This window comes from Oreochromis aureus, linkage group 5 (assembly GCF_013358895.1).
Source record: "Oreochromis aureus strain Israel breed Guangdong linkage group 5, ZZ_aureus, whole genome shotgun sequence".
In the NCBI taxonomy this organism is placed as follows: domain Eukaryota; kingdom Metazoa; phylum Chordata; class Actinopteri; order Cichliformes; family Cichlidae; genus Oreochromis; species Oreochromis aureus.
The window spans coordinates 13,189,674-13,333,852 of NC_052946.1; the positions used below are offsets into that span (position 1 = coordinate 13,189,674).

Genomic DNA, 144,179 nt, shown 5'->3' on the forward strand with positions numbered 1-144,179 from the left:
ACCAGGGCCTTCCTGGGCTTAATGTTGTCAAAATTTGTCTTCACATGCATGCTCCTAGATACGTGTTTATCGCAGGTCTATTTTACTCCAAAATGTGGATGAAACATTTATATAGTGACGATTGAGTGTCACAGAATTTAAACGAAGTGTCGAAGCAAAAAATTTGCCTCAAGGACTTTTTTTAATCATCGAGTTATTTGAATTATGCGATGAATCATAGTAGCCCTAAGCTATAAACATCATTAGTCAGGCTGCACATTTAAGCATACTAAGATTGAATAAACGTAGCATTGTTTTCAAAGATCAAAGACATTACAATTAACTTTTCAGGGAACATGAACATAAAATTTCATGGCAATCAACACTGTCACGTCATTTACTACAGACTCAGGTTTGGTTAGGTTGTGTATGACTGTGTGAGCAAGCTGTGCGCTGAATTGCCCTTTTTGTGCGATCAATAAAATAAACAAATCTGAAACAGCTGAGATCAATAAAAACGACATTTATACTGAAGTAACCATTATTGGTGAAAATCAGATTTTGCAGTTGGAAATTGTTTGTGTGCATTGATCAACTTTTATCACCTACAAGCTTCCGAAGTTGTAGCCATCGTAATCTACTTTTGAGTTTTTGTTGTTGTGTTTCTTTTGCTTATTCAGGGGAGAAAAAGCATGTATGGACTTTGTAATGCTACTGTGAAGTCCAGATAGTGTGTTACTGTAGCAGCCTTGCTTCAATCAATAGTTTATGCTGTTTCGAACCCATTTCAGTAATGTAAGGTGCAAAGTGTAAGTGTAGATGTAAAGTGCATTTCATATAATCAGATGTTTACAGAACATACACAAAACAACACGGAACAATTAAACGAAGTCTAGATAATAATTTCAAGGTAGACTGTTTGTCTGTAAAAGCCATAAATAATAATATAAAAAATAAAGAAATTAAAAACATCTTATTGAGCCTTTTAGTAGGTTAACTTGTAATGAGTTTCACTTCTGAATAAAGTACTCCACAGATGTATTTAAAGTGTTTTTATTATGACAAATCTGACAGATAATCAAGCACTGCAGGGTGTGTGTCACTGTATCTTTGGCCATTTCCAGGAGGAGGGGAGAGAAGAAGGGGGTGGAGGCGGGTGAGAGTGTGTTGAAGCCTTTAAATTGTGGACAACTTCCAATAGATGTGAGTGACAAAGAGAGACTGAGAAACACAATTAGGTAAGTGAGTGGAAAAAGGGGAACTTTTGAGGTCAGGAAACAAAAAGTTGGACTTGTTTGCAAAGTACTGTGTGCCAGACACTTCATAAATTTTCCAACCAAGGCTGAATGTGTAGGTCTTTTTTCTCATTCAAAAAGGGAAAAAAGTCCTGAGGTTGAAAGGAGAGAAGAAGAGGAAGAAAAAGAAGAAGAAATGAAGGACTTGGCGCAGTCAGTAGAAGTTGGGGTGTTTCAGCAGAGGGGAGGTAAAGTAACTCGACCAAAAGTTTGGCTAAAGAATGAACTCATTCGTGTGGGACTTGCTGAATCACTTAGCACATATGTCATGATGGTAAGAATACAGTATTATCACAAAATTTCTGAAGTGTCATATGCTTTCAAATAATAATATGTAATATCTAATTAAAAACTGTAAAAGCACCTCTCAAATCCATGATTCCGCTGACATTTCCACTTTTCATTTATCGGGGCTTCTTTCTGTTTAGAATGTAATTGCTTATCTGTAGCACCCATATGCTATTAATCATTAATGTCGTGCTCTTTATCCTGATAAGTTGCAACATTCTCCCAAATACACACACATAAGCACTATTAACAGTCACATTGTCAGGTTCAGTGAATGAACCTGAGAAACTAGTATTGTTATAGAGTAATAGTCAGGCAGCGAGCCAGCTGAAGAGGTTTCCAGAAGTCACACGTCAGCTGTCAGCTGTTACAATAAACCTTATACTTAGAAGCCTGGAAAAAAAACACACGTAGTGATAACATGATGAACATGGGAAGTGTAAATGCCTGAATGTGAGCACAAAAGAATTGCACTTACTGTGTTTGTAATTAGGAATCCTGACATAAACAAAATACTCGTGACTTTGTTGGAGGAACCACACTTTTCCTGTTTCCTGAGTGAATGGCTACAGTTTTTCAGTGTCAGCATTTTTTTTTACACTGATAACACACCCTCTTGTACTGATTTAAAAGCAAGATAATTCAAATAGTGTGGTGTTTTTTACATTTGTGCAGTACCATAATTAAAATGAAAATTAATTGCGCAACTCAGCCTTTTAACTTTTAAGTAAGAAAGAAAATGTTACTTATGCAGTATGTTTAAAACTAAAGCACTTCTAGAAATAATTAAAACAAACAAACAAAAAAAACCCCTCCAAAAAACCTTAACTGGCTTTTTGCTACTTACCTCCGTCAGAGAGGTTATTCTTTTGGGAGCATTTACGTGCGTGTCAATCTGTCTGTAAGCAAGACAGCTCAATTCTGATAACACTTTCTAGGCGTGTAGATAAGGTCATGTTAACATGCCATTAAAATTTGGCTTACATTCACTAAAGCCTTCTAGGAGAATTTAATTATTCATCCGTTGAAAATTTACAAAAAGCCTTATAACTTAGAAACTATGACTCTTACAAGTGTGCTGTGTATTGTGAACATATAGAAAGTACCGTATAAAGTTTTAAAACGTGAGAACAAAAAAGCGTGTGAACAAAGAAAACAAAATGAATATATAAATATTATACTATTCTCTTAAAAGTAAATTCTGCCCAGAGAGTGAGCTGCGTTGTGGAGTTTTACACTCTCGGAGCGCTTCTTGTTTACATCCAGTGCATCCGGAAAGTATTCACAGCGCTTCCACATTTTTGTCATTTTACAGTCATATTCCAAAATGGATTCAATTGATTTTTCACCTAAAAAATTCAAAACACAATACTCCATAATAACAAAGGTAAAAAAAAATTGAAATTTTTATAAATATATTAAAAATTAAAAAAGCAAAACTATAACATGTACATAAGTATTCACCACATTTGTCGTGACGCTCAAAATTGAGTGTCCACTGAGCCTCTGATGTTCCACTGGTGTTTTGACAACTTCCACCTGTGGTAAAGTCAGCTGATTGGACATGATTTGGAGAGGCACACACCTGTTTGTATGAGGTCCCATAGTTGACAGTGCATGTCAGAGCAAAAACCAAGCCATGAAGTCCAAGGAATTTTCTGGAGACCTCCGAGACAGGACAGTTTCAAGGCACAGAGCCTCCATTATCTGGCTCCAGGTTATTCCATTTTGGAATAGCTGTACTTAGGAAGCTAATGAAAAACCCAATGGTCACTCTGACAGAGCTCCAGTGTTGCTCTGTAGAGAGAGGAAAACCTTCCAGAAGTACAACCATTTCTGTAGCACTTAACCAATCAGGCCAGTACGGTAGTAACCAGACAGAAGCTACTCCTCAGTAAAAGTGAAATGACAGCCCACCTGGGATATGCCAAAAAGCACCTGAAGGACTCTCATACCACGAGAAACCAAATCCTCTGGTCTGATTAAATAAAATTTGAACTCTGTAGTAAAATGGTGGCAGCATCATGCTGTGGGATGTTTTTTCAGCAGCAGGAACTTGAATGAATGAATGCAGCAATATACAGAGACATCCTGGATGATGTGCTTCCAAGAGCTCTGGACTTCAGATTGGGCGAAGCAGCTCTCTTCCAACAGGACAATGACCCTAAGCACAAAGCCAAGATGACAATGGAGTGGCTTTGGGACAGCTCTGCGAATGTCCTTAAGCAGCCCAGCCAGAGGGAAGGAACCCGTCTGAAAATGACTGTAGAGCCTCTCAAGCTCCACCAAGTTGAATGAGGAGTGCTGGTTCACCAAAAACAAAAGGCTTGAGGCTGTAATTGCAGCCAAATGTGCTTGAACAAAACATTTTGCAAAGGCTGTGAATACTTTCTGGATGCACACTATATATTTGTTGAGTGGTTTTCACTACATCATATCAAACTGGTGAACAGGATTTTTTATTTTTTGTTAGATAATTCCATTGCTGGAGAGGGAAAAGCTCTACAGGAAATTATGTTTATGTTGCTTCAAGAACTGTTGTCCAACTCCTCGCATCCTGGCAGCATTCAGTGTAGTGGTGGTTGATACATTGATGAGCTGATATCTTGTCATATGTCAAAAAGACAAGGAGCTCAGGATGAGTTTGTTTTTATAGCCAAATATTTACAGTAAATTGAGATATTTTACAGGTGTTTTACAATCATTACTATTAGATTTAAAGTGGCAGAATAATAGCAACATAACAGCTGACAGTGTTATACTATAAGATTTAGTTTTTACAGTGAGGAACTGCTGCTGTAGATTACAAAAGAATCTGGCTGCCAGCACTTAATCAGTTTGCCTCAAACATTTCTTACATTGTGAAATAAGCTTCCTGGAAAGTATTTCTTGTAATCTATTTCTATGTTTGACTGTATAAATGATATATGGGTTCTCTTTGTCTCCAGTCATTGGGCTTGGGGTCTGTGGCCCAGGTAGTGACCGGTCAGGGAGCTTTTGGACAGTACCTCAGCATCAACCTGGGTTTTGGACTGGCTGTTGCCATGGGGTCTCATGTTGGAGGGAAGATCTCGGGTATGAAAGATGATGGCATCAAAACCTATGAAATGCTTTCCAGTTGTTGTTCAGCAGTCATATTTTGCTCTTTTGATCTGTTTCAGGGGCTCATATGAACGGAGCCGTATCATTCACAATGTGTGTGTTTCGCCGCCTCCCGTGGAAGATGCTACCTCTTTATATTTCGGCACAGCTATTGGGGTCATTTCTGGCAGCAGGAACAATTTATGCTGTCTACTATGGTGAGGAAACGCAACAGTATGTGTTAAAAAAAACTAGGTATCTAGGTCACTTTAAGGTTCAAGAAGAAAGAAGAAAAGTCTCAGGAAATAAGCCCATGCATGATTTCAATTTAAAGCTTATCTGATGTTTTTCTGCATCTACACATCTGGAACACATTATGAAGAGGCCCACCATGCTGTACTACACCATCATGTGTCCTAAGCTGCAAACCTCCTAGAAAAAATATTTAAAACACCACATGGAAAACAACTCATACAGATCTGAAGGCACAGTTACTGAAGTTATTGTGGTTTTTGTACCAAAAAACACCCACCAGTATTGCTGCGATTTCTTGGAGTCACACAACTGTCACGATTTATCTGTTTCATACGTTTGCAGAAGCCATTCATGACTACTGTGGAGGGAACCTGACTGTGACTGGTGAGAAGGCCACAGCTGGTATCTTTGCCACCTATCCTGCTCCATACCTCTCTCTGATAGCTGGATTTTTTGACCAGGTAGCATTGAAAGTCTACTAAAGCTTTATAGTTACAACTCTCCATCATCAAACAAAATCAGCATGAATGCTTTCTTTTACTGGATGGGTTTCTACGCGGTTATCTTTCTGGACTGATGTTTTTGTTCTATGTGTGTGTCTGGGGAAGGTATTTGGCACAGCGATGCTACTACTGTGCCTTATGGCTCTATCTGACCAGAAGAACAAACCAGCGCCAGCAGGAAGTGAGCCTGCATTTGTGGGTTTCCTGGTGCTTCTCATTGGCATTTCTTTGGGTAGCAACAGTGGCTATGCCATCAACCCCACCAGAGACATCGCACCCAGGGTTTTCACTGCCATGGCAGGCTGGGGAACTGATGTGTTCAGGTATACAAAAAGGCCATATCATTTTCTTTTGCTTTTTCCACCTTAATCAAGGATTAGTCAAGAATAAAAAAAACCCCCAACTACTTTTCATTATTAATTAACTATTCACTTTTTTGTGGTTTGCTGCCTTTATCTGTGTAGGGTTGGAAATGGATGGTGGTGGGTGCCTCTAGTTGCCCCCCCTATTGGAGGAGTCCTTGGAGCAGGGCTATACAAGGCTGTTGTGGAACTGCAACACCCACACCTCTCTGAAGCAGGTGGAGAGATGGTTGAAGAAGCTGTCCCTCTGGATAAAGAGATAAATACCAGTGAAAATGTGTGTGTGTGACACCCTAGCTAAGTTGACAGCTAAGTGAATAGCTCTATGAAGATGCAACATTCAATGAAGGTAAAGGGTTAAAAAGCCCAAAACTAACTTGTTAGATGGGAGACAGAAGACGATTAGCAAACAGGGAGTGAAATAAAGATTTGTTTAAATCAAAAATGCTCACCGTGTTTTACACAATTTCAACATCAACTTAAGCTGGGTGTGGTGAATTAATTTTCCCAAGTGGCAACATGGGAAACTGAGACTGTTGTGGAGGGCCGCACCAATAAGATGAACTCATTTCTGCTCAATATTAATTATTCCTTTATAAGCTGCTGCTGGTAAGAGTAGATGTTACAATTAGGCCCTAATTGTGGTCTCTTGGGAAAATTAATTGCCCATCCCTGACTTATTCTTCTAGAGTTAGTGTAAATGATAGACTACAATACATATAAAATATACACTATTAGACATTTTGACTCACTGTGCTCGTTACTATACGCTACAATAAAAAGGTTTAAGACAAACATAGGGTCACTTTAGAGATGAAAAATTGACAAAACCACACTCGCTCACTCATGCTGTTTTTATTACTGCAATAGCAGCTGATGTAACCTTAGAAGACATCATAAATATCATTCACTTTAACACTCAACATGGGACTACTTCCACAACTGTGGAAAAACTTAAGGGTATGCAAAGAGAAGCAAACAGCCCCCACACACTACAGCAAAGATCATATATCTTTTTGAAAATCAAACACACAGTAGGAGATGACTCCTCACTGCTTGAAAGGACAGCGGCAAAACCAAATACAGACATTTTTCTTTCTAGCATTCTTGTGCACAGCAGCCTACAGACAAAAAGTACATATCTTCTGCTTCTCCAAAGTACTTGAACCAAAACTGTAGATGTGAGATCGGGTCTACTGAGCTTTATACTTGTGTTACAAGAGCCATTTTGTTAAGCGGTTACCCAATTTAGAATCAGTAGGTGGGGTCTGTGGCAGGGGTATTGGCTGAATTAAACTTCTCTGGTGATTCTTTGTAGGGTCTACAGGGATTACCCATGTACGAGGTTGATGTTGTTGCGGGTATTCAAGCTTGTGCGTGGTATGTGTGATCATGTCCCGATCTATTAGATTCAGTGCCAGGAACAAAAAAGTAGCCAGACATGCATAAGAGGAATCAGTGGTACTAAATGGACCAATCATAATTCTGGTGCGATGTATAGTTGCTTATTAAGGTTAGGGCAAGCACTACGTTGTTGGCTTTCATAGAGGTTTGTTGTTTTGACATACCTGTAGCGAAGACTTAACAAAGTATGAATCATGTGAAGCAGACACAAGATAACCATTCACAACCTATAGCCAGTTTAGAGTCACCAGATAATTTGATGTGAATGTCTGTGGAAGAAGCCAGAGTTACTGGTGAGAACTCGCACAGGCACAGGAGAACATGCAAACTCTGTGGATTTGAACGCAGAGACCTTCCTCGCTGTGAGGTGACAGTGCTAACCGCTGTACAACTGTGGCCCTAAACTGCTAAAATATACCTTCGATATTCATTCACTCATGATGAATAATCTGTGTTAGAAACAGTGTTCATTTATGACGTTTACATTACAGAGCAGCATTCATGAGGCACTGCAGTAGTACAATGGCCAGTGAGTAGTCCTTTTATAATGTGACAGGTCACCCTTTAGGTTTGTCTTCACACTTATGTGGTTTAATGTTTGATAATGAAGCTCTAAAAGCATCTGTTGAGTCCTATGCATTAGTTTTCAACCTGTCAAATACCTGTTCGTATTATCAATACATATAGGGTGTGAGCTACACAGCATTACGTTAAGTCTTCTTGTTTCCTCAAGTTTAAAGTTATTAATATAAAAGAGATGTGTTATCTAGCCATTTCTGCACTTTACAATATTACATGCTGCATATAGAATTTACATAATACATTCAGAAATGAGCAAATCAAGCCCACTGAAAACAGCAGCATTTATAAACTCTGGTTCTGGTTACAGCAGTCGTACAGTTATATTGTACATCTGGCTGCTTTGATTTTATATGATTTTTTTAACCATAAGCTGTCAGTAGTGGACATTACATTAAATGAGTTTATAAGTACTGAATATACACTGATACAACTCTTTGTTAATTCAAAGACTAATTTCTCTGGATTGTGTCTTTCTACATGTGAGGGGGATTCATTTTAACCATCTAAGCCAGGTGTGATGGAAATTGCCATCGTGTCCTCAAACATATAAAGTTTAGAAATATTTTTTGCCTTCAACATTTTTAGTACTATATCTGTATCACCTTTCCAATGTGTCTAGCCAGCAACAACCCTGGCTACATATCAACTCAGTTTGCAAACATGTCAAACAGCACCAAGTCCAACAAACTGAGTCCAGCTCCTGAGGGAACTGGAGACATTTGGTCATGCTGACAGTTAAGGTGTCTTTAGTAGAAATGTCTTCATCGTACGGGTACCTTCTCACCGCTTTGCTCCACTTTGTCTTCCTGCATTGCTTTGGCCCTTGGCTGCACCCCCTGAGTTGCACTGTGTCGACTGCTTCTTCTTGGGGGCTGGGACCTTGGCTTTGCCTTTGAAAGCCTTGGAAGGATCCAGCTTGTTCAGATATAAATCCCCAGCAGGATCCGCCAAACTGAGCTCACAGTTGAAAGTCAGAGGCTGGTAGAGGGATGCCCACTGCTGCAGCAGCAACCAAGATATACATAATTTAAGATAATCTATGTAACACATGGGAAAAAATGCATAAAAACAAAAAAATAAACCCACACAAAATGTGTTTTGAAAATACTACTTCATTTACTAATTGAGCCAGCAATGCTATATCTGATTCTGTGGAATGTATGGCACCTTATGCATACATGTAAATGATCACTCTGTTATTCTTCTGTTTGAGATTTGTCATAAAACATGTTATGCTCTCTGGAAGCTACTTAAAACTCAGTGTTGTGCTAACTTACTAAAATGTTACATTTGCCAGTATTGTAGTAGACTGTGAAAGAATCATACAGAATAAAATGTATTCATATAACTGCAATGACCTCACATGTTGTTAATAATATTACTAAATATTAAAAATACCATTTATGTCACAGAACATATTCTGAAAAAGACGGATTAGACACTTTGACTACCTTAGCCTGAGGGCTGGGGCCATATGGGGTGAAGTGATACTGCCACTCAGGCAGACCCAAGTGGGTTATCATCAGTCGGTAGTAAGAGGTAAAGGTTGTGGTCAGAAAATGCCAGCACAGAGAGCGGTCTAGAAACCATATTTCACTCCTCTGAGCAACCACACCTGAAAAAATAGCAAGGATAATAACTTAAGGAACTCGGATTTTTTAAACATATATATATATATATATATATATATATATATATATATATATATATATATATATTTTATAACCTATATTACTTAAAAGATACAATACACAAGCAGAGCACCTGGAGTGCAATTTTTGTAGACTAGGCACACTTTGCCATTCCCACCACAGGAATCCAGCTCGAAGATGCGGCTCCGGGAGTCGAAATGAGGTGCGACGGGCACACGCGCCGACCCTGACAGATAGCATTAATGAATCTTGAATAAATATTTACGGTCCAATCAAGAGCTCATTCATTAGCCTGCTTTCTGCACAACTGAGCACACGTACTGTAAACAAACATAATTGAAAGTGACGTGTTGTAATTGAGGATCCCACATGAGGATCCGGCAGGTGAATTTTTACCACTTTCCGTGCCGCTCTCCTCCCAGTCTAGGTCAGCGAGTGAGGGCGCGTTGGGCAGAGAGAAGAGTGACACGGGCTGGAGCAGCGGGCACAGTCTGGCCACACTATTAATCATCATGCATCCTAAGGGAACACACTCACCTGCAAGACAGCACATCCACACAGTGAGGGCTGTGTGCCAAGAACATAAAAGAAGCTGCAGTGCTATTTTCATTAACAACATTACTTTAAAATATTTTTAATAAAAACAGACATTTTTTTTCTTTTGAAAACTGTGACTGCAGATAGACCACATGAGGACACCTACTGTCTAGTTTAACGCTCCATGTTAGTGTAAAGCCATCAGTTGTCAGATAGAAGTCTCTCAGGTCCTCTGGTAATATACACGTGTTTTTCTGGCAAATAAACACAAAAGATCAATAACACATGACAAAAGTATACTGTACTACCATATCAATTTCTGACATCTACCATGCATCTTCCGTCCCACCTGCTCCCATGACAGCAAACTCCTCTTCTCTGCAGGCTCTCTTTCTGCGAAACGCACATCCACCACCCCAGGCATGTTCTCTGGCCCAGCAAGGACAAGTTCATGACATTTATTACAATCTATGTTTTCACAGAATTCAATGCTTTGCTAGCTAACGCTCTCAATGCATATCACAATCATACACACCAAGTATCCGAGTGATACCGAGCGTCAGCCTCTCGGCAATCTTGAAGCTCTCCTTTGTTTCTTCCATTTGGGTGATTGCGATCACAAATTTGTACAAAACCCGGAATGCATCCTTTGCAGATGTCTGTAGCGCATTCTTCCCCTTGCTCCAAATAGCTCATCTGCGGACGCAAGCGGAGGGAGAAGGGACGCAAAACGGACATGAATTTCCACCAATAGAAAGCCACCGTTCTACAACGCACCCAATGAGATTTTCGCTTGTAAGGAAAAGGCGGGACATCTATTCCTTAGCAACGCTTGGCTCTCTGGGAGTGGTGGCGGTTGATTCAACATGGCGGCAGCAGCGAAAAGAATTGGAAATTCGGGGATATTTTGGATGAATGGCGGTACGCTAACTTTTATCGAGTTACATTAGCCTTATCCACCACTTCAGAGTTGTATATATCTTACAGGAAGACATAAAACTTTTCGGAGTTACAGTGTTACTTTTACGTCCGTACGAGAAAGTTGTTTTCTCTGAGGAAGTGAGACAGCTTGTAGCTAATTATAGTTAAAATAAAGATTGCTCACCTAACCACTTATTTCAAGTTGATTTTGGATAGTTTGTTATTGATGATAACGGTATTCATGCTACCTCTTACACTGAGTTAGTCCTGTTAGGTCTCCCAATACAGAACAGAGCAAAAATAACACAGTAAAAAACATCTGCAGCTGTTTGATTTGAATGTTAATTTGAGTGTCTCCATCCTGTTTTTGTTATGCCCGCACAGTGTCAGATGATGAACAGCCTTTGGTGTTTATTCCTGGTGAGTCCAGTGATAAACAGTTTCTGAAAACTGTAAAACTTTATATAGAGTGGCTCTTATTGTTGTCATGTTAACTTCCTCAGGGATGGACGGAGAGGTGAAGACTCAGGCCCCTTTTAACCTGAAACCAGTCAGTACCAGTACATCCAAGAAAAGAGGCCACAAGATGGGAGTGAAGAGCACTTCTGACTGCAAAAAACAGGCCAAACAAAGAACAGAAGTCAAAAACCAAAGTGATCACTCAGGGGTTTATACTAAGGAGGACGTGTCTGCTCACCACAATGCTGCTGTGATGACACCTCAGACTTTTCTTCCGGTTTCACAGGTATCATAGGATTTTTTCCTCTCTTTCCCCCATGCGGCTGAACATTTTGATTAAATGGCAATATGTAATGCACTGGATTTAAATTCATATAGTGCTTTTTTTTGTCTCAAATAAACCCACTGGCCACTTCATTAGTGACGCTTTGCTAACATCAGGTTGAACACCCTTTTGACTTCTGAACTGCCTTAATTCTTTGTGGCATAAATTCAACAAGATTTTTGTCCATATTGATGTGTTAGCATCACACAGTTGCTTCAAATTTGCCACTTGCGCATCAATATTGTCAGTCTCCAGGTTCGCCAAATCCCAAAGGTGCTCTTTTGCATTGTGAGCTGGTGACTTTTGGGGCCATTTGAGTAAAATGAACTCATCATCATATTCATGAAATCAGTTTGAGATTATTTGAGCTTTGTGACATGTCATGTGACAGAAGATAGTACACTGATCAAAAAAAGATGGACATGGGTAATACTCAGGTAGGCTTTAGGGTTACACCACTGCCATCATGCTAATACAATGCAGGATGGATTCATTCATTAATGTTATTTACTCCAAATTCTCAGACTACCATCTGGATACCACAGAAGAAATCGAGACTCATTAGACCAAGCAATGTTTTTAAATCTTCTATTGTCCAATCTGATGGTTTGAAATGAAGCAGATCAACTAGACTGCATTAATTGCTGTCACATGATTGGCTGATTTGAAACTAACAAACAGATGAATTTGTTTAATATAGTGGCCAGTGAGTGTATATAGAAACAGTACTGCTACTCTTTATTATTAAATCTGTATCTTTAACTGTTACTCTCATATTCTTAAAGGTCATTTCTGAAGTCAGCAAAGCGAAGAGTGAGGTCTGTCTGAAAGACCTTTGTCCTGAAGATAAGCGACGAATTGCAAATCTCATTGAAGAACTAGCTAGGTATCCAACTTTATTATCTTTTATGAATTTAACAATTTATAGTGATGGAAATTAAAATGTATTTTATTAACTCCTCATATGTTTTCCTTCTTTTTAAAACAAAAAAAAAAATTGTCTTTTGTTTCCCTGTTCTCTAGAGTGAGCGAGGAGAAAGAAGAGTCGGTGCAGCGTCTGAAAGATGAACAGGGAAATTTTGAATGCAAGATTCAGCAGCTAGAGCAACAGAACCAAATCATAGCACAGGAAAGGGAAAGTATCCTTTCAAAGCAAGCAGACAGCTGCAATGAATAATGCCCCGCTTTTCCTAATGGGCCATATGAAGTGAATTTTTTTTTTTTTTGTTAAAGTGAAATGATAAGGCTGTTGATGCTCTTTTGAGAGCTGCATTGGGTTATGTTTATAATCAGTGAAAGCAGATCTGCTCATCTCGTTCTGTCTGAATGTTTCTCAGACTACTTGACCGTCTTTAATAATGATTTTTGTTTAAACTATTTTGGAACATGCATCTTCACGTGATAAGTTTGCCTCAAAGGCACCAAAAAGGAGTTATTGTGCTAAAGCTGATGTTTAAAAAAACAAAAGTAAAATATATTTAAGAAAAGACATTTCATAAAGCCAACACCTTGTGGCTCATTATGGTACTTACTGTATATGATTGTATTGTGTGTGCTGTTCAAAAAGAAAGTCTGCAGGGGGCAGTGTTGTCTCAGGCGAGGCTATTTACAGTCTTTGGGCAAGAACCTTCAATCTGATACAAAAGGCAGAGAAGTAGAGCAGATGAATTTATATTACTTGATGTCTGCTGCAGTTGTCTTTTGCGAGTGCTTGTAGCTTATCCGCTGTTGTGTACAGAATCAATTTCATGGTTGGAGCCGTGCCCTAAACCATCTAAATCATCTTATCATCCAAAGATGAATTTTCATATTCACAGAGAAGACCACAGTATTTGCTTTTTACCATGTTTTTTTGTCACCCTCCCATACTATTCAGTGTTAGAGAATATCTCTCAGTTTCTCCTGTAGAAAATGAGATCAGACAGGTCAGCACCTGATTTTTGTTGGTCTAACATGTCTAATGGTGCTAGAGTTGTAATGCTACACCCCAATCTTCATAACAATTCTGCTCAGGTCAAACTAGAGTATGGCCAGCAGTCAATTTAGGTTAAAAACACTGCGAAATATGAAGAGTAATTGACCCGGCTGGTAAATTGCACGATTGGCAACGGCGGCGGGGAAAATTAGGAAAGCACAACTCAATTAAAGGCACTTTGGCTTGGAGACTTGGCATTTACACCAAACTTCTAAACTCCATTAAAAAGGTATTTGAGAGGAAAAAGTGTTCGGATCCAAGCACCTCAGGGGGGGAGAACGTAGTCTTTTAAAGTGTGTGCAAGAGTCACGAAGGCTCTTCTCAGGCAGAAGGTTTCGGCACTTCTCCGAAAGGTTAAGGAGACACCAAAGGCAAACACACTGAATGAGAGTCTTGTCAAGTCTAATTCCATTACGCCTCAGCTTATCTTATCTCACCAAGATTCAGGGATGTCAGGGGTATAAAGAATGTAGGACTATACCTTAGCCCCAAGCCAACTAGGATGAGAAGGAAAAGTACCCTTGATATTTGGGATGTTCAGCTGACATTTGGAGCTGACTGGCACACAGGACTGAATTTGTGTTTCAGATAGAAAGGATGCCTTTTTACTTCAGGGCATGTTGGCACGAGCACAAGTCAAGGTGGCCTTAGTAACATGGTATACTGTTTCACTTTCTATATCCAGAACAAGGCACAGCAGGTGATGCATCTAATGCCACTTATTGAGCTGAAACAATTGGAGGGAATCCTGAGGCCATGGAGAGAGGGACATAACGGTTCTGCTACGTGTTACCAAAATGGCATTTGATAGAGGAATGTATTGGCATTCCTCTATCACAGGAGTACTAAATCCATTTCTGGCCTTAAAGGTTTCGATGTGTGACATTTACAATGCGGAAATCTAATTTTATCAAGTGTGCTTTTTGTGATAAGCATACATCAGATGCTTGCTTTTGGATAAATTAAAAATTGTTATACCCAGTGTTGTAGGGGTTGTGATGATTTGGATTTGTTGTTGTGTAACTCACCTTTTATTCTTGGAATTAGTGTAGTGGTCCTTTACAATAAATTGCTACCTATCAGTGGGTAAATACGACAGCTTTATATTTGAATATATAGCCATTCTTTCTGCAGGAGTATAATAAAAGTAAATAGAACCAGTTGTGAGCCTAATGTAAAATAAATAACGCTTAATAAATGTAATTTTTTTTATGGACCTTGTGTGTTTTAAGCTTTGGTAGGTGTGCCATTTGACATATTCCATAGACACCAGCCAGTTTGTACTGATGCCAGGTCATGCATCTGTGCCTCAGAACTGCTATTACTTTAGAGTTCTGATCATTGAGTCTCGAAGATGGCTGAGAATGGTTTTCTTCATCTTCACTCTTGGAAATTTCCAGACATTTTCTAAAATAACTGTAAGATGATGTGTGGAGTTATGTATTGGTTTATTGTGAGATTTGGCATTCATGTCTCTTTTTCAGATTCAGCAGTATTGTAAACCGTCTCCTTCTATTAATTCCCCGCCATTTTTTCCTTACACACATTCATACTCTCACACATATTCACACATCGGTCTCCGCCCCCGTACCTCTCACATTCCAGCTCAGGCTCAATCTGTTTGGCACAGTGTGCTAAAGCAGGTTTTAAAATATTCCCCCCTCCTGTGCAAATTTGTTCCACCTTGAAGTGGATTTCATTATTTCATTTGAGCCTCGGCCTGACAGGGAAGTGAATCATTTTGACAGACCCCGTCTGAAGCCTCTTCAACCCAAGCCCTTGATTCTGAGTATTTTTGGAGCAGGGGGGGAGGAGTAAGTCATTGTTGGCACTTTGCAGCTCTGATGTAAACTAGGGGCTTGCTGAGAGCTTGGCCCCCATTGGCTGATGTCCAAGGCTGTAGAGGAAGCACGTTTAGTGTAGCGATGGACTAAGAAGTGGAATCTTATCAGTGTTGCGCCACTCGGTTCAGATTACCTAGCACTTGCTATCCAGGGACTGCATTACCCTGTCAGCACATTAACACATTAACACATGTTATGTTCATCTATGCACTGGGATGATATGATGCTGCAGCCTGCTTGGGTGTTCAGCACAGATGGACTTTGCTTGTGTGTTTTAGATTGCGTGTGGTCTCTGCTTTGTATGCCGACATAAAGTGGGAATTGCCTTTTATGGTGGTAAAATATGCATTTAAAAAAAACCAAACCCTGAACATATTACTCATTACCTTGGATTGCAGTGAGGTGTAGTCGTATAAGCATGCTCACTATCTCCCCTTTAGGACTTTTATTCATGCTGCATAAATAGACCTCCCAGCACAGGTTTACATGATGTGATGTCCTTGTGATGTCCTTAAGTTCTGTGTATGGAACTGCTTCCATGGAGATCAGTGAGGCAGTAGAGGAGCCCAAGTTAGACGGAGGGTTCAATCAAAACATTTCCTCGCATTTTTCTAGTGTTTATGGAAGCTGTTGCATTGCTTTTGTCTGGTGTCTGGTCCTCAATTCAAAGTCGTCACCGCTCTCTTCTCTTTCCCTGTGTCTCATTTCCACAGCCTGATTGAAGTCTTCTAACAACCAAAGTGTTTTCTTATGGAGTGTTCTGCCAACTATTCCTTCAATAAGACTCTTCTTTGAACTTTGATTTTCTCTTAAAATGAGGGTTTCTTTTCCAAATGGATGCTGAGAAACTCATCAGCTGGGGGAGCAGGGGCACTATCATAAAAAGATATGGCCTAGAGGAACACACTTTATGGTCAGCTTGGGTGGGAGTGTGTGTACTACTTGCTTTATTGTAGTGTTTGTGTGCGGGCTGTTTACAGTGCAGGTGGGGAATTTGTGCTCTCGTGTCTTGCTGTTTTTATGTTTGTACTAGAGAGTCAGATTGACAATGATTATTGAATGTGTGCGAGTATGTCTGTGTGCAGTCTCTCCATTCTCATGCTCATTATCTTTGTATGTGCGGGTGTGGTGTGGTGCTGCCACTGTCATTAGTGGGGCTCCTGAGGCGCAGCAGTGGTCCCGCTCCAGATTAGTTTTCTTGTGTCTGCCAGCTCTCTGTCTGGCAGATAGCCTGGCGTGGCACTGCTCAGCTCAGCTCAAAACAGCTTGGCCCTGCCCAGATGGTGAAAGCTCTGTGCCACAACAACAACTTTGATTTTGCTGGACTCTTCCCTGTCTCTGTTTTCAGCTTTACCTTTTCTCTACTTTTCTGGTCCAATGTGTAATTGATTACAGAAACAAGGTTTTAATTCAGATTGTCGATCTAAATCCAGCATCTTCGAAGTAGCACAGGAGAAACTTTTCTTTTACCAAAACTACTTCTCAGCAAAAATTTAACTCATCAAAGAGCTACACGTTAGGGGTTTGTAAGATTTATTTATTTATTTATTTATTTTGAATAAAAATGAAAACTCCTTCATATTTGAATAAAACAGTGAAGCCAGAATTTCTTTCAGTCACACAATTTGATGGAACTCACTGCATGATTTCTCAGCTAAATCTGGGGTGGTGGTTATGTTTTACTCTAAGGGTTTCTTTTGTTTCAGTTTAGCTGTTGTTCTACTTTGTTAGTTACTTAACCCTTGGTCCTCCAGGTCTGCAGCAGCAGTACAAAGAGTGCCAGGAGCTGCTTGGGCTCTACCAACAATACATTTCTCAGCAACAGGCAAAGCTCAATCAGTCCACTGCCCAGCTTAGCCAGCCATCAAGTCACAGCAAGGTAAGATATGGGATAAAATGATTGTGTGTGTGTGTGGTGTGTGTTATAGGTTGTATGTACACACATTTCCTATTATGTTTCTATTGCAATGGAAAATGCACAATAAAATGACAGCCATTCTCCTATGGGAGCCACATTCAGGCAATAGCCCTGTTTGCCATCAGTCACATACAAAAAAATCCAGTGGAAACACATGCAAGAGGCATTGTTCCATGGCCAAGTGCCATAATAATTTATAACAAATCACTACAGTCCACTTCAGTCACTACCTCAATATGACTACAACCTAGTAAAAACTCTCTCAAGGTGACACTTTGAAGGCGAAGATGCCTCTCTGGCTGCAGCCTCTGTATGAATGGATGACTTGGCCAACCTCATTGTCCGCAGTGGCTCTGAATAATGTGTGTTTGCCTGCTCTCTGACCCTCAGCAAATTAGTCACAGTCTCTTTCTCAGTCTACTATAAAATGGGCTTTTCTCCTTATGTTTATCTCATAATGTTTGTGATCTTGGCTCACCTGTCACTTGTGTTTAGCTGAAAAACACAGGTTTATCCCTTTTATGTTATAGCTATACAAAGTCCATGGTGAAATCACCACTTTACCACAGGAGGATCATCAGTGTCATCATCATATCATTTTCATTACCAGTGTCTACAGAGCACGTGCTCACCTACTACCTTTTATATGAACTGTTCTTTGGTATCTCTTAACTCAGTACACAGCCACAGTAATTATGTGCACAAATGGAAGGAAGTAGACCAAAAAAGATGCCTTGGGTCGCAGCAGCTCACATAGAGTGCAAGTGAAATGTGAGTTCTTGTGAAACTGCTCTTGCAAGCAAATGGGGAGCTTTTACGGCACATAGTAACGCAAGCAAATTAGGTTGCTAAGCGAGTCCTAATTCCGTATTGGTAAATTTCAGCTTTGCAGCCAGCTCTAAATTAAAGTTTTATGGGGCAGTCGAATGTTTTGGCTGAAAAACTCCCATCAGTTTTTCAGAGGCTTCCTTAATGGGCCAAAATACATTAATTGTCCTCTTTGTTCTCTGTCCAGGTGCACAGTAGTGAGGAACTCCCCAATAGGACATCTACAAGCAGAGCTAATAGCTCACTCTTTGATGGCTCATACCTCAGTCACACTGCTACTGGAGGACCACAAGCTCGAGCATACAGGAATGGTTATGGAAGAAGAGGAGCAGTACGGACATTTAGGAGCACTGCTTGTCTTTCTTGTGATGGACAGTTAAGTCCAACTCATGGGCCAGTCATACAGCATAATTGTCAAAAAATGGAGTGCAGGGGCCCACACTCATCCCACAGATGTGAGTGTTGTGAATGCAGGGATCAAGGCACTGTCTGTGGAACACAGCAGCAAAGAATTCATAGTTCCTCTCGTCTGGGCCACCATGATACCTTTAACCAAGATGAGTGTAAAAGGTACAGTATTCAGCCATAGTGTATTATTCCACATACCAGCATTACTTTCCTTTTTTCATGTTGAAAATTTTAGCAAGGCACAAAGGAGATGGCATGTAACATGTATTTGAACATAGGCTCCATAGTGGGAATATCATGGACTCTGGGGCCAAGGAAGCTCTGACCAGGCCTCTGCTGGGTCAGGAGGACTGGGAGGAGAAGAGGCACCAGCTGCTGCTGCAGAAGATGCAGTTAGAGATGGAGAGAGAGAGGCTGCATGCACGCCTGGCAGAGCAGGAGGAAAGGCTCCAGAGACAGAATCAGCAACTACAGCAGTCACATCTTGATTACAAAAGGTAGAATGGTATCTGCTGTTGACGGTAGTTACTTTGGTACATACGTTACGTGTCTGCAATCCTTGGTCTTTTCATATTTTGTGTCATCCTCTGTACTCCAGTTTCTACCATTGCAGACTATTTTAACTTGCTATATCTTTGTTAGGTTTCAACAAGCTACTCAAGCTGAGCTCAGCACCTCTAATACTAGGAGTGATGTTACAGAAGTGCAGAATCCTTCGCACCAAGATATACCCTCCAGGTAAAGCACATTTTGTCATATACAGATATTGCACACCAACCAGACACATGTGAAAGGAACGTTAATGCATTTTGTCTGTTTTCTACAGTGTGTGTGATGATGCAGGAGTACATCCTGGAGGACAGAGCTTGCATGAAAAACGTCCAGAAACTGTACCTAATCCTCTGAACAATGGCAGTGGTAAGCTTGTATTTTCAATTAATCAGTAAAGTGTTTGCACAGTTTAGCTTGAAACAGGGGAACAGTTTAGCTTGAAATACATATTTTAGCACTCTCATGTATCACTAAAATACCTTGTTAAATTTTTAATAAAAAAAGAAAATATATCCTTTTCTTGACGTCAGAATATTTAAAACGGCCCACAAAGGACATGGCCACATCTCCTGCAAGCCTGAGGAAGCCCACATCAGTATCTGCAATCCAAAAGACTCCAGACACCAGGTAACAAACATCAATAAACAATTTAATAAACATTTATTGTAATAGTTTGTAACTTCATTAAAGTGCTGTACAATGTTTATAAGGCTGGTCCATTTTTAGCAATTATATTGGATAATGTAGTTCTCAAAAGAACAGTCTGTGTGGTTGAATTATTTATGTTAATGTGTTAAAGTGTTACAGTGTCCAGCAGAATATTTTTCCCCTATACTACACCAGAAATACTAAATTTTATGTTATAAAGCTAAATCAGACAAATATTAAGTAACTAAAGCTTTAAAGTAAATGTAGTGGAGTAAATGCTATACCCCTTTTTAGACTCGCCCATGATTTGTGTATTGCTGGGCTGGGGTAGCTGCTGTCTGCCTCCAGCAAACATTACAAAAAGTCAGCCAAATTTAAAGATTGTGGCAAACTAAACAAGCAGTTCATCTGCATACAGACAGCTTTCATTTGAACAACTTCTTAGTTCGTTTGTGCTGCTGCTGTGTAAAAGTGCACCAGTGGTGGGTTGGAGCAGCTGAAAAGTAGCTTTTCTTCACATTTAATCTAACTGAACAGGTGGTGTGTTGTAAGACTTATTTGTATACTGACTGTAAGAAAAAAGTTCTCATATGTGAGAGTACATGATCACTGAAAAAGCCTTCACTGATCCCAACAGGCCAACAGTTGGCCAGTCAGGGTCCCCAAAATACTTTATGATTATGTATGTATTTATTTAATAACTGACCCATCGCCATCAGGCCACCAGTTATGTTGAATCCTGTGCCAGCAGGTTTGTGATTAAAAACATCTATTAAAAATCAACACAGTTCAAGCTTCTGAAGGATGTAAGAAGTCATGAATCTGTGTTTATCTAAAATTCTGAACTGAGCGTCCTCGGGTTAAGGAATGTTTTCCACAAGGGATTATGGGTGAAATAAAGGTAGCAGCTTAGAAACTGAGGAGATAAATTGGAGTGTTTTATTAGTGGTCTGTGGCAGCGAGTGTCTTTTCCTCCTGTTTCCAACAAAAAGATTACAGCAGATTTAGAATACAAGTATTAATTTTTTTTTTTCCTGGGCTTGCTGTTGCTGCAGTGTTTGTGGTTAAATGATGACTTTTCTTAGTCTAGCTAACTTTTCGAGCTGCGAGAAGCTAATTGAAGCTTTTTACTGGGCTAGCTAGTGCTGCGGCCAGCCTGTCAGGAGACATGCTGCGTTCCATTAGTCGGCCTAGCAGGGATCCTGCAGCAGGTGTAATTGAACAGACTTCTGGATGCACACACTGCCCCCCCCCCTCTCTCAGCCGCAGAAATGAGATGGAGAAAGCAGAAGTGAGGGAGAGATGTTAAAAGTGTGTTTGAGGGTGAGAGCATTGGATAAAGTGAAAAATGGGAAGCGAGGAAAGGTAGAGCAGGTTCAGATGGATAGTAGTGGAAACGGTGAGAAAGATGTAAGAAGGGGGGAGAAGGGGTTTGAGGACAGGGATGAGTCACTGAGTGCAAGCATTTCCTAAAAATGCAAAGGACTCTGTACATGGAATAGTAATTAACCTGACTGTGTTGTCTTAATGCATGTGCAATGTGCATGTTCATTTGGACTCCAGGGCTGCAGTGGGATTAAATGCAAAAAAATATCAGATGCTAAAAAATAATTTGTGATTCTGCACAGCTTTCCTTTAAAGCCATTATTATTTCCACCCTAGAGCAATTCTTTTCTGTAATGTCAGATTTCCTCTACCTTCTTGTAAATGCAGTGGTAGATAGCAGATACACTAGCTGTGAAACAGCCTCCCCCTCCTTATTTTGAAGGATAGTTCTTCAAAACACCTCGAAGTTTCCAACTTCTGACGATTAACTCTTAAATAAAGCAGCGCCTGGTCCAAGTTGAACTGTGAGCTCTAGCAGATGCCCATTAATTCCAGCAGGGGATCCGGAGTATCAGATCTTATTACCATTCATTTTCACCTCCAAAGCCTATTAAAATTGTTCTACTCTTAGATACACAATGTCTTCTTTTTTTTTGGTGCCAGTAATGAGGAAGTCTGTGTCTCAGATGCCTTATGTGGTTTTCCTGCAACATGTTTTTTTCATGTGCATCTTTTCAGATATTTATAATCCTTTGGTAATCCACTGAATCGTATTAGACATATGTCTTTCCCTTAGCTGGTGTTCAAAATACTGAGCATAAAAATTGTTGTAAAAGAATTCCGTGAATGAAGTGAAGGCAATATGTTGTTGCTGTGAGCTCATCAGAAACCTGTCAGAGCAGCCTGACTTTAGCAGATCAGTAATGTGTGGTTTGGTGCTAGTTTTCAAAAATACTTATTTTCTTCTGTGGCGGTGGAGGGGGGGATGGGAAATCTTCAATCTTTTATGGCTTTGGTTAGTGAATCATTAGAACAACCACATCAAGTTTTGATATTTTAGGTTGTTTAAAGAAAGAATGGCTTTGTTTCACTATTAAACTTTTGCTTTATTTAAGTAACATTAAAGATAAAAAAACAAAACAAAACCAAACAAAAAAATCTTACTGAAAAATGTCCCATGTTACCTGAAGTGTTCTCCTTCACTTGGCAACAAAATGGCTCTTGTAACCATCTAATCTTAACCAATTCGATGTTGATGTGCAAATTGCACAACCAAACTGAGGTTAACATTAAGTGACCTTTTTAATCCTTTCATGAATCTTGTGCTAGTTAGTAATGAGACAGTTCCAGCGCACACCGCCCATCTCATCTTGATCCTTCCTGCCATTGCCCGCCTGCTATTGATTGGCTGGGAAATTGACATGCGGGATATACGCAGTGGCCATTATAGGTTTTTTATCTTACTGTTTGGACTGCAAATGAAAAGGGGCGCCGGGGCGAGACGGCTATCTTTAATGAAAGAGAGAAGCCAAACAAGCAGTGAAAGTTATGAGTGGGAAGGAGGTGGTGAGTAGCATATGCTAAAGAAGTTTTCTGAAAATTTTTATCTTGCCTCATGGAGCTAGAAAAGAGAAACAGAGGCTCTGTAACTGTTAAATTGGGGGGAATGAAGTCCGGTCCAGTAGTTATTTTATTTTTTTATCGTACTCTGAAGACTTCTTGGTATACGAGTTTGAAGCATTTAAAAAGTATTTGAAAGCAGAGCAGCGCACATCTACTGTTTCATAGTATTCATTATAACACGTTTTAAAATTTCAAAATCAAGGTGAAACGTTGTCCGAGTCTCCTTTCTGTTACATTTCCTGTCCTAAGGATAAAAGTACTAAATGCTTTATGCTGGCAATGTGATGTCTCCAGATGCTCTCAAAATGACCCGATATTCCAGGTCCAAAGACTTTAAAAAAAAAAAAAAAAAAACAAAACAGTGAGAGAAACTTGTGTTGCTGCTACTGCTGCTGTCCATGCATTTTATCTGTAAGCATGCAGCAAAAATGATCCTGCCAGGACTCCCTTGGGAGATATAAATATCCAGCTGCAATTCACAACTTTACTTCACGCAAACTGGAGCCAAGAAATGAAGTTCTTTGTCGCACCGTATAACCGCTCTGAAAATCTATTGGCATTCTTCTCTTTGGCCTTCATGCAATCTCTGTGCCAGCAGCCCTCCCTCACCCTACCCATTGCCACCCCCCCAATACTGCTGCCCAAACTATACCCCCTACCCCCCGCACTACCCTTGTTATAGATTGTGACCGCCGGTAAGTGATGCATTATTCATTACCAACATGTCGTTTGTTGATGGATGGCTGTTTGAGAGCCCTGTCCGTTAAATAAATCAACAAATAAAAATGCAAATTCTCACATTTCGAGCGAAGCAACCCAGCCAAAGTCCCTCCCCCACATTCCCTCTCTGCCTCCATCTCTATCCACAAAGCAGCAGTCATTTCCAGACTCTCTCTTACACGCGGGCACACACACACACACTCCTTCTCACTCATGCTCTCAGACTTTCTCCTCTTTTCTCCTTTGCTGTTGACAGGCAGGAGACCAAATGAGGAAGACAGATTTACGTAGTTTTCTTGTTTCTTTTCTTCCCCCCAATCAAATCCCTTTGCTCAAACATGTACATACATGAATTCATGTTGCTAAAGCAAAATATAGCCCTTTAAAAGCCTTTTCGGCTATTGATATGTGAAGCCTGAAGTTTGAAAACATGACATATCAAGGTCCATAGTTACGTGTTGAGGAACATAAATGCGCCCTGATTGGAAGTTCCACCACTGCGTCTGTGTCCTGACCACCCGCACGCATATCAACAAGTACATCCCAAGGATCGGCCTTACCTGGGAGAGCTGTGTGCAGAGCCGCGCGATGCAAATCGATGCGGCTTTAAACGAGCAGAGAATTATGTTAGCAACATCAGTCGAGCGTGCTTTAAAGAATTCATGTTTTGTATCTGGAATGGCCGTCGTTCGACTGTGTATACACTGAATAATTTATCAAACCAGCCAGACTGAGGGATTGAATCTCTATTAGCTTAATCTCCCCTGTTTTGGTTTATTTATTTCACCGCACATTCCCCTCATTTCTATTCCAGGGGAGAAGGCACTGGGTTCTCTCCCCCTTGTTCTCTCACACCTGCAAGAAACTGTGTTTTTCTGCTGGGACGCCCCAGTGGTTTCGACTTGTTAACGCTGCTTGTTAGGGTTCAGTAGGCACTTCACCAAGAAAGATTTGTTAACACTTGTATGAAAATATTTGTCGTTCACCTTTCAGTTGTTAACACAGACCATAAGAAAGCAAAACTCTCATCCACATGTTTTTTTTTTTGTTTGTTTGTTTTGTTTTTAGCTCTAACTGGATGTTGCTTTGTACATTTGTGATGTCAGTCTCTTAGCTTGTACTGTTTATGTGCCCTCATAGTTAAGCAGAATGTAACTGGCAGGCTTTCTGTGTGCATTCCTCTGCTACAATGAAACCACAGTGAGAAAGCTCATTTAAAGTGTTGCCTCTCTACAGGGCTCATAAATGTAGCCTGTGTCAATTCAACCTTTGAAACAAGCTGTGGAGGCTAAAAGAGCAAACGCAAAAACAAAAAACCCCTAAAACTAAATGAAATCAAAGCAACAGCAACAACAACAACAAAAAAAACACTAAACAAGTTTTTGTTTTTTTCAGGTTGGACTTTTCTCTGGTTGAGTTATTGGATATCTTTAGTCCTGTTTCTGCACCTGAGCAATGCAAGACAACCATTCGCAGAGCATCGCAACACAGACCGGCTCATACTGCCCCCAAATCAGTGAGCCGAACCAAGCTTACCCCTGGCGGACCTCGTCCTCAGAGCACTCAGCAAGACCTGGAAGAAAGCAAAATACTAGAAGATATTTTCTTCATTTGCTGACACAAAAATGAGGAGCATGAAAAGAATTCAGTCACTGGATATTTACCAGCTGTGTCCATTTTTTTTTTTTAAATAAATGTTTTTCATTTAACTTTTTATTGGCTTTCTAAAATCAGAATCAATGTGACACGGTGTGCATAGATTGTGATATTGGTAGAATTTTTTTTAATACTAATAAATGTTTATTTTTCAAGCCTCGTTTGTATTAGTTTGTAAAAAATTGCCAATATGACATATAATTTTCCACTGTGCATCTGGCTAAAGGACGCAAATTTTATAAACCTCTCTGATTTACTGGAAATATTATACATAGTCGGTTCCATACACATGTGGCAACTATCCTGTAGCAGACAACTGGTGCCATTGTGTAAACCCCAAAGTAACCGGGGTAATCTTATATTAAGAAGTTACCAATCAGCAGTAATTATGACACAACACAGAGTATTTTATTCTAGACTGTGCTTTATTATTGGGCTAAGCTGAGACGCATCATTCATTTAGAATTACAAAAGAAGAGTCCAGGGGACCAGAGAATGGTGCAGTCTGGAGAGACGGGGGCGGGAGCCTAAAGCGCGCTGCCCATCAGAAGCTTGGCTCATCAGGAACCTGGCAAAGCTTAATATGCAACATTCATCACCCCCCTCCATATGTGCTGAAATTGGGAAATAGATTTCCAGAACACTTTGAAAACCACATGAAGTAAAATGTGATTCTAGCAACACTACTGAGCTTTAGAAATAAAAATCACTGATAACAGCACCGAAAAAAAAAAAACATGATAGGAACTCAAATTTCTTTTGGATAAAATAGTGCAGTTTTCATTGAATTTTGTTCTCGGTAGAACACGTGAGTTGAACAAGATCAGAGCTCTGTTGAACAAAATGAAGCACAATGAGGAGAATAGGAGGAAGGGAATACAGTTTTCAAAAGTTGTTTACAATAAACCAGACATTAGTTCATTAAATCGTAGCAGCAACTTATACTGACCTCATGGCGTCTCTTCTGATTGAACAGTTGATTTAAGATGTGTTTAACTAGGGATTACTATTTCCCCCACTTTGCTTAACGGTGGCATCTTATTTTGAAACGATCTTCTAGCAAAGCTTTTTCCTTTCTTTTTTTTTAAATGAACAGAACAGTATGCATTTATAATTACAAATATACATAAGGCTTTAGTGTTGTACTGCATTGTTGTGAGTAGTTTGCAAGCCACAGGAAAAATGTAGAAGCAGTCTTAGTAGTGGTTAAACTTCCAATACTTGAGTGGGAAGATGTGTCGCGATTCAAGGTAACGCTTTCAAGCAAACAGATCAGTGTCAGTAATGAGAGCTCAGATCTTGGCTCAAACAGCACAAATAAATAAACAAATAAATAAACAAACAACGAAATAAATAATTCAAATCTGTCTTTGACATCACTTGGTCAAAAGGAGCGTTTTTCTCCGTCATCAAAGAAGTGCTGAAGGCATGGTCCTGCAGACAGGAACAATGATCATCTGTGGACCACAACAGTGGCCCATGCATGTCATATAAAAACTATTTGGTCACGTACCAACTCATAAAAAAATAATGCCATGAAAGCATGCTTATCATCTCAGACATGACTTATAAATAAATATCTAAACAAACAGATAAATGAATAGAACCCATTAAAGTATTTCTTTTTTGTTTTTTTTTTATAAAATAGGTCAATGTGTGTCTAAGCTCTAACTGAGGTCAATGCTCTCCCTGACTGTATTCTGGATAAATGCCTTGGTCAGGTCCTACAGTTTGTACCGTATCCTAGCGACTATTTTTTTTTTGTACCTGGTTTTAATGAGCATTATCATGTTTTCATTCATATATTTTTTTTAAGTATTTAAATTACTTTATCCAGTCCTTGTAGATAGAAGTAAAAGTCCTATAAAATATGCAAACCTATGTACAGAGGAAAACAGAGCAAAAAAAGAAACAATTTACAGTATATTCATCAGTTTATGTATATATTTATATATATATATTTATATTCAAACTTCTGCTCTGTTTCTTGTTTTTGAACCACTAAACTTTGTTTTTCACTTTTCTCATGTAAACTTGCAGCTTAAAGTTGGAGCAAATGAAGATGAGGCGCTTGGCATTTGAGTTCTCGCACATCTTTCTGCGTCTGCTTACTTCGTTCGCCATGGAAAAAATGACTGATTGCTCAAACAAATCATACGAGAAGCACAGACTGTGATGGCAGGTTTTTTTTTCTTTCTAATTTTCTCAGAGCAGCGGGGCAGTCAAAAAAGGGCACACAGTGCAGCGATCAGGGACACCAGACATATGATATTTAGCCTCGGATGTTATTGTTAGACAGAGACAGGTCCGGTTGACGAGCTAGAAGTTTCGTACTAATCCACCAAAGTTAGTGGAAGAAAAAAAAAAGATCTCGATGGTCATCTGGTTTAACTGTATGCCACGCTCAGGAGATTGTTAAGTGGCACACGCACAAACAGAGGCATTCTGGGATGTGCACTGGTGTCTTTTAGACTCACTGGATTTGGAAGGTAAATGTTAAATTATTCAAACTGCTAAAAAGGTTAAACTGAGACACTGGGGAAATGGCATAATGAGCAGTTTATAGGAAAACTAGTAACAGCACCCAACAGGAAGCATTGTCTTCCAAAGTGTCATATAGCCTTATAAATATTCATATATATAAATATTCATTGAGTAATCTCCACCAGCTCAATATGTGTTGAATGCAGGGTCTAATAAATCCAAGTCTGTTGACCTTTTTCAGGTTTATAGTAGGTGTTTATACCATTTTTGTAGACTATTATGAGAAACTGTACGCTAAAGCAATATGAAACCAGCCTCGGTGATACAGCAGGTGTAATGGCTAAATGGCTTTTCACACTTATTGCTTCATTTTACAGTTTCATTAGAGTTTTTATCTTTATATATATATAATTGCATGAGGACTTAACGTAAGGCAATATAACAGTTTTCCAAAGGATATGCTTCATGTCAAGTATAAATCCTTTTTTTTTTTTCTGTTCAAGGGGAAGCCAGCTCTATAACATATTCATCAATATTACATCTCCTTCACAGCCATTAAAATCCTCCTGCTCGGTCCAGTAAGCTCAGTCGCATCCCTTATCAAGCCACATCGTGCCAATTCCAGCCCTGATTTTTACCCTTTATTACCTTCCAACTAGTGGAACTTAGTCTCAGGTGCCTTGCACACAACTTGGAAAGTTAGTGCCTGTGCTAACAGGTTACCTAATGCCCGCTTTTGTTTGAAGTTTGAAGTGGTATCGCATGAATCTACATTAGACCTAAATGCTTTCTTCCCCCCCCCAAAGACAATGATGGACCAACAGTGCTTGGACAATTTTTGTTATATTTGACATGCACTGAAGCTCTCTACGCAGCTGAAAAAATGATATGGATCAGGCTGTAGTTTTGACATCATAATAGCGCGCTGGCTACTTGCAGTAGTGTGTGTGTGTTCAGTGTTTTTTTTCTTTGTTTTCTGAGAGCACAGTGCTTGATGGCAGATTCTGCAGGTGACAAGGCACACCTTGACATGGTGACAGCCCATACGCTACATGCACTTTACTGAATGCAAAAGAGAGCAAGGGTTGTGAGACATTTTCATTTTGGTTCAAGTTTCAAAGAGAAGTTTGTGTGTGTATGCATGTGTGCACGCATGTGTGTGTGTATGTGTGTGTAAGCTCAAAAGATATGTTTGGAATAGAGTCGAAGATAATTGTCCTTTTCCTCTAAAATCATCTAGCCTGATTCTCTTAAAGCCTGCTACTGAGATTGGCTTTTTGCATTTTCAGATAATATGTACACCATATGTGTTTCATCACACATGAATCTTTTTAGCAATATATTGTGTGTCAGCATATAGGTAATCAGAGAAAGGAATGCCTGCAGTTTTGGGAGCTGCCAGATTTGCGATTCTTCCCAAGCAGAGCAATGCTTCAAACTCCAGCTAAAATCTACAAAAAAATTACAGCTCAACATAGTCAGTAGCCGTTCTATATACAGACACACATATATAAAATATGTGCATATAAATACATATATTTGTGATTAATATCTATTTATCCATATATACTGTATATATGAATACATTTGCTTGAATGCCTGTTATACATATATATGTACTGCAAATATAAACAAGTTCATATATTTCAAACATTTCTGATGTTATTCTATCTATGAGGTTAGGATGTCAAGTTAAAAAAGATAAGGCTGTGATACGGAGCAGCCCCTCCCATGCACTCGCCATCCCTCCCGAGACAAAATGAGAAGAGAAAAAAATAAACATTTTGAGTAATTGTAAACTAGCGAAGTGAGAGACCCCATTTGGTCATCTGAAATAGTTTTGCCTGTATTCAAAAAGCATATCAGCAATATATATGTATATATACATGTGTTGTATATATTCGTAATGTACACTTCTTTTAAGTGCAACTCCCCAGCCAGTTAACGCTGGCTGACAGAGATGCAGTGGTCCGAGTATATTAGAGCTACAAGTCCTCAGCAATAAAAATGTTTGGTCTTTTGGTCCCTAAAACAACTAAGGAATGATGGATAAGACTCCCTGGAGACTGTTGCTATGGCGCTCCTCGGCAACGGTATCCCCTGGAAACGGACAGGCACTCCGAGCTAAAGATGGCCATCCCAAATCGAAGCCAATCTGTGTCCTGAAAATATCACATTCCTACTTAAGTTCTCTCTCAGAGAATTTGTCCCTTCTTGTTTCAAATCTTAAAAATTGGTCTTCAAAAATCAATTGCTCCACACCATCTTAATGAAAGATCTCCTACGGCAATCCGCTATTATGTTTTTTGTGTGTTTTTTTTGTGGTTGGTTTTTTTTTTTGTTATTTTTATATTTTTTTTCAAAGTTTTGTTCTTGTTGGACTTTTGACATCCATATTCCTTTCAAGAGTTCAGCGGGGTTGGTCATTGTAAGGAGGTTTGATGTAGTTTCTTTTACTTTTTTCTTCTCCTTTCTTTGTTCAAGTAAAAGTTTTTGTGGTCCAGAAAAGGTAGCTGTCATTCAAGCAGGGTTTTGTGGGGAAAGAAGTGTGTATATGTGTGCAGAAGAGGGGAAAAAAAGTCCTGGGGCTAACCAGGCTGGTACAAATTCACTCTGAGTTCCAAAGTTTTAGTACATCCAAAAAGGAGGTGTCCTTGACTCGGTCATCACTCTCTCTCTCTCTCCTCTGTTTTCTGAAGCAGCCTCAGTGGTCCAGATGTTGAGTTTGCACTCAGTGGCGGGTAGCAAATAATCAACAGCTCAACAAAACCTGAAAAGCACAGAAGAAAAAGGGACCGTTTGAGTATAGGAACGTGTGGAGAAACAACACAAGGTTTCACGTTTTGCACCTCCATGCATTGATGCTTGCACTTTTCCACAGGAAAGCCACTGGCTCGAGCTTTTCTGCAGATCGCTTAGGTTCCTAGAAGTATCCCACGAAAACTGCACTTTGATACTGGCAGCTGTGTGGTTTGAATGTGTGGTAGCTTTGCGGTTCATTTGTGCACTTGCTTGAATCTGATTTAGATAATTGAACGAGACAGCTAGGTTGCTTGCGGCTGAACTTTCATTGCGTTAAACATTTCTACATTACACTGGAAAACACAAGAAAAATGACGGGGAGATATTTGCTTTGATTTTTTTATTTATTTTTCTTTGGAAGCAGTGACGTCACCAGTTTTGTGTGTTCCTTCACTGTTGATTCTTGCTGTATTTACATGCAGATGGAGCGGTGCAGAATACTTAACAGGACACCTGCCTCTCTAAAGCGTCTTAGCCAGCACTAAGACTCTAAGTCCTGGTGTGGATAAACAAAGATCATTTTGAAAACAAATCAGTGCTCATCCTGCAGTGAATTAATCTGGCTTCCTGGCAGCAGCGATGAAACAAATTTTTCGTTTCTATTAAAAAACAAACTGTTCAATTCTGTTTTTGAAATGGTGAAGGGATTCTAATCGAGACACACCTTACCGTGTCATTAGATGTTAAGTAAGAGTACTCTGGCTTGCTGTTGTGCCAACAGTGTGTTGTTATTCTATTTTCTTCTATTTTTATTTTTTATATGATAATAACAATAGTAAAGCTGGTGATGCAAGTCCAAAAGCAGCTCGCTAATCAGTTGAGATCGTAATGACGCTCTGGGAAAAAAGAAACCGAAATCAGAAGATGTTTTCTCCAACATTCAGTAAAAAAAAAAAATCCTTTTACATATCAAAAGGAGTGGCGGCACACATTTGATGACAAATTCATATGAGATTGCTCTTCCACCTGCAGTGATTTGCCTCAGGACACTGTCTGGTATGGTTCAGTTAGTTTGTGAGTGGGTGATAAGTTGCCCTTGAATGAAGTCATCAGTAGTGAATGAACGACACAGCCTAAACTCTCCATCACACAGATGAAGGGAGGAGACAAAGAGGAACAGCACAATTACCTGCCTGAGGGGTAATAAATGCCTCTCCCTTGGAAGCACTTTCTTCCCTGTGCAACATGCTGAACCATTTACCAATTATCTTTTACCTACGGGGTAACATACAGGGTCACTTACTGTAAAGTCGTTCTGCAAATAGAGGAGGCTACTCAAGTAAGTGCTTCTGCTATTTTTTCTGTTTTTGGCCAGTCTGGAAACTGACATCAAAACAAGGTTTTACTTTAAGTATAGATAGACGCGTGTTATGGTGCATAATTACATTTAACATCTTATATTCTCAATATGTTTTAACTAGTCTGCTTTGTCCCCTGTGTGTGTGGGATATTTCCATTAGTGCTGTGCATCACAGCGATCTTGTTTTCAGCGAACGATGCACGGAGAGAACAGTGTTTTCCGCCGAAGAAGGCGATGTGAGCGACACTTGTTTGCCCGAGAACACACGGCGCTCTGGCGAGAGCGAACAGGTGTTGTGAAGTGTGTGTGCTGCACGTGAGGCACTGTAACACCGCTGTCAGCAGGTTAAACCTGCAGGAGTTTTAGACAATGCAGTCGCTGCAATGTCACGTTTCACTCTCAGCTTGTCTTGGGAAATATCTGCATGTGACTAATGATAACAACAACAAAAAAAAAATCATTATTGTCATCTTCAATAAAGGGTAAGACAACAGCTGCAAAATTTCCTCTTGTTCTTTAGCAGGAAAAACGATTTACTCATTTCACTGTTCAATGAAAACATGAGCATGCTCAGTGAGTACCATTTTTTAAAGGGCTTTCATGCACAACAGTGAACACTATTGGGGATTTTAAAAAAGAGTTTCTCAACAAGGCTGAATCAGAGAATCACAAGACACTGAAAAAAGCTGAAAACCAGTTGATGTCACTGCATTAAAAGCATTTTGTGTAGTGGAAATCATTACTAGTGTCAATGCATACCAGTGCATCATCCCCAAAAATGTTTTGAGTATCATGTAAAGATAAAAACAAACCAACCATTTTTAACATGAAGAGGAATAGCTCTGAATCAAACTCTCTAATCTCCCTGCATGGATGCTGCATTCTCTGAGGTAAATAGTAGAAGTGTAAAAGCATCTCAGATGGTATAGGTTTGTAAACGCTGTTGTACATGACATGGATAACTTGAACATCTGAGACTCGGTGATAGTGAACGTTACAAACAGGTTTTGACGCAACATATGCTGCCATTCAATTGTCTTTTTGAGATAAGGCCTTGTTTACATCCTCACTAAACCCCATTCTGCGGGTATTACAACAGCGTTGCTTCATATTAAGAGCAGCTATAACTACCTGTATACAGTCTAGACCTGTCAGTTCTTGGAATATTTTTTTTTCAAAAATTTATGAAACAAAAGACAGCGAATTGTTGAGCAGAAAATCCTTTAACAAGGAAGACTGGGGAAGATTTTGCTCTCTATAGGAGAACATTTGGTCTCATTGGTTCCCAAACACTTACAGAGTGCTGTTAAAAGAAGAGGTGATGCAATGCAGTGGTAAACATACCCTGCTTCTAACTGTTTTTTTGTGTGTTGCTGGCATCAAATTCAACACGAGCTCATTTTTTTTTTTAAACAAAATGTTTCAACTTTAATATCTCATAGGCTCTCTTTATACAATTTTTAATTAAATGTATTGGTTACATTATTTTTATTTATTTATTTATTTTTGGAAAAAGGTTTGTATTCATGATCCTGCGAAGATTGTGGGAAACAAAAAAACATCAGGCAATGACGACACCTGGTTTGGTTTGGTGAGTGTTTGCCAGTATAAAATGCAATAGCTGTGAATGCGCTCAAGAAACCACCTGTGAAACTAAACTGACAACAGGTGTTCATCAAGGAGTCAACACTGATGCCTAACCTGTCTTTCCCTGTGTTCGACAGCTGCCCCGGCCGCCAGGGTGGCGGTGGCTGGCTGGGGCGCGGGCTAGTAGGGACGGTTGGCATCCTTTGGCCTCTTCAGTTGCACCTTGAGTCTTTTCATGCCGATCTGGAAGCCATTCATTGACTGGATGGCAGCTTGGGCACTACCTGGGTTGTCGAAACTTACAAACCCTGGGGGAAAGGCCAAAAGAGAGGGAGAGGCAAAGAGAGAAAGGAGGAGATATTGTTAGATGAAGAAGCAAGGGCAGTTTGGGGCACTAAAAACATGGAAAGTGAAGATGAGTTCATTAAGATCCAATAGTCATTTACAGGTGTGTATGATATGAAAACTGGAACGATAATGAAATCCTTTAATCTGCACATAAAACTAAAAAACAGTTACCATTCACGAAACAACTAGTTGTAAGCGTAAATCTAACGTAGCGTGATTATAAAAAAAAAAGCACATTAAACTAACATCACACAGATGTGTAATAGTATGACAACAACAGGATTACAGGATAATGGGGTTTTATAACTAAAACATCAATATGGTTGTGCAACATTTCAGTTTTGCTTTTTAACTTCCACTGTGATGGGGGGGAGCGTCAAATAACAAATTAAAACCCGCATCACAAAAACGCCAACATGAATTGAGGAAATACATTAATGCAGCGTATTAGTGAGCAAAAGCTAATTTGCAAATGGGTTGCACCTGATGGACTCTCCATAAAACATTCTCCACAATCCATTTATAATTTGCCACATAATTATGCGTTCGACTACGCTGCGCTGTCAGCAGCATGACGTGAGATGGCAGTTCTCTGTCTTTGCACGGCGGACTAAATGTGGGATTCTGAAGTTATATTCTTGGCATGCATTGCTTTTTTTGTTTTTAGCTGAAAGCAAGCTATAGTCAGGGGCATGCAACTGAAAAACCTGCATTTGTATTATACGAAATGTCACGAAGAGCACAGTCGTAATCGAAAGATAAAACGGGCCACTGAGTTCTCAGATCTCAGCTGTCTGTAATGCTTGGAAAAGGGAAAAAAAATTCCACTCTTTCTTATTAGTAACAGCACACCTGCAGAGAAACGATCTGCTCTTTTGTTCATCTTTTTAAAGGGAGAGGTGTCGAGAGGTTTGGGGGTGGGGAAGTCGTGGGGGTGGGAAGGGAGTATTGACTGCAGTGCAAAAAAAGGGTGATTAGGAAAAAAAAAAGAAGAATAATCAGGAATAAATAACCAATAATCGTTTGGTTTTGTTCATTTTTACCCACCAAAGCATTTACTTTGGTTTGTCGCCCGATCCACAAACACTTTGGAGGAGATGACATTACCGAATGGCAGGAACATCTGCATCAGCTCTCCATCTCCAAACTCCTGAGGGAGGTGGTAGATGAACAGGTTGCAGCCTTCCGGTCCTGAGTGGAAAGAAACAGAGAAAGGCGAGAAAAGAGAGGGGGAGGGAGAGAGAGATAAAAAGGCAAAGGTCAGAGAAAAGGGTCAAGGAAAGAGACGGGGAGTAAGAATGGGAAAGGCAGACCACGAGAGGAGAAAACTCTGTGATGACAGTAAGAAATTATTTAAAGTGTAAAGTAAAAGATAAAGAGGGTAGAAGAGCACATTGTTAGTCAAAGTTGGCTAAAAGGCAGTGAAAGTCAGTTGCCTCTGACAGCTTCTTATAAATGATGTATAAGTTCAATTTTCTTCCAAAAATAGAATAATGTTGGTTATTTTAGAAAAGACCTAAATTTTTTCTAACATAAGCTCTCACAGAAACCAATCAGGATGAACATTTCAACATTTGATTGCGTAATTTAATCAGTTTTCTTTGTTTTCTAGCTGTGTCGGTCCGATGTGGTTGTTTTGACTAAACTATAATTTAAAATGCGTCAGAGTGAAAAACACAAAATAAATGTTCCAGTTTTCTGCATCAGACCATCTTTATGTCCAGTTTCACACAAGTACGACACCAGTCTCATACTGATATTTGTCCGATATGTCCTTGCGAGTCTAACTGCAAGGTAGACCCTGCAAGAACACCCAGACTAACAGTGAGGGATCGTCATCTGAGTACAAGGCTTATAAACACTAAAATATTTTTTAAATTCCTTAAATGTGTTTCTTAATATTTGCCTATTAAGTTTAAGGTTCCAGAGTTGCAAAAATGAAACACGAATAAAACCCATAAAAAGTGTAGAGCAGTTTTCTCCAAGGCTTCAGTCACAGTTGAATGGTAACCTTAAGTTGTCAGGAGATTGCTGAATGTTAAGTATAATGAAAACTAACAACCTTCATACTGATAATTTTATGGTACCCCTTACTATATGACTCCCAAATGCTTAAAATATAGCCTCTGGGTTGCCACAGCTGTGAAATCATCTGCAATTTTTATCTTAACTTCCACAAGAGGGCAGTAAGGTCCCAGGCATGGGTGTTGAGCTTGGCGGTCATTCGGTTCATGAGAAGGCTTATAGCTGAGTTTGAGATGCTCAGTAATATTCTTCTTTTTCTTTTTCTTTGACTCATTCTCCACTCTGCCCTCTGTTTTTTTTATATTACTGAACCAAAAAGCACCAATAATAAAAAAGCTGTTTTGTATCATGTAAAAAACCCCTGAAACACTGCAGAATATTTTTACTTTACATAAAAACTGACTGGCAACATTTCAAATCACCCCAAAACACGGTACACATTTCAAACGCCTGTACATTTTTCGAATGTGTGTATGTAAAATTAGATGAAGAACAAAAGTAAGCGTGAGTTATTGTTCGCCAGCGTGTATGAGTATTTCAGGAACGTGCCGTGCGTGAGCGTTACCTTCTCGCTGCTGCTGTGGAATGATAGGTGGAGGGTGGGGGAAGGCTTGGCTGATCTGGCCGTATGCAGCGGGGTAGGCTGCTGACACACACAAACACACACCGCGGATCAGATAACAGTCATGACGAGAGCGCACACTCGGATACATACAAACAATGTGATATATGCAGGGGCACAGCGGACAGTCGATCAGATAACACACAATAGAGTCTAACGTGTTGCACAGCCGACGCGGTGCAGAGAACAAACTGATGGAGTGAGACTGAAACACTTAATGTTACAATATCAAAATTCAAATTTTGAACAAAGGTATGCTTATCCTGTTTTCCGTAATCTCGCCCTCCTTCCTACTGCACACACACACACACACATACATATGCAGACACACATATCATCGGTGCAGTGAGAGTGACAGACAGACCTGCATACTGCTGGACTCCTGTGTAAGCCTGCTGGAGAGGATCAGCTGCAGTGGGACTTTGAGCTGCTTCAACAGAGACACAGAGAAGAGAAGAAAAAAGAGGAGGAGAAGGAGGAGGTGGTGGTGGGGGAGCGAGACAGAGGGAGAATGTAGATGGAGGAGAGGGCACGGAGGAAGGAGAGAGTAATATATAGCAGGGATGAGAGGGAGGAGGGCGATGGAGAGAAGAAAAAGCAGAAAGGTTAGAGAGCCGAACAGCGTGGAGTCAACTCACTTCGCTCCGGTGTGTGAGGAACTGAATTCTGAACCTCTCCCTTCTCTTTTTCCAGACCCTTATACTTAAAAGTTTCCCCCAAAGCATTTCAAAAGTTTCCTTCTTCTTCTTTTTTTAAGAAAAGCAGAAAAGCAAAACTTTGACAAACCACAGTTAAGACCAAAACACACACACACACACACACAAAACAAAAAAAGAAAACAACCAACAACACATGGCTCCACTGTCACCACAACAAAAGAAAAAAACATGTACCTAAACTTGTGCCTATCACAGAAAACCTAAAAAAAACAAGAAACACATTTATTTTTCACATGTACAACAACAGGACGAGCACAACGCACGTAACAGTGGATACGCCTGCTGCTTTCACTTCACATGTTCACAGATCTACAGCAAGCTCTCCCTACATCTGAACTACCGCCGGCACTGTGCCGCACCTTAATGCTACACACCCGTGCGTACAACGCATGCACAATAAACACACCACTGAGAAAACACACACACACACATATACACACACACTGATAAACATATACACACTGATAACTCCAGTATCCTTTAAAACCAAAGTAACACCGAGCACGCTGTGGACTAACAGTAACACTGGAAAAACAGCCACAGATAGCCAGAAGAAAAGAAGAAGAGTTATGGGCTCAAAGAACCTTAAAAAAACATAAAACAGGTGAAATCCTGTTCAAAAATAATTCAGCTGTCTGTGGTATTATCATCCTTTGTAACGCTGTGATACATTTTGCCAGGGGAATTGCAAGTTTGTGAATGAAGCAGCCACAGGGATAGGTTTATTCTAACAAGGTGATTTGTATTTGTATACACTGCAAAGAACTTTTCTTTATGACAGTGTCTGGAAACCTAAGAAGTCAGAGTCTTTTTCAGAGCAGAAAATATTTCAGATATTTGAAGCAATATAAAGCTTTACTGTTCACTCAGAAACTTGAATTGTCCCTCTTTCTTTCCTTCTTTCTTTCTTTCTTTCTTTCCTTCTTTTTAAAATGTTTTAAATTAAAAAAGAAAAGAAGTTTGGTCCCAAATGGCTTTGAAATAATATCATCCTGACCCTGAGCTCAGAAAGAAAAGGGATGAGGGATGAGGGTGGGAGGGAAAGAGCGCTACCTTCGGAGAGAGATGAGAGGAAGCAGCCACCCTGAACCCCAAAACAACTCCGCGGAGCCACGCCCAAGCCGTTTTTCTCTGAGTCCTCTCTAAAAACCACCTCCTGCAACACTGGGGAGACAAGACAACCAAACACATCCAATAAGGTACTAACCACAGCTCATGACACAAGCGCATAGTTAGACTCCGGCAGCCCGAACGCCTTTGCCAAACGATAATCGCCTCGACTTGCTCGCTTTCTGTGGACTGCATTCGTCTGGCCTCACCCCCCATGAACATGCTTAAAGGCTATTCTAGTGTGTAAGCCAACATCATGCACGCTTTTCCTGTTGATGGTTGCTTTATAGTGGACGTGTGTCTAGATTGAAAAAAATCATACTTTAACATTTGAATTTGTGTGTGTGTGTGTGTGTGTGTGCGTTTGCCTCTGAGATGATCATATTTACCAGGATAATGGTGTATCCCGTTGGTAAAAACTGCTTCTGCGGGGGGCTGTCCATTTGCCTGCGGGGGCGGCATGCCAGTAAAACCATTTACACTAATTGGAGATGGGATGCTGGTCACTGTGGGGGCGCTGATGCCTGGTGGAGTACTGCCACCTGCAGCCATGGGGCAGACAGACAGAGACAGAGAGAAACAATGCATTTTTTCCCCCCGAGGACATTATGGAGAAGTTTTACTTTGACTGGCCACCTAGTAACTCTTGCAAATGTCAGGAGGGCCGGTCCAGTGAGCCGGTGAAGACACTAAATGTCAGGGCTGATTTCTTGTCCAAGTATGGCCCTTACAGTGACACAACAGCCATTAGATGTGACTCTCAGATGTGTTTTTTGAGACTAGTGAATACTGTGTTGATATCAAATGATTGCTAATTATGTGTTCCCAGAATGATCTTCTTTTACATTCCTTGGGTGTATCCAGAAACATGCATTTTCTTCCTTTCTGCTGTATCTTATTTCCACTGCAGTCTTAGAGTCGGGTCTTAAAAGAATAAACTATTTTTAGTCATTAATATTACACTTTATTAAACAGCTGCTGCTGCTGTTTTCAAAAGGATCTCATACTTATATTCGATTTCGAGCCTTCGATTTAGACGGCATGATGGAAGCGAATAAACAAAAAAAAATCCTTTTCTCCAGACTGTTGTCTCATGCAGTGCATATATATTATGTTGTAGGGCCATGTTAACACTTGTAACACTTCAGTCAGGAAATCTTTACAAACTGAAAAACCTCAGTGCCAATTTATGAAGTAACACGAGGAAGCAGTCCTCAGTGGTCACCGTCCTAACTAGAGGATGGCAAAAGTGCAACCTCTGTTTTTTCTTCTTTCCCCAGAGAGGGTTTTGTATTTTTTGTAAACAGCCAAACACTAAACTGACAACTATACATTTTTTCCTCACCCTTTTTCATTTCTCCTATATACATTGATAATAATTTCCAAATATTTGTTTAGTAATACACTGTAATATATTCTAAATACACTCTTTTTTTTTCAGGTCTTTTATTTCCAACCAACATTTGAGAAGAATGTTTTTTGTCTTACAAACATCAAAGCAGATGTTTAAACTAAAGAATCAACCTGATGTATTTCTTTGATGGATATGGTTATTCAATTTTATTGATTTATTTTATGCTGTACATACTTAACCTTAAGATGACCTTTATGACCTGTAAAGTCAAAGTCTCATGTGCACAGATGGAAGGTTTAGGATTTCAGATTCAGGTTCTTGGCTTCCAGTGACACCAGATTGTCTGCTGTCAGCTCCCCTCGGGAACATTAATGCTACCTTGTGCTCATGTATAGTTATGTATAGAGATATAATCCACAATGCATGCACTGTGGTAGATGCACTTTCTGAAAAAACTCTGATAGGTACTTTAACAATTGACCTTAAACCAGTTACCTGACGTGGGAGTCAGCGGTGCTCCGGGGAGGCCATTGATGGTGGCCATGTGCTGCATCTGGGCAGCAGCAAAGGCTGCCATTGGACTGAGGTAGCCTCCTTGGCCTACAGATGCCATCAGTGCTGCTTGCTGCTGCACCTTCAGGTGGTGAAGAAGAAGGGATTATAAGCAGAGCAGAAAGTAATAAAAGTAAAGACCTGTGAGTCTGAGTTAAGCAAAGCAAACAAGACAGAAAAAAGCATACGAAGTAGAGCTATAGCAGAAATGCTGCTATAGAGATGGGAAACAGCATATTAAGAGGTGAAAACCATGTATTAAACTTTATAGAACGTCTATCCTTTAATTATGTTTTTTTAAAAAAATTAACATTTGACTTGATGACTACTGCTTCTTCTTTTGCCTTTTCAAATTTAAATTTGAGCTAAGCTTGAGCGCTCTGTTTAATCGCTGCGGCTCACTGAATAAATAACTGTGGATAAAAAAAGGAGTTCTGTGGGGCGTCTTGCCTGAGCGTAGGCTCCATAGGCTCCAAACTGCAGGGCCATAGGGTTGAAGATGCCCATCTGACCAGCCATCTGCTGCATGCGGCGTATGGTGCGCTCCTTATCCGTGTCGGCGAACTTTACCACCAGACTGGATGAGGCACCCTGCGCACCCACCCATCCACCCACACACACACACACACACACACACCAGGAAGTACATGTTAATGTGGTTCGATAGACGTCTGACATAAGCTTGCATAAGCACACATACACACATACACACATACTGTTTTAAATCTCCGGCCAAGGCAATGGCCCCCAGAGCTTTAACTGGTGCCCATTTTCCCCAAAAAGTCCTGATGGGTTATATCTAAAAGGGACATTCCATGTTAAGTCAACCTTACATTCTCATGTAATTTTTTTTTAAAATTTTCATAATTTCCTGTTGCGAGGCTTCCATTATGAATATATTTCAATTATTAGAGCAATTTAAATATTTATGAAAAAAGTGCCACTTTTAAGGAAAGGCAAAATTTTACTTTTTTGCCTAAATCATAAATCACAAGTTGAGTGGTTTCACAAAGCTGCTTAGTAATACTCTATCTCCACCATTGTGCTTGTGGGAACAGCTGGATACTTTGTGTGGAATCTGCCAGATTTGGGAGTATTCTATGGGATTTTTGTCAGATACAGCAACAAACACAAAACAACAAAAAAGCAAAACATCAACACAGATCTTGACTATTTTCCCCTGAAACCTGTAAAGAAATATTACCAGTACTGAATACATACATCTACATGTACTAGTGAACACATTGCTATGCACTTTGAATTTGGCTCATGTAAACAAATTCTTTTTCATAGCTCTTAGTTTTGACTGTCCTATCCAACAAACATTTTCATCAGTGGTAGGCAATGTGAGCTCACTCTCATTGCACTGTAAGCTATAGAGATATAACAGGTACAATGAATAAAATATGAACAATGTGAAAATGTAATTGGTGCTTCAGATAAATTCAGAAATGCCTGTTGGACTCCTTTAATGAGCCACTCTTCAAACTTTTACTGCCAGCCCATTGCAGGTTGTAGGTACTATTGTAGCTGATGTAATGCACAGTAAGCTGCAATGTAAAATATCTTCCTAGTGTACGAAACACCACATATGCAAATTACCCATATAAATACACCGTATCCATGAAGAATGTTTAAGATTTCAGATGCTAATAAGATCCAAATGGTTTATTTGAGGGCTACATGCCTTAGTTTGTTTATTTTGCTTGCACTGGAGGTTCTAGGTAGCGTACTGACCAGAGGATGTGTACACTGTCGACATCAGGGGATGGATACGGTCAGTAACACTCAAGAGGGCTCTGGCATTTAAACAATGCTCAGTTTGTACTAAGGGACCCAAAGCGTGCCGAGAAATTGAGCCTGTGTGATTTATAGCCTCAGTTTTCTATTCCTAGCTGACAGGAGTGGCACCTGGTGTGGTCTTCTGCTGCTGCTGTAGATCCATCTGCTTTGCAGTTCAACATGTTCTGCATTCAGAGATGCTCTCTTATTTGAGTTACTGTTGCCTTTTCAGCTCGTAGCACTCTGGCCATTTTCCCCTGACCTCTGACATCAGTACTGGATATTTTCCCTTTTTTCCAGACCATTCTCTTTAAACTCTAGAGATGATTGTGCTGGAAAATCCCAGCAGATCAGCAGTTTCTTCAAAGTTCAAAGTAATTGAGAATTATTTAAACGTGCTGCCTTTGCTGATTTAGTGAAAAATTTAGCTACATCTGTCCCAGGCTGGACTTTTTTTTAAAATATGTGAATGTTGGAGCAGTTTTTACCACCTATTTCTTTTTAAACAGCAGTGCAGGATGACAGATAAAAACTGCTGCAAAAAACAAAAATAACAACTGTGCCTACCAAAATAATAGGTATACAACATTACCCAGTAGTCCTAATCCATTGACTATAATTTAAGCAAATATTGTGCATATGATCACCTCTTCTTTAGAGGAGGCTGTAACTTGAAAAATATTTCCTCCATAAGTCTAATATTTGAGAAATCTCATGACATAGATTCATAGATTCATCTTTCACCTGGAAAAAAAAGTGTAAAAAATGGCTCAACTGAGATGGAAAGATGGAATAGCCCTAAGGACAAATTTCCTCACTGGGACTGATAAACTCCAGCCTGAGTTAAATTTATAAGGAATATAAGCACTATTTGAGTCATCCCTCTGTGTGACTCACCTCTCTCACACACCTACATGCACGCACGCAGTTACTCACAGGCATTGTCTGGCTCCCGTGTAGTGCACTGATGGCTGCCTGAGCTTCAGCATGAGAGGAGTATTTTACAAACGCACAGCCTTAAAGAGAATGAGAGAGAGAGGAGAACCTGAGTAAGGGGATAATGAGATCGTGAGAACAAAGGAAAAAAAAAAAGTTTCCTGAGAAGTATATCATACAGTATCACAACAAAGCATTTATAGTAACAATACAACAAGCAGACAGTCCCCCCCTCCATTTTTTTCCACCTGGGATAAATTTTCTACAGTAACAAATATTTAGTGAAGAAAGCCTCCTTTGCTGCGGATTGCTACATCAATGTTGATCGAAGCTCAGCAGACTAAATGTGCCAATCTGGCGTCATTAACGACTTCGAGGATCCTCAGATAGCGCTCAAAATGCTACAGCGTTTTGGTGTCGCTTACTATTGACAAGCGCCGTTGATAAATTTGAGTGATCAAGTTCTCAGTAATTATTGAGCTAAAGCCCACTTAGCTGAGTAAGCTGGCTGATGAAGCCTTGTTAATGGAGCTTCACGGAGGAATCAGAATGATCAAGCCCACTGTAATCATCAGGCTTAGTTATCATCGAGTCTCATTGATTAGCTGCTAAGCCCACTGATGAACTTCATGCGGTGAACTTGTGTAGCACTCTGACAACATTTAAAAAGGGCATTTTTCTGGCATGACATGAAGCCCGATGTTTAATAAGGAGGGTGACTTATTTTTTTTTCTTTATCAGAGCCTTGTAGGTTGACTCATGAGGTTAATGGGGTTCATCTGTAAAGAGCTGGTGGTTTGTATCTCTCGTCCCTCTGGGCGAAAGCTTTCAAATGGCATTTACTGTTGAAATTTACTGAATCTCCGGTATTCTTATGTAACGACTCCTCTGATGATTGTGAAATAGCCCGCTTTGACATCACTCAGCGCGGAGTGTTTTAAGAAGAACTTTGCAAAGTCACCAACTTTGAAAGGCCAAATCATTTCTGTGCAGTAGCCTGTGAAAAAAGTCTGCCGGCTCAAAGTCATAAACAGCTATAAACTCACCTTTGCTGTTTCCGTCGGGACCTCTGAGGATGGTGCATTCCTCGATGCTGCCGAAGGACTCGAAAAGGCGCCGCACATCATCTTCTGACTGTTGCTTGTTGAGCATGCCCACAAAAAGCTTTCTGTCTTCTAAAAGGAAAAAGGAATAGGTCACAATCAGGAGATCAGGAGATCAGGAGATGCTTTTTGGTATTCTACAAGGAGACATGCTGTGTCCCTTAGACAGAGGCATTTTTGCTCAGCCTTAGATACACAAGCACCATGTCAAATATCAGAAGTTTTGTGATACAGTCGATTGCAACAATTTTCAAACTTGAAAATCTGTTTGATTAATTTTCATTAGAAATACACCTTTATTTGGGTTAAAAACAACTGAGTTGAAGCTATATGCCAAAAAGAGAAAGTTATAGTAGAATAACAGTTCACAAAAAGTTCATAATGCTAGAAAAAATAATTATATAATGTAATCTAATACTGCAGTCCTAGTGTATTTCTAATTCAATGCTGTTCCTGAGCTGAAAGTCTGTAATGTGCATTTTAAATGGACTAGCTGGTTGGTGTATTATGTTATTATTTAGTATGCAATCTATTTGAGGTGCACAGCTGTTTCTGCATATTCACTTTAAAATGTATTAACACTGTTTAACCAGCTGCCCATTGCATATTTGCAGGGCACCATAATCAAGGCAAGGAAGCCCTTTTCTGTTGAGTCTCTGTCCTTTGGGAATATGACTACCATCACCCATGGCACAGTATGTCTGATGCTAACAACAGTGCTCTCTCTCATCGCATTCAGTGCAGGTTGCTTGACACATGCTGTGTCTGTGGTAAATGTTTGCCACTGTATAAAATGGCTATGCTGCTGGTTTCACGTGTCACGCCCCTCTGCAACCTCAACTCCTTTTGCAGCGGTAGTGCGAGAGTTTGTGGCTGTTGCCCTGGGTTTAATTGCTAATTGTCTGTACCTGACACGGTGTAGCTGGGACACCAGATGTTGTCATGCTCTCTCCTGGGTGTTGGTGTCGTTTTTAGGTGAAAATATTTAGTATATTAAAATAAAGCCCATGTTTCGAAAAAAAAAAAAAAAAAAGCAGTGTGGAGTCAATCTCCGTTTTATGTTGTAGCTTATGAGCCAGATCATAAAAGATGCCAAGGAAAGATGTTCTCCAAGTTTTATGAATGCTGTTGCTAGGTAATATTTTCCCTACATTTATACTGAGAAACTAAGCTATTTTCTGCTTGGTATCATTTTTTAAATTTCTGGACTTCATCTGTTTCGTCTTGCTTTGTACTTTGTACTACCTTGACAAAAACAGGTAGTGCAAATATAAGTATTATATTAATAGCTATGATATTATGTAAAAGGTCTTTGTAGAGAGATCTTCTTCTTCTTCTTTTGGCTGTTCCCTTTAGGGGCCACCACAGCAGTTCCTCTGCCTCCATCTCACCCTATCCCTAGCATCCTCCTGTGCCACACCAACCCTCTTCATGTCCTCCTTCACCATATCTATGAACGTGATCTGAGGTCTTCCTCTTTACCTCCTGCCTGGCAGCTTCATCTTCAACATCCCTTATGGTGCAATGATGAGCTATTTGACAAAAGTTACCTTCATATAATACCACTTTGTACCTCAAGAAGGGATAGTGAGTCAGTGTAGCAGCAATTCCCTCACTCAAGCATGAGAAGAAGTAGAGCTGCCCAGAGATTTGGTGTTTTTTTTTTTATTTCATTCAGCAGGAAAAACAGTCAGGGAATGAAACTGTAAACATAACTCTGGCAGAGTGACTGTTGAGAGAAGATTAACAGGAGTTACCAAGCGAGCTGGCCAGCTAGTCCAGCTTATGCTTCCTCTCACACTGCCCAGGCCACCGGTATTAAGAGATGATGGGGACTTGTAACGAGCAACGGGCGTACAGCAGATCATCACGGATGCTGGTTGCAGAGCTTTTATGGTTTTGTGTTTTCTCATTACTTGTTTTTGTTTTCAATTCGGTTTAGTTTCACTTGGTTTCCAGAGTGGCTTTGCTTTAGTTTAGTGTTCATTAGTTGCAGTCTTTGTTAATTATTTTCATACGGACGGTATTTGTCAGAGGCAAGAATTGGAAAATAAAAGCATAGATGTTTTCATGCATAAATGCTTAGTTTCGGTAGTAAAGATGGTCCGACGCAAGCTCAGAAAATAATTTCAACTAGTCTCGTTTTAGTTCAGTTTTAGTTAAACGCTAAATAAAACTAAATTCATAAAAACCTTGGTTGGTTTTTGAATGATTTCTATGCTGTAGCAATGTCTCACAAAGGCAAACCAGTGCTGCTGAGACATCCATATGACATGGAGATAAAAGAAAGCAATACGAAGCACCACTCAGGATTCTGAGCAGTCACTGCTTTCTACTGTGAAGCAACAGTGGCCTCTTCTAGAGCGAGGTATTTGTGGCAAATTAAATGGTTTTCATTTTTTGTTCATTTATTTGTGAAAGCCTCCTGCACCCCATCCACCAGGAGTCATACTCTTCAGTTCCATTGTGGAAGGAAATTTCACCAAGTCCCTCGGTCCTCCCGAGGATTCCACAACATGTCGTAGTTTTAAAACCAGAATATGAATTATCTGAAAAATCTAATGTTATCCATGTTGAATGTTAGTTGTGTAGATACTACAGAAAATAAGCCACCAAGTGATAATCATCTTGTACTAAATGTTTTGTGTAAATAAATGTGAATGCGTAATGTGTAGTGAGACAACATCCTGTACGCAGCATCCTAGTAGCTGTTTCATCAGATGTTTTTGTCAGATATGAAATAGCACGACAAGATAGAAACTCACAATGACAGTGTGACAATGCATGGGTCTTGCTTGTCACATCAGTCTGACATTTTTTTTCCCATTGAATCAGTCATTTAAAATTACAACCTATAGGCAAGGAACTGCGCCTGTCACAGGTGTCAGATATGAGAGAAGGCAGCTGTGTGGGTGTGCCTTTCCTCAGGTCAGAACATGATTAAAATTTAACTAAGGTCAGTTCCCTAGTCTTGCCAGTGAACTTTTTCTTCCTCCCCTCCCCCCCAAAGAACAACATATGTATTGCCATTATTATTATACAGAAGTAGGAAGTAATATGCATAAGTCAAAGATTATGCTGAATCCAGGAGACAGCTATATGAATGTGGGAGGCTATGCGCATATTTTTTCCCATGGCTAAAGAAAAGCTTTGCTAAGACCTTCGAAACAGCATACCTACTTTCTGTATAAGGTTACAGCAGGTAAAGCATCAGGAAAAATACTTTATCATTTCTCACGGCCAACACCTAATGCATTTATGGGTCTAATTCTCATTTATGAGCACGTAGCAATAACCCATTTGCATATATTAACTGCTGGCCTCTTCTTTGGCAAAAAGCCTCCACCATATTTATGCCCAAAATGCTGATGTGAAGTAACTTGATTACATGTAAATCTTCCACGTAATTTTGGTACAAAACATTAAATTTAATGCAACTGGTCAAATTAAATTTACTTGATTGGTATACATTGAGTTTATACTAAACTATGTTTTTTAATGATTAGTTATTTGAGTTAAAAAACATTTGATTTTATATATTTCAGTTGCATTTTACTCAAAATTATTGTGTCATGTTAATGAGGGCCAGCACTCTTTTTTTTTTTAGTGAAGTAACTCATAATTAAAACCTAATTTCTTTCTTTTTCACAGCAAATTTTTTCAGATATAAACTTACAGGCTGTCAAATACATTGTAGAACGTTATAATTGGATACAAATCGGTCATTCAGGGTCTCTAATAAAATATGGACAGACCAAGGTCCGGCATCAGTTCATTAGTGTCAGCACATGACTGCGTTAGTCGAGTCACTCAATGAGTGGTCGAGGAGAATTTTGAAGCTGACAGCGAAAGTGTGCTGGGAGCGAAAGCAGCAGATGTGTCGATGTGCACGGCTGTCATCTGTTCCCGCATCGCATTGTGGAAAAAAGGGATGTATACGTTCGGAAACTAATGAGCCTCAGTGCAATTGAGGCTCTGAATGTGCTCTGCAAATTAATGTGTGTCTAGGTGTGGGTATCCGCGAGCGCTCGTGTGTGCGTGCATGCGTGTTGAGGGTCCGTTCCCCGCTGCTTGTGCCTGACAGGGTGTCCTTGCCAAGTCAACAAGACTAATCTGCGCTCTGGCCTTGCACCGGGGGAGGGGGCAGGGTGGGATGGTGAGTGTTTACAAGAGTGTAGCGCATATCAGAGGTGGACACACATATGCACAGGCACGCACTCGCAAATCTTGAAATGTTTGCACCCCCACACCCTCCTCCTCCTCACATCTTCTCAGACACATACACATTCATAGTACACACCTCAATGGTGGCCAACAATTCTCCAGGGAAGCCACCAATAAACATTACATCTTTCTTTGTGAAAGGACTTACACACACATGCACACACACTCATATTCAGCAAGAGAGCAAATCAATATACACCAGAGTCTCAATAACGATGTAAAGCCCTCTCTCTCTCTCACGCACACAGACAGTGCATGACAGTGGCTCTCCCCGATCTCCCACTACAGTAATATTTAGTTGGCTCGAGTTGTACCAGGATACATAAAAAGTATTAGTTTCCAATTTCATTATTGATTTTTGCCACACTTAACGGTATTCCTTTTTTTTTATCACTTGCGCAGACCCATCTTCACTAAATCAGTTTTCACACATGAACTCTGGAAAATGTCAGGGTAATCAGGTCGGGACACTGTCCCCAGTTATCCTTTCTCACACACGTAGAGCGCTGTAGCAGATGGCTTGCGTTATCTGCAGACTCAGTCCTGGAAATACTGTTTGGTTTGGTGAGGGAGATGTCTGACTAGAGCAAGCACAGAGCAGGATATAGGACACTCACTTGCTAGCTGTGAATTTGTTGGACAAATAGCTGCTTTATTTCAAGATCAAGGCACATTAGTGGAACTGGTCATCAGGCGGTCTTTGTACTTGGAAGCTGGCAGGTTAAAGGTCTCTTAATGTCAGATCTGACTGTGTGGCACATTTGCGTTCTCACGAAGCTCGATCAGAGAACTTATGACTGAAAGTAGCTTCTCCTTATTTGTTAACAGTGGTGGAAAGCAACATGCTTATTGAATCAAGTGCTGTACTTGAATCTCATTTACTTGAATATTTTTCATTTTTTGCTATCTTATTGTTAAATTTAAAGATGAAATATTGTACTTCTTACTCCAGTGCATCTATTTTTATTTTATTAGAAAGCCATAGTCTTCAAGTTTCAATCCTGCATTTAAACTTATGACAAGCTTTTAAAATCCAGAGCATTAAATCAGTGGCTCGAAACCTGTTGGCTTCTGGCACTGTTACAATAAGAAGCACCTAGTTGGTGATCCATGCCAGTTTTTTAGCTGTGAAGTATTTGCTACTATTTTACCCTGAAAAGGTAAAAATAATAGTAAGTACGGTGGTGCACTGCTGCCTCACACCAAGTAGGTAGAAATCTGACCGAGATTTTTGTGTGAAGCTTGCATGTTCTCTCCGTGTGGGTTCTTTCTGGGTGCACTGGCTGGTACTTGGGTTAATTGGTGATTCCTAAATTGCCTGTAGGTGTCTCACTGTGTTAGCCCTGCGACAGCAATCTGTCCAGGTTATACCCTGCCTCTCATCCTGTGGCAGCACCTCCCATCCCCACCTTCTCTACCTCATCCAGAAACAAAAGCAAAACACTTACAGTGCATTAAATCACTATTTTTTATGTCTGATACTTAGATTACACTTTACTTAATATTTATGTTCACTTACTTAAGTATGTGTGATTTTAAGGAAATATGGGTAGAACCTTCTATTGCAGCTCAATAAAAATGTGATAACACTGGGGTTATGAGGTGACAATAAGAAGGTAATAATAAGGAAGTAGGAAGTTATTATCAAGTAAATGCCAAAGTAAGAAAAGAAAAGTGCTGTAACATTTTGTATCAACACTGGTTTTAGCTGAGTAATATTACACTGAAATGTATGTAACTGGGTCATAAGGGGCTAGAAGGTACGACCAGTACACTTTAAAACCAGTATATAAAAATTCAAATGCACAAATGTTAAGATTTTACTGATAACAGGTTACAATTATGTTATCAATATAATTGTTTTTTGACATACATTTATTTCTTTATTATTATCACCAGTTTCTGACCCCTTATTACCCCATTACACAAACATACTCAGCTAAAACCACTGTTGATAAAAGATGATACTTACTGTATACTGGATATAGATTTGGTATTTAAGTGGTAATAACTTGCTATCTCCATATTATTACCTTCTTATTCCTTCCCTTTCACCCCATTATTACCACATCGTTGCTGAGCTGTGACAGAAAGTGTAACTGAAAGATGAATTATTCCTCCACCAGTACAATTTAACACCCTGGCACTATATTATATTGCTTTGCTTTCCTGTGTGAAAATGCGGGATCAAGAAGTAAAGAAATTTCCTGGAAAACCAGCAGTGTAGGGAACTAGATAAGAAGCAGAGAAGTATGGATGTCTTGCCTTGCCTTCACTTTCCTCATTCTCAGTGTTGCCTCTTTTCTCCCCCTTTCCATCAATCATTCTCAGAGAACCAACAAACTAAATAGAAGAGGAAGTTGCAGTTTCCTTGCGGTTTTATTTATTTATTTAGTTTTTTCTACAAACTAACACCTCTCTCTCAGTCCGTAGACATCCACTGCTTATCAACCTTATCAACTAACTCCTTGCATGCTCCATTTCTTCTCCTTTCCCCCCCTCCCCTCACCCTTTCCATCTTTCTTGTGGCTGGAGAATCACTCTGGTGCCTGTTATATTAAAAACTGAAAACTCTGAAAGACTTCAGCCAAAATTGGTCAGACTGCATCAATCTTGTCTTGTACAGTCCATTGATTGATGTCAGGAGCAGGTCACTACTTGTCTAGACATAGAAAATTCGCTTTAAGCAGCCTTAGCTGTCAATATGGCGCGCTGCACACAACATACCAGACCGGAATTCACTTTCATTCACACAGACCTGTCATTTAAATTTTCAGTTCATTTGGCTGACACGAGCTTGTGACATTAGTCAAATTGGGTTTGCTTTGTTTGCCTTGGTGTTTGACAAACAAAGTAACCTGTTTCCCCCTCGAAAATGACAGGTCATGCGTATCTCCGTGTATGCATACGAGTTTGTACATGCATCAGTGCATATGATGAGACTCAAGGAAAGGAGCTAGAGGCTACACTGGCCAGGAAGAGCGCCGTTTACATAATGTGTTCTGAAAACTGGAGGGTCTGGCTGGGCCGCGCTGTCAGCCCGCGTCGAGGTACGGGGCATCGTTTAAAAGGACAGATAATGGTGAGGCTGATACGCGCAGGCAACATGCTTGAAGGGCTAGAACAAAGAATGGAAGTGGAGGGAAGAGAGGGAAAAAAGGCAACAAAGAGGGGCGTACAGTACCTCCTCGACTCTCACTGTCTGCTGGCTTCACCTGGATCGGTCTGTTCATCTGTGACATAGAAAGAAGAAAGCAGGAGACAAAGAACCCAGTTAGCATCATGTAATGGCACATGCTTTTACCCCCCGCCCCCCGACCTTCCCCCCCTCCTAAAAAAACTTTTTTAGAATCACTCAGCCAAAATTGAGGGTAAAATGTATTGAAAATCTCCAAAGCTGCAGCACTTACAGCCATTGGGGGAATAGCTGGTTGGGAATATGGGTTGGAAATATTATTTGATCTGAGATGAAAGGAGAGAGAAGGGTTGGAAAGGGGGATAAGCAGAGGGATGAAGGGAAAGATAGAAAGAGGGGATGATAGAGGAAAGGTAACACCGGGTCAGCAGAGCTACTGCGAATGTGTCTGTCTCTAGAGGCTTGATGTGCCACCACAATATTATCAATGTGGGCTTTGTGTCTTTATGTGGATACATATGCACGTACAGCGCAGCCAACACATACAGTACATATTGTACAGTGAGACTGTATCTTACATGGGTTTTCAGACTCCTAAGCCTCACTGCAAATTGTTCTTGCGCAGTCTTCTTTTAGCCTCACACACAGTACACGCGCGCACACACACACACACACACACACACATGCTGTCCCCCACTGAGACCTTTCCACACTGTGTCCGCCGAGGCCCTCCTTTCATTTCACTCCTGCCTGTCAAAATTTTCCTCTCCGCCTCGCCACCCTGCTAAACGCTCGCCACCAATCAATTTTTAATAATGCCAATCGCCATGCTGCCAGGAGGAATAGAAGGGAAGGGGGAGAGGAAAGGAGAAGAGAGGAGAAGACAGGAGAAGAAAAGGAGAGGAGAGGAGAAGATGGGGAATGTGAAGGATGAAAGGGAGAAGGGAAAGGTCAAGGTTCTGTGTGATGCAGAATCAGTGTTTTGCAAAATGTCATTAAAATCTTTTCTTTTGAATTTGCTGATACAGTCATCACCCTTATGAATCTGCAAGCTTTCAGATGATTCCCCAAAAGGCAAAAAACTTTGAGCACGAGGACACGAGGACGCGGCGCAAACACAATTAATGCTCGGACCTTCACCCTTTTCTGGCGCTTTTCAGCTGCTAATATTAAATCACATCATTCCCCACAACACTTGAGTTACCCATTCCCTCATCTCCCTCGTCTCCTCCCTCTCTTTGACAGCCAAGAGAACCCTGCTAATGTTTTTAATGTGCTGTGATGCATTATTTATCAGACTGGCTGTTGATATGGAAAAAGGACGAGAGGGGATAAAGAAAATGGGGAATGGAAAAAAAAGGGAGTTAAAAATGAGTAAAAAGCGAGAGTACAGTCTTGTGAAAAAAAGTTTTCACAAGACTTCACAGGACTCTGTGCAATCCTGTGCAAAACTAAGTACACCCAGCCACACACTGCTAATCAATTGACCAACAAAGTGTGAGCACCTCTAAAATGCCACAAGCTTCCCTGGAGTTGCTGGCTCAGCAAATTCAAACCAGGGTCAGATTATGCACCAAGAGCTATATTTCAGGCTCTACAGGCCTCAGAAACATGATGCTAAAATGAACAAGTATGGGCTACCAGAAATCTTTTCTTTCTATAAAGGACATGCCAGTACAGCTAAGGTTTGCAAAGCTGCAACCGAACAAACCACAAGACTTCTTGAATAATGTCCTTTGGACAGACAAGACTAAAGTTGAGATGTTTGGTAATGCACAGTGCAACGCTTTGCAAAAACCAGCTACAGCAACTGTCAAGCACGGCAGTGGAGAGGTCATGATGTGGCCTTGTTCCGAACACACAGGACTTGGATACTTTGCAGTCACTGAGTCGGCCACAAACGCCTCTGCATACCAGAATATTTTAGAGTCAAATTTGAGGCCATCTATCCAACAGCTAAAGATTGGCCGAAAATGGGGCATGCAACAGGACAATAATTTCAAACACAGCAACAGCCTCCAACATAATGGGTGAAAAAGAAAAGAAAGGTGTTGCAATGGTCCAGACCTCAAACTGATTGAAATGCTCTGGCGGGACCTTAAGAGAGGTCCAAAATGTCTCCACAATGATGTGAGAGACTGATAAATTCATGGAGAAAACAATTACTCAAAATTATTGCTGCTAAATGTGGCTCTACCAGTTACTCATCAGGGTGTACTTAGTTGTTTTTTTTACACGATTGCATGGATCCCCGTGAAAACTTTCTTTTCACATGACCGTATGTGAATCAAAAAAGTGTTAGGTAAACAACTGATCACAGGAAAGGTGAGATCACACTGGGTGAGAAAAGTAAAAAAAACTAAATGAAAAAAGTGAAAAAAGGGTGGCGATGGGAGGAATAAATGTAGTGATGAAAGAGGGAAGTGGGATCGGGAAGAAGAGTAGGGGGAGAGGGAATTAGGAAAACAGGACATAGGGGAAGAAGAAGATATAGATCAGAGTATGGGACAAGGTCAGCTCAATGCTCCCGAGGGGGGTGGGAGGGTGGGGGTAGACGCCTGCATACATATGAGCACTTTTACTATGACCCATACAAATGGTGTGACCTCAATCTTATCTAATTGTGTTCTACCTCAACTAGTTCTTTATGCAAGTGTCAGCATTAACCTGCATGTTATATGATAACACTGACCCACTGAGAGTTTATTTAATTACACAGGTCTTTATTTAAGTCTTCACTTGGAGTTTAGAGAAGCTACAAAAAACTATTTGGGGATGGCGATGGCAACAATATACAGTATGTGATATATACGTAATCTCTTATATGTAATAACATATAAAAGGCTAGATTTTATTAAAACAATAATTCCTCACTCTTAACATGCAAAATTATGTGAACCCGGATGAATTGGTGAATCCCTTAAATCGTCATTGCCACTTGAGCACCAGCACGCGAAATGTCTGCTCATAAATTTTTAGATACCGTTCAAAATAATGTTAAGTGGTTAAACCATTATTTTCTTTTTGTCACTGAGGGCTGAGTGCTGTTTCATGGGCTCTCTATCAGTGGTTTCCATTACTCCAGGCCCATAAACTGCTTCAAGGTCAGCTTTATCATCCTGCTCATAATAGGGTGAGTTAGCACCAGCCCACTGGACAACTGATCCCAAAACAGTTGTTAAACCCACACGCTGACTTGCACGGATAGCTCCCCTCGGATGTCTGTGGTAGTGCTAGCTAAAGCCAGATGGCAGCATTGAGCAGGAGAAGCTCTCTTTAGCCTAATACCAGTGAAAAATCTCATTTACACAAAAGAGGCTAAAATCCATACATGCATACATATATATACACACAGACATGAAATAAGAGTAAGTGGCTAAGCTCACATGACTAGACATGCTTATCCACACAAGTCTGGCGTGTACACAGAACATGCAACAGCACAAAATAGGCCTATGCATCCAAGCGTGCACGGATAGGGATATAAATAAGTGTAGGTATGCACAATAGATATGTAAATGTAGCCTTGTGAGTCAACATGTGCAGTGCCTAAACTGGCTCATCTCACAGCACGCGCGCCTAATACCCTGTTTGTAGATCGCTTTCTCTCCTCAGCCTTGTAAGTGTGGTCGCCTGTTCGTCCTTACATATGCCTTAAAAAAAAAAAAAAACAGTGAATCACACACACACATGCTAAGCTCCATTCTTGCTGAAAGTCCACCTCAGCAGACTTGTGTTGAGAGTGGCCTTGGTGTGTACCACATGATCGACAGCTCAAGAGAACTGCAGCTACACAAATGCACGGGGGCGCGCACACTCACACACATTCTTGCTACACTCCTCTGTTGATTATGTAACTCAATGACAGTGCTCTGCCTCAGTGCTGCCATAGATTCCCTGTTAACTAGAAGCTGAGGGAATACATGGTCTGCATGCAGTCTGTGCTCTACCAAACTGGTGAGTCATTCTTCTGAATCAGTGTGGCATGGCTTGAATGTCTAGCAAGGCCCACAAGATTAGCTCCAAGCAGTGTGGGACTCAAGCTTTGCCTTATTGGATTCTCCTCTGAAATGGGACAAAACTGAAGTCCTTGATCTGAGTTTTGCTGCTTACAGTATTGATTTCACTGCGTGCAAAGCACAAAAATGAAGTTATAAGAACAATATTATGATGACAACTCTACGGGATTTCTTTTCGCTGAATTTCTTTATAATACCTTGTTATGTCAGATGCACTTCAAATACAGGTTATTACAAGTTGCTCAAGGCAAGGCCAGCATCACAAGCCACACACACACACACACACACACACACACACACACACACACACACACACACACACACACACACACACACACACACACAATAATGCATGCACACAGAGCTACATTAATACACAACACTCGCAAGGACACGAAAGTCCACAGTCACTCACACTCCCATCACTCTGTGAAAAAGAATATTGAAAGTATGCTTTACGAAACTCGGGAGAGGAGGTAGGATTTTCTCATTTTCACCCTCGTCTAGCAGATGTGTTTTTGAGAGAGAGTAGAGCAGTGCAGGCCAGGTCATTTCATTATCACAGTGAGAAAGCACTCCATGAAACTCTCCCAGGGAAGCAAGGAAGGCTGCTCGTAATATTCCTCCCTTACTATTGTCAAAACTTGCTCTATTTTACATTTTACAGTTGAAGGCCTTTTTCTTTTTACATTCCAATTGCTTTCGTTTTGTCTTTATCCCATTTGAATGCTGAGATGTTTGGGGTTCTTTTGCTCTCTGCTCATACATATATTCACTGGTTCTTAAGTGTGGTACACATAAAAGCATCTACAAAAAAAAAAAAATAGAGAGAACTGCTCCAAATGTTAAAATTATCTGCAGGAGCAATGTCGCTGAGTGCAACTGTAACCAAATGCTGGTATTCATGTCAAATGTACCACTGGCACTCGACCTGGACCTGCTTTCCAAAGTATCTCAGCATGCATAACACTCATCTTGGGATGGAAACGCGCCAATGGAAACATTAGCTGAACAAATATGGTTATAACCCTGAGATGCTTTTGGGAAACTGGGCTGTCGATGGCGAGAAAAATCCACTCTCAATGGCAAGATTAGCTTGACTAGAACCATTAAGCAGGTGTATATTAGATTTTACATGTGATCACAACCTATTTTAAAAGCAACAATGAAGATTTGACATAAATTAAGCTTCTATAGTATATGAATTTTTTTCCTAAGTCACAAGAATGTTTTATAAATAGGGATGGGTACCGGTGTGGCACCGGTTCTGACATAAACGGTAGTAACCAGACCGAAAAGCAGCGCACATTTCGGTGCTTTATTTCGGTGCTTCTTTTTTCCTGAGCCAATTCTAGCCAATCATTTTACGTTTCTGAGGATAGTAGGCGGGGCCAGGCATGTACCTTCTTTTAGAGCAGAGCTACAGATTAAAAATGCCCAAGGCGAAGCGATCAAAAGTCTGGCTGTACTTCACAGGAAAAGATGCAAACTCAGCAGCCTGCAACAAGTGCTTTAAGCTGATACTGTGATACTGTCAAAGGAGGTAACACCTCAAATCTGATGAAACACCTGGCGACGCATAGCGGGCTTTTTTAAAGCCGAGAAATGCGCCGTGTTTGATAGCTTGCTGCGAGACCTCACACCGTGCACATCTACTGCGGGTGTGGTGCCTGTTATCGGACCCGGAGTTAGCAACATCCCCCAAAAACCCGAAGAGGAGAGTCCTGGCCCCTAGCCCTGTCAGCGTAGCAGAAATGATGAGGATGATGATGGCAGCAGCAGCCGTTCTCCTCTGCGTGAGTAGCTTCATGTTGTTCGTGTGTAATTAACGTTGAGTACGCTAACCACATTATTACATTAATGCATGTAAGGTGAACTAGCAAACACCGTCGTAGTTACATGCGGCTGCCTTCTTGTTTGATGGCAGATACTCCCTTCACCCTGGCCAAAAAGGCTAAAATGACCAAAGAAAAAGTGGAAAACAGTTAAACATGAGAGGTTTTTGGACAAAGTTTGTGTTTTTTCCATTGTTTAAGCACTGCTTCCAGCCAAGAGTGAGACCATATATGCCCTATAGCTGCAGAAAAGGCTAACATTGTTATCTTTTTACAAAAAAAACAGCTAAACATGAGAGGTTTTTGGACCAATTTTGTGTTCTCCATTCTTTAAGCACCGGTTTGAGCACCGTTTAAGCACCGGCACTGTTTCAAAAGTACCGGTTTGGCACCGGTATCGGATAAAACCCAAACGATACCCATCCCTATTTATAATGCTGAAACAAAATCTCACACAGTTACCACTGCTTCAGGTGACGACTGAAACTGGCCTTTGCTTGTCACAGCATCAGATGTGGTAGTTACAAGCCATGCAGTCACAAACTGAATAGCTATATTTGCAAGTGCCTGAACTAATCTGTGCAACAAATGTTTTACCAGTGTCATGTAGCAGGATGAGCTGGACAATGTGTAAAGTAAATGTTAACAAATGCTTGAATTTAATAACTCCTGGAGGTAACAGAAAGAACCACCATCAGAACTTTACTACAGCTGCTGTTAGAGGGATTTTAGGGCATGCCTCCCTTAAAGTTGTTTGAGTTCATTAATATTTCATGTATGTCTTGAGTGCACATTCCTCTTCGGGTCATGCTACGGCACCTTAGTTTGGTTAAGGTCAGGACTCTGACTTTTTCACCCCAAAACCAGATTTTCCTGCCTTTTCAACCATTCTGTTGTTGAATTTTCTTGTGAGCTCTAGATCGGTGTAGCGTTTTATCAGTCAGCCTCTCCTAAGCTTTAGGTCACTGACTGCTGCCCTGATATTTTCCTGTGTAACCTCAGCTTTTTCAATTTTCTTTCTTTCTTTGTTTCTTTTTTATTGTTTTGAATTCAAGACTCTGAAGCAGGAAAGCAGCTGAAACAATGACGATCCCTCCACCATGCTTCACAGATGGGATGGCATTTTAGTGTTGGTGTGCAGTGCCTATTTTGTCATCTCAGCAGACAAGTTCCCTTTTCATAACTCCTTTACCCTATTAAAGGAAAACATATATACGCTGTAATTCACTGTAATTTTTAAAATCATTCTTGTCCTCTTGTCAGAACTGTGGCACTTTTTCAAATTCTTCAGTCAGTATTTAGCCATGTCAAACTAAATTCTGTTACAAATACTTATTTGGAGATCACAAAGTTACATATGGGACATTATTAAGCTCACTTGAACAATCACCTCTATGTAAAAGAAAAATCTGTGTGAACTAAAAAAAAACGTTCTTCTAGATGTAAATTTGGCAGGAGTTTTTTTAAAACATGGTCATTGATTTCTTGAGTAAAATAAGCTACTTTCTATAGAGCCAATCTAAACTCAACTCATCCAGAATAACTACCTCAGAAGTAATATACAATGATATTAGTTTGGCAATTTCTCTCGGGGCTTCACAACCTACAGAAGGGGGACCATAAATTCTAACAGCAAAATGGTCACTACCTCCAGAGCAGATGTCAACAGCAATATATTCAAAAGTCTTACGCAGCGAAACAGCAGAACAGGACCACCCTGCAAGGAGTCTTTGACATTAACCAGTGCTCCACCTCTTTTAGATTTCCTGTCACTACAAAAGATCGTGTAATGCTCTTATAGGTATTTTGATATCTGTGACTCTGTTATCTAGCCGAGCTACGAATCAGGCAAAAATCTCAGGGTGGCATTTATGTATCAAGATGTTAACAAAGTCAACTTTTTAAAAAAAAGTGCTCCTAATATTTAAATGTAATAATCCAATGCTTTGACTTGACTTAAAATCAAGCCGGGACCTGATTTGAGTGGAGATAGTTGTAGTAAAGATGTGTCGTATCTCAGGAGGCTGCGTGTTGATCTTTACAAGATCATACTAGACATTTGTCAGACACAATACTGTTACCAACAAACAACAGCCACCATGATGTTCTACTAGTTCCTGAAATGCCAGAAATGCAGTGTGACTTGATGTTGCCCCAGGCTCCAGTTCTACCGGGGCACAAAAGCATGCCTTGCACCCTCAGTTGGAACTGAATAATAACAAAGGCGTATCACAGACAGGCGGGGGTATTACAGTAATGTATAGTTTTTGTTATTGCTCTTTAATTCATTAAAAGCAGCTGCAGACATATATAAATGGTTGTAATCTGTTTTTGGCAGGTACCTTTTTGGGTGTCCACACCCGAACTCATTTCAGATGGATCCTAAGTCATTTTGTACTGGAACCAGGCCTGCCTTGGTTTGACAAGAACCTTTAGGTCTATTCTATAGTAGTGTTGATAACGGCTTATAAATTGATGAATGTTTAAATCTCACTTGGCTTCCTCTCAGGTTTAATCTCCACTAATGTCTACACATCTCACTGAGTATTTTTCCTCCCCCCCCCACAACCACCACTGTAGTTCTTCATTCTGACATACGGCCAAACATTAAACCTCTCTTTTGAAGTGAAACATATTGCAGCGAGATCAGGGTCTGTGTGTGAGGGTAAAGAGGGCTATAAAGCAAAACATCACAATCGCTTCCCTTTTGTTGCATTGTCTTCTTCTGTATCCCCTTTCATCTTTACAGACAAACGGAGATGGGCAATCTGTTTCGCGTCAGATCAAGAACGAGAAGAGAATTTCCTGACAACAGCACAGCCTGGCCCAGTTGTTTGGGGTGGGATTGAGTAGCATGCTGCAGTCAGCCGGAGTGGACAGGAACAAAATAAATATTAAGAGAGAGAAAGGGGGGGGAAAAGGCATCCAGATGAATTATGAATTACTGGCACAGACTGTACTTTATGTGGCTGTTACACCGCAGCGCTAAGGTAGCTAGTAGAACGACAACGTGGCTGCAGTATGCACTATGGCCCCCAAAAAAAGACTGATCAGTATTTCTTTATGTTCAAAATTCTGTAAGATCACGAAGCAGCTTGCTTTCTCTGAAGAATAACATACATGCACAGTGTTTGTAGGGCTAGGTTTTGAGCTGCAGCTGAAATAGGTTTAATGTCTGGTGGTGAAAGATGTATTTGAATGGAGGAAAGTTAAATTCCCCAATGTCCCTTGCAAAATCATCCTAAACAAATGCAAATTTAATATAAAGCTGCCTCTCTATCTGAACTGAGAAATCCCTCTAAAGCCACTACATAAATGAAAAATACCGCCACCTTCTTCCCCCTGCCTGTTTCTATATGCTGCTGCTTGCTCTGTGGTGCTGCTGTCCCAGTAGTGTCTACGGAGATCACTACGTCTCCACAAAGGCAGATGAAAGGGAAACACACAGAGATCACAAAAGAAGGCAAGCCTCCCCGTCCGACCCTCTGATCACCCGGTGATTCCTTCATCAACACGGCTTTTAAACACCGTTCAAGCATGCACGGAACATGAAGACAGAGGATGATAGACAGGCACACACACGCAAGTCGTACACAAGCATCCAAATCAAATCACACCCTCGAGCACGGAGCATCATTCTCGACCTTGGGAATAACGTGTGTGTCAAAATAATGACGACTCAAAAGGTCCACTCGGTGTATTTATGCTGAACTTCCATGCAGATGCATCCTTTCCTGGTTAAAGACAATTTCTTTCAAACTGCCTTTGAAAATTCTTTCCCCAACTTTCTGACGACCTGTTGTCAAAAAAAAAAAAAAAAACTAGTTACAAAACACAGACATTTTTAAAAGCTGCAAGTTATCGCACACCCCCACTCCTCCTCCTCCTCCACTCCTTTTTCTGTTTTGCCCGCAGTTGGTTGAGAGCAGCGATGCTTTTTCTCACATCCATTGTTTGATCCATTTCACACCAGCCCACCTCTTCTTTTTATCTCCTCCTGTTTTCTCTTTCTTTCACTGGCAAGCAGCCTGAATGCTGGCAGTAGTGGGAAGGCTCTGGAGCAATTTTGAATGAGAGGTTAAAATGAAAATGTAGTTCTCTCTCTGTTTTTCTTTCTATTCTTGTTCCTATTATTCCCCCCCTCATTCTTCTCCCTCCTCTTCTCTTGTATGAATTTGTTTGCCGAATAGAGTAAATGAGTGTTAAAATGTATTTTTTCCCCGCAGCAAGTTAATGCATGAAAACAGTGTTTTCCCCTCATTTCCTCCACGTTTTTTCAGTGCTCCAACCTGGATAAGAATCTATGTGGAATGAGAGCAGACAGGGTTTATGCTTCCCGCGAATACTTTAATAGGAATCGACAGTTGAGAATTCTGTTGTCACAGCGTAACAGGATAGAAAAAGCACATCATCTGCACCCCCAAATGATTTTGCCCTGTCAGAACCTGTTATGGCTCCACACTCTCCTGTGACATGCACTCGTACATGAGCTACGCCCCGACTCACTAAAGACTCACGCGAATGAGATGCGCTCCCAAATGATATATCATATGTCAAAATCTTCTATTTTAAGTTTACATAAATGTTTCATTTGTTTCTTTAAGGCACAAAGCATCACAGCTGACTCGGAAGATCTTTTTTTAAGAGCCCTGAGCACAGGTTGATTATCACACTACAGCTTGATTCATCACAGAAAGAGGCATCACTAATAGAACAGTGCCAGGGTGGGAAACAAAAAGCCTGCAGAGCACGCACACACCTTTTGTGAGTTATATAATTAGATGTACAGCACCTTGGCAATCAACAACTCTGATGTTGCCATAGGGACAATAGCTTTGCCTATAAAAAGAATGGATCTATATGTGGAGGTGGTTGAGGGCGGAGGTGCAGAGTGAGGCAGCAAGAGAAAGAAAGGAGAAGACGCGGAGAATGAAGAAAGAAAAAAGTGTGAGAAAATTGGTGCGAGAGAAGCGAAGGTGTTGCCGAGGTGCGGAGCAGCTCTCGGTGCATGTGTGAGTTTGTGCGCGTGGTGCACCTGCATGCGTGTGATTAGGAGCGTTCAAAGCTCGTGCGTGCGTGTGTGTGTGTGTGTGCACGCGCACCTGTGTGTATGTGCTGCTGTTCTTGTGTATGAAAGTGTGCAGGAAGGGAGAAGAAAAAAAAACAACAAGGACAAAATGTGATAGAGTTGGTAAGTAAGTGAGAGAAAGAAAAGAAAAGAGCTAACTACAGAAATTGTAGAGGACAATTTTCAGCCTCTCTCTCGCTCTCTGTCCCCCTCTAAGCTTGCTGCATTGCTAAGGCTTTGCAGCATATAGTGAAGATTAGGCCAGATGAGAAAGCCATAAATTCTACTTTTCTCTTTCCAGAGGTGAACATAAATCATGGCTGGTACTGGCATGCCATAACTGGGTTTTTGCTTTTCACTTATCTAATGAATAAAATAAAATAAAAATAAGCATGCGGGCTGTCATTGTCTGAATCGAGCAGACTGCCTTCACTTGCGTCCCTCCACAGTTTTTTTAGTCCTCCTCTCCAGCCATCACCGAGGTACAGAGACGATGAGTGGGTTTCCCATAATTGCTGCGGGAGCACTGTATTCATGAGCTGAATATCGCTGGACTGTGTGTGTGCACGCGTGTGTGCGTGAGTGAAATGCGTGAGAGTGAGAAGAAGAGAGTGAGAGCTGACTTAAAAAGCCCCGTGCATATGAAAGACACCTTACAGCATATGCAAATGTAAATATAGGCACAAATAGCAGCATGGGCAAACACACCATCGTTGCGGCTCGGGAAGGAAATGCAACCTCTCTCGTGTTCAAGTAGACTGAAAAGCCTGCACACGCACACGCACACTCACACAGACATGGAAACACACACAGCTTCTGTCTCATAAGGTTAGAGGGGTTAGGAGACGGTGTTGTAATGAGCTGTCACTCAAAATAGCCAGCTTTTTTGTCCTGGAAAACCCCCAGAAGGGGGGTGGGGGGTGGGGTGGGGAGGGTGGGGGGCAGAGTAAAAGCTGTGTAAAAGTTTTGAAAAATGCATGATGTAAGGAAAAATGAGTTGGTGATACTGATTTTTTCCCCCTCCTGTCTTAATCTAAATGAGTTTGATGAGCTTAATGCCATGACACTGTAGCAGCTTAAGGAATATGGTTTCCATCTATCACTGAGTGCTCTGACTGCAGACAGAAAAATATAAAACTAGAGTCCTTGGGAAGATTTAAAGGAATAGACACTGGCATTTTGAAGTTATGAAGTCATTACTGAAGGATTTGCCAACAAACAGAAGACGCTTTAAAGAAGCTGCCCAAAAACATACAAAACATAACATGTTGATTGGAAGCATTTGTTGGGTGGATTTCATCAGCGATGGCCGGCGGATAGTGGAGAAATGCTTCTGTCTTACTCTTCTAAGACAGACAGAAAAAAGCATCTCACAACTTTTCACTGTTGCTTCTATCAGCTGTAACTGTTTCTGCCAGACCAAAAACAACACTGCACTAACATGGACATAATAAAATCCAAGTCTGGAGACAACTTTGACCACAGGGATGACTCTATCTCCCCTGTCTTAATGGTAACAGTACATTGTTAGCAACAGAAAAAGTACATTTATGTTAAAAAAAAAAATTGTAATGGCTATATATAAATATTCTGTATTTTATAAGCCAATTAAAAAAAATTATTCCAGGCCATTTTAAATGAAATACATCTTTTCTTTTTTCTCCCTTTGACATGACTGAAAGCACCGTGATTCTTCAAATCATGACTATCCTGTGTCTATGTTAACATGGCCTCAATGCTTCCCTGAATGGAGAGAAACAGGGGCTAGTAGGGGATGTGAATGATGCTAGTATAAATAAAAAAGGCAGAGGGAAATTGCATGGAGGTATCATTCACGGGTGCATTGTCCATCTAAAACCCTGTAAAGCCTATTATGTAATGTGTAACCTCTGTACTCCTTCATACTCTCCAAACGCTGGACTGCCCTTAAATGCCGGGAGGGTTTCAAAGGATTCAGAGAAATAAATGGCAGCTTGTCTCTCATGTGCACGCATGCACACACACACACACACTCCTTCTCTTAGCTGCATACTTCCATCAAATAATCACTAATTCCGTGCTCCCCGGCTGATTAAATATAGAAAAGCCAGGAAGAGAGGAAGACGAGCGAAAGAGAAAAAGTGTTGGGAACAGAGCAGTGTGAGGGAGAAGAGAGGAGTTAAGAGTGGAGGAGGAGGAGGATGAGAAAGAAGGGAGTGATACAGTCAAATCTGCCTCTTAGGCTCCGCCAAAGAAACAACAGGGAGTTTTTCAGTAAGACAGCTCTGTTGGCTCCAAGCTAAGCCCAGGTGGGCGATGTGAATGTTCTCTCACTCCCACTCACTTACTAGTCAAAAATATGCACATGCACATGACTGAATGCAGTATAAAGTACACACAAGTGCTCACAAACAATGATGCAGGCCTGTATGTTTCATGCAACTCACAGGTCTGCCTACATTCATACACACATGCTAACAGAGTCAAGCATCCATGACTTTAGAGGGCATTACGCTGACTTAACGTAACTAATAACCAACATAACTTCACCCTTACCTTAAAACACACCTCCATCTCTAACATGTCTCCTGTAAATTGACTATGTGACTAAGTTCGAGAAATGCCCGAGACCACAGACTCACAAACAAAAGCACAAACACACACAGAAAGAAATCTTCAAGGATGTAACAGCCAATGTGTCAGTCTGTCTTTGTTTTTCACACGCACATTTATTCCCACATTCACATTGATAGTTTTCACTTTTCAGTGGCCTGTAAAATTATCAAAGGCTCACTCTGTGTAATCCTGAAAACACGCAAAGAGACAAAGATGAAACGAAGGAAAGATGGAACGGTGGCTATGCCACCCCACTTGCTTTCCAACACCAAGTTCGTTCCAGAGGGAAGTGAGAGAGAGGGGAAAAGAGGGGAATACATTTCATTATTAATGAAGGAAAAGTTTGTTCAAATTGAACCTGGAAAGTATCTCCAGCTGCCTTTCTCTTCAAACATGGGGAGGCAGGGAGAGGGGGAGGTGGTGGAAGACCTGAATAAGGTAGTGGAAAACATTAGTGAGCAAAATGAAAAAATTTGTTTCCTCCATTTTTGTTGCAGTTTGGTTAATTTAATTTATGAATATTTATCGTCTTAGTTTTAATTTTTACCCATCCAAACTGAAGGACAAAGTAGTCATTAAAGGCATTGTGAGTAGCGCCAGTGACACGTAAGGTCTTTAATGCGCGATATGAAGTGCAATAACACAAACCTAGCTGAATTAGAAAATACAAAAAGCAGCATTGCTTAGTTGAATACATTAAGGAGTTTTCTGCTACTGTGTGGTTCTCCGGTAGATAATTTTATACAGATATTAATTCATTATTGTGTTTTTGTAGGTTGTTCAACAAATTGTTTCTTCCCGCTTTACTTTACTAAGGAAACTACTGAAATGGTAATCTGTGACATGCTAGAATAGAGTGGCTGAAGCACAAGTAAAGAAAGACTACAAGGTAAGCAACCTGAATTTGTAATGTCAGTTAGCAAACGATACAGCTGCTGTCTGCCACTATAAACTACTCTCATACCAAAACCAGCTGAGTGTAGCAAAATGATTGACGTGGTGGGACACGGTGTGATGGATGTGTTTACTTTTATTTATGGATTTTATTTGCTAAGGAAGATTATGTCAGTTTTCCTCCACAGTTAAAGAGAATTAATGTAACCATTCCCCCTCATGCACATCATCACTTATGTGCTCTTTTAGCAGAGGAGCTCCTGTTCACATGCCGAGCTCCCTTGGTGTTAATTTCAGCCCTATGCTTTGATGTACTTTGTAGGAATGGTGCCAAAACACAGCAGTTTTTCATATTTATCTCATCATTTGAAACAGACGCCCCTTACCCGCAACACACACACACATATGCATACGTACTGACACACACCCTCAACTCTAAATGTGGAACCAACTGACCAAATGAACTTTATTTAGTACACACTGAACTTAACATGCAAACATGTGTACAACAGATATACTTAAGTCGGTGATCTGTCCACTTCTAGGGTGCTTTTGCCTCTATTGCATCATGTAAATTCAGCTAAATAAAAAAAAATAAAAGTAGAGCTTTCCAGTCTCTGAGAAAGCAAGTTGTCAGATTGGATATGTGCAGTATGAATGCATTTTGTGAAAGAGAGAGAAGATCGATTCAGTGTGAATCACTGAGGTGCATTTTAATGAAATGCAAAATAACATCTCTATATAAAAGAGACAAGCAGGAGAGCTCTTTGCATGCTGTGGCTGTGAGTGCTAAGATCAAGAGTTACATCTCCAGCATGTTATGGGACCCCTTCCAATTGTAAGCCCTCCACCTTCCACATCCAACTTCCCTTGGGATATCCCATATGTCAGGAGTAATGTTTTACGTTGTATGAGCTAAAGTTAAAGCTCTTATGCAACTCTGCAGTGGAGCGGCCTTTATTTTCATTACCTGTCAGGGTGGGTATTATGTCATTCTTATGACAGCGCTGGCCAATATGTCAGCCTCTTTAGGCTGAGTGCATCCATCTGTGTTACTATATATCTGACTGTAATATCTTCCTGGCTGTTGGCCAGCTGAATCTTGGTCTGCCAGAGTTGCTACTGTATCTCACAGCGCTTCTCCTGCTCTCTCCTCTATCCTCACCACCCCCATGGACCTAAAAATATTGGACTTAGTGATAGGAAGGCAGATGCTCCAGCCAACTTTTTACACCCTTAAAATCTATGAAGAGAACTGACCATTTGTACACTTCCAAGAATTTCTGTGAGGACGCGAATCCAAATCTATAACTAAATGCACGAGTTTGTACTTCCAGTAGCTGCAAAGGCGTTTTGCAAGAAGAAATCTATAGATATTCAAGTGAACACCCTTATGGAGTGGTGCCTGGGAATGCTGAGGCAGAATGACTGATTTCAGGCGATAGTTTCTCCCCTGCAGAGTTAAGAGGGCCCACTGGCCCTTGGGAGCAGCCTGTCACAACTAGAGAAACTCCTGCTGGGGCCACTCTGTTGAGGTTTTCAGCCAGTTCCCAGGGGGTCCCCTCCACCACTTACCCGTTGAAATAAAAATCAATGGCTTAATGATCCAAAACAGGAAACAGAATAGGAAAAAAGAAAGTCCCTTAAACAACAAAATGTCTTTTGGCAAGGGACATTCTGTCCTGGGCCTTCATTTGTTTGTTTGTGTTGAAAGAAATTTGCTGGGATGGTAAGTGAGTGTATGTGTGTGTGTGTGTACATGCACCAGCAGCTTTGAGAGAGTGAGCTTACCCTAGCTTAGTGGCACAAAACATATTGATTTATTGATTGCCTGTTTCACCCCCTCGCCATCTCTCTCTCCCCCCCCCTCTGTCTTTCTCTCTCTCGCCCTCTCTCGCTGCCTGTTATAGAGGCTCCGGGGACTTGAGACCGCAGTGGGAACTGAAAAAGGGACGTGAGTTTAGGAGAGATGGAAGAGGAAAGAGAGTCAGGGAAGGAGAGAAAGACACTGAAAGCCAGGGAGGAGTATCCCATTTGAGGGTTGATCCAGCGGCCTTTTAACCAAGGCCCCTACATCATTCAGATTTATGAACTAAGGTCATGACCAAATCAAAACCTTGACCTATCTGTGAGGATGTCGATTTATAAGCACCTTGTAGTGGGGAGTGGTGGGGACTTGGCAGGAGCTAGTATTCTCCTTGGCCCTGCTTTCCTATGGAGAGAGCTGGATCAGGGCTAGAGGAGAGGCTGGCTGTAATTTGTGATTAGCAGACAGGTTGTGCTTTATCATATACTAGTCACAGCTGATGCAACTCAGTGTATTTTTTTTCTTAAAGTCCCTGTCAAATACCATATACAGTAATATGTGCTGTCTCTCTATAAGCAGAGCATGGTGGAGCAAGTCATGTTGTAACCATCCATGCTATGGCTGTCTCTGTCAAGCTCTGCAAGTTCCCATTAACTGATACTTTTAGATGAGTGGCCTTAAACACCCTTTAGCCAACTAAACATTGCCACAAAGTGTCACTGACACATAACATAACACTTAATGGGGGCATATCTGCAATGATTACAATGGCAAAATGGCAGCAAGCACAGTGAGTAGCTTACAGAAAACACATGTCACCATCGATTTGCACTGTGCCCCCTCCAGTTGCTTATGACTCTGGGGGATGCTTATGACAAGTATCCCCCCATGTTAGTGCAATGTCCCTTCCTAAACCTAGCCTCTCCATAAATTATGGACGGGATGAAATACGAGTCATGCAGCCCTTCGTTTCCCCCTCCCAGGGAGACCCAGCACAAAGCAAAATTTGTTGCTATTTTTTGTCCCTCACGTAACAGAAAAAGGAGGAGAGGAAAAGAAAGAGACGCAAAGAAATTAAACAAACTGAACAGCCCCTTGCATGTTATGTAACAGAAGAAAGGAAGTGCAAAGTCACAGATAGAGGCAGGACGGCTACATTAAGCCTTTCTTTTTTGCTTTCTCTCTTTACAATTTCCCTCCTGGTTGTCATGACGACATTTCATCCTAGGGTTGGTGCTGGTCTGCTCCCCATGGAGAAAGGTTGAAAAACCAGGTAGAGGAGGGCCACAGGGACCAGGGCCATTCTATTCTTAAATACACAGCATCAGGCAAATACAATTACAAACCCAAGAAGGGCCAGAGTATAATCTAATAGAGGTGGTCCATGTGGTGAAAGCCTCTCACTTTGCCCTAGATGGCACATCCAGGCACAGTGTGCCATAGGGGGCCGTAGCACTGGCAGACATCCTGCTATGTGGAGTGCTGGGAGAACACTATGTGTACGACTGTTACAGAACACACTAAAAGAACGATAATTTTATCTTCAACTCAAACCCACTGACTCAACAGTTCATCTGTGAGCTGTTGATTAGCTGTGATTAAACACAGTGTTGGTAAAATCTGGCAGTTTTGTTGTGTAAGGGAAACACTTTTTGGACACTTTCATGCCTTCCAAATTTGACGTTATTGTACATACCAGTGGCTAATTAAAGGAAAACCCAACATAAAGCATCTCAGTGAAAATGCTGGGCCACTCAGTGATCACACAGAGCAACTTTGTATTGATTTGCAGTGGCCCTTCCCTCTACGGGTAAAAATGGATCCAAACCATGCCAGTAAAATGCCACCAGATCTACTCAGGCAAGGGGTACATAAAAATTCCTCATTCATCTATATATTTAAGACATAAAAATCTATCTTTTTAACATTTAAAGTGCAGCCAGCTTAAAAGAAACTACGTATGTCCATTATTTATAACAGTTTATTCTCAGATTTCCCTGCTTTCTGCACTTCTGCAACAATGTTTCCTGCAGCACTGTGTTTGCCCAAGATGATGAGTCAGACAAAATCTGTCTACTCAGAGGGGTTAAAGAGTCCGTTTGAGTCTTGGACGTCAGCTTGTCAGCCGCAGCCAACTCACTCAGATTACAAATGAAAGGATCTAATGGTGTCGACTGCGGCCAAATTCCTCTAATTAAAATCACAATGGCTGAAAACGTGGTAACACTGGCATGTCTTTGCTGAGGGATGCCCATTTTGCCCTTAATAAAGGATACCTGGAGAGGAAAGGTTAATAGCACAGAGCTCAATGATACAGGCACTAGTGTAATTCTATTAACTATAGTGTGTGAGGCAGTTGTGGGAGAACTCTTTTTACATGCACAGCTAGAGCTTAAATGTTTAAGGCATTAAAGATGAAATAAGGAACGAATGATTCAAGAGTTTTATTTAATTCTGTTTTAAAAAAAGGAAAGACTAAAAGCCATATTTGGTGTGATCTATGCCTTCAAAAAGGCTAAAAAGTTATAGCTTTTTCGAGGTATGTTGCTCCAAGCACCTTAGGAACTTTCCCTGCTCTTCTGTTTTCAAATATAGTCACTGAATGACTCCATAATAGTCAGTCCAGATAATAATAGTACTGCAAATATAACTAGTTGTTAGCTGCTATTAAATAGTTTGGACTAAGTAATCTGAGTCAGCATTCTAAATGCAATGTAAAACAGGAAATTATATATTGATGTTTCCAAAGCAAAGTAATTTCCTTCTTTCTCTCTTAGTGTAGCTCTTCGTGTTATCTAGTTTGACCACAAAGGATCCCTGCACTGATGGGAATCAATTATTTCTTGCATGGTATAGGCAGCTGAAGGTTAACTCAGCAAGCTTGCATCAAAAAGGTAAATATCACTCAGAAATCACCATTCAGGGCTGACTGATAAACAGATGTACACAGGGGCAGACTTACTCAGTTTTTTTTATACCTCTTTTCAAATGTATGCTGTCCCTGGAGAAATCCATGTTATTTATCAAACAAGCTCACTGGCCCGGAAGAGCGGTTTGCTTGTCACCTGAAGCCCACCTTGCATGTAATCAGTGAATTGTTCCTCTCTCCTTTATGCATATGTATTCAGGGCAGGATTACAGAGCTAATTAAAAAAAAAAGATATGATAGGTGTGGCTTATTATTTATTCCACTTGATTTGCTAGTGTTGCGATTTGTGAACTGCGGTAAGTTTTTGCGTATTCTGTGTTTATTACTGCAAAAGCTAAAAGTTAAATGTGCTGTTACATTTGGTTAGCCTGATGTAAACTTCTCTATGGTTCAACAATTATGGGAAGCACAGTTTGGGCACTGTTACTTCTCCAGCACATTCCCAGTAAACAAGCGCATATTCAAACTACAGAGAGCGGGAATGATCCCGGAAACATGTTCTTCAGACCTCTGTGAATTGTACACATATGCACCTGGTTATTAGTTAGAAAGCTCCCAGTGGTAACCACAACCACAGCAAACATGAGTGCTAGCTCAGCCATCAGTTGATGGTTGAGCTAGTGCTCATGTTTGGAAATAATGCAAACTGACACCAATTTTAGGTATCTGTTATTGTGCAGTAAATATTATTTAGAAATGTACAAAGCGTGAGCCTATTATGATTAAACTCAAAACAATTATTTAAAAAACCCCTAAAACAGCCCTATTTATAAGTTTGTAGGTAAAAATAAAAAATAAATAAAGCTGTCAGATCAAATTTAGTCAATTTAAGTCCCTATAGAGATTTTAAGTTTATCAAATAGTGTGGAACTAAGTGGCAGGCCTTTGGGGTTATTCCTCTGGAAGTAGGCCCACTTTGCCTGCTTAGAAATGGCAACTAAATGGATTGTATTTATATAACACTTTTCAAGTCTTATTGACCACTCAAAGCTATCCAGCCCTGACATCCCAGAATGCATCCCGTAGGTATAGAGAAGTGTTTACACCTGTAGTTTTTGGCTTTTCCGGTTCTATCAGTACCACTTTAGTCAAAATAGGGTTGCTATTTGAGCTGTGGTATATTTAGTGGTGTGACTTTGTTATAGGGCTTCTCGACCCTTTCATGCACAGACATGGAAAGCCAAAAGGCAGGGAGAGCAGCAGAAAGATTCAATCACAGTGACAATGGACATAACACTGTTTATGAGAGAAATAGCATCAATAGCAGGAAATGGAGGAGATTGTGGGTTGCAAAGCAGCTTGCAGAAACAGCATTTGCACACTGGCTGCAGCATCTGAAGTATCTATCTGGATCTGCTAATGGGATGTGCAGAAGAGTATCAGTTGGTTCGATGTGGGCTGCCACTGATGTGCCAGGATTGCTGGCTAAAGTTGACCTCATGGCCATCCAGTAGTGCTATGCTCAATTTTAAGTTTGTAATATCATCTTCCAAGTATCGGGAAGAATAAAGCAATGACATTTTTGTCATATTTTCATTTTTCACCACATGTAACAGCAGGAGATAGTCTGCTGCTTCAGACATGTTCTCACTACTGGACGTATGTCGTTTTGATTAACAATGTACCCAGTCGACTGGGTAAATTGTGCATGAGCTTTTGTCTTGATGAATAAATTTAGTAAATTCAGTTACTTACATTATTGCCATGTTGCCACAATCAGACGTCACACAGCATTTGTGTCTGGGATAAGGTCCATTTAATGTCTGATGCAACATCAGACATTTGCCTGTCATGTCTGAAAAGCTCAGTACTGCACGTTTGTAAAAACGGGTTCTGTGTTTAAAAAAATGTATTTATTTATTTATTTTTTACCTTTTCCATGTAGCTCCTGTGCCTCCTTTTATGTCTCCCTCATCTCTGTTTTGCTCTCATTGTTGTTGCTTCCTGCTTTATTTTGAAGTTGCTCACCTTGTGTTTCCAGTGTCTTTGCTTACTTCAGGGCTGTTTCCAAATTACTTGTCTGTGCATTGAAAGTCCTGTTTCTCCCTCCTCTTTGTTATCCCTGCTTGTTGACCTTCCCTGGTCCCTTCCCAGCATTTGTCTTTGTGTTTCTAGTGTCTTTAGTTTTTTTTCTTAAATCTTTTACTATGCACTTTGTTGTAGCTACCTTGGCCTAAGAGTTTTCTTTTTTTTCTTTTATTTATTTACTTCTTAGGCCTGCAGGATCAGTATTTTTTGTTTTCGCTTTTAATTAAAACTCACTTCCTCTTGTTTGCTTTTACCTGCCTGTCCTTTTGTCTGTATGTAGATTCTCCTTTGACTTTCAAACCAAAACAGGCAATGTATTTGTATATTGTAAAAGTATAAAGTATCTGAACAAGTAACCAAAAACACATGGAATGAACCAGTATCACAACTGTGCAGTTTTCTGTCATGTCTGAGAAGATTTGTAGGTTTATGTATTTAAAGATTTACATTAATAATTTACTTGTTATTTCTGCAAAATTAAAGTCAGAGTGTTGACATTAGCACCTCCTATTTTGTTGGCAGCTGCAAACACCAGACAATGAAGACTAAATTAAAGAGTGAATCACACAGAAACCGAGAGAGAGGTTACTTTTCCTAACATATAGATACAATTACATTTCAAGCAAATCCCTGTTCCCTGTTCAGAGGTCAACTAAAGTGTATCTTTATTGCTCACAACTACAGGAATAAAATAAACTCTGTCTTGCCTCTGTAGAGAACTGAAATCTGATTAAATATTATTTTACTTCCCATTATTACGAGACTCATTTGAACCATGGGATTTTATTAAACTCCGCATCAGGTAGAGTGAATATAGACAAAGACAAACAGGAGGAAAGCACTCAGGGGAAAGAACAAAAAGCACAGAGGAGGGTGCACATGGAGCTGCGGCTGACATAAGATGACACATGCACGGAAATAAATGAGAGATACAGTGAAGCAGAGAAGAAAAGAGGAACAGTTCTTTCTACCAGACACAAGACAGGAGCATTATAAGACTCAGCAGAGTTATGCTTAGTTGACTTTGAACGCATTTCGATATATATCTTAAATTTTGGATGTTTTGTTCCATCAGTTTTCCTTAAATCGGCATGTAATCTCAAAAAAGCAGTCTAAAGCTGGAATTTTTAAGGAGTGCTTAAACAGCAAAACTTGAACAATGAAATTCTCCAACCCTGCCTAATTTAACTAAAAGTGCAGGAAAGAAGTAATCCTAGCCAATGCTCACACAGGAGGGCCAAGCAGCCAAAGAGCTCCCTACATGTGAGCCAGATGAACCTGCTCTCTTGGAACCTTGCCTGGACAAATAGGAGAGTACGCTTGTAAGGTCTGTGCATCAACACACCTGACATAAGCCAGCACTGCTCTGTTACACATGTAGGTTTGGCACAGCATTGGGAAATTTAGCATAATGTGATATGGAAGTTTTTCAGTTTTCTGAACGTCTTTTTAATAAAATAGCACACCTGGTTTTTAACAACATAAACGCAGCACTGACATGATTAGCAAATTCAAACGGGCTAGAATTGACGTATGTAGATATTTCCCACTGTGATGGCTTCATGGAAATGGAAACAAGCAAGTTGCACCAAGGACTTGTCCTGACTGCTATGCTGGCAAATTTTCATGGATGCCATAAATTTTCATGCGCTATCATATTAACTCTTGTTTAAGTGTTTATTAAAACCACAACTCTTTAAATGTCTGATGTGTGGAAACACTGATGAAAGAAACGCTGAATGAGAGACTCCCCTGATTTATGCTAGCACAACAGAAGCTAGCAAAGGTGTGACACTGGGATTTCTTATATGTGGGTTTTTGCACACTGAACCAGATTACTGTATTAATTTACACCAGACCCATGTGGTTAATTGTTCCGTGCAGACATATATATTTTCTTCTAGCAGTTGAACACAACCGTCTCGTGTAAACACGTAGAAAAATATATGTATATAAGAATAAGTATAAATTTACTCTACTACTTCCAGTTTGGACACTTTTTTAAAGGGTGATATAATTAGGCCACTAAATACTTTTAAAAATTCCCCCAAACGTCCCCCGACTTCACCGGCGATCTTACACAATACCCTAAGGAACGTTTAGGTTTTGCACCTATCTTCTCACCTGTCCACCCCTGCTCCTTTGTTCCTCTCCTCTTGTCCTCCTTCACTCCCCTGTTGGCTCCCCCTCTCCCCCCTACCTCTTCCCTCTGCTAATGAGCAGGGTAATTACTGTTGGCCCAGGCCAAAGGGAGAGGGGGAGGAGGAAAAGACAAAACAGGAGGAGAAGAGGAGGAGACCCTGCCTAGTCTAGCCTGGTGCTCCAGATAGCATTAGTTCTCTCCCTCTCTCTCTGACACATAGCCCTACGCTTAATTAAACATGCCTCAGAGGGACGCAGAGAGAGCGAGAGAGAGAGATACCCACACAGAGTGGAGAGAGAGAGGGGAGAAAGCGAGTTCGTGTTGGCAACGAGTTAGAGAAGGGAGAGGGAAAAGTGAGGGTGATGCAAATGCAGAGAGAGAGGCAGATAAGAAGCTGGTGATGGAGTGTGAGAGAAGGGGAGGCGGAGAGGGTGAGACGAAAGGTGGGGAGATATGGAAAGGAGGCTGGAAGGGTGAGTGAGCCCGAGAGAGAGAGAGAGAGAAAGACGCTGGAGGGGGTTCCAGCGAGGTAAGAGCCGAGGAGAAGATGAGGACATCTTCGGTAGAAAAAAAGAAACAAGTGAGGTCTGATGGAGACAAAAAGGAATTAAAGAGTGGTGAAGAGCGCGGGGAATAGGATTACTATAATATATGAAAATAATAGCAAATTGGCTCCCATGAGACACTCCACAGAAACCAAAGTAGTGAAAATGGTGGCTAGAAACCTGCATTTTCTGTTCACAAGGAAATATGAGTATAATCTAAAGCCTTGCAAGCATCGCAGAAGCTGATGAGTTTACAATTCTAAAGTTCATCATAGCTGCATTACGAAGCACTGTGTCATTTAACTTTTACCTACTCTTCATATTTTATGTTTTGGTCTGGGTCAGTTTTGACCCGGGCCAAGAACTCCTTCAGAATAAGAGTCTGCACCAAGTTTGGAACTGCAGATCTGTTTCGAATGTATAAATAGCTTATGTGGCACAAACAATTGGATGGTTAATCTTTAATTAAGGTTTCAGAGAGCAGGGAGGGTCCATGTTTTATGTTTTACAAAAGCATTTGTTTATCACACAGAATCATGTAATGTTTTACCTAAGACATGAAAACATAACAGCCCTAATGATTTAAGTATATCAGCAAAACCCCACCCTGCAGTGCTTTTCTAAAAGTCTCGATTCTGTATTTAGACGTGACTTGAACATAATTCTGTCCAGATACAAAGTTTTGATTACTTATAGGTGACGTACGTTGAACGACGACCAATGAAGCAAACGCAAAACATAACATTACATTTGGGGGGCAACAAAATTAACCTAAGGAAAATGAAATGAACTGAGATTTGTAAGAAATCTTTTTCAAAAATGTATCTTTTTAAATGTTAACTGTATTTCTGACAATGTTCCTGTAAATTTTGTTCAGATTAGACCACCTGTTAAGCAAGTGATGGGGTACCTACAAATATATATACATATATATGCTAAAATAATTATAATAAGATGTTATTCAAAATGAAAATGGCAATAGCAGCCTTAAACTGTTAGGATTTAATATATATAGCTAATTATAACCATTAGTTAACCACAGCATGGCACAGTCACAGTGCGTGAGTACTCCCTGGACAGCACAGTTGCACTGCCGCAGTGTATGTGCAGGGCCCTTTATGCTGTTAGGCTTAGCATGTTTTGTTCAAACTCCATGATCCTTCAAGCTCAAGGCCAGCAGGTACCTGTCTCTGTCAGTCTGGACAAATGTAGTGGGAACACAAACAGTTCTTGTGACCGTGTGTGTGACAAGGCTCCCCTTAAAAATCAAAATTCCCGAAAACCACCATTTCCCATAATTGCCTGGCTGCTTGCCTGTCTGCCTGTCTATCCATCTATATGTATGTATGCATTTATCATGTTACTGTGCTACACTATACTGTTACAATGATGGATGTGCAAATTAAGTGTAGGCAGAAGTTTAGATTATGAGGTCAACCTATGTACGAGTATCCACTTTAGTCAATAGCTCAGGCTTTAGGTTACTCTAAGTGCTTGGTTTCTAATCGTTTTTTTCTACTCTTGGTCCCAGTTGAGGTCAACAAGCGGGAATTTTACATATAGAGCCACACACGGAAAAAGCTGCTCTGAGTAAAGCACCCCCAACAGCCTGCTCGGTCTGACTCAGACTTTTTCTATTGATTTGCTTTCTTTAAAACAATGTACTTTAGGTTTTGAAGGAAAGTTACATCTGAGTGGCTTTTCTAAAGGAGAGGCATAAGACAAAAGTATCTTTTTAAACCAAAGACAAAAGTGTTTGTTTTTACACGCCACTTCATGGAAGACTTCTTCTTTAACTGAGCCTAGTATGAGGCTAGGTTTTGGCTAGGCTAATGCTAAGCAGCTGCTGATGAATTGAAACCACAAGCTGTAACATTACATCAGATGTTTGTCTTGTATTGATAATTAGATCAAAATATCTAATTAGCTTTACTATAACAAAGAATAACTTTAAAGTTCGGTGGAAAAGCTTGCAGGGAAAATAGGAAACAGAACCTTGCTAATTGGGCCCTGAATGGGGGACCACCATACTTCATTCTAGTGCTGCATAATACTGATACAGATCTGATACCAAGTAAATACTAGGCCAGTATTGCCAATACCAATATGGATACTTTTAACCTATGAAGGTCATCATGTATTTTGAAACTGCTTTTTTGGAGACGTGCCATGTAAATGTGCCTGTCTGCAGTTTGGATCAGCTTCTGTTGTTTTAAATGTGCTACAGACTATAAATAAAATAGACGTGATAGTCAGCACAAAAAGGTTGAGACATTTTACATCAAGCTAGTATCCCTCCGATACCAATACCAGCGCTGGTATCGATGTTATCAATATATGGATCGACCTGCCAACCTCTACTCATACCTGATTCTGTTTAAATGAACCCAAGGAGAACAATGAAAGCAAGATGAAGAGGAGTTGTGCTTTCTGGAGAGACAGCATTGCATGCTGGTGGAATCACTGGACACTGCAGAGATTCTTATCCATGCATTTGTGACTTCACGCATTGATTATTGTAACGCTCTTCTTTCTGGGTTACCGAAGAAAAGTTTTAGAGGCTTACAGATGGTACAAAATGCAGCTGCTCGCATTTGAACCAAAACTGGGAAATTACCCCAGTACTGAAATCTCTTCACTGGTTGCCTTGTCAGGTTCGAGCAGATTTTAAGGTCCTGTTGCTCACCTACAAGGCTTTAAATGGTTTGGCGCCTTCATATATCTCTGACCTTTTGCACCTCTATGTTCTATCCCGTGCCCTCTGATCTCAGGATACTGGCCTTCTAAAAGTTCCTAAAGCCAGAAAAAAGACTATTGGAGCGTGCTTTTTCTTTTCGTGCCCCATTTTTGTGGAACAACCTCCCTCAAGATATTAGGCAGGCATGCTCTGTGGAGGTTTTTAAAGCTAAGTTAATGACCCACTTGTTCACCCTATCCTATGTGTCTTACTTTTATGCCTATTAGTTTTTAAATTGTTATCAGATATTAAATTGTATTGCTTTTTTCTGTATTGCTTTTATTTATTTATCTTTTTTATCTTCAAATAACTGTTCAGCACTTTGTTTGAAAGCGCTTTTTAAATAAAGTTATTATTATTATTATTATTGTTGTTTTTTTGTTCATGTTGACATTTAATACTAGTTAACGCCTAGCTAAGGAGTCCATTTTTTTTGTTGTTTTCAGATTGTTTATAACATAATGGCTATGAGCGCTGGTTGGAGGGCCCCCTGTGAATTTTGACCTAACAGACTCTGGAACCACCACTGATTGTAACTTTTGCAAGCACTAAATTGAAGTATATCCCTTGTCATTTGCGCACAACAAGTGATGATTCTGTTTGTTTGTTTATTGCTCAAAGTTTTTGATTTTAATGTTAATGAATGATATAATTGTTTTATTTGTGCACCAGTGGAGATCTTAGTCTAAAGGTTTAAGTGAAGTGATCATAAAAAAAGTTAGGGTTCGCCCCCTCATGAATGAAAAGTTTCTGCATGTTATGTTTTAGTAACTGCAGGAAAGTGATGGGCCACCTATTCGACTGAACATCAACCAACACAACCCAAAAAAAGGCTTTTTTGTTTAAACTTCATTTCTACTTCTTTAGTATTCTGCCCCCACAGAAAAAATCAACATCACAGCAATGTTCCAAGTTTTAAACAAAACATGAAGCTTTAAACATACATTTCACACAGAAAATGAGCGACAACATGCTGCGGACCCATGCCAATTAGTGGGCTTTACTGTTGTGAATAATAAACTAGGCTAATAACAGCACAATTATGAATGTGTAATCACATTAAGGGGACATGGAGACTGGTTTCAACCTGGTAATGATGACATGCAATTAGAGCGCAACTGTTATCTCCAGGATCACATCAATAATTCATCACCACACGCATTTTTGTGTTGCACAGAGATGACATCTAATGATTAATAACGGATACATGGGTGTCTATCTGTTCTGCAAATGCTGACAGTTGATGCCACATAATTGGACAGAACTGTTTTCCCATTTTTGAGAAGGACTGAAAGTGCTGGAAGAGAAAAAAACCCATACAGGTCAAACAGTCTCTGAATTTAATGAGGTTATCAGACATTTTGTAGCATTTACTAAGAAATATCTATCCCTGTGTCGGTTATGAGCTGCTAAGGAAGGCAAAATAAGGACATGGATACATGTGTGCTTTTAGAAAACGATTTCCGAAAAACAAGTCACGGTGACCTCGTGGTCATACGATAATAATTTGTTTCTCATTATGACAAAAAAACAGTCATGCTTGTACAGTTTTCAAAGAATTTAAAAGTAGGCAAAATCGGCTAAGTTTGTGCAGTGCTGGCAAACATGGGAGGATAACTGTGAAATTATCACCCTTTGCTACATCACTGCTAATGACTGCATGAAGCCGGATATCTTTCAGCCTCCATTTAAAGAGATTTATTTACCATCTTTTGCTGCCAGGGCTACGTTATGTAACTTTGTCTCTTAAAAACACACCACTGTTGATGAGACAAGCTATGTCTTTTGAGGGTTTGGAATAATTTTTTGGGTTTGCTAAGACTCGGGGAAGGAAAGATGCAAAACAACAAAGAGCCGACACATTTACATCCACATGTAAAAGGAAATTGTCAGTACAGCTTGCGCAGGAGGAAATGAAAACAACTTTACAAAAGTTTAATTAAAGAACAGAAGCATTGTCGTCAAGAGTCAACTGCCAGTCTCAACATCTGGGCTCCAGCTATTGTCGGCAGATTTTCTCAGCAGTCTGCCTCATTGGTGAAAGAGAAGCGGAGCAAATGAAAAAAAAAATTGCTCTTCCATAGCATGGCGCAGACAAAAATAAATAAATAAATAAAAGAGGTGAAGGAGGGAAGAAAGTGGAGATGCGGAGAAAGAGTCAAACGGGTTCTGCGTTAGTCACTGCAAGTGACTTTGGATTGCATTGTACTTTTAAACTTTAATGAATACAGCCCTTGAGTCATGATGTAATGAGATCAAGAGAAGAAAAATAACACAGAAATCCCAAAGAGGGAGGGAGAGATACAGTGAGGGGGAGGACAAGAAAGAAATGCTGTGTCATTATTGTTGACTCAGCACTCATTGAGTAAACACACCCGAATCATAACGTGCTCACGCTGTCCAGTATATGCACATATCCAGCTATAACTCACTGTTAAATTGCTATTGATTCACCAGTGCGACTGCCTGCATAGAGCTTGCAACAAAAGGAATTGAATATCAAAGTTCAGCTAGAAACTCTAAAAGGCAATTTTGGATATGAGAATAACATGTGAAAACCACCAGGCACTTAAACGCTCAGATGGTCATCCACCAGATGTGAACGATTATAGTGAATATTCAATCAGGAAAGCATTTGGTTGTTTTCTTATTTGCTTAAAAAGCCATTTAAGGAGAGACATCTGTGAAGGATGCATGTATGTTCCTCTTCACTATAGCTCAAATAGAGGCTTTACAAATTGGCATTGTAGAAGGCTGCTGAAATGCTCAGCAGCCTTGAGGTTTTAAACTACACATAATAATAGCCGGTCCTGAGTGGGTTGCTGTTCTAAAAATTCTCTGGTGTGCTTTAAGTAATGGCACAAATACAAGTAGAAGTGCGTAGTTGGTATGAGTAGAGGCAGTCACCAAGGCTGAGTGGAATAAGAACAGAACGCCATCTGCAGAAGCCCACACTCAAAGTATAGAGAAACATTTGCTCAGAGGGGCTTAAAAGGATAACCGGCTGTCCCGAAATGCTTAATTCTGAGTTAACACGAAAATTACCGTTCCAAGACGGAAAAACAAAAGCACAGCGATGGTGAGTGAGCGATGCAGATCTCGTGCTCAGACCAGACTGTCAGTTATTAGAAGCAATCTCACTTTGATTATATTGTTATTTTGGGTGAGTGCCTAGATGGAGATGCAGTTTTTTAGATGTATTGTTGAGCGCTAATGTACTGTAGGTCCACTGGCAACTTTTACTAAGCAGCAAATGCCTTTAGTTAATGTGGTATTATTATTTAAGCTTTTAAGCAAACAGCAGCATGTCTGAAGCAGTGACACAGTTAAAACGTCTTTGTGTCTGATGTGTTCATACAGTGTGGATATGATTGTGCCCCTCTAGACAAGGTCACTCTTAGACACCATCCTAAAATCTGCCTTTGTATTTGCCTCACTAGTGTCAGTAGTTCATTTCATGCTAGCTTGTTTTGGGATTAAGGGAGCTGCTGTCAGTAGAGTTGGAGTACTGGTAACACAGAGTCAGAGACGACACTGGGAAATGCAGTTCAAGAACACAAAACCACTGTCTTCTCACTACCGAAAACAGATAAACAGGAATTTAAGAGATGATCATTTAAAACGTAATGATGTGAAGAAGTGGAGTTTTTTAATTATTAGTGTGCAGAGAAAGCTATTCACAGAAGCCATTAAAGAGGGAAATATACACTAGGCAGCTTAGAACTAAGTGCTTCTGCAAGAGCCATGTCAAACTTTTAAGTCCTTTACTACCCAGGCAGACGTGTTACTGTTCAGTAAATGAATTATTGGTTGGCTGGATCCTTGCCAAAGACAACCTTGCTGTGGAACATGATTGTTAATTAGGTCTAGATGTGCTTAAGGGCTAACAAATGTGCACAAGCACCACACCTCCAACATCCAGCTGAGATTAAACTGTTACTACAGCCTTATCTTTGCTTCCTTTAGTAACTTCACAGAGCCCAACCTGTGACTAACTAAATTAAAATGCTCTGCCCTTTGGCATTAAAAGTGGTTAATGCATGAATCAGTTTAGCCATCTTTCATGCAATGCTAATATTCTGTTTTGCAGCCAGTGGGGAATTCATTTGTCTGTTTAATTTCACAGGTGCCCTTAACGCACTGATCAACAACAGGCGCTGGTTGTGAACAGGCGGCACCATCTGTGTGCAGGGAGTGCCAAGGGCCCTGAAGTATTCGCTCTTTGCCACCGAGCACTAAGACTCCATTAAGAAGTCTGGGTCCATGCATCTTTGGCCATCATTTATTTGGCAAAGGCAATTAAAAAGCTCCCCCCACCCAAAGACAGCATGTGCGGTAGAAGCCACGTCTCCTCTCTTAATCACTGGTAGTAATTAGTTCCTGCAAGCGGTATCATTAGGTATCACCGCTGGCACTGTTGTCACAGCTAGCGCACGTCTTGGATGACAAAAGGAGACGGAAGGAAAAGAGGAGAATCACCGCTGTAACAGAGAATCTGGCCGAGTTAGACTCCTGTCCAAAAACGATACAAGGTTGTCCCACGAGAAGCATAATCCATCAAAGTGATTTTTCTTCTCTCGCTTTCTCCTGTCCCCTCCTGTTCTGCCCCCCTGTCTTCTTTGCAACGTAATCATTTTCCTCTCACGGTGTGTGACATTCATAAAGGAGGCTAGTGCTGGTCCGCATCTTGCCAAAGTTTGGGATGAGTTTTAGAGGTGCGTCTACAGTGTGGGGTTGCCAGAGGTAAGTTACCTTGCTTCTTGGCAGACTTTAACTGTCCTTCCTGCCTATTTCTTTTGCCACGCTTTGCTTTCTCTCTCTTTTTACCCTTTTGTCCTGCCCATCATTGATCAGGCATTTAAGAGTTGGGCGACTTTAGGAGGCCAAGTTTTCTGTATTTCCAGAGAGCTATACAGAAATTTATAAAGCAGCTAGGAATATAGTCAAAAGTAGTAATTTGAACTTGAAAAATTGTAAAATTGCCTAACCTGTTGTCCAAAATATTAATTCCTGATCTTCTGGTCAGTTTAAGTTTAGTTATTAATAATCTAACCCTTCTGACTTCAATCCAATTCAGTTTAGGGCTTTGAAAGTGGGTCTTCATGACACTTACTAAGCTAAGGAGCATCACCAATCTGTCTTTAATCTACTCTCTAATAAGTTTTAGTTATTCAGCAGGCAAATAGTGTCTACAGGGAAATGGAGCTAGAGCTTGTGCTACATTTTCTTGGGTATACAGATCCTTTTGGTGGCAGAAACGCAGCTGTTCAGTCCCTTAACCACCTTTAGTTTTCAGTAGAAGATCCTTTATTCAAACTTTCTAGGGAACCTCAGAGGAAAGGCTGTTTACTTACAGTCTTCACAAGCATACTAACAAGCTGTCTGAACATACAAACCTTATTATCACACAAGGCTTGGGACTAACCCCACCCCCAATCCCTATCCCCCCCCACACACACACACACACACACACAACCACCCTGTAGATTTTTGTTTCATTAATGACGCTGCAAAATTTCAGTCTGTTGACATGCGAGGGCAGTGCATCTCATAGCACTTTGTCAAATATGTAGACAGCATTAAAACACACAGGCAAAAAAAAAAAAAACCAAAAAAAAAAAAAACAGGCACGGGAAAGGGGGTGGAAAACAAACATCATCTGACAAGTTTGTGGCACATTTGGTTCAGACAGTGTGATTCCCTGTGGATCTAAGAGTGGTAGCGAGGAGAGGAGGTGTGGGAGAGGAAGGCAGAGAGAGACAGAGTGAACTCTGAGCAATTGTTCTTCCATGTGGAAAGGTGACAAAAGAAAAGTGTGAAGTGTGAAAGGGCTACAGGATACAGGAGGTATTGAACAGAAGGGATGGAGAAAAAGAGGAGGGATGAGCAGAAAGGAAAAGGATGAAAAGTGAGGCTGTAATACAATTAGAAGGTTGTAAAGATTTTGGACTGTTTGGTACAATCGCTTCTTTAAAAATAACATTTACATGTTTCATGTCTGTTGGGAGAAGTATTTTGTGTACCTCCCTAACAAAAAATCCAAAATTCACTAAAGCTACCATGAGGTGGTAGCTGTTGTTTTGGTATTTGTTGCCAGTGTTGTATTCCTGTAGTAAAACTACACGGAAGAATGTGAAGCACAAATCTCTTGTTTCTGTATGTTTAAAATGTTGAGCCTTGCAAACAATTGTGTAACATTTTTACTAAAACAACTCTTCAGTGTCTTTGCACAGAATTAAAAGCAATGTGTGATTTTTAATGTAAAATTTTATGAAGTCGCAGGTAAAAAATGATGATGTAAGGATCGATACGTAGTAGTCGTGTTTTTCTTCGGTACAATGTAATGTGTTCCCTCTCTGAACCAGTTAGTATCAGATAAACTAAGGTGTCCCAAAACCAAGGTGCAAGCTACACTGTGATTTTTTTGTACATTTCTAGTATGAAGAAACAAAAGCAGCGACTAACTGGTCTTTTAGTCACTGCAGACATTTTTGATTTCTCTTGAGAAAAACACAGGCATTGCTCGCACTAATGCCAGCATACTAGAGGCACCACTGACACCAACAGTTGTTGCTGTTGCTTTTGACGCATAAGTATTATGACTGTGCACAGTTTCAAAGATTTCATGCAGACATCTGAATGGAGCCTCACATTCACCTTCTGATGACATCACATGGATGCAAGTGGACGTTCGAAAACTGGTGCAGAAGGAAACCGCAGCATTGGTTATGTCTCTTCCAGTTATTTTTCCTATTTGTTCCAAGTTTTTCACAGGCCATATATAAAACAAACAAAAATAAATAATCACATAAACAGATTAACAACATAACTTCAACTCATTACGGAATTCTTGCAACAGTTGTATTTCTTTCAGTATTTTAGAGGTATTTCTTTTGCTGGTAGAATCCACCTGATCCACTGTACAGAGACTATTGTGTTGTAGAAAGCTGAACATGTAGCCTACTTTTAGAACAGATAAACTAATGTGCAGACTGTCAAATTTAATTAGCACATTTGCTTTGCGACTGGGACAAATTAAATGGCCCCCTCTGGAAATCTCCAGAAGTTCCCAGTGGCCACTCTCGTATTGGTGATATGTTGCCTGACAAATGGATCGCCTGGGCATGCCTTCAGAGCCGTAATCATGGTTACAGAAAAAAGGGGTGGGATTTGTTAAAAGGGGGTCAGATGTAATACAGAAGTAAAGTAAAAACACAAAACTGTGTATAATTTCATTTGTTAGCCGCACTATGTCCTATGACTATTATTCTATGTTCTATTACTACTTGCAAATATCAGTTTAGATTATCTAACAGTAAGCCACAGCAAGCTATATCTACTCTAATAACAGCTTTTAAATTAAATAATCAAAATGTGATAACTGAAAAGAGTTTTACAAACATTTTTGTAACCGTTAACTGTTTAGGAATGTGAGCCATTTTTATACAGTCGCCAATTTTCAGAGGCTAAAAAGTAATTGGACAAACTAACATACTTTTCAGATATAAGGCTTGTTTCCTCTCTTGAGATAATTTGCCAGGTGTTTTTTTGTAGCCATCTTTAGTCTTTAGTAACTGAAAAGCATGCTCTGCTGGCCTGAGATCAGCAATCAAACAACCCTTCAGTGGCCAACTCTGAAGGGTTGTTTTTGCACTCTGCTTTGGGTTATCATCCATTTCCACAGTGAATCACTGTTCAGTCTATTTTGCAGCATTTGGTTGACACTGAGGAGAAAGTTAAGGATTTATCCGGCCACTTCTATCACATCCTTAATAAACAGTAGTGGTTTGGTTTCACTTGAAGCCATACATGTCCATGTCATGACATTGCCTCCATCGTTTGACAGATGATGTGACATGCTTCAGATCATGAGTTGTTTCTCTGCTTCGCCATACTGTTATCTTCCTATCATATCATCTCATCATCTCAAGTTACCCTTGGTAGGAGTTCTTTCTTTTCCAGATCTGTGCAGAATCTTTCGGCAAAATCTAATCTGACCTTCTTTAGTGCAACCAGTGGTTTGCACCTTGTTTTACATGCCTCTGTATTTCTGTTCATGAAGGTGTCTCTTGATTACAGACTTTGACAGTGATATGCATACCTCCTCAAGAATGTTGCCTTGGTTAGTCGGTTAATCGTTCACTTTTAGCTGTTATCTGTGCTCTTCTGGGGTGTTTGGTGTTTTTGAGCTGCCCAGTGCATTCATTCTTTTTCAGTATGGACCAGACTGTTGATTTGGCCCCACTCCTAAAGTTTTTTCTCTCTTTCTGATAGGGTTATCATCAATTTCCAGCCTAATGATGGTCTTCTTCACTTGTGTTGACATCTCTTTGGACCTATACTAAGAGTTCCAGTAAACAGCTACCAAATGCAAGTTCAACACTTGGAACCAACTCAAAATACTTTATTTGCTTAATTTGTCATGGAGTGACAAGGGGCCAGCCCTAACCTGGCCATGGTAATGTTTGTCTGCCTACCGTCCGATTACTTTTTAGGCTCTGAAATTGGGGCCTCTACATTTAAACATGGATAATCAGTTAGTCCAATGCTTTTCTCTAACCCCTAAAATTTGTGCTTTAATTACATTTTGATTACTTTACATAAAATCCAGCGTGTTGGTGGACATAAACACGCTACATTTACCAAGAAAATATGTGTGATTGTCTAAAAATGTTCGGATCTCACTGTACTCAGGTCAGTCTTTCTGTGTATCTTTCTCACTGTCGTTCTGCCTGTTTCTCTATCATTCGCTAACACATACACACATATGCAGACCTTGTTGTGTCTGCTGGTTGGAGGTGATGCTCCCAGCACTGGCATATCAGACCATAATGAAAGCTCATTGCCCATGGTTTGGCAGTGTGGACAAACACTCTTTCCATTCCCTCCTTCACTCGTCCACACACATCCTGAATCACAAACACACAGTGAGAAACGCTTAAGTGGGTGAGTCAGACCAGCGCTCTTCCTGTGTCTCACACACATGAACACTCACCCAGGAGAGACGAGGCAAGCAGCAGAGCCCCTGCCAGGTTATATGGAGGGACAGAGTGTTCTGAGTTACTGCACAGTGCAGCCACTCTCCACGGCAGCACCATACAGAGTCCATAAAGCATGATGGATGGCCTATCATCATTTACCTCTTTGGTGACTTCTCAATGCTGTCACACCCCGCCAAGCACATGCAAGAGAGGTGAGACACACCAAAGCAGACAGGCAAGCAAAAGGCAGAGCCTAACGACAAAAACAAACAAACAAAAAAAGGCAATGCGGACAAAATGATGCTAAAATGAGCATTACAGAGAGCGATGCAGGGAGGCGGGGAGCGAGAAGGAGGAGAAGAGTTAAAACAGAGAGATGGATGAGGGAGCATTTTTGATGTTTGCTTGAATTAATGCACACTTAGTTGCATAAGCAAACAGTCGCACACACAGACACGCAAACACACACCACCACAAAAGAAGTGAACCATCCCCTGTCCCTTCTCTCCTTTGATGACAGCACCCCACACACGTAGAGGCTGTATTTAGAGCATGCAAAATCTACTGTCTCCTCCACTCTTCTCTCTTCTCCTCCTCCTCCTCCTCTCCATGCCACAGCAGAGGGGAGCAGGAGGAGGAGAAGAGGGAGAGAGCGAGGCAGACACAGAGAGAGAAAAGAATGAACACCAGATGCAGCGAAATGACACACTGATAGTTTACATGTCAAAGCGGGTGAGACATCAACAATGGGAGAAGGAAAAAAAAAGAAAAAGAACAGCTAGAACAGTAAATAACTTCCATGAGAATGAGTGCAGCCAGAGAGCCAGAGGGGGCCACAAGGCTCACAGCCTGCACTGCAGGCTGGATAGTAAAGCACCGTGCACTGGGTAAATCTGAGCTCTTGTTCTGTTTCGACGTCGGGAACCTGAGGCTTCAATTCACTCGGTTGTGTTTCACTCAAGTGTGCCATATATTGCTAACGTATAGGGACCTCCAGTGATGAGGTATGGCACTTGTGTAAAGCAGTGGGGCAGACATGTCCGCTGTATGTTTAAATCTCCAAAATACTAAAAATAAACTCAAAGCTACTTTGGCAGCCAACTTGAGTAAGGTGCTACACTCACAAAATATATCCAGTAAATATTATTAATTAAGCTATCAGGCTAAAATAACACATAAATTATCATTTAAGAACAGGTATCTTAAAATACAAACAGATCTCATTTTAGCACATTTCCAGAAATAATCTCTGTGCACTCATGCTCATGTAAACACATATCAGATAGCCTGCTGCCATGCTGCTCACAAAAAAGTTGCTGTCGCTCTTCACGCCAGCTGCTGCTGCCGTTCATATAGAGTTACAAAAGACATAACAATAATCTGCCCCTACCAAACAGAAAACAGCTCATGTGAACACGATCAGACTGAAACATGAAGCTCAAATAAAATAGCAGTTCTGTCTGATTGAATTGAAGGCATGCAACTGTTTTAACGGGCTGGGCTCCAGCATTGCGAAACAACATTAGGCTACCTGGAAATGGCAGGGAGCTTGTACTGCACATGTTTTATTTAAAAAGTGTTGGAAGGGGTTAATGTGTTTAACAGGTGCTCGCGGGTCTTAAATTATTGTCAGTGTTTTGATGCTAAGTGAATGAATCCTCACCGTGTTGCTGCACTGAGCACTGGAAGAAAATATTTTCACTAGACACAGAAAGATAGAAAGCATAAGAGAGAGAGGGCGAGCGAGAGAAGGAGGGGGTCTGCCTCTCTGGACAGTGCCTATTGATCGCCACCCGGCACACATCACCACAACTTTCACAAATTGCTATTGAGAAGTGACCTGTAATGCAATTACTGGCCAATCCGGGGCCTTGGCTGCCATCAATTATTAAAAGCTGCCTGAGTCGAGGCCCGCTATGCCGTCTGAGCTGGTGCGTTGTGTCATTATCACATCTGCCGGCCACCAGCTCACCAGCTGCTTCAGCGGAGTTGGGAATAAGATTTCCGAGTGCCACTTCGCACTCTGCGGAACGTATCAGAGGATACGGGCCAAACGAAGAAATTGAAATTGCCACATTATATATTCTAACGGATACAGCGGAGGTGAGGTGGTGAAGGTCACGGAATAAAATGGGTTTTGTTTTTTCCTTTGCACATTACCACTGAGCATGAGAATGGTATTTACAGAAGGGTAAAGCCCCCTTTGTGAAATCTGTGTGGTTACTTTATGCTTCATAAAAACTTTTCTAAGTAGAAAACAACATTAATATTGCAGCGTGGTACCACTGGCTGCTAGTATTAAAAACTTTTAGTACTGTAGTCAGTGCGAGTAACAAACCAATGGGCAATGTTTCCATCCACAATCCAACACTTTTCTAATTATTTTCTGCATATTTCCGCTTCACTTTGGTAGCTCTTCGGAAGTTATTATGAGAGATAACATCAATGATAGAAGGAGTGCATGATGATTGCACTTGGCTTTGAACTGGCAGCATTTTTTCTAGATGTTTTCATTATAAAAGGCCTTGTTCAAACTGGGCTTTTTTTTTCACTGCAATCACAGTGAAATTATTTATTGGCTATCTCGTTCACTGTAAAATACTGTTACCGAAGAAATCGAATCTAGAATGCAACTTAGCATCAATTTTTAAACACTCGAACAACTTTATTCCAAAAATTCTATAAAGCCATTTTGGACAACGAATCAAGACTAATGTTCATTGCGAGACTTCAAATAAAATAGAAAGACTTAAAGACAATTAAGCTCAGTAAGCTTTCATTTTATAACAGCAGTTGGTCCGCTTGAGGAAAAAAAAAGGGGGAAAGCGCTGATTAACAGAAAGGGCTGATAAAAAGATGCAGAGCGTAGTGGGCTTCACAGTAAAAGCTACAAGAGCGCTGTAAAACCTCAGGAAAAAAAAGAGAACACTGAATGAAAATGTTTGCTGCTGTTTAAAAGCATCTGCTCTGCCCCACATTGACAACTGAGGTAGGACAGACTAGTCGCTGGTGCTTGACAGAAAGGATAGGTGTACAATCCGAACTGTAACATCCTCCAATGATCAATAAAACACCACTTTAATAGATAAATTTGATTGTGGGCGTGACTGATTTATTGCATTTTATTGTTTCCAGTTATCTTTCCACTGTTCTTCAACATTTAATGTGCATGGTAAATTACCTGAACAAGCCACAATAAAAAAAATCAGACAACACAGCACTTGCTGGTGTGGAAAGACACATTGTACTGTATGCGTGAGGAGGCTTGAGAGCATGAAAAAGACAAATAGATATAGCAGTGTGACATACAGCTATTCGGGGAAAAAAAGAAGTCCCTGTCCTGGCAGGAAATTTCAAAGCAGCTGGAGTCAGGCGAACTCAATACAGCAGCAGCAGCAGGAGGTAAAACTATGACAATGGCAGAATGACTATCACAACCAGCTTATGGAGACACTTAAATCTGTGAACTATATGCACACCCAGCGCTGAAGCCAAGGCGCACACTGGTTAGGATGCTATAACAGCTTTTTTTTTTTGAATAGCTCCAGCTGCAGCAGCCTCCACTTCTGTGCTCTCCCCAGCGACAGTCATAGTCACTGCCAGCTTTGTATCTGTAAGCAAGTGCATGGCTTTGAGGGTTTACAAAACAATTCCAATCAAGCAAGAATTGGATGTGTGATTTCTCTGAACAGTAACGTGGGCATCACAAGCTTTTTTTTTTTCTCTCTCAAGATTTTAAAAGTGAATAAACTGCAGCTGGATTTTTAAAAAAAAAACAAACCTCTTTTCACTTTGGTGAGTGCAAGGAACAGCCCGAAAATGCCAGTTGTGACATTAGCACTTGTAAATGCTCAGTGGAGCAGGCTGTTGAGGACGAAGACTCATTGGTGCGCTTTAAGGCCGTGCTTTCGCGGATCAATACAAACTCGAGGAAAAGACAAGATGATTTCAGACTGTGACAGGAGCTTGAGCCAGCGATAGACTGAGATGCTGAAAAAAAGAGCATGCCACTTCTAAAATTTCTGAAGTGGGGGACATGCTTTTAGTGTAAATAATGGTAACTCTTAAAGGTGTTTAGAATCGCTCAGACAGTTCAAGCCATTTCGTTGGAGAGCATATCACGGTTTTTAAAGCTGCTCTTGGCTGAGGTCTTTCTTTGTCTTCCTCATCTTTTCCTGCGAGCAGCACCGTAGTAATCTTTCTTATGAGAGTAATCTGTAATTAGAATAATGATTCATACGGCAACAAACTTGAGTCAACACATGTCACGATGATGATTGGCAATGGGGCTGACTGGAACAGTTACACTGGCAAAAACCCAAACTGGATTAGCGATATAATGCTACATGTGCTGCAGTATGGCTCAGTAGTAAAAAAAAAAATGTTAAAAAGGAAAGAAAAAGTGCATAATTTCACATATGGATCATCAGTCTATTGACCCAGCAGGTAGCATGCACCACCTCTGAAATTAGTTGGCTTATTGGACTACAGTGAACTACTGCCTCGAGACAGATAAATTTTTCTCATTTGTACAATCTGCTCAAACTCCACTTGGCAATGGGAGGTTGTAACATCAGGCCCGGAGCCCAATGATAATGGGACCATTCAGACTTTATATGACAAAAGATGGTGTGTAGGCATGTAATGATCTTTGTTGCAATTACGGCACCATTCATGCTTTACTCCTTACAGGGGTTCAGCCAAAGCCATCCTATATAAGCCAAAAGTATGCGGACAACCAAACACCACAACCATATTAAAAAAAAATGTTCACTTCAATTTATGGTTATATGCTAGATTTTGCTTGCGTCTTATGATAAATGTCTTGCACAGGTGTAGGGCTCAAAAAAAGCTGAAATGACGTGCCACCCTGTTCATAACAACCTAACTGCCAGAAGAATAGCGGACACTTTAAAGGTGAGGAAGATTAAAAATTGAAACTAGAAGGCAGCAGAGAGGTGCAGCCTTGTCTTTCTCACCCACAGCAATGACCGTGGATGTGAATGTGAGACTGTCGGCTTTGCAAAGTTGTTGGGAAGATCTGGGGTGAAGGGTTTTTAGATGCTGCTCAACCGTCTGTCAAGCACTTTGGTTGGATTGGCTTATACAGTAGTGGCAGCTTAAGCCCGTATGGACTTAGCGCCATGTAGTTCAGGGCACAAATCAATCAGTTAATCAATCAAAACCAAAACCAATGGCATTATTCTGCTGCTCTGTTAGCTGTCATTCTTCAATAGAAGTTGAGCTGGGAACCTGGCTGCAGGAATATGGGCCTGTTTCGCCACAGGAACATTATCGTTACTGGTGTTTGGGTGATGGCGGACAGTGACTATTTCAGTTCATCCCAAAGACATTTAATGGATTTTAGCAGTTATGCTTTTCCACAACAAGCCATGAACAATGTCTTTTTGGTCCTGGCTTTGGGACATTGCTCTATTGAATGACAGAAGGCGCCGAACCCAAGCTACTGCCAAAAAGTTCGACCCATGCTATTGTCCTAAATATTATTGTATGCTGAAGCATCAAGACTGAAACTGAGAGTCTAATACAAAGAACAAAAAGCCACAGAGCAGCAAAAAAACAAAAACAAACTATAGCACCTCTAAAAAGTAAATTGTTAGAAATGAAAACTTACAAAATTAATGAACCGTGATGGGATTTTCAACAAACTGAAATCTGTGTTTACCTCTGAATTTATTACAAACACTATTTACAGAAAGTCTGTATGCTTTTCTACTGTCTGTTTGGGAAGACTCATTTAAATTTTTATTGCAGGCTTATGACCTGCCAGATTCAGGCTGCCTACTGCCTCACTTAAAAGCTTTGCTCTGGTGTGGACGCTGGGTACAGTCTACTGTTTCTTTACCCAGACTACTGCCAATGCATGCTGCTACTTCCTTTTTCTTCTTAGGCAATGCAAGACTGAAATAAGTTGCTCATTATGTCTATGAGTTGACAAAAATCTGTATGTGTGTGTGTGAGGAGAAGTCGTTTCAAGCTAAAACTTGCTTGTGCATCACCCCGGCATTCTTTCAATGACTGTGCATTCATTAAATGGAGCACCTTATGGGGCAAATGGTTTTCTTTTGGATAGGGGTGATTAGGATAGTTGATGAGGTGATAGCTTGGGGAGAGAGCGGGGATATTTTAGCTCCAGGGTCTGTGGCATTATTCATGTGGACGTGTAGCTATGCCTCCCGCACGCTGAGCCATAAATCTAAATCTACAAGAAGGACTGAACTACAGTACTTGTACACAAATCATAACTGAGCACCACCAAAAACCCCGCCATCCAAACACCTCTTCACCCACGTCACCTGGGGAGCTTGGCAGTTATTGACCAATGAGGGCAACTTATTGAGAAAAAGCTGCCATGAAACTGGGTCGCAGGAGCCAATCAATGGCATGGATTTTTTTTTTTGCCTTGGCATTATCTCGACTGAGAGCAAGGACTGAAAGCGGGGGTGGTGGGGGGTGGGTTGAAAAAGAAACAGACACAAATCATTCGGTATGGAGGCACCTCGACTATACCTCTCCTTTCACTCCCTCCATCCACCCACTCTTTCCAATCTGCCATCATCCACCCCTTCCTCTTTCCTCCATCCTGCTATTCATTTGCTTTCCTGTGTTTTCTGTTGTTTGTTTGCCCCTGGGCTGAAAACTCTGTGTGTTTATGTGTGTGTTTGTGTGTGTGTGTGTGAAAGCGCTCTGAAATGACGCATTGATTCACAGTGTTCTATATTTTCTCATCTGGCTCACTATTACAGTGAGAGTCAATCGACGCCGTATTTCTCTCTCTCTCTTGCTCTCTCTTTTACTTTCTCCCTATTTCTTTCGCTCTCTCTATCTTTCTGTGTGTATCTGAGTATCATGTTTTTGAATGGAAGTGCTTACGAGGGGTGTTATATTGCAGTTACAAGAGAAGTGTTTGGAGTGTGAGTGCATGTGTCGTGGGTATCAGCGGTGTGTTTTGTACCTGTTTGTGTGTATTTGTATGCATTATTTTCTAACTTGGAGCTCAGCGCTATGTATTCAGGAGTGCAAGCTCCCTCTGTGCACTGTGTGGGGGGCACTTGGTAGTGCAGTGGCCTATACTGTGTATCTAACAGTTTGCGTTGGCAGATGCCATATATATATATATATATATATATATATATATATATATATATATATATATATATATATATATATATATATATATATATATATATATATATATATATATGTTTTTCTGTGTGTGTTGACGGTGTTAATGTTTTTATGTTTGCCAGAATCTGCTGGCGAGTCTTTGTGCAGTGTTTCATGAGCACATGTGCTAGTGCTAGCGCTGCAACTCAACCCCGTGACCCACACGTAAATGCACACCGGCATGCAAGTGCACACACAAGAATACACTCGTGAGGTTTTTTTTTTTGCCAGAATCAATACAGGAGCTTTTTAATGTCTCTTGCCATAGTACGAGTCTGAAACTGGAGTGCAGGATCACAACTGTGGCAGTCGGGGCCTGGCGTTTGGGACGCGCCCCATTTTTTTGGTTCTGTCCATTTGTGCGCTTGTTGTCTGTGCACCTCAAAAAAGGGAAAATCTTTTTCACAGTTATGTTGAAAATGTAGCCATATTGAACAAGAATAGTCAAAATCTGGAACGGCCATAATTACATGGTACGTTTGCATTTATGGTAACTGTGAAAGCTTACCGAAACGCTAAACTGCTGCTGATGGCCTGCTGTTTCACGTTGAGATCAGTATTTTTCTCATGGTGTTGATTAATAAAATTCTGACACAGCAGACCCACACACTGTGGTACTCATGCCTAAAACAATGCTTAAAGTACCTGCAAAATACACACTTTGTAGTTGGATGTTAACAAAAAAATATTCAGTTTAACTAATTGCTCAATTAAGTTTGAACATCAAAAGCAAACTGATACACTTTTTACCAAAGCGTTTGCTTTTTGAACCAAAAATAAGAATATTATATACAACACGATAATCAATAACAGTCATTTCTTGCTCCATGACCTATTGACTGTTCAGTGATCCATCCACGCTTCAAGAGAGTCTTTCACTCTTTCTACTTGCTGACTTTGCTCTCTTTGCACTGCGTTGGTTTATCATTCCAATACTGGATCCATGTCTTGAATATTTTGAATGTTCAGCAGCGCTGGCTTCTGTGTCACTTGTCAGTAGAGCTGATTTAATTACGCTAGCAGACACATATTCTCCATCAGCATAATCCTGTGTACCTGTAGTTTGTAGTGCTATAATGGAATGAGCAATGTGAAAACAATTTGTCATCTATCACCAGTAGTACAATGTCAGCGTCACTTTAACATCAGTATTTCTGCTTGTCACTTGTTTACCCAAAGTCTCTCCTGACACTGCGCCCGCTCGGTCGCGCGCACACGCACATGCTTACGCTCATGCGTGCGTGCACATTCACATCAGGCATCCCTTAGTACTTTGTCTGAGCTACACCAACAGCCTACAGCCATGCTTACAGGGCATTTCCACTAGGAAGCCAAATCCCCTCTTCTCTCAGCTCACCTGACAGCGGGGAAAGAAAAAAAAAAAAGGACGGCAGAAAACTTTTTAAATGTAAGAGCTGGGGAGCAACTTTGACGGAAAAAAGCGCATCAGGACACAAAGTGAAGGGGAAAGAGGCTTTAACAGGGTAGAAAGGAGATTTCATTTGCCGGGTTTTGGTTGTGTTGGCCTGTGAGTGGGGGGATTGGTAGAGGATAGAAGGAGAGCGAGTGAAGAAGGTAGGTAGGAAAAAAAAACCACACTGAATGAAGGAATGGAAGTAAGAGGGTGTAGTCGTGCACCATAAAACGTCCCACTGCCTTTCCCAGGGCCAAGTCCTCGCTCTATTTCTAATGAACTCATTTATTCTGTTTTGCTGGATTTACCTTCACCAGCAACAAAAGACAGTCTCCTGGTCTGCCTGTCTGAATTCTCTGCTTCAGGGTTTGTTGAGCATCTAGGTCTGTCCTATAGCCTGACTGTGTTTATCTAGCTCTCACCATAGGTCAAACACAGACCTCAGACTGTACTAAACTGCCAAAGGCATCTCTAATTGGCATTTCCTTCTAAAAACAATATTAATTACAAGCGACTGGTTACAGTAATTTGCTGGTGATGCATTTCCATGCAGCATGTGAAGCCAAACACAGTCCCTTCAAGATGGAAAGGCAGAATCCTCAAAAAATGTTTTTGTGAACCACATATTCTGGTCTGTGTCAAACAATAGCAACAAAGGCAAAAACATCAATCGGCAGCACACTTTGTGTGAACACAAAATCGCATTCTGGTTTTGGCCAAATATTTAATCTCTCCTCCTCTCTCTCCTCGTGTCTCTGTCTCTCCCTCCCTCTTTCTTCCTGAATAATATGCCACTGGGAAGTTAAAAAAAAAGAAAAAAAAAGACTGAGAGCACGGATCCCCACTCCTCCGCTCTTCTTGACTGCACGTCTGTGATGTCATAATCACTCACATCAAAGGCTGTGCGCTCAACACGGCGACTGTCAGCTTCCCTGGAGGCGTCATTAAAAACGAACAGAGCAAACCGAGCCAGGCCTGACAGAAACGCATCAAAACTTCCTAAGACGCACACACACGCACACATATGCGTAGCTAATGCGTGCTACGCATCCATGTTCACGCTCACACGCAGGCATCGAGGAGCATGCACGTACTAATCAAAGCGTGTGACAGAGACAGACACATGCACACACACAACGTGCATATGTAATCATAAAATCATGCGTGCCAAAGGAAGAGCTCACATTGCTGATAAAACCCTCAGACTCGCATGCGCACACTACTACAAACTGAAAATCTGCATCTTCTCTGTGACAAAGTGAAAACTTCCTCGTCCTGTCATGCAAAAATAGGAGCCGAGCATTCAGACGCGCATGTTTCGCTTCCAGCTGCATGTGCATGTGAACAGCAGCGGACGCAGCACGTGGACGGACATCTGTCGTAAAAGATGTGCTCTCTTGATATGCATTCACGATGCACTCCTGTTTCGCTGCCATTCTGGGACATAATGCAGAGTGTGCACATAAATGTAGAAAGAGTCTACATCCACCAGATTTTCATTCCTGTCTCCTTTTCTCTATCCTGTCTATCTCTCTACACACTTGCCCACACACATGGGCGCATGCACACGCACAGGCACACACTCATTTACACAAACTGGAGAAAGGACTATAAATAGTATGCCTATGATGTGATGCCGTGTGGTTTATCCCTATGGGTTTGTGTATGTGCGACTGTCAAAGTGAAGAGAGAGGGAGGCGGTGAAAGGAGAGGGGGTGGGGGGGTGGCAGATGAAAAAAAAAAAAGATCTTTAAGAGAAAGAAGTGTGGTGTATAGCCAGTGATAAGCACTACATGGCAGGCATGGCAAAGACAGAGACTCCCCTTTGATCTGAAATAAATATAAGTCATTATATGTTAAAATGAGCATCTGTGTTTGTGTGCGACTGAATCCAAGACGTGTTTATGTAAGATTTCGCTTCTGGCTTGACATGTCGTTCCTTGTGTGCGACTTACTCCTGGCAGGGTCTTCTGCTCGTGCAATGCATTCTGGGCTTTCAGGGCTGACTCTCTGGCACAGTAGGTGAGGAAGGCACAGCCTGAAATACAGCAAGAGAGAAAGACACAATTATGTTATGTGAACTGGGGACAGAGAAGGAGAGACAGCTACGGGAGGGGGCTGCACCAATCATCAGCAAATAGCTAAAAACAACACACACACATGCTCACACACACACACACACACACACACACGCTCACACACACAGACACACGCTCACACACACAAAACCACACAGAGTAAGCCTGCAGCCATAGCTCTGAAACTCTGTCTACATGGCCGCAGTGGGAATTTGTTCGTGCTTGTGTGTCCACAATAAACAGCATTTCGGTGACTGAACAAATTGAATATTTCTGCGACCGCGAATGCAATCCACTTGCATGCAGAAGGGAAATAAGTGGGACTAAAATTTGCGTCAACGTGTGACGATTTCTGTATTCTGTTGCGCGAGAGCCACCATGCCCCCATCAACACATCAAATCTGACTGAGCTTTCTCCCTGGCAGCCTGAAATAGCAGTTATCCATTCGTCCATCGCACTCTTCTGGCTGTTGTGACAGGGATAGACAGCCTGACAGCTTCTTTCTCTCTCTCTCTCTCTCTCTCTCTTACCCACCCTCCCTCTACTTTACTCCCTCCACTCTTCATTTCTCCATCTCCCTGCTCCATATGTTCCAAGACTACCCACAATCCTCGGTTTTGTTAGCACCTGGGCTGACATGTGGGGGTGGAAAGAAGATGGAGACGCAGGAGGCAAGGAAGAAGAAGCCATGGGGGAACGTGCACGCTGTTCCCTTGCCACCCCCCGCTGACAGTGAGGCACACACCACTGTCAGAGAGCTGACAAACTGTCAATCTACAGATCAAGCCTAATGATTCATGTGTTTGACAGATTAATAAAACGCTCACAGAGACAATTGCACAATAGGTTGATGCGCAATTTGAGCTCATACTGTACGCACAGGTATTTTGGGTGTTTGCCCACATCCAGGTTGTGGGAAAAATGTAAATATTATTTATTTACACTCATTTCAGTCACAATCAGGGAAAGACTCAAATGTGCACAATGAGCCTTTGGACTTGTTGCATTACAATACCTGGGAAATTTTAAAAGTGATTATAGAGGTATTCAAAATCATTATATCACAGCAGTAAGAAAATATCTCATAGTGCATATAATATATTTATTGTTATTGCTGTTTCCAATCTGTAAGAACAAAGGTGCAAGACAACCAGAGTTTGTTCTGAGAACATCAGCACCTGAGTCTGAGATGATTATCATAGACCCGTACTTACAGACCAAAGACCAAAACACAGTGCATTTTAAATAATGCACCCCCTTCTCGAAGCTCTTTGTTCTTTTTAAATACCGGGGGCTATTTGTTGTTGAGGGTAACATCATGTACAGTATGTGGAAGGAGAGCAGCTTCCATCCTCTCTGCTCCGTGTCTTTAACCCCAGGTCGCCCTGATGGTGGGACCCCAGGGAGCTCTGCTTGTTGGTGTTTTTAATTAACGTGCCTCTCTCTCATTAGGCGAAGTGGGAGCTGGCCGCTGACAGCTTGGCTACCTCCTTGTCCTCTCCGGGCCTGTCGTGTTAGCACTACATGCCTTTGCCGTCCCAAAGGAAGGACACGCGAGCCTCTGATTCACACGTCTGACGCTCATTCACATGTTTGGAGTCACCTACAGCAATCAGCGTATTTAAAATAGGACGTACTCCTTTGTCTTACTTTAAGCAAGAACAGAAATACAATGTTAAAAATTTATTTTACCTCACAAAATACACCTAAGTAGCAAAAGCTAAAATACTCATGATGACATTTTACATTAACATTTTTTCATTATTAGCAGTGTGTGAATATGTAACATTGCAATGCAGGGTGCAGCAGATATGGAGATTATTTCATATTTCAGCTATACAGTTTGCTCCAGAGGTTCCCAAAAAGTTTTGTCTGTTTCACACCCACAGTGATGAATTGCATTTACTGTATATAGAACAGAATGTGCAACATCAGAAGACAGGCTGCATAATGTTAGTTATGTATTTGTTTGCCTGCAAAGACACTTTGGCATGCAGAGTGGAGGAACTAGGTGATCTAATCACCAATAAAATACACCACTTAGTATTTTATTCCCAAACAAAAACAAAATGTAAATCTATTTTATTTATGAAATCATAATTTCCATGTATTCAAATGCACCTGCCTTCCCCACCTTTTATAATCTACCCAATCACAACAGCAGATGTAACTCTGAGAGTAAAAGTAACCAAAGACATGTTGGATTACTACATATTAACCCGTGTGATCACTGTGCATTTTGTACATTAAAACTTAACCTGGAAATAGCTACATATTATAGCTGTCTCGTATTAAGTAGAGCATACTGTAATATAGAAGAAAATGAAAGATGTGCTAAGTACATTTATTTAGATTCACTCACATATGAGAGATGGATGCTCTAACATGACTAAATACACAAACACATACGCATGCACGCCAACACACACACATGAAAAGTGACAGTCAACAAATGTTCAATTTATCATCATTGTCACAAGTCAGATGCTGGCAGCAGCTCTAGTATCTGACTAAGACCCATATTGGCCCAGGAGAGAGAGATAAGCTGTTTGTTTCTGCTGTCAATGCTGCCAATTTGGTTTCCCATCACTTCAAATTCAAATCAACAGCAGCGCAGAGGGGGATCTGAGGGAATGTATGTGTGTGTGTGTGTTTGTGTGTGTGTGAGAGGAGAGGAGAGAGAGAGAGATGAGGGAAGTTGGAAAGAAGGGCAAAATGAAAGAGGGGGAGGAGAACAGCAGAGAGGAAAAGCAGAACAGCGAGGGATGCTCGGTAAGAGACGGAGAGGGAGAGAGAGTAGATAAGATCACCTAGCTTCTGTGAACACCATCCCCCTGTGTCCTACACTCGCTTCTTATCTCAACTGCAGCAGACACCCTAAAGGGACACACACCCACCGAGAGGGAGAGAAACAGAAAACGAGTGAGAGACAGAGAAAGAGGGAGGGAGGGAAAGAGAGAGAGAGAAATATGGGGAAGGAAATGAGAGAAGATGAAAGAAAGCAGCAGGGGAATGGTGGAGGCTGAATACTTTCTGGTGGAGGAAGAAGAAAGAAATCTGCCATCACCAGACCTTATTTAAACGACAGCTGTGTTGGACCACATGGAGCTTTGACCTTGTTGATTTGGAAAACCCAAATTTGATGAGCTGCCTTTGCCAATGGGTTGCCCAACAAGTTGCCAATGGGGACTGATTCATTGTTTGTTTAAACATTCTGTTGTAAAAGATAACTCAACGAGGAGGGATCATTTATACCAAAGAACATTATGCTGTATATACATTATATATGAATCTAGAGGAGTTTGAGTAATAAAACATTTTAGCGATTAGATACCGATAATGCAACATAGCAGAGCGGTGTCCTGAACAAAAGTAGGAAATGGGACAGGACCCCAGAGGTCTAGATGCTGGTGATGGAGCAGGGTAAGCAGATGGCTGATGGAGACTTCGTGTTACTCTCTGATTATCCAGGATGAGGTGGAGATGGAGAGGAATGCAAAGACAGTTGAAAGGCAGGAAGACAGAAGAGCTATGTGCAGAGAGAATAGGGATGGTGGACTGATCGTCTTGGATAAGAGGGCAAGAAGATCATTGGACCGCAAAATTGCAGTGACTTTGACAGTAAAGTGGAAGCGGGAAAGCGGCAGTGAAGAGGAGAATTGCTCAAACATGTAATGCGGACATTTGTATGGAAACAGATTCTCCTTTTTAAGCTAAGCTTCATTTCAATGACTGATGCTGGGTATCAAGTCAGGACTTTGGCTAACATTACCCCCAATTTGAAAAGAGTGCTTCAATCCAACTTGTGTTATGCAAATCAGATATTTGATTTTTTTGGGTTATATTTTAGCTCATGAGGAGCTAAGTGCTGTAGTCTGTTGCTAACTTGTTTTTAATAGAAGGAATCCACCAACCTTTCCTGGTTTTGAGGATGTGGTATGTTACATGTATACGTACATATGTTGCCATTTCATCCAATCTAACAGTTTAACTCTTGGTAGTAAGTAGCAACATAGATTTATCTGTTCATCAGTCCATTCTGATCCACTTATCTAATTCAGGGTCCCAGCTACTATAGACAACCACACCTCTGGGCAATTTAGAATCACCAATTAACTCCACCAACTGTGTGTCTTTGGACTGTGAGAGCATGCCAGAGTAACTGGAGAGAACCCATGTGACATTGGAAGAACACGCAAACTCCACAGAGAAAGGCTCACACACATACACAGATGGTGGATTCGAACCCAAGACCTTCTTGCTATGAGGCACCAGTGCTAACCTCCATGCTGCCCTATAGCAATTCGAACAAATATTAAACAAATATTAAAACGTGTATCTATATGCTACTTAATTATTTATTTTTTGATAGCTAAAGACCGTCGACATATTTAACGTGTAAACTGGGTGTAAAGGTAATTAAAACCCTCAGATTCCCAGAAACAATATAGCGACCGTGATCTCTGTGACATCCATGGCCCAGGTTGGGGACACACCATTCTTCAAATTCTCCTTTGAAACTAATTATAATCCTACTAAAATTAAAAGGACTAATGAATTAGTGCTCTGCACTGTTACCGGACACATGAATCACTTTTTACCAGCATACACTGCCTGATGCCACCCAAGACTAAAAAACTTGAGGGACAATGTTATTGTACAGAATTCTCTAATTATCTTCTGCCTATTAATTCAGGGATTGTAAAAGGCGGACATAAAAAGTTCCCTCCTCTCGCTCTCCCTCTCTCTCCCTCCTTTTATTCCCAGCTACAGATGAGGAGAAACTCCCAGTGATCATTTAAATATTTCAGAACATCTTGGTAAGAGCCTAAAAAGAGTCAATAGCATTAAAAAGCTTTATCCACGGCGCAGCTGAAACTCTGCTCTGCATATCCCTGGAACTCTGCCTTGAAAAACTTTGGCATGAAACTTTGTTTGAGGCTGTCCAATTTCAGTCAGTCAATAGAAATCTCCACGTCTCCCCCTACCTCACTTCTGTTAGCACTTATCTTCACCTGAAAGGGTTGACCAAGGACAGACTTTGCTCAATAAACAGAGGAATGTTTTTTTTCTCCTTTTTAAAAGATTGACCTTAAGACAAGAACGTTCTGACTGGATTTCTGTGAGTGCTAAGGCTTAGATAACGCTCTTCAATTCACTCTTGAAATGGGTCAGAGTAAAGACAAAAATTCTTGACTTATTGTGTTCAGAGAAATGGCATATAAAGCCTTGGTCTTTTAGTCGTATGGTGAAAATGAGTAGCACTGAGTGCAAAAGTGGAATACTAATAAGTGTTATATTAAAAGAGTTTCTGAACGATACAGTTGCCCTTGTACTGCTGTAACTGGGACACTCGGTATGAGCCATACAATTGCTATTCAGTCTGTATCTGGTTTTCAAACACAATAAAATTAAAAGAGTAAAGTTAATACTTGCAATGCAGAGAAAAAAAATCTGCTTTAAAAAAAGAAAAAATAAACACAGCTATTAAAACCATGTCTCTATAGCTATATTCCCATCTTATCTTTATTCGCTGCAGAACCATTTCTCTAATGCATATGTATACAGAGAAATGTTTAGGATGACTTAAAGTGGCAGACTTTAGAAAAAAGAAAAAAAAAGTCACATATCTCCAAGTAAATCTGATATCAAAGCGTAAAAGCCCAGACAAGCCCCCTCACTTTTGGTTCTGCGAGGAATAGTAATTCAATAAAGTGAGCAGCAGCCGCTCATATCCCCTTCACCTTTGCTGACCTTTCAGATCATTACTCACCAAGGAAGAAAGAGACAGAGGATAGAGGCTATTTTAGGGGACACAGCCAAGGTCTCCGGGAACACGCCAACTTTCTCCTGTATCGTCTTAAAATCTTTAATTGGCTGCTGTAATCGCTGATTAAATGAAAAAAAAAAAAAAGAAGCACTTTGAAGCCCACAGTACGAGCTCAGAGAACAGAACTGAGTGTACGAGTGGAAAAAAATAACTCAGTTGCTCACATCGAGTATCTTTTTTTTCACTGTGTGAAAGAGGCCTTAAAAATTCAGGAGTTGTTTCAGGGGACGAATGAATGTTGGTCTTGATTATGATATTATTTCAGCAGAGTGAGGCAGAACTAAGGGGCAGTGTTATGAAAGAGGAGGTGAATTCATTTGTAATAGAGTGTAATAGCAGTCTCAGCTCTCCCATAGGCAGCTCTATGCAGATCCCTCAGCCCTCTCTTCGGGGGAACTGGAAGAATCCATAATATAGAAACGCACAACAAGCATACCACTGAGGGAAGCAGAGAGCAGGAATAGATAGAGCAAATGTTAATAACCAGGTGATGGATGAATCTCTGAGGGACGGCACTTCTCTACGTCTGTTATATTTTTTTCCATTCTTAAAAGTGCAGGACATAGTCATTTTGAACAATAAAGGGGACTCCGGTTGTAACTAAATTACTTTCGGAGATGAGGATATGAAGATCGTAAAATAAAAGTCATTATACTGTATTCTGTGTGAATACTGAGTTCTGATTGACTCGGGGTGTAAAATAAATTTTAATAACTGGGCATTTTTTGCAAAACTGTTAAATCATCAAGGCAAATCAAAGCTTGCTCATGGTTTGAATGTGAATTTTAAGCAGCACGGTGAAAAATACCCGGAATAAATTACTCCCAGATTGCCCTGAAAGATGTGGGCAACTCGACTGGGAATAAAAACAACCTTATTTCGGATAATAGAAGCTTTGAAAACCAGGTAACTTTACATTTCACTGTGGTACCTTTAGGGGGATAATAAAGGGAAACAAACACAATCGACATTACAGATTCATGCAAACTAAAAACATTTCTTTCCCCGATGCAACGCCGTTTTCAATGAGCGGGGTAGTGTTTTAGACTTCAGTAGAAGTCCCTACACATCTAAGCGGTATGACACTGTAGTAAAATGATTGGGACTGTCACTGTCATGGGACTTGTCAGTGTCTCCAAGGATATGCAGGAGAAGCAGCAGATGGGAGTCTGCCTTTTAACATCTGGTTAAGGTGGTCAAAGGGTTGTTTTCATGCATTCTTTTTAGGTTTCTCCTACATAGAACTTGTGCTTTAAGGTTGAAGGCCATCTGATTTATAGCACCGGCTCCTAATCTAACCTTTCTATGCTTCAATGCTATTCTACTTTGAATGCTAAAAAAAAATGACAGTAAAGAAACAGTGAACAGTGATGCATCAGTATGTAATGAGCTGGGAGTAACGATGAGCTGACCTGATGTGTTCTAACATTACAACTAAAGATGAATAAAATGCCTTTTTCGCTTGTTTCTTTTGTTTTGATTGTGACATACATGTGTGAGAAACAATGAGAACTTTTAAATGGTTTGTGCTTGTGTTTGTGTGTGTGCGTGCGTGCGTAAGTCCCTGAAGACAACAAGTCCCATCTCTCGCCCTGCTTGCCAGAGTTGCCGTCTCTAAGCTGTGCTAATCGATCGGTGAAGGAGGAAAAAGGGCCAGCTTTAATGTGTTGCATGTGAAGGATTTAGTGGAGAGCACAGCCATTGAATCAATGGAGTAGAAAATGCATCATTAGGACAGTGTCAACTCCCTCTGCCCCCACAGACACACACACACACACACAGTTGCAACAACCCTCACTCAACCTCCACTCCCCCCCCTTACCCCGAGTGCATTGAAAACGTCCACATATTCATACAATCGCATGACGTGAGGCGTGCACAGAAAAGGCACGCGTGTGATGCTTCAGCTCTCATAGCACAAAATAAAATACCTTCTTAAACAGCACTCACTCTGAGTGCATCCCATGAAACATGAATGCTCGAACACCCACTTGTATGAGCTTGTTAAAAGCTCCCCTGATGGCAAAACACAGACATTAAATGTCCCAAAAATCCAGGCAGACGAATCACCTCACTCTCGTCCTGCCGCTGCCATTTTGTCAGGAAATGTTTTGGGGGGGACTAAATTTAGCTTTTCATGATATGAATTATTAAAACTGCAGTGACTCCTATGACGAACTTAAAGTCTGAACCCGTACATACCAGGTCAGTCACTGTGGGAAATTTATTGAGGCAGAGACTAATAAAACAATGTAGGAGAGGTAACAAATGGGCATTTTTGAGCCCATGTTACTATAGTTCAATGTATTATATGGGAATATTATACTTTGGTCGATGGAAAAACCTCTTAAGGAGTGTTTGGACTACTGTGGGACACCAAAACGTCACTACACAGCAGTATAGGATTTATAGATGGTGATGGTGATTTTTTGGTTTCTTGTGTATAAATACCATTAAGAGACAGACTATACCGGCCCAGTGTGTGTGACAGTGGGCCGGTATAGTCTGCAGTTTATGCTTTACTAAGAGATTTTGTTATGAAATGATAGTTGTAGGTTTTTCTTAGTTGGAAAAAACTGACAGTCAAACACGAACCATGAGTCACACCTGCTCACGCTGCACTCGCTTAATGGATCTAAAATTAACATGTTCAAAAGTTGCTGTGTGTCCCAGCTACTGTTTGGACTCAAATGGGGAAACTGACTGATTGAAATTAACATAAATTCAACATTCAGACTGCAGCAAAGTTTATTATACTTTTTTCATAGATAGATAGATAGATAGATAGATAGATAGATAGATAGATAGATAGAGGGTCAACAGTCAGACAAGGACCAGGCAAAGCTGATTAATCAAGAATCCATCTCCGGATGAATCATGTATCACTAAGAAGACAAAGTGACAAAGTGAATTCTGTCATGGGAGTGGTCCCATGTCTCATCCCCCTGGTAAAACACTTACAGGATAAAGACTCCCATTAATATTCCTCTGTGCTCGTCTCCACTCCACCTGCCTCTCTCTTCTCCTTTCCTCTCCCTGTCCTATTATCCTGCCTCAGCGGACATCCTGTCCTGTCCCGTCCGCCTTGCCAACCTGCAAGATGGAGATGAGAGGACGATCCAAATGCAGAAGGGGGAACATGAATCATTACACTTCCTGTTGTTGCACACCGTCCGGGGAAGGAAGAGAGAGGACGCCCCCGGGGCTCCGATTGATTCCGGAGACTTAATTGGGTTTATTAGCCAAGATGTTGGGCCCCGTGAGGAGGCTCCCAGAGGCCGCGGAGTTTCCCCCCCCCATCCCCATTCCCACTCTTCTGAAGGAGAAAGCCTGCGTAATTGTTTTCCCTCCATCTTCTGTGTCATTGTCAGATGGGTCCTGCGGGATTATTAGCAACCCCAGGTCCCTCAATAATTCATCCAGAGCTATTTATACACAGATGGAGAGTCCTCTAAAGTCTCCCCCAGTGAGATTATCTGACGCTTAGACAGACAGACAGAGAGAGGGAGAGCAATGAAGAGAAACCGGGCTACAAAGGGAAAAGCACGAGAGAGACAGAGAGAAAATGGGAGAGACGTACAAAGAGAGTAAGAAGGATGGAGAGAGGCAATCACAAAAAGAAATGCAAAGACGAGCAAAGCAAGTTTGACAGTGAGAATGAGAGACAGCGGTGGTTTAGGTAGGCACAATGACAATGATTCTGGTGTGCATTGAGTTTCAAGGTGAAACTCTCTGCTCTGCTTTGGCAAAGTGAACAAAAGCACTGTCCCGGGAATAGCATATCCTCACACAACACACATTAATGGCTTTTAATCTTCCCCCCTTTTTCCTTCATTTAACACAATTAAGATGTTTGCAAAGCTAACATGGACCACTAGTCGCTATAGGAAGGACAGATGAAAGACACTCAGGGATTTCCATATACAAAGTAAACACAGTTATCCATCCTTTCTAACGTGTCAGTGCGTAAGACCAACAAAACAGCAGCCAGCCATTTCTTAAATCACCTAATAATTCACTAACATAACATTAACACATTAGCATATTAACATTAGCGCATTAAACAGCTTCTAATCCCAAACAGATAGTGGCTGGGCTACACAAGGCTGCGCGACTGCTGGCTTTTAATAGCTTTGCAGATACCTGTGTCTTTCCGCCTGCAAGTTAAGGGGACATTTTGTTGTCGTCAGACTAATGAAGCCTTTGGCGCACAAAGTTGATTTTCAAAGTCCCTTTGTTGGCGCTCCAGCCGCAGATAATTATATATATTCATCCCCTTTGGCAGTCACTTTTATCCAGCTCATTTAGAAAGCTTGGCTTCCTCTTGGACAAATTGGGACATTGAAAGGCAGATTGGAGTGATAGTTTTTACATTTTGCATCGATGGCACATTAATCAGGGCAACTATGGCTATGGGAAAAGTCTCAAGCGCCCTCTGAAACACAAGCCGTTTATCTGTAACAAATAGTATCGCTGTTAAAGCTATGCCTTTATCTAAATGCATTGTTTCATTCTGTATGAATATCTTCCGAAGTAAAAATTCTAATTTCCCAAAACATGGGAGCTTAAACCCCTTCAACCTAAATCTAATAAACTGCAAATAAAATCTGGGTTTTGGAAATGGATTTGAAAGCCTAAAGCAGTTCACACACACTGAGGTGTGTCAGCGACAACATCACCTCAAAACATAACTGCATTTCTATGGATGCTGTGAACAGCAAATGTGCTCAGTGAACATTTGACTAAAACCTCTGCTGTTTTTTTAAAAAGATAAGTTTCAAAATGTTTTCCCCTGTATAAAAAAATATTAGATAGAATTCAGTATCTTTTATACATGAGAATAAAAAATGTTTGGATGGAAATGTTTTCAGAAAATGCCAGAGCAAACTAATTTGGTGACTCTTTAATCAATGACTAACAATCAATGGTAAACTGAGTGAATCACTTACTTTTAATTGCTGTTTGCAGTGAAATCATAATGAATAATAACACCTAGGTTTATAACACCTGCTTTAATGGACATAAAAGTGATGTTGAGGAAATTCACATGACTGAACCTTTGTCTTATGAAAGGCATAAACTGTAACACTACAAATGACTAGTGAATATACTGTTTGGTAATTGTGAAATAACCATTCAGGTTCAGTTAACAGTTTACTATTTATTACTGATGGTTATTATGGATTTCTACCACTAGTTTGACATTTCTTCTAAACTACTGGGAAAGTTTTTGTTAGCTTTAGGTAAAGCCAATGCCAAATTAATTGCTGCTGCCCACTGCGTCCTTACAGTATTGATGAACGGTCTATAAAGTAAGAACACTCTTCTCTCTCTCTCTCTCTGCTATACACCCACACATACACACACACACACACTTCTGTTGCTCCGGGGAAAGCAAAGCTTATCAACTACCCAGTGCTCACACACACACACACACACACACAGACTTCACTGTCTCTATCTATAAACCCCATGAAATCATTCCACACCAAGTGAAGCAGGCTATGTATAGGTTTGGCCAGGGTTCCATCTCCTGTTCTGTGATTAAAGGACCAAACTAATAGGCTCTGTCTCATTGGGAACCTGTGTGGGGCTGGGAGAGACCTCCGAAGCCATTAAATTGCAAATCTGTAATAATTTGCTGAAGGCTTTCTGTCCAGATCATTCCCTGGGCTGATTTGTGCATTGAGGTAGCGTTCTGAATGGCCAAGCACAAACCCAGCTGAGCCCACCAGCTAGCCAGCCAAGTTAGTCTACAAGGGGGCACGCTCCAGATGCGTGCACACACACACACACACACACACACACACACACACACACACACACACACACACACACACACACACACACACACACACACACACACACACACACACACACCATATTTACTTTGCAAGAACCACAATACAAAGTTTCACAGAGTCCTTTTCACTTAATTTGCACCAACAGTCTGCTTCTAATTAAAGCCAAATTAAATAAAGGCGTGAGCTAATACGCTTCATAAGTCCATAAAAGTTCAAACCTCTTTTTTGAGGTGCAGATTTGTGGAATGGAACCCTCCTAAAGACCATAAAAGATATTTTCTACTTCAGCTTACATGTGATGAACACGAACGCTCGGTTATTTTTCCAGAGAGCTAGCTGAAGACGTTTTTTTTTACAAAATTATGAAAGACTTTTGGGTGTTTAAGGTTCCATGACCATGAGGGACAGGGGGCTTTAGATTGCAGGCAAACCCCACATCCCAGCTTGTTAACTTGTTATTTAACCCTGTAACAACAAGTTACATATTTGATACCAGAGTTTTTGTGAGTTTTTTAAAACCACTGTAATTTTTTTCCCCTGAAAACCTTAAATAAATTGCACAATATACTTTTAAGCAATAAGTTGCACAGAATTGCTGAATGTAGCGGCAATAATACATATTAAAAAGTTATATATGCACATTTTTAATAATTTCTTTAAAAAATGCCAGAGGTTCTGGCAAATATTTAATTGTTTAGACTTGACAGGGTTAAAACTACAGGTAAAAGCTGGGAAAAATAAGACACTGAATCAAGCACACATGATTGTGAAATAAAATGAAACATCTGCATTACAAAAAAAGGAAGAAGTTTGTAAATCTTTACTGTTGTTACTTTTGGCACTTGAACTTCTTTCAGAAAAAGAAAAAAAAATAAACCGTGGGTTTTCCAGGATTTCTGCTGCATGAGATGAAATGCATATTGCATTAAATTTTGATGCAACACAGCTGAAGCATGCCAATGACAATAGAAAACCTCTGTAATGCAGTAAGAAGTTGTTTCTGCCCACAAGCGACCACAGCTGCACCCTCACGTGAGCAACTTTAAATAGCAGTCAAGATCAAACTTCAAAAATTAGCATGTGAGGAAAATCCACAAACAGACACACACACCACTGACAAGTATACAAGTCCAATTAACATGTTGTCAGAGATCATGCTAATATGGAGGGCACTTGCTTATTTACCCCTGGGGCAGCTGGGCACTGCAGGGGTCTAATTCTGCTCCCATCCCAGGAAGGTCATTCTCCCTTCTCAAGCCATGATGGCCACAGAGTAGTGCTTAAATCTGGCAAAATGCAGCCTATAAATTACAGCAGAGGACAGAGGGGTCAGAGCCTGGCATGGAACTGGGCCAGGAGCTATCAATCTGCCGGGGCCAGCGAGGGCGACATCTGTCTCTGGGACTCCCTCACTCTTTTTACTTCTATCTCTGCCTGTCGTTTCCCATCCCTGCTTTTCGGTCTTTTCTTTTCAGCCCCTTCCGTCTTCCCTTTCGTTCCCTTTTCTCACTCCGTGTCTGTCACTGAACAATCTCTCCATGCCTCCATTTTTAGACTGCACCTTCCTTTACAATCTCCGCTCTCCTTCTTTTATATCGCTCTGCCTCTTGATATTCTCTTTCTGTCTTTGTGTGCAGCCCCCACCCAAGCTCTCTCCTCCATGGATCTCCCTTGCCTCTTTTCACGCATTCTCTTACATCATCCCTGTTTCAACATGTCTCTAATTCTGCTTCCCTCTCTCCTGCTCTCTCCCCCCACTCTCTCTCGCTCTCTCTGTCTAGAGCTCCTTGTCGTTTTACGCACTCTTGCACCATCTCCCTCTGCAGCGATATGTTTTGGTCTATCTGCTCTCCAACCAGCAGGACAGAATAAAGCCTTGATGTACTTTCCCTCAATGTGATGCCAATATCATTTGAATGGTAATATCTGATGGCAAAATGCACATTTTGGAGGGAATGAAAATGGAACGAGATGGACCCAGTGGGTATTCAGAAACAAATACAAATTTGAAATACAAATTCAAAGCTGATGTCGTTCAGGATTGTGCAAACTACACATTTTCCCCGAACAGAAAACTGAGCAGTTACAAACCTTTTCTGAAGTAAGTAGCTAACTCATGAAACCACATTTATATCATACAAAGAGAACAAGTAGTTTCGATATGAGGCTAACTCTGGAAGTCAAAACTTGTCAAGCCTAATTTACAACAAACATGTCTTTTTGGTTGATGCTTTTCCTAGTTTTGTCAGAACATCTTGCACTACATTTGCTACCCAAACCCTCGAAAACTTCCACATAAGTTATTAATCATCCTCCATTTTCTGAATCAAACTTGCCTTTGAATAATTGAGGGGGCTCTTTGAAAAGCCCTAACCTCCATTCCCACCTTCCTTTTACAAGTCAACGTGGTGCATTTTTAATTGGAGGGGGGATGAAATAGGCATGAAGGGAGATGGGAAGAAACGGAATTGGAATCAGGGACGCTCAAAACGTGGCAGTCATGGCGCAGCGTATGAGGTTGTATGCAAGCATACAGAGAAGGCTAAATATGCGTCTGGCCTGACAAGTCACACATGCTTGACAGCTCATGAGGTATTTTCCGCGTGGAACGATAGCACACGGCTCATGTAATCCCTGCCTTAGAATATCCCAGCAGACGGACCTAGATACGCCACTTTGAGTCATGTTTAAGCAATTTGGTTGAGAATAAACATCAATTCAACTTTCTATAAAGCATAAATCTCCAAAGCTGAATGATTTGTTTAGTCTACATGAAACAGTCTTGTAGGGGCTAAAACGGTAATTGAAAGTACATGCATTACAGTCTGAAAAAGCTGTGTCTGTTTGCAAGGTAATAGCAATGATTTGCTTTTGTGATATTAAAACCAAATTTAGCCTCGAGAACAATATAAGAAAGGGTCAAAACAGAAACAATATTAATCTATTTGAACGGGGACTGAAAGGAATGAGAGTCCTTTGGAGCCGGATATGTAACAAGAATTAATGCTTGCAGGGTATGCATTAATGGGCCATTGCCACAGTTGGCTGTGACAAACTTTGGTTCTATTTTTCATATTGCTGCTGTGTCATGCTGCTATTTCCTTGTGGAAAGCCTCTGCAGTAGAGAGCTGCAGCTGGGCCCGTTTTTATGAGCATACTGAGATTTTGAATCAGGTTTGGACCTAAGATATATTAGTAAGCATTAAAAAAAAGTCACTCGTGAGCGCTACCGTGGCTATGATTGAACTTGCAGCACTGTAAGCACATGTGGCACTATGTTTTCTTGTATGCTGATACACGTAGATCACATAATTCTAAACCGCATGCACATAAAAAGATGATCAGATGAGAAATGTATAGAGAAAATGTATGTATACCTCGCTTTAAATACACAGGTGCACAGACACAGATATGTGTATTATAAAATTTCCGACCACAATGCCTCCTGACTGTGCAAAGCTTGATAAAAGGAGCCAGAAGTTCTAATCGAAAAGGCAAAACACCAGCTTCTAACTTCAAAAACAGAAGAGATTCATAATCCTTTGACTGCTGAACAAAGGGAACTATTGTTAAACCTTTTACACTGAACAACCACATATAGAGCGCAGTGCCTGTGTGGTTGTATGGCACAGATAAGTGTTCTAGAAATGAAATTAAATGCAAAATCTAGACAGTTAAACAAAGAAAAAAGACACGTTATATTTTTTTATATTAGCATACATGCAGCTCCATGACCATGCTTTTATATATCATCTCTATCATTTCGAAATACATTAAAATTTTGAAAAACTGAAGGAAACCTTATTAAGCTAAAAGCAAAAACAAAGCTCTTCCTCACAGGAAGCTCTATTATTAGCACTGCAGACTTGAACACAATCAGCAGCAAAACAAAATGAAACTCAAAAACAACATGTAAGACTTTCCAACATTTCAAAATTATTGCATTCTCCATCTCCACAATCGGCCACCGGTGCTTGAAGCAGGGGGCGTGGAAGTAGTATTAAGGGTAGCTAAAAGATTGAGAAGGCCCAAAGCGTCAACTTTTTAAAAATTTACCACAAAGCACAATAATATTTAACTGATGCAAGAGCCTTGAAAACAGAAAACATTTACCTCTCCGAGGAGCACTTGTCAAAAAAAGGATTTTTTTTTCATCCTCTGAAAAAAAAAAGCACACAGGGGCAATGAACACAGCAATAGGAAAGCAAGATTAGGAAACAAAGACAGAAAAAACGCGGATTGTGGTGCAAGCATCTCAGCAATCTTTTTATGAAAAACTAAAAAGCCAAATGTTGATGAAAGATTTAAGGCGTGCTTTATTTGAACTCAGCCCTGGGTTAACTCTGTCAAAACACAAGAAAGCTTTTATAATGTACGTACAAGTCTTTCAAAGAGTCACCTTAAAAAGTGTTGGAAACATCTGTCACTGCCACTGTCCGCTGTGGGCCACAACTTTATCACGTGGAACAGGTTTGAACCACAAGGCAGTTGTTTTTCATTTTTGAATTCTAATTATACAAAATGATGTGCATTGTGTTAGTGGAGGAAAGAAACAGTTATTGGAAAGTATGCTGTTGTTATTAACAAAAATTATTAAAAAAGAAAAAAAGAAAGTTTGCTGCAGTTTGAATGCTTAGTGTGTGTCAGTTGGTTTGCGTCAATCTTGAGGACATGAAATGAGGTGAACAGGCAGGTGCACAGCCTTCTCTTTACATAATCTCTCTGTGTATGTAAAGGTCAGTGGTTTAATGAGAGGACTGCCGAGGTCAGGGGAGCCAGAGGGCTCCACCTCTCTGACAGGCCACATAACTCCAAACCTGCAGTTAGCATGCTAATCCTTGCACAAGCTTCATGAGCACTCCCTCCTTTGGCCTCGTCAGACCATCTCTCAGTGTGACTAACTGGCTCCCTGCTCGGCCATAAGCCAGCCCCCATCTGACAGTCCCCTCCAATAATAATGGACAACAGAGGCAGCACTGGTTTGACAACGGTCCTCGTGACAAATTAGACTCACTGTACTCCTCATTCTGGCTCCGCCTCTCGATTTCTTCTTGTTGCTTGGCAGTTCTGGGCTCTGCCAGGGCAGTGGGCGCGGTATGGCGCCGGTTGTTGAGTTTACTTTGGTATGAAGTGCCTTCCTCTACGACACATGTTGCCTTTCTCCCTGACGAAACACTTGAAATCGATGCGTCTTCATAAAATTGGAGCACAATGTGAGGCCTGAGCGTGCATTCTGAACGGAGCTGAGTGGAACACGGGCCAGGGAGACAAGGAGCACATAAACATACACACTCACTCACACAGTCATCCAAAACCGAATGCGAGAGGAGGAGAGGGAAGGATCCCACAGAGAGGATGATGCAACCGGAGTGAAATTTTTCGGCCGGAACGCATGCTGCATTAACGCAGACCTGCAGGACAAAAACACACACCCGTACTTCGTTCTTTTTTTTGTTTAAAGCTAAATTTGGTTTTATTGCCCCATTTGTTAAATAAAAAAATAAAGATTTTTTTTTGCATCCAACAACCTGTAACATATAATTTCCTGAAAAAAAAAAAAGATCCTTTCATGTTACTGGCATCATGGCTTTCTGGCCTCACTGAGAATGAAAAGCCAAATGAGTTGTTCAGTTCTAAATCTGCTTGCCTGACAGATTCAGGTGAAAGAGCTATAATATCTAAAGTGAGGGAATTCGAGAGAACCATAACTCCCTTTATGACCTGCACAGATTATAGTCCCCATCTGCAGCATAAGGCATCTGCAGTATGGGTAAATTTAAACCAGATTACAGTTGGTCATTACACTACATCTCTGCTTATTTGATTTCAATCATATTCCATCGTAAATATTCAAATAAATTTCTGCAGTATTGATGGACTTATAAAATGGTTTAACAGCCAATCCATTTCTTTTCATTGGGTTAGCAGTGTCTTGTGTAAGTTGAGAAAGCCTTTTGAAAGGGTGTAGCCTGGCCAAAGACCTGTGGCGCCTCGCTTACATCACTTCCCAGGTCAAAACGGACAATTTGGCCCAACTCTAAATGAGTTTTCAACACCTGCCTTGACTTTGAGCAACTCTCCGGCTTTGTAACTACTTTAACTGTCTGAGCCTATGGCGAGAGCCGCTGCTAATGTATTTAGTTTGACCAAGGACAAATATATTACTCACATTAAATAAGCACCAAATGAAACAATGGCCCTAAAACAAACTTGGTGACAGTTGCGTTTGCTAAGAGGAAAGGAAGATGCTGACAATAAAGGTTTGCCAAGAAATACAATGCTTCGTGATGATGTGACAACAGTAAACAGTAGATAACACCTTCGGTTATTAAATGTGCTCCCCCGTATCATCACAGCTCAATTGCCCCAGTGATTATTACACAAAATCAGGTTGATGAATAGTGCTAGCAATCACATCTACACCTGCTCTTCTTGAATGGATCTCCACCTCCCATGCAGCATTGCCAGAGAAAAGAGAAAGGGTTGGCTCTTTGTGCTCGCCGTCCCGTTGTGCTTGGTAGCAGCAGCAGCAGCAGCAGCAGCCGGTGACCATTATAAATGGCCTCTATTAGCATGGCTGAGTCGCAGAGGGGAGAGAAATAAAATCATTGGGAGAATGTAGGCCTGCACTGGTGTCCCTGCGCCCGCTACCAAGCTCTGTCGACCTCCGTCCCAAGCTTCCCTCCTCCCAGCTCCCTCCACCCCTCCATTCCAAGGGGACACAATCCTAAAGACTAGATTACTAGTGATACATGGGGTCATTATGGGGAGGGTTATGGCAATAGTATCACAGGCACAGCTGACAATAGCAATAAGAGGGGTAGCTTTCTTCAGCGGTAGCATTACCATAGCAAAGGCTGTTCTTTATGCCTGTTGATGTACAGCAGAAAAGGATGAGGGTCTTTTATTTCCTGCCATAGCAGAAAAAGCTGTGTATTATCTCCCTGAAAACCATGCTTATGTCTTTGTTAAAATGCCATGTCTCTGCGAGTAAAGTTAAATGAACACAAAAGTATCCCCAGACAAGGCATTACCACGTTAACAATAACAGTTACCAGCTACCTGCTACATGGAAAAGCGGAGGTAGAACAAAATTGTAAAGTAAATGGCAGTCGATCATCTACAATCTGTGGTTCAAGCTGGGGCTTTGTACTACCACAACCATTACAGAACAAGATGCACTGTCACTGAACACACAAGGTGTCAGTGCATAAAGTGAAGACAAAAGAAGAGCGAAGGAAGGGAAGGAATGAATGGAATCAAGCAGAGTTAATGAAAAGGAGAAAAGATGGAAGAGGACTTTTCTGCTGGACAGTTCTATAGACTTCACTCCACTGGAGCATTTCACACCTTAAAGGGTCATCATGCCCTCAGCTTGATGCTTTCTATTCTGTAAGAGGACAAATGCAAACAGTCTGAAGAAACTGAAAGGAAAGGGGAGAACCACACATATGCGGAAAAGCTGACGGGGAAGCGTAGCAGCTTGAAAACCAGTTTCATACATAAAACTGCTATCAAATTCATTCAGATGGATTCATTTCACTTTCATTTTTGCAGATCAGTAATGGTGATCTCTTTAGAAAACAGGTTTTTCGTACATATATTTTAATATTTGCGAACTGCATTTATCTTGCTGTGATGGCTTACTGTACCTAGTTCATGCGATATTGTGCAGTCTTCAATAAGCCCAGTGTGACGACAGTCGGTCATTTTCCCGTTATCCATGGGATGTACTGTCTTTTACTGCTAATTTGGGCATCTTCTACGGAAACCTCAGGGTGCGGGGGAAACGCGGCCTTCAAACAGCTCGCAGTGAGCCAGTGAGCTGGTAAGCCAAGGAGTAGCTGGTGCCTCGAGCTAGTTAAAATATGAGCACAGCGGGGGCTCGCTAATGAAAGCGGGGGCTCAGCCTGGGAAGCAGGACCGTATATCGCAGTTAGGAGACAGTTCTTAGAATCAGCTGGCGAGCTATGCCTATAGTTCTGGGGCCACTGGTGATTAACCGTCCAACAGGGAGTCTCTACTACAGCTGGGCTATTAATAAAAGATACACCCCCCTCCTCCTCTTCCCCTGCCTCTTTGCTTCCCTCAATGTCTGCACACACTCTCTGTCCTCTGGAATTTATTTGTATATCATAATAATTTCCTGACACATGGTGGGTGTCACACATTGTTTACACGAGGCAAAGGTTCGGGATGGGGGGGCGATGGCTTAAAAGGCGAAGGAGAGGGGTCCTGAAAAGTGGCAGCTTACTTGTAAAGTACTTTTCACCCTGTGATGTGTCCTGCAGGTATAGCAGATCAATTTGTGACCTCTCACTAGATGGTGATTTCCACAGAATGACTATTCCTGTGAGAGCAGAAAATAAAATGCAAGGGTAAAGCACCATCATTCATGCTGGAGCACTTCAATTCTTTATATTACACCACAAGGGCATATAACACTGTTGCATCAAAAGTTTATGATGATTCACTGTCGTCAATTCTATAACAAAGGCAACCCTGACAGGGTCAGTCATTGTTAGTACAGAAAAAGCTGTTAAGGCAGTATTTGATTAGAATATTTCAAAACTGGTTATAATAATACATCTATATGCAATCTCCACTTTAGTGCGATTTCTTCTTCTTTTTTTAATTTTTATTTTTAAGGGGGAATCACTTTGATCACCCTAAACCTGAAACACTGACAAAGGCTTAAATGCTGCACAAAATTACAACATGCTCATAGTCTTTCCACTGTTGCACACGTTCGTGTACATGTGCACGCGCACACCCTCCCTCACTCCCTCCCTCCCTCCCCGCCAACTCATCACAACCCCCACCCAACTACCCCCCAACACACACACACACACACACACACACACACACACACACACACACTGAGCGACTTACAGAATGTATTGCTTTGAGGCAATCAAACAGCCTCCCTGCTATTGCAACGTGAAAACGCCAGGTTAATAATCTGGATTCAGCAGAGTGAATGAAAGCACGTTTACAACCACTGGACTAGATGTGTGAATACTCCCGTGCACACTATAGGAACATTGGTCCTCCTAAAAATCACCCCCACACATATTCATGCCGTCGTGACTCCCGATTCGTGACACTCTTATGCTTGCATATGTGTGTTTAATAGGGTAGAAAATGAAGCACTGATTTTGGGAGCCAGTGACAAGTCAGACGCTGGAAATAATGTCCCCCTCTACGTGCCACAAATGAAACAAAATGAGAATAAACATGCAGAAAAGTCATTCAAGCTCCAGCACTATAGAAACAATTGGCCAACAATTGCGCTGCTCTACCTATTAAATCCCGCATGATTCAGGCTCCCCACTCTCACCAAACGTGTGACAGATTTCACTCTGGCAAAAACAAGTAGAGCCATAGGTGTCGCGGGGAATATGGGCATAACCCACCTTTGTGCATGCCCGTGAAGCGGTCTTTGAGCACAGTGAGCTCGTAGATTTTGCCGAACTCCTCGAAGAGGGGCCGGAGGTCCTTCTCATCCAGGTTGCGGGGGATCTGACCGATGAAGAGTTTGATGGCATCGTGGTCCTTCATGGGGATGGTGGCCGGGCATCCCGCCGGGCTGTGGCTGTGATTTAATCCGTTCACGAGCCCGTTCGTGCTGGCGGAGACCACACCAACACCGTGCACCGTGCCGTCCACCTGCCCGTTGGTTAAAGTTGCCATCTTCGGACCGGCCAGTGAGTTGGGATGGGTACAACAGCAGCAGATGGTAATGGTGGAGTCTCGTTTTACGTTGGAAAAAAGCTGGTGGAAGTCTTGGTCAAAATTTGGTTCCGAGACCAAGCCGTACCAGAGATGGTTCCGCTCTCGTCCTATCAAAGCCAGTATTTACAATGATTTGAAAACACATGAAGCATTTGGCGAAGACGCATATCAAAAGCGCGCAGTGCCGTTGGTCCCGGTGGAGGCTTTGATTCCTTATATTTATGTCCTAACCAATAACTCGTTCATTGATTTCATAAAAGAGAGAGAGAAAGAGAGGGAAGAAGAAGGGGGAGGGAGAGAGAGAAGAGAGAGAGAGGGAGAGAGACCAAGAGCGTTCACTGTCTATTTACACCCACGTTCCTTCGTCCCAGCTTCTTGGCACCCTTTTATTTTTTTGCATTGAGGAGTCTGTATGGGTGTCTTCTCGGTTTAAACGAACAGGGTCGGTTCGATCTCTGCCAGAACAGAGGGGAGGTTAGAATAAAGGGGGCCGCTTTAAACTCGGCATATATAAACCCAGCATATTTCTGCCCCCCCCTTTTTCTTCGGCAAGTAGACAGTGGTACATTCCACCGAGGGGAGAGGGTCTATAAATAGAGAGATATAGAGAATACGGTCCTTTGTGCTCCTACTCAGAGCAAATAACTACACTTTAAAGAACTTAAGAATGCAATACTTGGATGACTGACACACACACTCACACACACGCAGATACACACAGACAAAGACTCACACACACACGCAGTTTTTTGTCAGGATTAATAAGCCGTACAGCTATTTTCAGAAATTTACCTACTATTAAGTGAAAATAAACACTGGTCACAAATTAATGGTGCCTGCGGTTAATCGGAGGTTTATTTATTGTTTTGTGTGCTTAAGTCACTCTGCATATCCTCCATCCACCTTCCTCATCCTCGACGGCAGTAGCAGCGAGTCGCTGCATCCTCGCTTCGCTCCAGGACGGTGGACAGCTCCGTGGTGCTGACACACAGCCTCACGGGCGAAGCTCAAAAATACACGAATGGAGAAATCCTCGCACGGCTTCGACTGTTCGCTGTTATCAAGAGCAAACACGGCTTTTTGCAGCGGTTTAGACTATGTATTATTATTACTTTCTTCTGCCGTTTCGAAAGTCACACCGAATAGATTATTTCATTTTCAGAAAGGGGAAGTCTATGAGCACCGCCGAGTGGCGTAGAGAGGGGGCACAAGGAAGAAAAAAAGAAAATAAGCCATTCGGGTTATTTCAGGTAATGAAGACAATAAGCGGGGGGGATCTGAAAAAGATAAAGATGGAAGTACATTTTGTTTCCATTTATACCAGAAATGAGCTCAAAATCATTTAAAAAAAGAAAAAAAGAGAGATTTCCTGATCATTTGTTGATGATTTGATGAACTAAACATTCACTCAGCTTCTTCATCAAATCATTTTAGCTTACGAGCCTGAAGGCATCAACAAATCTGAATTTAAATAAAACCGGAGGCGTTATTCTGATTATTTTGGCAATCGTTCATTATAAAATTGACAGTTTGAGCGAGTTAGGTGTTTACACATTTCTCATTGAAGGCATGCACCAATTAAAAGCGTGCTTATGTCTGTGACAAAAATGGACTAAACAGAATAACCTCTGTTATATAACAGCAAGTATCATCTGATTCAAACTACCACAAACAGGAATCTGCGACGTTACACGGGAAAGGTGCAATGGCGGTGGATTTGAACCTTCACTGTAACCAAAACCTCAGCTGAATATAAGATTAGATTGTTACATCAGCTTCCTATTAGCTTGGACAACGACCTCTCAGCTGGGATAATTGGCATTCCTGGTTGTTTCCTTTGGGAGTAAGTCCATGTTGTTTATCTGTATCCCCAGAGGAGAACAGCAACACCCGGGGTCTTGTTAGTGTATAAATGATAAGAATGCTGATAATCCTGTTTGAATCCAATCTGACGAAAGCCATTTTAGCGGTCAGCAAAGCAGAATGTTAACGATGAATAACTCACAGTGAAGTTAAGCTAGCTGGTTCTTGGCAGTTGTGTCTGCTGGACACTCCTTTTAAATAGAATGATTCAGACCCATTACCTCACAGTGGGCCCTTGGGGAACTGCCATGCGCGCAGCCATATGTACGCCGAGGTGCCAAAGTAAGGCCAGGGTATGACTCTTAAAATTCGCACTGTGCTACGTTGTTTTCCTTTTTTTTTTTTTTTTTTTTTTTTTTTTTTTTTTTTGAGATGTGTGGAAACTCCACCCGACACCCCGCCCAGAAATTAGCTAACCATTAAATAACAAAAGACTCACTCTCACGGCGACACAGCGCCTCTCTCACCTCTTTCCGCTCTTCCGCCAGCTAAATGGCCCGGTAATGTCATCCCGTTCTCACGGCATGACCGAGCCCCAGCAGTTGCGGGGGTGGTGGTGATGGTGGTGGTAGTGGAGAAAGGAGGGGGGCCGGGGGGTGGGACTTGGCTTTCTTTGGCATGACACTGTGCTCTGCTCTCCAAGCTTTCCCTCGGGGCCACACTCCATTCACCACAGCAGTCCTGTCTGCGCTCACGCCTGAGTTACCTGCAGCAATATTTTTTAATACAAGGGTGAAATGGGAGGGCACAAATCATTGTAATTATGTTCAGTGGGTACTGTCGCGATGATTACGCAAGGTATGGCGCCACAACGGGTCCCTCGTGGTCTGCTTCGTCACACAACCTACCTGAGAGGTAGTGGAGAGGCTGCGGTGGCTGAGCCCATCGGACTGATGACACGCAGTTAGCGAGAAAGACGTGTTACAGCGTGTCTGTGCACTCCCCAAATGGCACTTATTCCAGTCCATTTGGGTATACTCAAATACGACTGTGTAGCTCTTGCAAATCCTTTCCGCAATACTCAAAACACCCGGTCTGTCAGACAATTTCCACATTTATTTACTGTTATTTTATACCCCCCTTCATATTTGTTTGAAGCAATGGAATTATAATTAAGTTTTCAGTGCTCATTAGCAAAATAAATCAAGACTTGGACTGTTAATATTTACAGTCTCACAGATTGCAATTGTTTAACAGCAGCAACAAAAAGGCTTTTAAACACAGGAATGCTGACTGAGATAAGCCTCTATCCACGGTGCTGAAACTAGTGGGAAGGCAAGCAAAGCGTGCCTCTGTCCGTGGTGCTAAATTTAATACAGCACAACGGTGGCAAGTGTTGCTCTTTAATAAGACAAGATGCCCCGATAAATTCTCGGTGACAAAGCTTAAGGCCTTGGAGAAGAATCTATAAACAAGGTGTAGATAATCATATGTAGAAATGCCATTTCTCTCAAAAGATTCCTCTGAGCTCAACAAAAGAGGTCACTTCATCCCCCATTGCCATCCCCAAACAAACCTTTGCAATCATACAGCAGAAGATGGCTATTTTACCTAGGAATATTGCTCCCTTGCTTCCGATGGCTTCAATTTTCAGTTTCAGCACTGTAAACGGTTGCAGCAAGGCAAATAAATGAAAAGGGAAATGAAGTAGCCAAGTTACACAAATAGATTGATAATCTGCATGGGGCACCGTAAAGTGCTCTGGCGTTTTCAATATTACCTATTCTGCATAGTAATGTCTTTTCTCACCTCTCCTTCATATGGGACAAAGTTCTAAATCTCCTTTAGCCTTGGGACACTTGGGCTGTATATCACCTCTCAGTAATTTAGTAGGAAGAGCACAAAGAAATGAGGAAATGGCAGGTGCATGACTGAATGCTCAAAAAGTTTAGAGGGACAAGAAGGGCAGGGGGGTCCTCTTTAACTTGATTAGCAACAATTTGTTAGAGATTGGAAGGGATGTGCCAGGAACAAAATTACTGCAGTAGTTTCAAATGTGCATCTTTTGAAAATGACACTGTGTTCTTGGCATAAGCCGGATCTATATCTATAGCTATATCTACATAGATACAGATACCTATAGCTATAATATCTATAATATTATGATTGTTTAAAATGTATTTATTATATGCGAAGATTCCAATCTAACTTACACATAAAACTATAGGTTTACTATGTGATAGATAAGGGGAGCTATAAATGTTAAGCACTTATTATGCAAATGCATATATACAAAAATAGCTGCTGATCTGGAGACAGAGAATTCGTTAATTTCCAGAGGGGGAAAAAAAGCATTTTATTGGGTCATGTGTGGAGTGAACAGTCTTACAGTGGAAGTTTGTTGACACAGGGATGAGAGGCGGTGACTTATCTCCCCTTAGGCAAAAACAAACAAAGCCACAAACACATTCAATAACACATTAAACCTTTGGAATTATCTGCAAAGTAGCCTTGCAGCAGATGTGTGGCCTAAACATGTCTTAAAACCTTTGTTTAGTTTAATACACAGCATGAAATTATGGGCTTGATATAAAACTACATCCACATACATTTAGACCTTGTTTTGCATAATTAAACACAATAATGTAAGTATGCGAATCACATTCCACTCACCATAGGGCGATAAAAACCAAGAGTTCAGCTTAGTTTATACAGTGCCACCATACTTGATATGACCAGGAATGTAATCCCTGTTTCTCTGTAAGAACTGGAAAATTAGTGGATTACACATATGCCATCATAATCTAAACAGGGTGCTATTTTTTTATTAAGATAAATCCTGTAGATTTGAGAATTGCTGGATCTCAAGGGGTTCTTATTATGTGGAGCAATGAGGTGTGTGTACCTCTTGCCCCTGCAGTTATACCTGGCCTGCATTGGAAAGAGATTAGCGCTGTGACATTTGACATGGGTAGGCGTCTCTGCTTGTGCTGAGCGCCGGCTGCACAGATCAGCCATGCTGACAGCTCCTCTCCTTGACTGACTGGCTGCCCTGAAAACACACAAGCCTCTTTACAAACACCAGCTTCTTGACAACATCACCTATACACTCGATTGCACCGTGCACATATAATTCCTACCTTTGACACCCACGCACACGCACGATTTCGCACTCATAAATGTGACACATAATTAACCTAATTCTATTCCGTCTTCTTGCTGACTATAAAATTGGCTTGTTGGATCTGATGTCATACATGATACATGCAGTCAATCATCATAGACAGAAAATGACTTCATTCAATCGCTGCTGTCTGAATGATGCAGCACCAAAATCCCATTTCCACCATAACAGATCAATTCCACAGAGAGGTCATGAGGTGGGATGAACTCTGACCCCTGGCTTTGTCGGTGCACACTGATGATACTCCGAGGGCTTGCCCCGGTTGTCAGGGTGATGTGACACCTCAGTTCTAGATAGGCAGCCATTTTGGGGCCAGATTTTCCGACTCCAGTTTGTCATTAATTGTTCTGGGAAGGAAAACAGGACTCACAGGGGAGCACGATAACACCTGGCTGTTTGGTATACCCATGGGCAAAAAATGTCTTGAGAGAAGATGAGGTGTAGTGTATGCATCACTATATGTGAAAATACTTTTTGAACATGTGGCCATTTTATATTGTATTTTCTACACATAAATACCTGGAAATATCACAGTGGTTGCCAGAGAATATAAATATAATAAGCCTAACATGCCAAAGCAAATATGAGCCTATGGCACTACTCCCTTAAATTAAATTATAAATTATAAATTAAACCTAGCCTTACCCTAACCTCAAACCAAGTGAATGGTGAATTAGATTTTTGCCATGTTTTTAAGAGAATTTTCAAAATTCATTAAGTGTATACAATGTGATCAAAAGTATTAAGGTCATAGCTCTTAATGTTTGAATGTTTGATGTATAAAATCTGCACTTATCTATCCCTTTACAAATCTCTGAAAGAATGGTTCATTCCCAAGCGATTGCTCAATTTGAGTGAGTTACTGTAATAGGATGGCACTGAGATGACAAGAGAGTTGTACAATTCCTGCCTTTTTTACAAATATTCCATGATTAACTGTGAGTGGTTTTATTTGAAAATGTAAGGAGGCTTTCAAAGTACTGAGTTTTAAACCTCCTCTGGTATTAATATCAGCGCAAAAGCTGTGCGGCAGGAGCTTCATGGAATGGGCTTCCTTGACTGAGCAGCTCCTGTAAGTGTGTAGGCGAGAGTAAGTTTGTCCATATAGGTATTTAGATTCTGTGATGGCATTTTTGTATAGTGTTTTTACATTTTATTATCAGCTTGTCTAATCTCAGGGTAAACATATACACTTGATTGATTGATTGCTCAATCAATCAATCATTATTTTATAACCAAAGAATTCTATGGTGTTATACATATTTTCTTTTTACACTTTTAGCACCAGTAATTAATATGCTGAAACAGCAGATGTCTGATTCAACAGGTCAAATAATTCTGCATAATTACAATGCATGTCTAACCTTAGGTATTAAAAAATCCAACATGGGTGAAATCTTAAGAATTATAACTTAAAATGTCAGCTTCAAAGGGTTCAGTCTTGGTTGATTTGGCACAACCTGTAGTTAAGCTACTGGTGGTAAAAGCAACAGCACTTTAAAACAACAGGTCAAACAATTCTGGGGGCAGCAAAACAAGCTAGTCCACAAATTATAGCCATTTTTCCATCATTCGGTGAACAACTATGATCTGATTTTATGCTGCACACGGCATGAGCCTGCGAACAGCAAAGCACAGTGAAAGTTGGTTACCTCACTGAGACGTCGCCTGCAGCTCTTCATCTAACAGCTCGCTGCGGTTTCTCCCTCTTGTTCCATTACTCCGTGCAATATTTCAAACTGATCTGCTGTCAAAAATCGCAGAAAGTGACTGTTGTCTTGTTTTGCAGTCAGTGGCAGATTACTTAATAAAAAAGGTCAACTCATGTTTCCACGGTGAAATGCTTTTAATGTGAAGCTGCAGCAGTAGGAAATGTTTGGTTTACATTAGCGGTAACTTAATACAGCATTTCTCCCTGGAAAGACGCCACAGACATGCTGCTCATAATACTACAAATGCATCAATATTGCAGTACTTTCATTTGCTGGCAGCTGTACACTGTTGTTACCTCATTCAGCAATAAACAGTGTCACATGAGACATCCATAGTCATAAGACTGAAACTTTAAAATATAGTATTTCATATTAGATAATCTCCCACTGAACCCATTTAGCATGTCTAAAATCATATATACACTCACCAAACATGATATCAGTTACTTCCTGCTAGCACTGGGTTGGGGTCCCTTTTGCCTTAGCATTGTCTAATTGTTTGTGGTATACATTCAAAAAAGTGATCAAAACATTCCTCAGAGAGTTTGGTCCATACTGAAACCACATCATCAAACAGTTGCTGCAGATTTGTTTGCTGCATATGCATGAAGCAAGTCTTCCCTTACACCACATCTCAAAGGTGCTCTTTTATATTGAGATCTCCATTTGAGTACAGTGAACTTACTGTCATGTTCAAGAAACCAGTTTAATTGATGTGGTCAGCAAAGATATTCAGGTAGATTACGAACTGTATGCCAAATTCTAACCTTACCATCTGAATTTCGCAGAAGAAATTTAGACTCATCAGATCAGGCAATGCTTTTCCAACGGCAGTCAGTGTGGTCTTGGATGTAATGAGTGGTTATTTCAGTTACTGCCTTCATATAACCCCTTTGGAGTTCAGCTATTCTCTGACTTTTGGCATCAATAAAGCATTTTTTGTCCAAAGAACTGCCACTCACTTGATGTTTTCTCTTTTTTTGGACCATTCTCTGTAAACACTAGAGATGGATGTGTGGGAAAATCCCAGCAGTTTCTGAAAAAAATCAAACTAGCCCATCTGGCACCATCAACATATCAGGTCCAACGTCACTAAATCACCTTTCCTTCCTATTCTGATGCTGAGTTTGAACCTCAGCAGGAAATCTTGCTCATGCTACATCTCTATATGCATTGAGCTGGTGCCACTGGGTTGCCTGATTAGATATTTGTGTTAAGCATCTGAAAGGGTGTACCTAATGATTGGCTGGTTAATGTATGTTTCATTAGAAAAAAAAGACTTAAATATTTATAAAGATAACTCAGATCACAAGCATGCAGTTTGTGATAAAAAATTGTGATTGTGAAGTGGTGAAGGCAAAGCAAGGCATTTTAATTGATTTAGTCAAATTCCCATCATTACCACAGAGCTCCCATTGGTGACAGGTGGGAAAAATATTCTTTTATTAATAATACTTAGGAATATAATGAATTACTTGTGGCCACAAGATGTGCTATCTGATGTGTACTAAGCACAACAGGCCTATTATCATGTGTGGTTAAATTGAATTCATTTTTTTATAATTAGGGATGGATAATAATGATATCATGCAGTTGTTGTTGTCGGGCAATTATAACAATTTTCCTTATCACATAAAATAGTATTTTTGATCAGGGGATATAGTGCAATCAGAAGAGGGTATTGCTCAGTGCGTCCAGGAAAATAAAAAATGGCAGAACGCATCAAAAAACTGTTGGAGGACAGTGGCCGCCTATTGGAGTTAACTGCTAAAATCAAAGCAACACCATCATCACAAAGTATTATTTAATTTAATTTACTATGGACAGCATTGACAGAAATATCACTGTCAATAACATCTCGTGGCCATGCAACAATTTTCCCATCCATGTCACCAGAGTGGGACCAAAGTCTCACAGAAAACTGTGGTTTGGCTGAAGTTCTCCACAATACAATCACAGTAAGAAGTCTGATTATAGCTGCAAAGAGGAAGTGATAGTGAATATTGACGGCGCAGTTAAATCCCTGGCAAGGAGAGGAGCCCGTGATTGCAATATAATAATTTGGCATTTGGCTAGACAAAAGAGGCAGCGAAGACATACTTCTCAAGACTAAGACAGAAAAATGACAACAAAAGAAGTAATGGTGTAATTGAGGTGAGATCTCGCAGAGTTACTTGTGGATGTGTGTGTCTTTGGGTGGCCCCCACAGCTTGCTCCTGAGTGATGTGTAGAGAGCCTTATCGGCAAAGGAGAGGAAGTATGTGTTACATTTTTTTGGTCTGATAATGACAGATGAATGGAGGCAGACAGAGGAAAGAATGGTAGAGTGATAGAAAGAATTGCTAGATAAACAGGCAGGTGGAGCGATAGATAGATAGATCAGTTTTACAGTACTGTCTGCCAGTGAAGTTTGAATGTGCTTAGGAGCATGTCTCTCACAGTGTAGGAGTGATTGTCGGTGTGTAGGCTCTGTGAATAGAATATCGAGCCTGGATGAGCACATTTAAGATGATTGTTCAAACACACAAGCTCACAACGACGCACACACGCATTCGAAGCAGCACACTCACAATGCACCGTGTGCACAGTTACTTTTTAAGATCAATTAGCATGAAAATGCTTTCTTGATAAAATCGAAAGAGGCAAATGCGAGAAGACTGAGAGAAGTGGGTGATTGCACGTGCTGCCTGTCTTCCCGTCTTCTTGCACCCCGTTCTTTTTATTTTCTTTCCTCTCAGGTAGAGACAGACAATGCAAATAGCAAAACACCACTCTGCCTTTTCTGACCCCTAATTTGTGTCCAGCATGCCACTCTGAACTTTAACATCTTGACCATTATGTTCGCACCATTCTTTACACAGCGTGTGGACTCTGCGGAACAAATTAAACAGTATTTGTGCGAAAGACGCATACCAAGCATCGAAATCCATCAGCCAACAAGTCTGAACAAGGCCGCAGCTTCCCCAGCTCCTGGCAGACACCAACACGAAGGGGCTTCCTGGCAACAGCTTTGCTCAGGTAGAGAAAGGTCATTAATAATGAATACTAAATCAGCATGTGAAAAAGGTTACCATTTTCAAACGCTGCACTCTCTTCCTTGTACCTCTCCCATAGCATTTATTATAGCCTTTTCACTTTCCTTTCACTGTCACCTCTTTTGTCAGTGAAAATATGAGCTATGGCTTTGCTCTGGTTCTGTAGGGGGCAGGAAGGGAGATGAGAGGAAAATGGTAGGATAGTGTGATTCATTCATAAAGAGATCAAGTGTGATGGCTCTGGGAGTTGTGTTGGACTGTTTTTTTGTCACCGTGTAAGGCTTTTCATAGTAATGTGTTCTTAAAAACCTGTGGAAGGATGTACGATTATAAAACTGTGAACTCTTTAAAAATATAACTATACGATAATTAATTATTTACAGGTCTACAGTGCTTGCTTACTTTGCTCATGTATTAAAGCACAATCATGTATTTTAATTTATCTTCTTATTCTTTCTATCTTCATTATATCAATGTATACAGTCAAAAGGAAAGAAAGGTACAGCAATTCTGAAACACAAAAAAGAATAATAAATACATATATTTCTTCTTCTTCTTCTTTGCGAGCTGCATATTCATTGTACAAGACAAAGTAATCAATCACAGGCACCATTAGCGTCACTGGTTGATGAACACTTATTCGCAGATATGCATGGCAACACAATTCAGTGACTTCAAAATAACTAAGCATTTTTTAAGCAAAATGTATTTAAAAACAATAACATGCACGTAACGTATGTGTAACATTAAGAATGCAGACACACCCATAATGTACACGTAATGTTGATGGTGGTTTTGAGATTAGATACCACACACAATATATATAAAATAAATATATAATATAATTAACTCCCAAGAGCAATATAGATAGCTTCTAATCCTGATACAATATGCAGTTTATATAATAAGTTTCATTCAGATTGAATAACATGTTTGGGAGGACATACATACATAAACTATGGTCATTATAGTAAGATGTATGGCTAAATAGGTACAGAGAAAAAAAAATTGGATTCTTAAATATAGAATATTTAGGAGGTGGGCGCACTTTATACTGTCTATACTGACTTATTCTTTAGCTCACAGTGTTACTCACACGTGACCTATGTAAGGAATCTTCAAATGTAAATGCGCACAAGGATAAAATGAGTTCACTAGCTGGGACCACATCCTTGGTAACGATAGGCGATGAGGGATGAGGAAGTGTGAACTGGTGCTGCGGGGCTTCTGGGGGGCTTTTATAGGCTGAGGCCGGAGGGGGTGTGAAGGAGGAGTGGTCCCGCTCCTTAAATTCAGATGATATCTCCACTACAAAGAAGTTAATAGTGTTACAAACAGACTTTCAGATAGGCTTTTGAGGGCCTTTAAAGGTGTGAGCTTTGCAAAAAATGAGACATGAGCACATTAGGACATTCCTTCCCTCCTCTCCTCCTCTTCGTTGCTCTCATAGTGCCTCAAGAACTTTGCACAAACCATGACATACTTTGCCAGTGTTCATGCAATGCATTGCCTAATCTTCAAATACATCACCTAGTCTTCTTGCGAAGTGCTACTCTCTCACGAACAGCTTCCCTTGATCCTTGTGGAGGACTCCTGGAGGACACTGTGGTGTCATGCTGTGAGGCTGTGGCCACATATGTGTGCACCACATGGTTCCCCTGAGGGAACCGTCTGATTGGATATGGGTGCTGGAGCCTGTCGCCTATCTGTGAACTCTCCCTTAATCTGGATATAGTAAGCCCACAGGGAAAGACACATCACAAGGGCTAAGTTCACTGTTGCCTTCACTATCTTTCTTTCCAACTCACTCATGCAGCTGACAGAAAAATGTATTAAGAGGACTGTTATAAACTTCAGCTTTTATATACTGACTACACTCAATCCACATGGTGAAATCACATTTTATAGTGCTGCACATGAACAAGATTTGATCAGGTTTATGGGAGCTGTTTGTAGAGTGGAAATAAAACAATATGCTTAAAATGTTCTTCCCTTTAGTAACACTTTGCAGATGTTTTTGTAACCTAAATGATGATAGCTTATGGTTAATATATTTATATATTCATCTTTTGAATATGCCTTGCATAAACCAGAGTTCTTCATTTGTCAAAAAAAATCTGAGAAGTGTTATCTTCTTGTAATTATATGTCCTACTACTAAGAGAGAAAAAACCCTCTGATGCGGGGTTGTTGTTAATTACCCACCTAGACCTCATTACTGAGGTGCTGAATCATTAGGCAGTAGGAAAGTTAACAAGGGTGATGCTGCTAGGAGATGTTCCCAAGGCAACTTCATCTTACGTAAATGTGAATACGCATCCAGAATCTGAGCTGAAGTGGTTCTGACATTATTGTTAGGACAACGTAAAAATAAACTGTATTTTCAACTGATTTTGCCAACCAAATAAAGTTGAAGTCTCTATAAAAATTATTAAGCGTAAGCTTAGAGGTATATGTTTGAGTTTGTGTGTGTGTGTGTGTGTAAGCGCGCCTTTACACACACATGCCTAATGGACACAGGTGTGTCGGCCTGACTCTAGCTGGGTGACCTCTCCCTTTATGTTAGAACCTCATGTCATGCAGAGGCAGAGACAACACTTCCCAGGGTGGATCGATCTCCTCTACGCCGCAGTACTCTGCTCCCCTGTCTCAAACACAAAGGGAATGCACCTGCCTGGAAGTGCGGCTTTGACATAAAGCCTGGAGGGAACCAGATGTCTCTGAGGCATGTTGTGGAATTAATGCTTCCACTTCCAATCATTTATATCACACCAAAATAAGTGTAGTGCAAATGGATAAAAACAGGAAACCAGTGCTATCTTTACTTTGTCTAAAAAGAACCAGAATAAAACAAAAAAGTTAAGTTAAATAAAGATTCTATGAGATGGGGTTTTAGTGCTGTTCCCCAGCCTGGACTTTCACAGTTCTTTTCCATCTGCTCCATGTAGTGAAGATGATGAAGACTTGGAAAACTTTGATCTCCGGGAAGACTTAAGTCAGGAGTTTTAGGATGACATGGAATCTATCGAGAGCAGCTGTTGACAACAACGTCTGCAGTGCTTTGCACATACACTAAGGCTTGTTATGCAAGACATACTGAAGAAGACAAACGTTCTGAACACTGCCATAGCAAGAGTGACTAAGTTCTATAGTTTACTACATTCTACTTATGGACTAAAACAATCATTTGAGATGGTGTCTTTGGAGCCATCCAGCACATCCCTACAGCTGTATCAACCAGCACTTTACGCTTTGTAGAGGCAGTAACTGACTTGAATCCCCTAATTCTAAACCCACTTTTGGAGGCCCAAGGTCATAAAAGGCTGTGCTTATCAGCCAGAGAGTTGGGTCAGCTCAAAGAACTAGTGGAGGTTTTGACTCCATTCATTCAAGACAAGGAGACCTCATTCAACAGGAGAAAGTAGTAACTTAGTGCAGCGCTTCTATCTGTCACTTACTCACTTACCAGACACCTCATAAGGATGCAGAATGAAACCCATCCACTTGGTGTGTTTTGTAACAGCACTGCAGAAGTCTCTCCTACTCAGCCTTAAAAGGACATTTTTGATCCATCATTCTGCTTCTTTTGACTGGTGCAAGATGTCCAAGGACAAGCTGGAGTCAAACGGGAGGTGAAGGAGATGATAACCGGTAAGAACACATCCTTTTCAAACATTTAATGATTCAACCATCATCTATGTGAATTTCATTGTCATTTATTTAATTAAACAACAATGAAATGTAATGTATTATAGCTATATTATAAGTAATTGTGAGTTTACTGCAATATAGATATATACAGAACTTCTGTTGGTAGAAACGTGGAAAGTCGCCATACCAGACAGCAGTAGTGGCGAGGAAGATCAGAAGCCTTATTCACCGGGAAAACGCCACGTCTATTCTCTGGCTACCGAAAGAAAGCCAACAAGAAAAGGGTGGACCATGACTCATTGGTAAAGGCTGAAGTTATTCGGTACATCCAGGTGGTATCTGATGAAGACGAAGTTGACTGTGTGGAAAAGTAATAAAAAAGGTTTTTCCAAGACTTTGTCATGTAACTATGAAAATGCTTGCTCTGGCAGCCACCAGGGCACCAATGGAGCAGGTATACAGCCATGGAAGTATTATTATGTGCCTTCACATAGCCAGACTTAACACCAAGACACTGTCAACACTGATATTTTTGAAATCTAACCATTCTGTTTAAAATATTCCAGGACTGATGTTCAAGTAGTCAAGCTGTTGCAGGCTTGCAAATTTTAAAAAGTTGTTTTATTTTGATATATTTCCATTTTTTGCTGTTATTGAATAACACCATAGTTGATGTAAGAACACTTTCAAATGTTTTCTCCAAACTTTAAACATGGAAAAATTTATGAATCAGAAGGTTGAGCTAAGTTAAGAACTAAGTTAATTAACATCCTGCATCCAGTTGTAACAAGCAATAAAGTTCATGAAATGTATTGACTTCAATTGAGCAGTTTTTCATTTTCCCTTACTTCTGTTTATTTGTGTTTATTGCAGCAGTCCTCTTAAGTCAGTATGCACTCATCATTTTAAATGCTGCAGTTTATCAATAGAAGCCATATAACATAATGCATGATATATAACAAAGTGTTACAGGGAGACTTTTTTGATGTTTATCTGACAATAAAACATCAATTTCAGCCATTAGAGACCTGAGACTTGGCTTGGACTTGCAAAAATGACTCTGCCTCTAAGTCATAACTGTTGAGCCAAGAGTGGGAATGGGAGGTGAGAGAAAGTGAAAGTGAAAAGGGGAATGGGAAACTCCTATAGGCTACTGCTTAGTCAAAACTCAGCAAGAGGTACTAGTGATTTTCAGCTTACTGTTCAACACCAATTATGAACAAATTGTTAAACTAATCTGAAGACATACTGTATTTTCCCAGTAACGGACGTGCTTGTTCACAGTAATTTATGGTGATCAGATTAAGGATGGGAATGATTTATTGATGTTACATTTAAGATGACTTCAGAATGAGCTGCTTCATTTTCATGCCATTGTTATGTAACCCAAATGGTCTGCTGAACATGCCTACCCAAAAAAGCTATATATTTTCATTAGACTTTCAACATGAAGATCATGTTTATTGTAATTCTTCAGGAAAGGAGAATGAAAATACCGTAAAGTGACAATCAACTCAAGATCATTAGCTGAATGAGGAGCTATCATATGGAATATTTACATCAATCTCTATTATCACTGTTAAATGAACTGTAACCAAGAAAGCAAGGGTATTGCAGATCACCTTTTTGATTGAGAAATAATATATGACCTCCATCAAAGACAGGTAAACAGATGAGAAAAAGAACAAGGAAACACACACACACACACACACACACACACACACACACACACACACACACACACACACACACACACACACACACACACACACACACACACACACACACAGCGGTATCTTTAATGGGTCTCCAGCCCTCTAATTTCTTAATTTCTTTTTCTTGTTTTTTAAAAACACAGTCTCACATTTTACGAGCGTAATAGTGTGAAAGCCAACAAATAAGAAAGACAAAATTAGGAAAAATAAAAAGTAATCCCATATTGCTATCCAGCCAATCTTAGTAGCAGTTGCTCCATTGCTGTCTCTGATCCTGGACAGAAAGAGGATTAATGCTTACAAAATTACAAGGAAAGCAAAAGCACATGTGAGACTACACCATGTGCAATGGCCCCTCTCACTGCCCTCTCTAGCACACATGTACACACACACACACACACACACACACACACACACACACACACACACACACACACACACACACACACACACACACACACACACATCTGTCTCCGTTCCAACACATTTCAAATCCAAAAACGTCAATAGTCATTTCAGTCACAGACAAGGAAGAATGAGTGTGTGTGCGTGTGTGTGTTTGTGTTAAGGGGTTGGTGAGGTGTGTGGGGGCTACTTGTACTATGACAGACGTGTGGAACAACAAATGAACAATGCCTCGAGCAATATCAAAGATATCGATGGGAGGAGATTTGAATGGCGTGTCGGTGGAAATGTTGATTATCACTCATGTCAATTGTTGAGACAATGAGTGCTCTGGGGCATCTGTCTCTGTTTCTAGCTGGGTTTTTTTCTTGTCATATCCAGGAGTTTCAAGGTAATGAATGACTTCTTTTCTGCTGGCTGATGTCATTGAATAAAGGGTGATGTACACATGCTGTGCAGTGTGAAAGCCACACAAAGGCCATGTAGTCATATTTTCTAAATGCTGCACAACTCTTGTCACAAACGCATGACACTAAAGTTGACAAATTAGACACTATGTTACCAGCTTGCTCTTGGATTTTCAGACATTAACTGAAAACAGCTTCCTGCATAGGGTAAATACAATGATGCTATTTAAACTAAAGACTAATAAAACAGAAAGACAGAAACATTTCACAAGATAAACATGTATATTGAAAGAAAGACAAGAACATAAGTTGACAGGCAGATAAGCATAGTGAAAACAGACAGACAGTGATGTAACTGGTAGAATGGGTGATACACAAGCTAGTAGAGGTGGAGAGGAGAAAGAGAGTGGCAGATAGAGACAGCCAGGCATGTACAGTAAGATGACAGGAAGGAAAACACGGAGGAAGAGACAGAAGCAGATCGAAGGGGATAGAAGAAGATACACGTGCAGGTAGACAAGCATAAAGATGGACAGAGAGTTATGAAATATAGGCGGGCATGTTGAAGAAAACTGGGTGTCCAAAAGGCACACATTAAGATGCTGAGACTGCTGCACATGACCAGGTCAACAACCCAGAAGCATGTGATCAGGGAAACATTTGGAAATTCTGGGTGGAGTGTAGGCTTTTTGATGGAGAGACTAGCAGACAAACAGACAAAAAGAGAAAGTGAGAGTGCAAGACAGTGTTGTAAATGGGCAGGTGGAGAGAACACACACACATCCACACACGTACACGCACACACAGGCAGACAGGCAGGGCCAGAAATGAGCCTGGGCAGAAGATAAGATTCCTGGGTGGCTTTGCCATGGGCACCGGTCTGCAGAGCACAGCAGCTTGGGGCAGAAGGAGGAGTAGGGGGAGGCAGTGAGAGGGGGTGGGGATAGCGTTATCAACCCAGTGCAGAGGCTGGGTTGGGCAAATGGGCAGTCTGGGAATCCCACCTCTACTACTACTCTCCCTCTCTGCGATCCAGCAGCTGTGGTGAGACAGAGACAGGAAAGACAGAAGAAAGACCAGAAAAAGGACCGACAGAAAAAGTCAAAAATAAAAAACACGCATACACACCTTGTTCCCAAGGTATGCATGAATTCATAGGTGTACAGTTGTCTCAGACTGATAGTGCCTTCAGATGAGTGAGGAACACAATGTTCCTTTATCACTTTATTCTGTAGTTTTTCTTTTTTAGCAAGAGGAAAATAGACAGAGAGCAAGCGAGTATGCAAAAAGAAGTACCGGATAGTGCAGCTTTGATAATGATGTTTCCTTGTATACGGGAATGTTTACAAAATGATATCCACAAAAAGTTAAAGGCACGGCAATGTGACTCTGACAAGACTGAGGTGAAACCATAGATGCTGCACATACAATCTTTTCTCCTCCCTCTCATGTGTGCTACTGTCAAGAATCATATGTCTCTGCAGTCTGAATAAGACTCTCCCAGCATGCAGGCGGTGCATGCATATGTATGTGTCTATGTTCACAGCAGGGTATGATCTGCCCAGTAAGACTAAGGATTTAAATAACGTGCTGGATGCATTTTCAACAGCGACCACACCAGCAGCTAAGCAACACTGTCAGTTCACATTTTCTGTAATTGTGCACCGCAGTGCTAGGCAATATAACAAAGTTAAAGCATTAATGTGTGCAGTAGAAATGTCTCATTTTTTAGAGGATGAAATTGACGTCGAGTTTACTGAATATTTAATCAACATTTCATGTAAAAAGAAAAAGAAAAGTTATAAAGTTTTGGTGCAAATAGTGCCACTGTGTGGCCACTTATTACAGTGGCCTGTCAATACATAGACTAAAGCATGAAGGCACAAATATTTCTAAAAGCATGCTCCAAATACATATATGACAACTATGGATAGGTTTAAGAGAACATGATTCTGGGCACTGGATTATTGATCAGGACATCTGAATGTTACTGGCTGACATTAGTGGAGTCCATTTGGAAGCTTAGTCTAATGATCTATTCTGCCATTTTTTTTAAGAGAGATGCCAAGAGAGGCTTTGAGGGAAGTGTGAGGGTAGTTTGTGTGGAATAAGCCAACAAACTTTCTGGTGGGTTGTTATTTTTTAAGGTATGCCACAACCCATTAATATATTGACATTGGTGTAAAAACTGGTTTAATACATTAAAATTGCATACAATTTTTAAACTTATACATCGAAACACATCTAAATAGGAAAATAGGAAAAGCACATGCAAAAAGAAGAACACTACCTGAACAGCAATAGAACGAGGAACAGCTGGGTTTTGATAAACAACGTTACACAGAGGGGCTCAATGCTGCAACAATTTTTGTCTAGAGTTCCCATTATGTCGCTTTATTAAGTTTACATATTGCAGGAGAGGGAACAATTTAGATTTCTAATATTTGACCAGTTTATGGCTTAGATGTCAATAAATGAAATGAGCAGAGGCAGCATTGTCTAGAGCTATCCGTCTCCTTCTTTCAGTTGCCCCTATTAATGATTATGGCATCATCCATTTCCATCTCTTCCAAGCCTCTTTATATTCTATACTCTGTCAGGGCAGTGGAAAATCTCCTCTTGTCCTTTCTTTTCCCTTATGGCCTGTAGCTCCGTCATCAACTGTTGATGTAACTAGTTCCTCTCAGTTCAACTCAATCTTTCTTCTCTTTTAGTTTGTACCCTAACTGTCCAAACTAAGATGATATAATTATTTCTAATCCCGAGTCTGATTATTCTTCTCTCCAGAGCATAGCTTCACTCAACTGCTGCCTATTCTCATTATAGATCACAGTGTCATCTGCAAACACCATAATCCCATATGCCCTCTTCTCTGGTATCATCCACAATCCCTTTACATAAAGTCAATACATAGTCAATTTTTGTTTACATTTAATTTAACTTATTGTTACCACAATCCCTCTCCTTTGACTCCACTTTGAACTCTTTATGCTACCAACTGAGCCTCGGTTCTCCTTTCATAGAAGGCCTTACAGGCATCTGAAAACTAAAAACTAAAAACTGGGAATAGCCATAAGGTTTCTTTTAAAAAGCAGACATTACGTAAGTGATGCAAGAAGAAAGAAAGACAACTTTTTCAGGCTGCTAATTTAACATATTCTTACTGTAACTTCAGCACTGTACCAGTCTTTTCCTTTCAGTCTCCACCACACTGGAGACACAGTTTAACACTGCTTAAGCAGCCATTCTCCATCGATTGATTGCCTTCATAAGAGACCTCAGGCTCAGCCAATTACATGGAAGCTCATAGTCACATGGAAAATCTCATGACCCAATATTTTAACAAGTAAATAAAGACATTGCTTAAATTTTACATTTTCAAAGCTGTTTCAAAGCTGATTAAAATAAACCATTTTAAATGTCCATTATTATACTGGCACCCCATCTGCTGTAATATTTCAAATTTTATACAATTTTTTAACCATTAAATAAATAAATATGCTGCTTATAAAAAGCTGCATTTTTGAATATTATAACTAACCATTGCAAGTGTATTGTGAGCCTATTTGTCATAGAAAAGTTAATTACTCAAGGCAAATTTATTCAAACTACAATTTATTATTGTATTATTTTAATAATACCACCTCTGATGCTTTTATACCTGACAAAATCTTAAAGTGGATTCAGCATCTTTTTATGAAAAAGACATAGTTTCTTCTGTAGCAGTGATGGTCGCTTACTATCTTTATTTGTATAATTCAAAGCATTTTCATTTACATTTGAAAGCTTTTGCCAGTCTGGGGGTCTCCGGGTAAACAGCCATGCATGTTCCTAACAATACTCTTAAGTTTTCTATGCTGCCTACAAATGTCTGTGAACAGGTGTTAACTTGCAGTTTCACAATAATTTGTTGGTAACTTACGAAAACTCAAGTTTTTATGCTTTGTAACAGTCTGATGTTGTAATTGTGTTGTAATTGCCTGGTTTGATATACCATATACATAATATTAGTCTTGTAATCATATTTATCAGAGTTTGGGGTCCCATGGATGCCAAAGTCATTCTTTAGTTACAGTTCTTTTGTTTGTTTGTTTTTGTTTTTTAAACATTTTTGAATATTCTAAAGTAATAAACTGAAAATACAGAAATTTGGCAATCCTCAAAAGATGGTATCATTACATTTCTACATCTCTGTCCTCTGTCTGTAATGGAGCCACTGAAACGTAAGCAACAAAGTCGAATGCACTGCACCAACTTTTTCAGTTCACCAGTCTGCCAGGAAACTTGTACCATCATGTTAAGTATAAGGATTCCACTCAGATAGAAAAACAACACCAAACTTCTGCAAATATACTAGAAACTATATTAAACAGTATATTAACTAAAGAATCAAAACAGTTTAAAATGTCGCAGGAACACAAATTATTTGAGGATGCACACAGGAAGGGTAAGAATCTGTTCCCCATCCATCTCCCTTTTCCCCATGTCTCAATCTAGCTGTGATAAAGGAGCGCCTCCTCTGCCAGACACATGGCCAATTACAAATTAGCCAGTTTGTCAGAAGGATGGGGGTGGGGGGATCGTAATCAGGCTTCAAGAGGTGGAGCCCCTTGAAGATTAATTGGAAATGGGCCCCCGGTAAATGTCAATGGCAATCAAGGGTTTGTACAGCTCTGATTGACTCTATACACAGACCCCTCTACCCAGGATAAGCTTTCTCCAGCCGTGACATTGCTGGCACCACTCCCTTACTCTCTCCATCTCCGCTGAAAGGGAGAGAAGACAGGCACAAAAGAGACAAGGAAAAATGGCGTTGTACGACAGCGATGGAATACCAAGGAAGGGAACAAAAGAGGAACGTCTGACATTTCGAACCTCCTGTAGCGTTCATGTTTAGGAGCTTTGGTTATGATTTGAAAGAGTACGGTGCAGAGGCACACCAAAAGAAGCAATTTTCCACGGTGGGACTACATCTGAAGTGAAAGTCATCAAGAAGGCAATTTTCTTTGCTTACAAATATGGCCCTGGAATTTTTTTTAATGCATTTTTCCACGTCTTTTTAATGCCTGTGAATAACTCAGGTTTTACTCCTTGATAATATATCTGTCAAAATATGCAACTGACAGAAATAAAAACCTGAATGTTCAATTATTTTTATCTGAATCAAAATAACCAATAAAGAAAAGATTATATCTTAAAAACTGAACTATTTAACTTTGAAGTGTAAGCCAGAACCTCATCTACTCAGTGAGAGATCTGTGTTATTCTAAGTGGCATTGCAATTAGGAGATAAGGTTCTGAATTTAAGTGTTAAGCAGCTGCGGTTAGTAATGACGATAAAGCTTAGAAAATACACTTTCTGAAAATTAATACTTTATATCTTTATGGCATATTAGGTGTATGGCAAAGTTGATTAGCCATTCACTAACTTCCATAGTAATTGTTGTTAGCAGCTACAATTATATAGCTTCCTATTCTACCACATCAGTAATGTTGTTTACAATGAATCTGGTGGCAGATTTATGACTCACAATGCTTGGAAAATGTTTATTATTAGGTGCTTGATTTCAAACAGAGGTATTAAGTTTTGCTGATTAAAAAGAAAACTGTCAGAAGAAGATTCAGTCGGTTTGAGTTAACCTCATAAGTTCCAACAAGTCACAGCTGATCCATGGAGACTTAAGGTTAGTTTTTGGTTTATCCAGAAGACAAATAGGAAATTTTCTGAAACTAGAAGATGTCACATATCAACTCCAGTCTCATATATTTTGCTCTTACAGTTTTCATGTTAAAAGTGTTCAACAGGACAGGCGCAGCAGTGACTGAAGCAGCTACCAGTATGACCAAAGGGTTTTGGCTGACTGACATATAAAGGGGTTTGAACTATATTAGAAGGTTATACCTATTACAGTACAAAGTATGGCTAGCAAAGACTCAGCAGTTACAATGTGACAACTGTTTGAGTGTAAATAAATGTTACTTTTAACTGAATTCAAAGTGTCTTCTCTTGCTCATACACCTTACAATAGTAACACCTTACCATTTAAAAGTACATACATTTGCATTATGGAAATTTTTTTTAATTTATATAATAGTAAATTTCCATTATTTTAAGGTATTTTTCTGGTGCCCCACCTGCTGTAATGTCACAGTTTTTACATTTATTTATTTAAACAATCAAATAAATAAATCTGCCGCTTAAAAAACAGTTTCAAAGCTGATTAAAATAAGCTACTAAAATATATACTACGTTTTTGTATTATGAATATCATTATTGCTAGCATCATAGCAGACCTACTCACTGAAGACACATATTTGAGTTACAATCTATCAGTATATTATAACATTACTACCTCTGATCCATTTATAACAGAGCAAATCTTAATGTGGAGTCAACAGTTTTTGGGAAGGAGGAGTAAGTTCTGGGACATCGATGTCCTATACATTACTCATTTGTATAATTCACAGCATTTTCATTTACATTTGAAAGCATCCCAGTGTTGGAAGTATCTTTCTTCCAATGGTATTTCTGACACCTAGTTAAAAGGAAGTACTTTCCCTAGTGTCTCAGCTACCTGTCTTCAGTGCTTTAGGATGTCTTACATGCAAAGACCCAGTGTGACAGTGAATCGAAGCAGGGCCGGTCAGCCTGCATTTGATGGCATCTTGCTGCTCTTGCCAGAGCTGTACTGTAGTGACAAATGCTGTCAATATATTGGCTGAATGTCAAAAAGTTCGAAAACAGGATTTTCTCACTCAGCCCGGTCTTGTCACAAACAATTCTGCAAGTACATTTAATTCAGCTGCCTCCTCCTGTCTCCCCATACCACTGCAAATTTCTGTTAACCGAGGCAGAAAATGCCTGCTTAGTTGATTAGATTCTCCCAATGACAGGAAGAGCAAAGTCAACGATGAGTTGAGGCAAGATGACTAATGAGGAGGGAGATACAGAGGAGGAGACGACATAGTGTTACGTCAATTATTTCATCGATACTGGCAGTTCATCAACCCGAACACACATTAGTTGTTGGTAAACAAGATTTTAGAGTTTGACGACTGCTGCACGAATGGGAAAAATAAAAAAGAAACAGAATCAAAATACAAAATGACATTCCATTTTTTCCCTGGAAAGCACAAAATTCTCGGGTCCCAAAGAGGACTGATCTCTTTTCTGTTTTCTCCTCTTTTGATGAATATTTAGGGTTATTGAAACTGACTTGAGGGTTAGAAAATAAAGGGTGTTCTCGGTACATATATATATATTTGTTTTCTTTTATTCTTGGACTTGTACAGCCCACCCTCTATGCTTCCTGCTTAGAGCCATCAAGTCATTTAAAAACAAATATCCATCACAATAATCAGCTCAAGCCATTCAGTGGTGACCGGTCTTTGCCAAGCTTAACCCTGGGCATCATATCACCTGTTCAAAATGAGAGAAGGAGATGAATGAGAGATGGTGATCAAGACTTGACTAGCAAATTATGATTAGTATGATCTAGTGATGCTCTTCAGCTTGATCAGTGCCTCTCTTGTCTTCCAGGCGCTGGTAAAATTACAAACCAAGAAATGATCTAAATAGTTTTGTATATCCTCATTTTTTTGAAAACTTAATTGCCCACTATCTGACTCTTCAAACCCAAAGGGCGTGAAGAGTCTGGTAGTCTGTTAGAGTATTCCCATATTCCCACATACCCCCTGGTGTTTTCTCTGATCTTTGACACTTGTTTTGTCTCCCTCACGGGCCCATAAGTTAGTCTCTCTTCTGGATTTTGCCCTCTAATCAACAGTCGTACTGAGAAGACTAATCAGGGCTTGGAGACAATGCTTTGTTGTGTTGCCTCCCATCAACCCCTATCTTGGAGTACCCATGTTGACTGTACTGAGTATACCCATAAATCGCTAAAAAGCATTCCACTTGTCTGTAACCTGCAGAGTCATTATTATATGAACAATGACCTGTGTTTCATTCTCAGCAAAGTAAGGCTACAGTTCCTTCCATTAAAATGCAGTCCCCTTTTGGGTTATTGGTTGACCAAAACCAGCTAACAATAGTGATTCTCATGAAATCGCTGCTTTCTTTTAAAAATATTTCCTTCAGGCTCTCCGAGGTACGGAGGCCTATCTCCCCTCACCACACTCCCTGCCAGTGGCTGATGCCCTCAGAGGTTGGTGTGTTGGTGGTTCTTGGTGTCTGGGGCTGGGTGCTCATGTATGTACCGACTCACTCCTGGTGACCGATTGGCGGGGCCTGGCGCCTGTGGCCCGGCTGGGCCCCTTCCGGGGGGTGGGGTGCCCTCAGGCCTATGGCCTCTGGGCCTGAGGCCCGGTCCTCTCTGGCACAGCTGGCTGCCGGCAGAGCCCGCGGGCACGTCACTGCAACCCCCTCTGGCCTCTGCTCCGTGGCTGCTGGGTGACCTCTCGTTTGGGGCTCTCCTCAGCTCTTCCCAGGAGGGTGGCACTGTTGCCCCCCTGGTGGTCCTCCTTGGGTCCTCGTATTCTGGGGCCTCTGGATGTCTGGGGCCTGGATCTCCTCCATACCTGCTTCATGCCCTGGGGGACGGGGCTATGGCTCCCCACACTCCCTAGCAGATCGTTACATGGAGAAACCTTTTGAATACAAGCGTGCCGATGCACACAGAGGTACAAACGGGTGTTCACAGACACAAACTACACCTTTCTTGGCTGCTACCTCAAAGCTCATTGTGCGCTGTCGATCTTGCGTACTGCACAATAACATTTAATATTTAGTATCTACTGTTATCTACTGTTAGCTTAGTTTATTGTGATGGTGTTGTATTTATTATGTTGCTCTTTTTTGTTTGTTTTCTCTTCTGTTTTTTTTTCTCCATACAGGTGATCCAGGTGTTTTGTTTGTTTTTCTTTTTTTTTCTTCCCCCCTTTCTCACCATCTCTTCTCCCCTCTATTTTTCTTTCTCTCCCTCTCTTTCTTTCATTCTTTCTCCCTGTCCTATCCCCCAGTCATGTCTGTCCCGTCTGTAACAACTGAAAATCAAATCAAATAAACACATAATTATAATAAAGGTCAATCAAATGGACCAATATGGCAAGGCCATGATGATCCAATTGGTACAGTAAAACCGGTAGGCATCTTTCTTGGCCTTCAGACAACAATTCTGATGGCTAAAGATCCAAACGGGACAGGCAAAAAAAAAAAAAAATTCTTTAAAAATGCAGCACTGGCATGTTGGACATTTTCTAGAATGGCAAAATTGAGTAAAACGACTTGTTGATTGCTGGTTGGGTGTGGAGGAGAAAAAAATGGAATCCATGTACAAATATTACAATACAAGTACTGCAATCACCAAAATACCTTTGATCTTTACTACACTCTCCACCAGATCACTTGTAGCCCTTTTCCACTGGTAACTACTTGGCCTGACTTGAATCGGTT

At 40.7% G+C, this 144,179-nt stretch overlaps 4 protein-coding genes across 14 annotated transcripts; 2 read left to right on the forward strand and 2 right to left on the reverse strand.

The window, feature by feature from the left end:
- The first annotated feature begins 1,139 nt into the window (after positions 1–1,139).
- On the forward strand, positions 1,140–6,576 carry aqp7 (aquaporin 7). Its single transcript, XM_031747777.2, has 7 exons — positions 1,140–1,217; positions 1,356–1,548; positions 4,511–4,637; positions 4,724–4,861; positions 5,241–5,359; positions 5,507–5,724; positions 5,866–6,576. The coding sequence occupies exons 2-7, from the start codon at positions 1,411–1,413 to the stop codon at positions 6,050–6,052; spliced, it is 927 nt and encodes a 308-aa protein (XP_031603637.1). The 5' UTR covers positions 1,140–1,217; positions 1,356–1,410; the 3' UTR covers positions 6,053–6,576.
- Positions 6,577–6,599: 23 nt separating this feature from the next.
- On the reverse strand, positions 6,600–11,062 carry tpgs2 (tubulin polyglutamylase complex subunit 2). 2 transcript variants are annotated; one of them, XM_039612270.1, is made up of 8 exons: positions 11,044–11,062; positions 10,474–10,634; positions 10,288–10,367; positions 10,105–10,192; positions 9,798–9,938; positions 9,514–9,627; positions 9,201–9,364; positions 6,600–8,748 (listed from the first exon to the last, which is right to left on the reverse strand). In XM_039612270.1, the coding sequence occupies exons 2-8, from the start codon at positions 10,538–10,540 to the stop codon at positions 8,530–8,532; spliced, it is 873 nt and encodes a 290-aa protein (XP_039468204.1). In that variant the 5' UTR covers positions 10,541–10,634; positions 11,044–11,062; the 3' UTR covers positions 6,600–8,529. The 2 variants fall into 2 exon arrangements, with proteins under 2 accessions (XP_039468204.1, XP_031603638.1); XM_031747778.2 differs by lacking the exon at positions 11,044–11,062 and having other exon boundaries at positions 10,474–10,641.
- On the forward strand, positions 10,741–25,272 carry kiaa1328 (KIAA1328 ortholog). Of its 2 annotated transcripts, XM_031747813.2 has the most exons (12): positions 10,741–10,859; positions 11,244–11,279; positions 11,363–11,604; positions 12,429–12,529; positions 12,667–12,782; positions 17,217–17,341; positions 18,396–18,778; positions 18,895–19,113; positions 19,259–19,354; positions 19,443–19,534; positions 19,699–19,795; positions 24,881–25,271. In XM_031747813.2, exons 1-12 carry the CDS (start codon positions 10,805–10,807, stop codon positions 25,101–25,103), a joined length of 1,785 nt encoding a protein of 594 aa, XP_031603673.2. In that variant the 5' UTR covers positions 10,741–10,804; the 3' UTR covers positions 25,104–25,271. The 2 variants fall into 2 exon arrangements, with proteins under 2 accessions (XP_031603673.2, XP_031603674.2); XM_031747814.2 differs by lacking the exon at positions 11,244–11,279 and having other exon boundaries at positions 10,762–10,859; positions 24,881–25,272.
- Positions 25,273–25,565: 293 nt separating this feature from the next.
- Positions 25,566–119,346, reverse strand: celf4 (CUGBP, Elav-like family member 4). 9 transcript variants are annotated; one of them, XM_039612837.1, is made up of 14 exons: positions 118,538–119,346; positions 97,364–97,446; positions 51,274–51,322; positions 43,809–43,934; positions 42,763–42,842; positions 40,495–40,635; positions 39,988–40,126; positions 38,528–38,680; positions 38,082–38,192; positions 36,674–36,736; positions 36,253–36,333; positions 34,710–34,853; positions 33,429–33,622; positions 25,566–30,395 (listed from the first exon to the last, which is right to left on the reverse strand). In XM_039612837.1, exons 1-13 carry the CDS (start codon positions 118,812–118,814, stop codon positions 33,495–33,497), a joined length of 1,575 nt encoding a protein of 524 aa, XP_039468771.1. In that variant the 5' UTR covers positions 118,815–119,346; the 3' UTR covers positions 25,566–30,395; positions 33,429–33,494. The 9 variants fall into 9 exon arrangements, with proteins under 9 accessions (XP_039468771.1, XP_031603541.1, XP_039468772.1 ...); XM_031747681.2 differs by having other exon boundaries at positions 36,253–36,330; positions 43,809–43,937; XM_039612838.1 differs by having other exon boundaries at positions 34,770–34,853; positions 43,809–43,937.
- Between the last annotated feature and the right edge of the window lie 24,833 nt (positions 119,347–144,179).

Bases quoted from the DNA above. Each gene is read 5' to 3' on its own strand.
- celf4 (XM_039612836.1), bottom strand. From the start codon at position 118,814: ATGGCAACTTTAACCAACGGGCAGGTGGACGGCACGGTGCACGGTGTT. The intron at 36,737-38,081 runs GTAGCGCTCTTT...CTGTTGAAGCAG, and splicing joins CCTCTCATCTCTCTCCGAAG to CTCAAAGTCCCACTGCAGCT. The intron at 36,334-36,673 runs GTCTGTCTGTCA...TGTGTGTGTCAG, and splicing joins AGGAGTCCAGCAGTATGCAG to CAGCCTACCCCGCTGCATAC.
- tpgs2 (XM_039612270.1), bottom strand. From the start codon at position 10,540: ATGGAAGAAACAAAGGAGAGCTTCAAGATTGCCGAGAGGCTGACGCTC. The intron at 10,193-10,287 runs GTGGGACGGAAG...TTTATTTGCCAG, and splicing joins GTTTGCTGTCATGGGAGCAG to AAAAACACGTGTATATTACC. The intron at 8,749-9,200 runs GTAGTCAAAGTG...TTGCTGCTGCAG, and splicing joins GCCCCAGCCCTCAGGCTAAG to CAGTGGGCATCCCTCTACCA.
- kiaa1328 (XM_031747813.2), top strand. From the start codon at position 10,805: ATGGCGGCAGCAGCGAAAAGAATTGGAAATTCGGGGATATTTTGGATG. The intron at 18,779-18,894 runs GTACAGTATTCA...ATTTGAACATAG, and splicing joins AACCAAGATGAGTGTAAAAG to GCTCCATAGTGGGAATATCA. The intron at 19,355-19,442 runs GTAAAGCACATT...TGTTTTCTACAG, and splicing joins CACCAAGATATACCCTCCAG to TGTGTGTGATGATGCAGGAG.
- aqp7 (XM_031747777.2), top strand. From the start codon at position 1,411: ATGAAGGACTTGGCGCAGTCAGTAGAAGTTGGGGTGTTTCAGCAGAGG. The intron at 4,862-5,240 runs GTGAGGAAACGC...ATACGTTTGCAG, and splicing joins AATTTATGCTGTCTACTATG to AAGCCATTCATGACTACTGT. The intron at 5,725-5,865 runs GTATACAAAAAG...TTATCTGTGTAG, and splicing joins TGGGGAACTGATGTGTTCAG to GGTTGGAAATGGATGGTGGT.